Raw genomic sequence first — 144,179 nt, 5'->3', positions numbered from 1 at the left:
TTGAATCTGCCACACTGAACTTTACCATGCATTTCTCTGTTTCCAGCTACGTCGTAGGACTGGTCTCTGCAGCACAGGAACGGATCACCATTTGTGGGATAGAACCCCAAGATTGTGACTATCCCACATAAATTGGGACAGTTGTGGTGGTTGTATGTCAAAGAACTGGTATTCTTATTTTTAAGTAGTTGTGTGCTTGTATTCTTCCACGGAAATGTTCTCTTTACCAATAAGTCTGGATATTCCTAAGATGTTTCTACATCAGGAAGGACACCGTTATTTTCTATTTCGATGCACCATTGCTCTACTTCAAGGTCACTGATTTCACCTCTGTAATATATGACTGTGTAGTTCTCCCCACTGTGGAGGACTTTATCAGATGAACGAGTTAACATTTCCTGTGCCAATAATAGACACATAAAGATAAAAAGTAAAAATAAATCACCCCACAGATTTATGTGTTAATATATGCAGCTGAGTTCTTGATACTTAGCTAAATTTATTCCTACCCAGGACTTAGTGTTCTGGGAAGTTTGCATAAAATGCATGTCTAAAATTACATTCTGGAATCTCCATTATTTTTCTCCCTTCTGTCACTTCACAAGTTCCGCCGCCATTCCGTGCATTTAGTAAAGGTAAAGTGTCAATAATTTCTAGACTATACATACTCTAAAAAACGTCTCTGTTACATTTAAATCTCTTTAGCCATCATAGTCCAGTAAAATTTCATTGACAGGATACCACAATTTTCTTTACCTATTACTGTATTAATTAAAGAAAATTGTGGTATCCTGTCAATGACATTTTACTGGACACATTCAACTTTACCTATTACTGTATTGATTAAAGTTAAATGTGTCACATTAAACATTATCCCCAAGGATATATTTTGGCCTAGGGTGGCAGGTGCGGGAGGTGGAGGCGGCAGCCTCAGAGCAGTCCTCTTCAATATCTTTTCATCATGAACTAAGGCAGAGCTCGGGGATATGATGTCATATCCTAGAACTCTGTCAAAGAAGAACGACGACAGAGCAAACTCTCCATTGTGGCAGTTCTGGAGAGGCTGCAGGCACTGCTCTGGGTAAGGTTTGGGGTAGTGAACCCCTTAAATGCATCAATGATTATTCCTAATGCTAACACTAGGCTCCAGAAAGTATATTACAACTGTTTGAAAGATTCCATTGCATACTTCACTAAGGGCTCATGGGAAATAAAAGTAACACTAGACCCATCATATGCATTTTAATGTATATGATAGTTGAGTGTCCTCTTCAAATAAGCATTTTTGTCCCTCTTTCTTCCGTTGTGAATGTGTGTTATATTTTCTGCCATCCAGAAGGTAGCTTAAGACCCCTATGTATACCAAGTGCTCCAATTGATTTCAATGGGAGACCTCTCCTTCAGGCAAGAATGGCGACCAGTGAAGGGGTTGGTGTGCAGAGCTGCAGCTTCTCCTAAAGGTAAAAGGCCTTTTTCCAGGAAATTATAGAATGCTGCATGGTACAGAGTACTTAAGGAAATTGTAACAAAATGCACTTGGTGTTCGTCTGAGCTGGAAAATATAAATCTCAATAACTTAAACTGGAACATTAAATGAAAATAACAACACACATGTTTTTTTAGTGATGGATTCGGTTATGGTTAAGTTCATCCTTTAATGTAAATACTAAAAGAAGAATCACAAAACTTTTTATCATCACTAAACAACCTACCCTTGTTAAATCCAATATGTATGTTGCTGTTTAAAAGCAATACATATAATAGTATAAATTGATGCATTGCTGCACATAAGTCCATGTATGAAACCATATGTAAAAAGCAGAATGTATTTAGTAATATTTGATGATATACATGCATCTAATGTATTAAGACTCAACTGACAGTTTGTAGCAATGAGTCTCTAACAATCTTACTGTTACCAGACGTAAAATATATCAGCTGCTGAATGTCAGTCACAGGAACTGAAGTGAATGCTACTAAATGTCACTGGGTTTTGCATCAGAATTTACTTTGAAAACTTTGGAAGTGAATCTTTAATTGCCTAAATGACACTTCCATTTTACTTCATTGAGATTAAATAAAAATGTGAATTAGGCAGGGATTATTTGTTTTTTTTTTGTAAATCAGGGTGTATATACACATATTAGCTTTCAACTGCAAGGATGACCAGTACTGCATGATGCATACTTTAATCAGCATACCTGGGAACTGTCTGGGTTTTACCCATTGTTTCCAGGTGAAGCCCTGCTTCCTGTGGTCTCCGGGTCAATTTTGTTTTCCTTGGGCAAGGGAGTAGTCTTTAGTCATGGCCAATACTCTTCCCTATTTTGCCCACTTGCCTCTTACACTATTTGCACACTAGGAGGATGTTTGGGCCTAATAGCGCCCCTACCCTTTGTTTGGTTAGCGCTGCCCCTCTCAAGAGCGGAGAAGACAAATTAAATGACACCTGGTTGGAATGTCAGGTTTGACCTGGAGTTGCCAAGTGAAGACCTGCTTCCCTGGGTCCCCAAGCCATTTTTTTTTTCTCCAAGCAGAGGTGAAACATTCCATGCCCATATTCTGGTAAATTCCCAGGTATGCTGGTTGACCAGGGGAGGCATCAAAGCCCAAAAATATTTTTAAATGTTCCTATATATTACAGCTATATTCTATATTCGATGTCTTGTCATAATAAAGTATTCCTTATCCATTAGAAGCAAATAAATTAGAGCATTGTAAAGGTGAACTTATTGTATTTATTTTAAGGGACATTTCCTTTTAAAGCCTAGGCCTAGTTTGAGGAATAGATAAGCATTCACATGAAATTCACATTGGCCATATTTAGCCAAACATTTAAGGTGTATGCTTTGTCCTGTTCAGCATTTCTTTTTAGCCCAACTATTCTTGTATTGATTTAATGTGAACTGGCAATTGTGGAATTTTGTAAACAGTGGAAAAATGTCACTTGATGCTTCAGGTAAAATAAAGGTTTAGCAACTGAACTGTGGGTGGTTATTAGTAACCCATGACTGGTCATTTGTTAGCTCATCGTGCTGTGTTTTTGACCTAAGATCCTACAGTACATTAAATTACCATAAAATCTCTGGTGTAATGCGCACAATTTACCCCTTTTGTAAGAGTCCTGAAAAGGAGGATGCGTATTACACTCGAAGTGTAAGTGAGCATCAATGTCTATGTATAAGTGTATGTTAACATGAATCTGTATGTGAGATGGAGTGTGTGTTAGAATGAGTGTGTACCTGTGTGTTAGTGAATATGAGTAAGTTGATGTGTGTTAGCATGTATAAGTGTGTTTACATATGTGTGCCAGAATGTATGTTACAAGGGGCAATGATGGCACAGACGAGCTATTTAGGGGCAATGATGGCACAGACGAGCTATTTAGGGGCAATTATGGCACAAACAAACTGTTTGGGGGCAATGATGGTACAGACAAGCTGTTTGTGGGCAATGATGGCACAGGTCAACTGTTTGTGGACAAATATGGCACAGGCAGAGTGTTTGGGGGTTGTGATGGCACTAATAAGCTGCTTGGGCCAATGGTGGAGCAAAGGTGGCACTTTGGGATATGTTGCTTCGTGAAGTTGGAGGCCCTGGGGCAATTTTCACACCTATAGTTTCTAGCTATGCCCCTGTTGGTAGCCCCTTTCAACGATGCAATCACAATGGCTCACTCTATGGTTCTTTATAGTGCTGTTGACTTGGTCAGTACTGAGCTGTCTATGTATCAGCCCTGATACCCAAACAAATGCACTAAGAAAGATACATATGGTGGTGTTGCTAACTTTTGTTTTATTGGTGCCTCAATCCACCTGTATGCAGGAATAAAGCTGTATATATATGAGAAAAAAAAGAACAATTGCAGCTTTATTCTTGGATTTTGTTCTCAGTACACATAAGGCTAGTGTCAGAGGTGGCAGAAATTTCTAGTATAAAAACTTTCTACAAAATGGTTCACACTTCTGACTTTTTAGAACATATATATATATATATATAAATAATATAGGAATCTTAACTAAAATTAGGCCCCTTTTTCTATTATGGGACATAACAATTTTTCCCAAGTTAATAATTCTATACATTGGTGCAGACACCAATTGTGTTGTAATTGAGTTCTTTTTATGAGAGAGTCATGTTTACACTAAACTCTTACAGTATGAACAGATGTCCCTATTTTCAGAGGACAACCTATGGATTGAGGGGTCAATCCTGGTTAATACTTGTCCCTGGACATATTCCTTGAAACCATATGAAACCTAAAGGAAAATTACATTTCAGAAATACACTTGTCTTCTAGTTTATATTCCATAAAATATATCTACCATAGTCAACATCATTATATAAAAATATTAGACTATTTTATTGAATATCACCATTAAATAATGTATAAATAATCTATGTAAAATTCAATTATAATACATTACTTTAATATTTTCTGAGAATGAGTAAAAAAACAGGGGTTGGTTCGCTTTTATTGTCTAGACATGCATGCTATTAGACAGGGATGGGGTAGCAGCTGCCATGGAGACTAACAAATAAGGGCTTCGCTGCTGCATATCACACATAACGCCAGACGCTGCAGCATTCCTACTTCTCAAAGCTGGAAAAAAAGCTCAGGTACAAGTGCCATCATATCTAAGTCTAGATGTTTAGCGCTCAGACAGGGTACATGCACCCTTAATGATCTTTTATGCTGTATCTGTACACACATCTGTCAGCTGATGGGAGCTGAGGTGCATACATAATAGGAGAGCTGCCTACATTTCTTTATAGGCAATCTTTAATACTCTGATTAGTGGCTCCCACCACCTTCAGGGATATTTGAAATTGCTTCTGCTGATTGCTCCTGTTTTGCAGACTTTGTGATTATACGAAACCGCAGTATGTCTTCACCAGGGGAGAAAGATTGATAAGCCCTAAATATACATTAAATCTCTTAGAGAAAATGTCACATCTTGCCCCAGTCAACAGTTAGAATTGGAAGACACAGTGTTCTTGAGCCAGACAGTAAGAACATTCTAAGAGTGGTTTGAGAAGGTTGTCATAATGATGTCCCTTTCTGTGGGATGCTGCCAGGAGGAATACGACTGGAAGGGGTAATACATGCTAGTTAGTAACAAATAAAAAGGCTAATGCTGGAAAAAAGTTTGTAATTAAGTATTTTAAACTAAATGTTAAAATATACTAGAAATCATTAGATGCATACATGATTAGTTTTACAGTGCAATTTACTAAAAGATAGATGAATACATAGATAATACATACAGAGCTGGAATGGGGATGGCAAAAAAAAAACAAAAAACAATGCTTTAATCTAAGTCCCTGGCAGGGCCGCTGAGCGGTTGCTCGTGAAGTTCTCAGCAGCCGCTCGGCGCCCCTTACTCTCCGTGGCTCCGTCGCGGTGCCGGCATCTCATGTTGAGCGCCGGACTATTCCAGCGCTCAACATGAAATGCCGGCACCGCGGCAGAGCGAGAAGATGGATGCCTCCTGCTCTCACCACAGGACTCCGGCAACAAGGTAAGTGGGGGGGGTGTAGTTTGAAGGGGCAGAGGGGGGGGTGTAGTTTGAAGGGGCAGAGGGGGGGTGTAGTTTGAAGGGGCAGAGGGGGGGTGTAGTTTGAAGGGGCATAGGGGGGTTAGTTTGAAAGGGGGTAGTTTGAAGGGGCAGAGAGGGGGGTAGTTTGAAGGGGCAGAGAAGGGGGGGTGCCAGAGAAGTAGTCCGCACAGGGCGCCACAACGCCTAAGGCCGGCTCTGACTGGGTTGATAGATGGAACTGGACATTTATTTTGGAAAAAGCTATTTTAAAATCATAAAAATCATTTGGAATTTAATCAGTGAAGATGCATGGAGACAATTGTCACTATGTGCTTTTCTATAAATGATTATGTGACATCTTGTAGAAAGTTAGCTCTTCTGGCATGACAATAATTTGATTTATAATAATACCTTTGGTAAAGCTTAATCATATGGCCTATGAGTAAGTGGCAAGTGGGCTCCTCAGTTCAATGATTCCCTGTGTAGTGTCAGTATATGGAGGAATAAAGCTTTGAACATACTTTTTGAACCTATTGCTTGGTATCCTCACCCCACCATCTAATCTCTTATCTATTAGTCATGGTGTTTTGCAGATTTGCTCATGTCACACCACCCACCTTCGGCTGATTTTCTTGAAGGCACTTCTAAGGAACCCACTCACGTGGGTTTAAATACTTGTATTGAGTATTGCCATTTATCGTAGGACTTATGTTTTTTTCCCATAAACATTTTTAAACATTTGGCAAACAAAATGGACTATGTATTCTCCAAATACCATCTGATATGTGATCACCCAACAAAATGTTTATGTTTAAATAGGACACCGGGTCAGGCCCAGACTGGCAATTGGGCGCATCAAATTGCTTGAGCCACAGTTTGCTTTTGGTTATTCATTTTAGAAATGTAGAGTTGTGAACAGGGATGATTTTACCTTTCTAGTCCAGTAATGCAAGGGTCTGTCTGTTGTGATAATTATTTGTGCTATCTGTTATTATTTATATAAGATTCAAAGTATGATTAGAAATACTTACTTCCTTATATATGAATGGTCAATTGAAGTTGAAACTTGATGCATTTCACAAGCTGTTTCCGTAGTAACAGTTTTTAGTACACATTTTCTTGCATGCAATTTGGTTTTCTAAAGGTATAATAAGTAGAAAAACTAGAAACAGTCAAAAATAAAAACCTATATTTTGCAAATTATTATGACTTTTTGGATTTAGTTTTTTTTCATATTTAAAAAGTTTTAGTTTTAAGATGTCAAAAATCAGATCACTAGATTCACTTGATTCATATCTGTAGTGGAATCCCAGTTCACTAGTTACTGAATCTGCTTTTGAACTTCTGCTGATCTATTGAATGAAGCAGTATATGACTAGAAAAGTCCACAAGGAAGCTATGATTTACCTTCAGCACTGCCCTAAGCCTAACCCAGGGCAGCGCTGACTGCCATCCCCTTCGCATTGCTGTGTTTACTTCTGGCCATCGGGATATGATGCCTTATACCGGTTCCCCACTTTAAGAGGAAGTGCAGCACAGAAGGAAGATTGTGCCACCTCAGGCTGGCGGAGAAGATCAGAGAGATCTTTTAACTGGCCTATTGAGTTGTTACTTTACAGGAAGCCTGAAGCTTCCTGTTTTGTGGCAGTGGCGTTGCAGACCACCTAGACCTAGTCGGTCTAGGTCAGAATATGTCACTGTCAATCCTACAAAAAAGCCTATTTTGACAATTAGCAGTTAATGGTTTTGATCTGGCAAGGTGCAACTTGTGTTGCAGGTGCTGACTAATGTATTACACCAAGTAAGAAGTCACTGTCTGACTGCCCTAAAGGATTATATATATATTGTTGGAGAGGGTTGATGTTCAAAATGCCACAGACAGCTCAGTACTTCCAGGTGGACAGGAATGACTCTTAAAAACAAACCATAGATCTGAAGAAAGTTGTGTATTGCTAATTAAATACTACAAATAGCATAGGAATATTCATATGACATAATAGATTTAGACTATTAGTTAACAAATCTTGTGGCCTTTCTAGCCAACTAATGAGCTTTGCCAAATCTTCCTTATTCTATTAATATTAACATTTGATTGTAGAATGAATGCAAGTGAATTCAGTGCTGGTGTTCCATCAAATCAGCTGTTGATAATGAAAATAGCATCCTAAGTAATCTTAGTTAGGGCAGGGATGATTTTCAGCAGGGTCATGCCGGGGTAGCAACACAGTTCATTGTAAAGACAACACTACAAATGCTAAATTTAAACCACATCAACATATGTCCCTGTTAACCCCTTATAAGACTCATTTGTGCTTCTCGGGTCTATTTATTAAGCAGTGAATGCTTACGACAGCAGATAATGTTAGAGAGTTAGCAGCAGACTAGGTTTAGATTTTATTGTAGGGATGTTTTTTTAAACTTTTGTGAGATGCTAATGAGGACATTACAAATTATAATTTCGGATGGACGCCCTTGCCTGGAACTCACAAGCAGCTTGTATATGATAAAAAATATGGAGAGCAGGAAGAATGCATGAGCTGCTCTTATATCGCTATAGTTCTGAGTAGCAGAGGCTTCTTCTCAAAGACTATGTTAAGTCAACTCAATAATCTAATCAATCAATTTCAGTGGTGTCTCCAGCTTTCATATTTAGGGGGGGCACATGGGGGGAAAGGGACCAAAGTAGCGATTATAAGCAATTATAAAATGATACATATACACTATATATATATATATGTGAGTGTGTGTGTGTGCGTATCTATATATATATATAGAGAGAGAGAGAGAGAGAGAGAGAGAGTAGAGGTTGTAGCTGTATTAGTCCAGTGGTGTTAATATCAGATAACAGATGAAATAAGTATCTTGTGATAATATCTTTTTTATTGGACTAACAGAATTTTGGAATGACAAGCTTTCGGGAGCTTTTCGCCCTTTCTCAAGTCTAAAACATTTCTGAGCAAAAACGACACATAGAATTCCATGTAGTGTGGCAGGGGAGGAGGGGGGGCTTACTGCCCAGATCTGATAAGGGAGGGTAAGAAAAATACGTGTCCTTCCAGACGGTCATAAATGTTCTGAGTTGGGAATTTTGAGGGGGGGGGGGTAAGCCCTGCTAAAGACAAATTGACACAGAAGAAAAAAAAATGCTAGTGCTCACATACAGGGAAAAGGAATGCAGTGATGAATATAGGGATGGGGATGTATATTCTACAAATGTTGCTATATATACTGGTAAATATAAATAAACATGGTGCACTTAACAATACAGTACATATAGCAGGGAGTATGTAAAACCCGTGTAGTGGGACAGGAAACCCAAATCGGCATTGAGTCCTCTATTCTTGCTGTTAAAGAGTTGAATCATTCTGACTTCAGAAGTTTTTCTTTCTTGGGTATTACTGAAGTCCCCTTTCAGCAACATGACCATTCAATCAAGGACCTAAAATCAAGGTGCTAAAGGGGACTTCAGTAATACCCAATTACTCCCATCTCTTCCCTACATTATCTTAACCCACTCTCATCCCCTATTGGAGAGGAATGGGGATGAAGATGTGGTGCGCTTCAAAACTCCTCCCTGTTGCAGAAGTACTCCAAGGTTCAATTAAATGGCTTGACTAAACCTTCATTTTTAGCAATGATGGTAAAATGGCTTGACTAAATCTCACAGAACAATTGTACATTCTACAGAAAAAAAAAACACTGAAAATACTATGTTGAAACCATAAAAAACCTCTCCCTGAAAGCTGTTCAGTAAAGTGTGCAGTTCGCATAAGCACCTAAAATTGATACATTTTTGCATATACATTTCAGACCATAGAATCGTTTGCTTAACCTCCACTGGATCCGATTAAACAAGATGTACAGGAAAGAAGCAAAAATACACCTTAGCAAGGACATTTAATCCTCTCAATACCAACACAGTAACTGTTTCAAATAATAGATTTCAATCAACATAAATCAGAAGAGACACATGTTTCTAATTGTGAGTTGGCTGAGATTCTGAGGTGGGCTCTTCACAGTGTTCTGGGATCTCAGCCAACTTTATGTTGATTGAAATGTACTATTCACAGAACTTGGTGGAAAGGCTGGTGCCATGTTAGCCCTGGAAAAAAAACAGGAAAAAAAATGGACTTTAAATGGTACCTTTATTGGCTGAGAGGTTAATTGCACGCTTTCAAGACCAAATTGTTAGGCCCCTTCCTCAGGCATTAACGAGGCTAAAATTGAATTTCCTAATTACAAAAGCACAGTTCACAGCTTAAGAAAACGGCAAAATAAACACAGAGGCATTAGAAAATTTTCTCAGCAGTAAATTAGCTGAAGTTACAGAAATCTCATAAATAGACAAAGTTCAGTCAGAGCATCTTTGATTCAGTCTATTCCCTGGTTAGAGGGGCCATAAAACCATTTTAAATAAATTGGTTGCTGTAATTCAGTGTTTGTGAAAGGATTATTCATTTGCAAGGTTATATAAGGAAATATACTTGCTATCTCTATTGAATTAAAATGGCATATCAGTTTGACCTCCCATATTTTTCTCTCTTTCTAGGTGCGGAAAAATCCCATCTGTACCAAAAGCTTCATATCCTGGATTTGCACATAAAGCAGCCATTGATTATGTGATGCAAGCGTGAGCCTCCTCCAGTTTGGCCATGAACAGATTGGCATATTGAAGTGCTTATCGTTTTCCTTTGCAGTCCCCATTCTTTGGACACAGAAGTCCTGTCCAAATATGAAGTAGTTGTGATTGAGTAACTGTGTTACCTGTGGTATGGGTTCCACAACACAGAACTTGAAGCAGTTACTCTTTCTATATTGATTTAATACGTGGTTGAGGGATTTATTCAGTCAAATGTTAAATAGTAGACTGGTGCACAGGTACCAAAAACGAATGCGACAAATGTTTTAAATTTTGGTCTATTTGTTTTTGGACAACAAATTTTGTTGGCCCCTATTTAGAAATTCAATTTGTTGTCACTCTCACAACCTGTTTCACTTTGACTCCCTATCATGATCTCTGTCAGTGTCTCCCTACTTCTCCATGCCTCTGCTACTTCTTCGCTCCGCATTTTGTCCTCTGTTTCTTCTGTCTTCTTTCTTTTGTCTACTCCAATGGTGCACTTGTCTTGGCTCTTGGCAGCGACCCGGTATAGTAGTTCCACCACAGGTCAAGCCTCTGCCCTGATGCTAAAGTACTACACCAAGCCAGAAAGTGAGGGAGTAAGAGTCCCCCATCCCCCCCTGACTCCCAATTAGCAACAATTCATATTTGCTGTGCCAGGGGAGTGCTCCAATGTGGTTTTGTGTCTTTCATTTGATCTAATTGTTTGTTTAGTGATATGAACATTCTCACACCTTGTGTTATTGTGTCATTTATTGCTTCTGAATATGATGGCAGAGAATGTTTTTTTGTTAGCTTTTACTCAGAAGCATTCAATTTCTCTGTACATCCTATATACTGAACAACTGTTATATATTTTTTTCACTACTGCTAAATCTAGTCAGGTTCATTGAATAAAGCCTCAGGTCTTCACTTGGCTATGGCTTTCAAAAATAGGCACTAGTTACTTACGTGAAGTTATCGTCCCAGAGTTACCAAAAATAGTTACCATAGCGATTACATGGAAGATGAAGCGTTATTGGCCTTGTGTGGGGAGATGAAATGTTAACTCTTCTATCAAAGGATATTTTTGGCAGTAACACATTTTGGCCTGTACCAGACAGCAATATCTCTAACTGTTAATTTGTTCATCTGTCAACATTTCAAAAAAGACAAACCTTTTTATTGGCAATGGAAAATAGCATTAAAATATATTTAACACATTATTAATTAATAACAAGCTATAATAATACAAAAATAAATATGTCAAATGTACACTAGCAAAAACTCTTTTAAAAGGATGAGAATTCCATACACTTACACAAGCTAACACCACGCTGTTATATACACACATTATCCAATAACACACAAACGAATTTAACAATTTTGTACCTGGTAACAGCTAATTTGTAGTGGAATATATTCATAGGTGCACAGCGGCTCCTTATCAGCAACTATCACATCATGTGTTCCAATGTCACGTAGTGTTAGTTTAGTTTACGTTTAAAAAGCTGATTAATCATTACAAAATTCTTTTGCAATTATGTTAGCCCAGCTACAAATTTCCTTGTCTTCCATGAAAACAGCTAGCCCCAAACATTTGAAGGGTAGTATATATAGTGTAAGTCAGTGTGTACAGTGTATGTATGTGTGTATATATTGTTATGGAATTATTATGCAAATACTGTGACTGTTTGTTTATGTTAAGTGTTTTCCTGACCTTTGACCTGGATGTACTTATACAGTTCAACATGATTCCTCAAACTAACAGCTTACAGTGTCATTTCTTTACATGAAATATGGTGTCAGAAGTGACTAGAAGCAGAACTGAGCCTCTTGTTTGGAGCACAGCAGCTTTGGGATACTGCACAGGTTTGTGAGTTACAGCCTAGGACTGTTCTTTGTGGATTTTCTGACATTTGAGAGCTCAGAGGCTTAAACATGGCAGCCATGAATTACATACCTTCCCCTGAGGGCATGAGAAGCAGTGGGGCTTGGAGCAGCAATTGGGAAACTTTCGGAGCAGCAATTGGGAAACTTTCGGAGCTGAATTTGAAGCTTATTCCCAAAGATGAGAAATCTGCAGCAGTGCAGGCAGCAACTCTGAGGAGAATCTAGGCAGTGAATGTAGGCATGTGTATAAGCACAATCTGAACCTCACAGTAGGGAAGCAAGAGAATGTTACAGCAATTTTAGATGCACTGAAAGTTTATTTCAAACCTGTTAAAAATGTCATATACGAAGACGTAGAATCTCTTGATAACTTTGTTACACACTTGAGAGAAAAGGCAGCAACATGTTAATATGGTACACTAAGGGATGAATTAATAAGAGACAAAATTGTTCTCGGTGTAGCTATTTAGAGAGGGCACAGGCACCTCCTAAGATAACGTGACTTAAAATTAAACACAGCCATTCAAACTGCCGTACAGCGGAGCTCACTAACAGACGTCTAACAGAAGTTATGGACCAGGACAGACGGCAGACTGACACCACATAAGCAAACCGCAGCAACAGTGCTGCCTGTTAAGCACAATTACTGCTAACCCTATAGTGTGCAAATGTTGTAGGACTCTGCATAAAATAATTAAAGAGCAGTGTCCAGCTTATGGGAAGTCTTGTAGGTCTTGCGGAAGAACAAATCATTTTGCTTAAGTATGTTTGTCAAGTAAAGACAGCCCTCAATAGGAAAGTTACACACCATGGAGAATTCATCTGCATATGAGGAAGAGCCACACACCGCTGAAATGATATACAGCAGTGAATTGATCGGCGCTGTGCAAACCAGAGGAAAGAAATGGTTTGCCACTTTAAATTTAAATAATAAGCCACAATCCTGCCAGCTTGATTCAGGAGCAACATGTGATGATGTAATGTGATGTGCTTGAGAGACAAAATGAAGTTAGCACCAGAAGCATGTCTACTGCCAATTGACACCAGACTAAAGTTATACTCAGGTGACCTTATGAAATTTTTAGGACTCTTCAAGACAGAATGTATCATACGTGGACTGATGCACAAGCTGGAGTTTGAAATTGTGGAAGCCTGCCAAAAGCCACTGTTATCCGGCTCAACCTGTGAGTGTCTAGAGCTGATGCATTTCTCCATCCCTGCAGGGCTCAACGTGATGGACAATCAATTCAAAGGGCCCTTGACAAAACAACTGCTATTACAGGAATTTAGTGATTTTTTTACTGGACCTGTAGAATCTACCAGGGGAAGTTCATTTTGACCTTGACGTGAGTGTCCCTCCAGTCCAATGTGCACCACACAATGTGCCAGTAGCCATTAAGCAGGCAGTTCAGGCGCAGCTCGACAAGTATGAAACTGATGGACATATTGCACCAGTGACTGAACCAACTGATTGGATAAGTAACATGGTGATTGTAAATAAGCCTGATAAGCTAAAAATATGTATAGATCCCAAATTCTTGAATCTGGCACTGAGACGATCCCACTACATCATGTCACCTCTCGAGGATGTTTTGTACAAGCTGCCTAAGGCACGTCTGTTCACACTTGTTGATGCCCGGGATGCATTTTTACAATGTATGTTCGATAATGCAAGTAGCTACATGACAACCTTCTGGACTCCATGTGGCAGGAAAAGATAGCTCTAATTGCCTTTTGGAGTATCTGTTGCACCAGTGGTGTATCAGCGTAAACAACATGAACTATTGGCTGGACTCAGTGGTATTGAACCAATAGCTGATGACATCCTTGTGGTTGGTTGTGGGGATACAGATGAGGAAGCAGAGTAAGATCATTATGGCAAACTGCTTGAACTGATGGATCGTTGTAGAAAAAACTGCAGTTCAAGGCCAAAGAGGTCCGCTTCCATGGACACATACTATCCTTGGAGGGTTTGACGGCGAACCCACAAAAAATCAGAGCCATACTGGATATGTGAAATCCCTGCAGCGCTTCATAGGATTTGTTACCTACCTAGCAAAATTCCTGCCGCTCCTCTCAGAGGTTTGCGAGCCGTTGAGAAGGCTTCTGGACAAGGATGCAGTTTGGCACTGGCTTTCTAAGCATGATAATGCGGTGCAGGACATCAAATGTTTGGTCACGGATACACCTGTCCTGAAGTACTATGACGTTCCAAAACCTGTAACTATTCAAAGCGACACAAGCAAGGGCACTGAGCAAAACTACGCACAAATCGAAAAGGAATGTCTGAGTATTGTGTTTGCCTGCCAGCGCTTCCATCACTACCTCTATGGTCGTGACGAGATCACGGCAGAAACTGACCATAAGCCTCTGATATCTATCTTCAAGAAACTACTTTTGTGTGCACCCTAACGCCTACAGAGCATGTTGGTCACGTTACAAAACTATTGCCTCAATGTTGTCTGGACTTGAAATGTAAATTAGTGACACTCTTAGCAGAGCTACAGCAGCCGGTGGTACACCCGAGTGTGCACAGCACACAGTTTACAATGTTCAACTGCACCTGGATGACCTGTCACAGATTAATCATTCAGACTATTAAAATGTCACAGACCAATGATTGCTTCAGATAAGACAGCACACAGAAATCGACAAGAGCTTGCAAGCACTTAAGTCTGTTGTTCTTTATGGTTGGCCAGATTCAAAGGCAGAGGTGCCATTAATTGTGAGAGAATACTGGACTTTCCGAGATGAAATCGGCATTCAGGAGGTCATACTGTACAAAGGCCCAAGGGTCATCATTCCAAAATCATTAAGATCGGAGATGCTGACACGTATACATGCCAGTCACATTGGTGGAGAAGCATGCTATAGGCAGGCACCTTATGCTGGCCCAACATGCAGAATGAGATTAGAGACTTTGTTAATCGTTGTTCAGCATGCAATGAATATGCACAGGCACAACAGAAAGAACCCATGATGTCGCATGTGCTGCCCATGGCCTTGGCAATTTGTAAGCATGGATTTATTGAATTATGCAGGGCAAGATCTTCTAGTAATTGTTCATCACTATTCTGACGTTTGGGAGTTTGAGCTCCTTCCTGATCTGTCTGCTGAAACTACGATCAAGTGTTGTAAAGCACAGTTTGCATGTCATGGACAGCCGGACAGGGTAATCTCAGATAATGGACCTCAATTTGCATGTGACCAATTTAGACAGTTCTCTACAGATGTACCAGTATGTTCTTCTGTGCCAAACACACCAGCCAGGAACGATGGCAGCCCCTTATCAACACCTTTCAGAGCTGAACAGTTTCCCCCAGGCAAAATCCCTGTGGCCCTGCGTAGTGGTCAAGTTTCAAGACCACCAGAAAGACTAAATCTGTAGCATATCTACCAGTTACACAGTATGTTATGTTTAAGACAGTTCAGGATCTATTTTAGGTGATTTTTAGAGATGTTATGGAGTTATTTTGCAAATACTGTGACTGTTTGTTTATGGTAATATTGCATTCCCTTATACTTAGTGTTTTCCTGTTCCAACCTCTGACCTGGATTTAGTTATACATTTAGTTATACTGGATTTAGTTCAACATGATTCCTCAAACTAACAGCTTACAGTGTCTTCATTTCTTTACATGAAACTGTGTATTATATATACTCCCCTCTCCCTTACCTCGTTAACTGTCTCTCTATTCAGTGGCTTAACTAAAAATACCTAATGCCCTAATACACATACAGACACACACTAGCATACAAATGCACATAGTAACACACATAGTAAGATACTAACATACAGTATACTTGCACAGTAACATATGTACATATACTTACACACATACACTAACATATACACATATTTGCTCATGCTAACATACTTATTACACTTACACACACACATCCTACCTTTGTTGGCTCAGTAAGTAGGCGAGTGCCAGCTATTCCGCTCCCAAGGTCCTCACGTGCTATATCCCGAAGTTCAGACTCAGCATGTTGGGCCTGAGGAAGTGCAGTCCCCAGCTCTGGCCTAGTGGTATGCCCAGTGGTGCCTGCACAACCCTGCAGCTAGATGTGGGAACCTGGCCAGGCTGCCCTGGTTTTACCTTTTAAAGGTACAATAATTCAGTAAAGACCTGTCTACACATTTATAACCTTCACTTTTTTATTGCCCAGAAAATGTTTCACTTTATAATGTGCTGTTTTAACTCTGGCCCTCGCTGAATCCTTTAACTGTTGATTTGCTTTAATTGTAGCATATTTTAGCTGTTGTCTAATTTTTATGCTTTGAAGATTTACAAATCATGTGTAAATCACCTCCATGTTGGTTAAGACACGTTATTAAATCAAGCCCATCATTTTAAAGGTGATTACTGTTGAATTATTTTATAAAATGTTTTTAATTTCACTCGAATTCTGTGTAGAAACCTGAGCATGTTTGGCGTTTATTTTGCCCTGTATTTTATTTACTTTTCTCACTAGCACCAGATGTCTCATCTGCTTTCTACCAGGCCAGACAGAAACGCTGCCATGATTTCCTTTTTATGTCTTGGAAGACGAGAATAAATAATCTGCCCATTATTTTTTCAAACACTTTTATAGTCAGTAGACTAGAAGACAAGATTTTTTACAGTCAGAGAGATTCCCAGTGTGAAAGAGAAAATTAAGCAAGTGCAGAGATAGTTATTTAGGACCATCTTTATAATAAATGGGACTAGGGGCAAACTTCCCTTCAAGTGTTTCTTAACCCAACCATAGACACAGACCTCTATGCTAATGATTAATCATTTGTAGTCCTTGCATGTGATGCCATATCCTCTGCAACAGAAGGTTATGCACAGACCACAAGGAAGCATTTGTAGAGAGTCCTCTACTTGAGTGTTTGGCGCTGTCGGCCAGATAGACAGTCCGGGCTTGTCTTATACATATATTATACATATATATAATCAACGTAGCAGACTCTGGGCTGCAAAATATGAATTCCATCTGCACATCATGCATTTAAAAAAACATTTATTAATTGGGAGGGTGCATTGGGAAAAGGGCTTAGCCTCAAAATGTTTGCAATGTATATAATGATATTTTACACTTTTTAGTTTTGTGTTCCCCTATTTTGTATATATTTTTGTGCTGTGCATATTGCAGGTTCTGACCAAGCGTTAGGGTTGAGCAGGTGCCTCATAAATGATGTCCAGAGAAGGCTTTAAAGTGCTTGAGAATCTCTTGTCGGTTAAAATACAAATCAGTCCCACTGATTTAGCACCTTGATTATTATTATAATCTTTTTTATTTATATAGCGCCAACAATTTATGCACCATTTAGCACAGAAAAGCTAAGGAGAGAGAGGAATGCCAACCAGAAGAGTGTTGCAATAGTCAAGACAGGAAATTATACAGAATTAACTCGAGTTTTTGGGATTCTTGGGTGAGGAATGGGTGGATGCGAGAGATGTTTTAAGGATCTGCAGAGGGACTGAATGTGAGGGACGAAGGAGAGGTTTGAGTCAAGGAAGACCCAAAAGCATCGGACCGGGATAGTAGGAGAGATAGTCGTGTTGTTACTGGTGATAGAGAATTCAGGTAGTGGAGTGGAGATGGAAGGAGGGAAGATAATGAGTTCAGTTTAGAAAGATTAAGTTTCAGGTAGCGTTGTGACATACATGAAGAAATAGCAGACAAGCAGTTGGTAATACGGGACAGGAGAGACAGAGAGTAATCATGAGAAGACAGGTAGATTTGGATATGCTCTGCATATAGATGATACTGGAGGCCAAATGAGTTGATTTGGCAGAGAGCAAGTCATTGGAGACTTTTGTTGACAGAAAAGGGAGTTGAAGGTAGAAAAAAGGTGTCAAGTTGGAAGAAAGGGAGGATATGAGAGTAGAGAAGTAGAGTTGTTTAACGAGAGTGAGGGCAGAGTTTATTAGCAATATAGTCATGAAAAATTAAGTAGGACTCGCCATATTTGGGGTACTTTGACATAGTGGTGGGCTAAGCATTATGTGGCCATATAGTGTGACAGAATCCCCGATATTCATGACTTAGATAGGTGTTTTGAATGGTATTCATTGGGTATGCCCTGAATTCTTACCTTGTTCTGTGTACTTATTGGTCATTATTATTTTAGCAGCAGCCTGTGAATGCCTTTTATGGTTGTGCGCTCCCCTATTTTATATATATTTTGTGTATATGATGATATGCATGAAAACCTGATGTCACTAGTGCTCCAAATTGCATCTTGGGTGCATCTTAGCTCAGCTGTTGCAGTCTTTTTATATTTATGGTACCTGTCTTTGAAAAAGTGGGGTTACACAAGTTTTTATTTTGTTTATCTTTATTGATTAGAACCAAATAGAGCACAAAGCACCTGTCCTGTTTGTCTTCAGTATGTAATGTATGTGTATTAAGAGATTTAGAAGAGATACAGTATTTTCAGGTGATAGAATATGCTCACCTTGCATAGCACTGCCCTATTTAAAAATATACATGTTTGGACCTGATGCACCTTGATTTATATTAAATGTATTCATTAATGTATAAATCATGCAATCTGATTTACATGGTTGTTGTTTTCACTTTACTTCACTGGATACATTACAGGGACATTAGACTAATGTCTGTTTTCAGTACGTAAAATTTCATGATTAAATTAATAAATAGCTGAAACTGGTAAAAGCCAGACAGTAAAGTAATAACAAGTGCTCTCATTATTTCTCCCCTGTTGATACATTGTTCGTTTTTTAATTAGTTTAGTCATCACTTGCCATTATTAGGGGGACTAATGAGGCTGAAGAGTCAGGTTTATTAGGGAAAGAGTCCTGGTGCTTAATACTTGTATAAATATATAAAAGCCCCCTGCTTACATGGTACTATTGCATGTGCATAAGATGCTGGAAGTGTTTATATGGTTATTGTTCATTCTAGCTAATGAGATAGTAATGCTTTTGCATAGATTTAGGTTACAAATGGTAGCCATAGAATACATTAAAATGTATGTATGTAATATGTGTGTATGTAATTATGATTTTATTGTTCCTTGTTTTAGTAAACAGGGGGGTTGTTGTAGGCTTATGCATGGGGTTTTTCTGGTCACTAACCATGAGTTGGGTTTTAACTGCGTGCGTGTGGGTTCCACCACTGAATGAAACTACCTTTTTTAAGATATCATGCATTTTGTCTATTCAAAACGCATAAGAAAACACATTATCAGTATAATTAAATTATGTTCCAAAAATCCTAATGGGGAGGGTTTGATGAAAAACATAACATAAAGTCTAGATGGAGTCATGCATTGTGACAGCACAGAGATCTAGGAGTGTGTGTTCTGGAGGGACCCTGCCAGAGAAATGCAGAGATGACCGGTTTAGCTGAAGAAAAATATGCTTTCCACTATTTCTGTGACTATATGTTAGCCAACAAACGATAACAAACTTGTTATTTAAGGCAAAAATAAACTAGAAGTTGCAGTTCCATAGAAAGAGCTCTGGATGACAATTACCATGAAGGAAGAGCACATAAATTAACCATAATTTACGTAATAAAAGGGGCCAGTCTACCTTCTCATTCATCCAGTTTCCAAAATTCTTATAATACCCATAACAGCCTGTATCTTTTGGTTGATAAAATAGGCCGATTGCTCCTGATGATCCTTGGGTGTTCTCCAGTCATCCCTGCGTAGATACTTTTTAGTGTACTTTTTATTACCGTATTTGCTCGATTATAAGACGACCCTGATTATAAGACGACCCCCCAAAATCTGAATATTAACTTAGGAAAAAAAGAAAAAGCCTGAATATAAGACGACCCCAAAGGAAAAAAGTTTTACCAGTAAATGTTACCGTATTTGCTCGATTATAAGACGACCCCGATTATAAGACGACCCCCCAAAATCAAAATATTAATTTAGGAAAAAAACAAAAAGCCTGAATATAAGACTACCCTATAGGGAAAAAGTTTTACCAGTAAATATTAATTAATGTAAATTATTTTCATGTTTAATAAAAGCTATGATTGAGAAAAATATATTTTTTAAATTTCCTTTTATTTGCCAACCTGCCCCCCCCAGTTATGCCACTCTGCCCCCAGAAATGCTTTATACCCCCCTATTTGCCACTCTGCCCCATGATATGCCTTATACCCCTGTATGCCACTCTGGCATATAGGGGGTTAAAAGGCATATCATGGGGCTGAGTGGCATATAGGGGGGTATAAAGCATTTCTGGAGGTATATAGGCATATCATGGGGCTGAGTGGCATATAGGGGGTTAAAATGCATTTCTGGAGGTCCAGAAATGCATTTTAACCCCCTATATGCCACTCAGCCCCATGATATGCCTTTTAACCCAGCATGTACTGGCTGCCTTGGCTTGATAGGAGTGTGATTGCTGTTAGCAGTTTGATATATATATATATATATATCAAACTGCTAACAGCAATCACACTCCTATCAAGCCAAGGCAGCCAGTACATGCTGGAACCTGGGGATGATAGCAGTGGGATTACAGCCTCCATATGCCATGCTACAACCCCCACCCCCCTTACACATCCATGCTATCACACACACACTCACACTCATTCACAAACATTTAAATACTCATTCATTCCCTTAATCACACACACTTCACACATACTCAAAAACCCTCCCCCACCCCCTCACCTGAACTGCAGATCTCCCACTCGCAGACTTCTGCAGGGGACCGGCTGTAGCAACTTCTCTGGCCCCGCCCTCAGAGGAGGGAGGGGGGAGATAGAGTTCTGTGAGGACGCTGCAAGCTTCCTGCCCTGCTTCTAACAGAAGAGACGCTGCTCGCGACCGGTAAGCAGCATGGCGCCAGCATTTTTTTGGGGTCTGATTAGAAGACGACCCCGATTATAAGACGAGGGGTATTTTTCAGAGCATTTGCTCTGGAAAAAACCTCGTCTTATAATCGAGCAAATACGGTAATTCATGTAAACTATTTTTTTTAATAAAAGCTATGATTGAGAAAAAGATTTCTTTTGTTTTTATTTCTTGTATTTTCCAAACTGTCCCCCAGTTACGCACATCTGCCCCCAGGCTTGCCACTCCAATATGGCACTGTGGCCCATGATATGCCTCTTAACCCTCTATATGCCACTGTGCCCCATGGTATGCCTTTTGACCCCCTATGTGCCACTCTGCCTCCAGAAATGCCTTATACCCCTATATCCCATTCTGGCATTTAGGGGGTTAAAATGCATATTATGGGGCAGAGTGGCACATAGGGAGGTATAAGGCATTTCAGGAGGCAGAGTGGCATTAAGGGAGTTAAAAGGCATTGTATAGAGCACTCTGCCTCCAGAAATGCCTTATACCCCTATATGTCACTCTGCCATTTAGGGGGTTAAAAGGCATATTATGGGGCAGAGTGGCATATAGGGAGGTATAAGGCATTTCAGGAGGCAGAGTGCTCTATTAAATGCCCCCTTAACGCCACTCCAGAAATGCCCTATGCCCCCATTTAACACACACACACCCTATAACCCCATTTAACTAACACACTCTCTCTCTCTCTCTCTCTCTCCTCTCTCTCTCTCTCTCTCTCTCACCCCCTCTCTCTCTCCCCCCCCTCTCTCTCTCACCCCCCTTCCCCCGCTCTCCCCCCTCTCTTACCGGTGCTTCCAGCCGGGGCAGCGGGTTGACGTCGCCTTCTGCTGCAGCCGGAAGGAGGTGTGGCTAGCAGCGGGGGTTTGTATGCGTCCGTCGCGTATACTTTCCCCGACTCTGTCGGGGAAGGTCTATGCGACGGACGCAGACAACCCCCGCTGCTAGCCACACCTCCTTCCGGCTGCAGCGGACGTTGTCTACGCGCATCGCGTAGACGTCAACCCGCTGCCCCGGCAACAAAGCAGGAAGCACCGGTAAGTGTGTGTATGGGGGGGGGGTCGGGTGAGACAGGAGGATCCAGGTCCCCTGCAGCGGTGCGGGGGATCTGGATCTTAGTCTCCTAATCAGACCTCTATTTGAGGTCTGATTAGAAGACGACCCCGATTAGAAGACGAGGGGTATTTTTCAGAGCATTTGCTCTGAAAAAAACCTCGTCTTATAATCGAGCAAATACGGTATTACTCAAACTATCAGTGCAACATCCATTTATTGAGATTGTGTGTTCCCCAACTCATATGGAATTTTTGGGGGTTTATTCGACCTAATTATTTAGGACACAGTGGGCAAAAACCTAATGGAAGAGTGACATATACTGAACACTGGAGTACAACAGTTACATGCTGGGACAATTAGGTTAACACCAGTTTCCTGAAGATCTCTGTGGAATAGAGATTCAAAAATGTGGTTTTTCATCAAGACAAATATAATACACTTACCCATTCCATCCCACCCAGGTTTCGGTCCGCTGGCGGTGTTACCAGGGGGTCGTAGCAGTTGCAACTGAGATAGGCCCTGCCTCTCTACGATACAGGTCAGAAGCACCCTTTCTAAACAATGTTGAATCAGCATGGAGAGAGATAGGCATAATGAAACAGGAAGTGTTTGGAGGGGTCCCCCAGACCCCCTAGAAAGGCGCGCCCCATTCCAGTTCTGACCGCTGCATCCTCTGTAGTTACATCACTGGCTTACTGACACACTTCTGCCACTTCTCTAAACCATATCTACCTTCTCCTGTCCTGATGTTGCTGTTGCCACAGTTCAGTATAAACATACACTAGCCTCAGTCCTAGGCATGGCCACTCCTTTAACTGTGTGACACAACCCATGCCATCCACACAGCCCTGTCTACTCCAAAAGTGTTCACGTACCGCTGAGCCCCTGTGGAGGAAGTGTCACTCACCTAAAGACTATACACATTACAAACTCATGCTCCTATACATCAACATTAAGTGTATCTGTATCCAGTCCGCCTGGAACTGTTAAAGCATTGTACTGTGCTCAGTAGCGTACCTAGCGGCGGCCGCGGTCCGCACCGGGTGCCGCTCATCAGAGGCACCCGGCTGGAGGAGCAGGCTCGCAAGGGAGCGGTATCGGAAGTCTTTAACAGACCTCCGGCTCCCTTGAGTGATTTTAAGCCGGTTCCTTTGAAGCCGAGCCGGAGTTCTGTTAAAGACCTCCGATACCGCTCCCTTGCGATCCGCGCGGCAACTGCTGCTGTGCGCCAGGGTTTGTTGTCAGATCCCGGCGCACAACACTGAAGCCGCGCCCACCGCTGTCCGTGCCCTCTGAACCCGGAAGTAGACAGAAGAAATGGAGCGAAGAGGAAGAAAAGTAGCTGACTGCTGTAAGAAGAAAAGAGGAAAGGTAGAAAATCATTCAGTGAGAGTGATAGTGAGAGTGGATTGGTATGTGTGGAATCTGTGGATTGGTATGTGTGGATTGGTATGTGTGGATTAGTAAATGTGGATTGGTAAATTTGGATTGGTATGTGTGGATTGGTATATGTGGAATCTGTGGATTGGTAAGTGTGGATTGGTAAGTGTGGAATCTGTGGATTGGTAAGTGTGGAATCTGTGGATTGGTAAGTGTGGATTGGTAAATGTGTGAGAGTGATGGGTGTTATGCTGTACCATTTCCAATGTCTTTTTCATTATATAATTATGCTCTAAAGTACATCATAACTCCCATCACTCTATACTGTTCCATACAGTGGCAGAGCTGGGAGACTTGCACCCCCACCGCAGGACTCCTGAAAAGTAAGTGAACTTCAAAGGGGGGAAAGGGTAGATGGTTGGGGGGGGTAGATAGGGAGAAGGGAGTGAGACGGGGGGGATAGGGGGTAGATAGGGAGAAGGGAGTGAGAAGGGGTAGATAGGGCAGAAGGGGGTGAGAATGGGTAGATAGGGAGAAAGGAGGGTAGCAAGAATATTGAAATAAAGAGTCAGAATGAGAGAGAGAAAATGAATGGATTAATGTGTGGATGAATTGTGTGAATGAGTGAGAGAATTAATGAATTTGTGAGAATGCATCAATGAATATGTGTAAATAATTTGTGTGAAAGATTAAATGATTGTGTGAATGAATTGTGTGAATGAAAGTGAATTAGTGAGTGACTGTAAAAATGTTTGTGTTAATCATAGGTGTATAGTTGATTTGTCAAAAAGGCAAAGATGGTATAAGCAGGGTGTTTATGGGACAAAAATGGCACAGGCAGGGTGTTTATGGGACAAAGATGGCACAGGTAGCGTGTTTATGGGAAGATGGCGTACACTCGGCTGTTTGGGAACAATGCTGACTCATGCTGGGCTGTTTGGGGGCAAAGATGGCACGTCCTATGTGTGTGTGTATTTTGGGTGCTGGTCAGGTTCTACGTGGGCAATGTGGACGCCCGCTTTGGGGTGTGCAATCTGTGATATATGCCTGTAATTTAGGGGGTTTTATCTATACCTTTTATTGCTGAGTTTTTATGTGATTTCTAGTTGATCTATACCTGCAATTCCGTACATTATTGTATATCTGCAAATACGGGATTTGTACGTCTGATTCTATGCCTCCAGTGCTGAGTTCACATGTGAACAATAATAATAACAATAATAATATATATATATGATTGCTAACAGCAGTCACACTCCTGTCATGCCCAGGCAACCAGTACATGCTAGAACCTGGGTATGCATGGGCATGATAGCTGTTAATTATATATATATATATATATATATATATATATATATATTGCTATTTTATTTTTTTGTCCAATTTTGATGTGTTACTTCCTTTTAATAAAAGTGTGAGATTTTTTTTATAGTGTGGGGGGGTCATTTTCGGTTTTGGCCAAGTAAATGCTGAATTTTTGGTTTCGGTCCAGAATTTTCATTTTGGTGCATCCCTACTAAGCCAGACACTGAAGTGGTAGGCCTATACCACATCAATGTTTGGCTTAGTATATAGTGATAGGGGTTATGCGGCACTATTGTCAATGTCTGGCTCAGTGTATAGTGATGGGGATTACACTGTACCACTGTCAATGTCTGCCTCAGTATATAGGGATAGGTGATGTGCTGTACCACTGTCATTGTCTGCCTCAGTATATAGTGATAGGTGTTATGCTGTACCACCTTCAATATCTGTGCCAATATATAACGATAGCAGCTATGCAGTTTTAAAGTGTGTGTGTGGGGGGTGCCACATTCAGGATCCGCCCCAGGTGCCAAATACTCTAGGTACGCCCCTGACTGTGCTCATCATACGCCAATAATATTGCATTTGAGACATAATTGCATGACCTTAACCCCTTAACGACAATTGCCGGTCCTGGCACGACACGGAAAAGCATGTGCTTTACGACAATTGACGTGCCAGGACCGGCACGTCTTTAAACGGGTGCAGAAAGCGATCTACTTTCGCTTTCTGCACCCAAAAAGCGTTGCTGAATGCCTCGACCTCGAGGCATTCAGCAACGCCGCGATCGGCACGAAGGGGCCATCTCTGGCCCCTCCACGGGGCGTCAACATCCGCCATACTTTGTATGGCGGCGGACGCCCGTTTTAAAAGCGTTTAGGAGGCGATCAACGATCGCCTCCTAAACTTAAATGGTGTCGCTGGAATGCCTCAATCAGGAGGCATCCAGCAACACCAAACACTTACCTTTCTGTGGGCTGTGACCGCTCCGGAGAGCGGTCACAGCCGCAGCTGCCGGTGATCTTCGCCATCAAGGAAGATGGCCGCCGCCCTGCAACAGAAACAAACAAGTTTCAAAGCTCGCTAGATGGTCTCCAGACCATCTAGAGAACTCTGGCTCTACTTGCAGGTTGAATACAGGTACTGCATTCACCATGCAAGTCAATGGAGCCCAGCTTTCTAATCACATTGTGATTAGTAAAAATAAATAAAAAAATAAAATAAAATTAATAATTAGAAAAAAATAGTAAAAAAACAGTAAAATGTAAAAATCATTTCCCACTGATGTCACTATCAGGGGAACCTCCAAGTTGAAAAAAAATGTTTAAATTTTTTTTTAAAAAAGGCAAAAAAATATAAAATATATATATAAAAAATATATTTTTGTGAGCAAGTCCTAAAATAAGCATATTAGCTTAAAACAATTCTCGCATGGAAAGAGTTAAAATACTGGCATATTAAATGCCCGTGGGGTGTCTACTTTTAAAATAGGTATGATTTGATGGGGTAAATTGAATTGGCCGGGTTCAACAAGGTCCCAATTAACACCGGGGGAAGGATGGCCACACATCTAATTTCCAATTAGAAAAATGCACACGTACCAAATGTGGCCTTTTAGTTCCCCCCAAAAATGACAAACCCATGCATGTGGGGTATCACTGTACTCAGGAGATGTTGCTGAACACATATTGGGGTGTCGTGTGACAGCGGCATATACCAGGAGCTGTAAATTCATGCATAAAGTAGGTGTGTGTGGGAAAAATACACACACAAAAATACTACTGCAAACTTTGAAAAAATGCTGGTGGTAAAATGTGTGCATGCAAAGAGTTAAAATACCAGCATTTAAAATACCCTGGGGTGTCTAGTTTTCAAAAATATATGGTTTTGTTGGGCACACTGAAATGGCCCGGCTCAAAGATGTACCAAATAGGGCATGGGCAGTGGATCCCCAAATGCCAAAGTTCAACATTGAAAAATGCGCATGCCCCAAAATGTGGCCCTTTTGCCCCCAAACAGCCAGGTAAAATCATTCATGTGGGGTATCACTGCGCTCAGGAGATGTTGCTGAACACATATTGGGGTGTTTGTGATAGTGACATAAACGAGAACATTTTAATTCATACCTGAAGTAAAATGTGTGTGGCAAAACAAATGCAAAAAAATGACTACCACAAAGTTTGACAAAGACTGGTGGTAGATATGGTGCATGGAAAGAGTTAAAATACTAGCATTTGGAATTCCCTGGGCTGTCTAGTTTTCAAAAATATATGACTTGATGGGGTAAATTGCATTGGCCGGGTTCAAAGATACCCGAAATGGCACATGGGGGGAAGAATTACCAGATTTGGAAAAAATGGCTTTGAAATAGCAAAACGCTACCTGTACTTATTGCCCCATAATGGGTAGAAAAAAGCAAAAAAACATAAAAACATTGGGTATTTCTAAACTCTGGACAAATAGTAGAATCTATTTAGCAGGTTTTTTCATTACCTTTTATAGATGAGTAAAAGATTTTTCAACTAAAAGTTAGAAACAGTCATTTTTTTCTAAGTTTTTCACCATATTATACTTTTTTTAATAGTAAATAATAAGATACAATCAAAACAATGTCATCTAAAGAAAGCCCTTCTTGTCCTGAAAAAAACAATATCTAATGTGTGTGGGTTCAGTAAACGGGAAAGAAGAAAATTACAGCTAAACACAAGCAGCGCAGAAATGTTAAAAAGGCCATTGTCACGAAGGGTACAAAAAGTAAAATCAGCCTTTGTCACGAAGGGGTTAAATAAGTAATTATTTATTAGTAAACAAATTAGTTGCATTATTATTATTGGTTCCATCTCCCAGCAACATCAATACCAATTTACCTGGAAAGTGATTCTTGCCTAGAAAGAGCTCATTTATATTTTAGAGTTGTGCCGCAGGATAGCAGAAAGCAAGATCTATTCCATCCGTAAATCCAACTTCAGCATGAAAAACTTGAGGTAAGTGAAAGCCACTGGCCATAAATTAAAAGCATATTCTATAAGGTTAAATAGAAAAATGTCAATTGATAGAAACATAGATACTTGTATAAACCACTTGCCCTCATATGGATTGTCTATGTTACAGTCATTCCAATGTACTTGTATTTCTACATTTCCATTGTTGTTTAGATTTTTGAGGAGTTTGCAAACTCACAAATAATCCTAATTTACACCAAAAGAATGTATAATACATATTGCCACATGCAATAAAGTCAGGGCTCCATCTGGGGCAAGATGTGGAGGCGGTGGGAAGAACAGGTAGGGAGAGCTGTGCAGATGATGGGAGAGGAGTGAAGAGAGAGAGAAAGTTTCTGTAAATGTGTAAGTGTATAATGTTGGGGGGGTATAAATATATGATACGGGAGTGTGTGTATATGTTAGTGCATGGTGTAACAGTGAATGTTAGAGTGAGTGATATGGACAATATAAATGTAGCGCTCAACATGTGTCACCCTCACAGCGAATAAAACAGTCAGAGCTCTGGAAAAATTGAAGACCCTACTTAAGAAACATAGAATGAATGCACTGATAGAAAAACATTTGTCACAGTTCTATGCATTAACGGATGCATGTCGAGATGTACCAGGGAAACTCTCAAGGATCGACATATTGTCAATAAATAACTACAAACAAAATGGGACTGCCACATGCCACATCTTTAATACACGTATACACAAGGTATTAATCATCTACTTGTTGTTTAATGTAGGTATAAATGTAAAACATTCTGTTAAACTACATTTGGAATCCTCTTCCTAATAGCTTTATAGTGGAACTGTACAGTAACAGTTGCAAACAATACAGCGCTAGAGGCTCTTAAAATAAAACAAGTAAAGTATTATATTTCCAACTTGGGCTGATATCAGGATTCCAATGTGCTCCTCATCCACAGGATCATGAGCAAAACAGTTCTGTGGGGGATATCTATTTATGGAATATATATCTGGAAAGAGTTTTATCCCAAATGTGAGAGTTTCCCTTTGTTAAGTACCAAAATAAATTGTAAAAGGTGGAATATAGCTACCATCATTTAGCTTTACTCTCTCCTAATTCCTTGGGAGACAATAATATCAAAAAGGGACTTAACCAGGGACATATTAGGGAAATAATGACTTATTTGTGAATAACTGGAGATTTGTTGATAGCACTGCTGAAAAAAGTTCTTGAGTTAATAATACATATTTTTTGCGCACACAAGTCAATTAGATATTAATCTTGGTAAATAGAAGGGGGGACAGCAGTACATTATTAGGCTAATGAAAAATGTGCAAAAACATATGTTCATGCTTTATTGCGCTATTTAGAGGAAATACCACTCAGATTTAAAAAGAAAACTACAACTCATGATATAAGCCATGTCCCTGAAGATAAGTGCCTATTTATCAAAATATACTATGTGATAAACATTGCAGTTGGTTTAACTTTAAGGGCCAACATATTGTTTCTGTGTACAATAATGTGAAGGATAGAGTACAGTAAGTAATAGTTAAGACACTTTTGTTGGTTTTTAATATTGTTCTGCCTCACTTGCTTTCCACCTAATTAAGTAACTTCTCTCTGACTCTCTTCTTCTGGTCTCAGCTTCTGGCAGAACTTATTTACAGAGGTCAACGGTCTGACACGAACTCTGTATCACTATAAGAATTCTGCAAAACAGGCTCAGGCATTCTAACCAATTCTTAGAAGAATGGTAAGAGCTTTTATAGATAACTTTTTAGAGATAATAGTTACATACTCAAGACAATGGCAATTAATATAAGTTAAAAACACGGAATGTTATCTATACTAGCATTTGGATGAATATTATAAATATTTTAGAATGAAGGCTGTGCTTGAAAGGTTTTATAATGTCTTAAATTAATTTAATAAAATTCACTACAGCCTACAGTTTGTGTTATTTTTTTCATGTAGGGTGACAATCTCTGTTACAGTTCATCCCAAAGGTGTTTAATGGGGTTGAGGTCAGGGCTGTGTGCAGACAGTCAAGTTCTTCCACACCAAACTCATCCAACCATGTCTTTATGGACATAAATGCTCTGGGAGTAGGGATAAAAAAGTAAGTCCCAACATCTGGACTTACCTTTTTATCTCCCTAACTTCCAGGAGGAAGCAGGGCCACGCAACACCAAGTTGGGGCAGGGCCCCGGCAACTCAAAGCATGAGCTACATTAAGCACGGGCTGAGGCCCCTGGGGTAAGTGAGCTGCCTGTATGTTAGTGTGTACCTGTCTGAGTATGCGTGGTAATGTGTGTCTGTCTGGGTATGCATGTTAGTGTGTGTCTGTCTGGCTATATATATATATACAAAAAACAAAAACTGTCTGCGCTTCTTACCCTAAAAAAGTTGGCAACAAATATGTAAACATAATATAAATGAGAGGTTTTGGTTATATGAATTGGCCAAAGCATAATTAAGCTCACCCGCCACGTCAAGGCACACTCTCAATAGGGTGAGAACCTACTCTCACCTCCTACATAGTGGGCACACAAAGCAGTTTATACTGCTACCAAAACCTTATTAATGTGTTGGGGGAGGTGCAATTAAACCTCCTCCCCATTAACCCCTGGACAGCAAGCTGCAACCAGACTGATGAGGAGCCAACAACCTCAAATATGTGCAAACAGGGAAAAGAAAAAATGTCGGTGCGCTAAGCTAGTCTCAGGCTCAAATAATACAAATGTGTAATATGAGGCCTACCAAACAGGTGTAAGCATGCTGCAAGAAACAGTGTATATATATATATATATATATGTTTGTCTGTCTGCGTATTTTAGCGTATGGGTATTTGTCTTTGGGTATGGTAGTGAAAGTGTGTCTTGGTATTTTAGCGAAAGTTTGTATGTATGTTAGTGTTGTCTGGGTTTTCTATTGTGTGAGCATGTGCTTGGTTATGTTAGCATGTTAATGTGTGAACATGTGTATTTGTTAGGGTATGTTAGTGTGCATGTGGGTATTTTAGTGTGTAAATGTCTTTGGTGATGTTAGCATGTGTGTGACTGGCTGTATTAGGTTAAGTAACTGTGTATGTTAGTGCTGAGTCTCTAGTTGTGTTGGCGTGAGTGTCTGGATGCGTGCGTTGGTGTTAGTGTGAGTGCCCCTCCCAAAGTCAGTCTCTAGATCCATCCATGTATGGACCTTGTTTGGTGCACTGTGGCACGGTGATCATGGAATAGAAAAGGACCAAAGTTGGAAGCATAGCATTGTCCAAAATACCTTGGTGTGCTGAAGGGGACCTTTGGGATGAACTGGACTGGCCTTTTCATCCAATATCGGTGCCTGACCAAATAAATGCTCTACTGGATGAATGCACAAAAATATCCCAAGAATGGAAGACACACTCCATAAATCCATAATCCATAAATTTACTTGTCCCGGTGCTGATCCTCAACCAGAATTAGACATCCATGAAGAAAATAGGAACATACGGTATGTCCTGATGATGGCTCCGTGTAGGAGACCGAAAAGTCGATATAACCTAAACTAATAAACTTTTTCGTACTATAATGTGAAGTCCTGCAATTTATATATATATATACAAACACACGCGAAGTTGGCAGCCAAGACAAAAGGGGGCACAATTATAGAGTATGTATTCAATAACCTGGAGATTTCTTCCTCCTTCTTACCCCAACCTCACAAAACCTGCTTGAACCAGTCCTGAATATTCAGCAACTTGTCAATACATAAGAGATATCTTAATGAAGAGAAGTAATAATGCAGATTCTAAATATAGATTCCCTCAGGTATTCGTGGAAGGTGGCTTTGTAATACAAATTTATATCTTATTTTAATCAATAAGCACCATTATATATATATTTATTTATTATAAAACCACTCAATGTCATAGAATTTGGCAAAAGTGACAAGTCAGTAATAATAGAATAGCTTTAAGCACAGATCACAGAGAAGTTATGTCAATTCTTGTCTAGATTTATTAAGTGATTCTTGTATTTCACACCCTCTGTAGTCCTGACAAAGCATTTAGCAGTTTGTTTAAGACAACCTTGGGGTTTAGATGTCGGTATTAAATCACTTGTTGCAAAGCAGTTTAAAGCCCATTAATTATGATGATTTAATTTACTTCACTAAGAACTTACTAACTAATTTACTTTACTAAGTCTTCAAGCTACTTCAAGTCACTATCAACTAAAGTCTGTATGGGTCTTAGGAGCCAAAAGATTACATCGCATTCAAATGCTGGGCCCACCATGCACCATCAGAGTTTACATTACTGGACACCAGAGCTGATTATTATTTGATAAAAAAGCCCAATGATTAAGTAAAAAAAAATCATCTGAAAAAGGCATAGTTAATGCTTACTGCTTTAAATGTTTTTACATGTTTGTCTTGGCGTGGAAATAAGCACGTGTTGTGCCATTGGGGATATCTTTGCCTGCATCTGCACAGCTGGAAAGAAAAGATATGGTCAACTCGTCTGAAAGACTCTGCAAACGTTAAATAGCACAACGGACAAAAGTTGCCGTTGCAACACCTATCAAATTAGTCCTAGAAACATTATGGTGAATATACCCTAAAGAAAAATTTTCTCTGTTCTCATTGGAAAAGCTCTTTATTTCTGTTGCCTAATTATGGTCACATTTTATCATCTTACATGTTACTCTGTTACATAGAAGTGAGGCTTTATATACACTAACAAACGTTTCTTTATTTCTAATACAGTGCTCTCCAGACACAATTCCAGTACAATTAAGCTACAACGGCTAGCTAGAACTTAAGCAGAGTTAAGAAATCTCCTCCAAGCTCTACAGGGTGTCTGCACAAAGCAGTTCTTTATATCAGAGTCATTTTACATACGTTATACTAACTCACCTGCTTTCTATAGAAATAAACAAGAACAGCTTTAAACACTGCAGCGGTTGGTGGTCTACCTCACTCTTCATCATGCGCCAGCATTATAACTAATATTACTATAGGCACATATTGCCTGGTAGTATGTCTTTATTACTTTTTTAGTTTGAATAAGCTGTTTCATGTATAGTGAAGCTCCAGATGCACCATCGTTATTCTTAAGGGACAGTTCACACTCCCATGCAGCGTCACCAACAAAGAATATTTATTAAGGTACTGTATAAGTACTCTAATGCGCGTTCTTTAATTAAAGAAAGGGCATAGCACTGCCCCTTCCAAAAGCCCCTAGCAGAGGGAGAGATTTGTGTAGCCTATCCTGAGAAGTTCAAAGTATGAGAGTCAGTGATCATTCAAGTATAGTGCGATTCATGGTTTATAAACTATTTATCCAGCAAATGAGTTCTACAGGACAGCACTCTGCATTCATTCTGGAACAATGCATTACACATTTAATCACTAAACTGTGCATACATATATGAACTATGTATGGTGTGCACTAGACGTGCTATAATGTATATAATGTGTTTTATTATACAGTCAGTCACTGAACAAACGCCATACATAGTTCACATACTGTATGTACAGGGTGTTCAGTGTATAGTGTGTTGGTGTGTTTGTTCAGTGACTGTACAGTATAGTGTGTTTGGTGTGTTCAGTGACTGTATAGTGTGTTTGGTGTATAGTGTGTTGGTGTGTTTGTTCAGTGACTAATTGTACAGTATAGTGTGTTTGGTGTGTTCAGTGACTGATTGTATAGTGTGTTTGGTGTATAGTGTGTTGGTGTGTTTGTTCAGTGACTGATTGTACAGTGTGTTCAGTGTATAGTGTGTTGGTGTGTTTGTTCAGTGACTGTACAGTATAGTGTGTTTGGTGTGTTCAGTGACTGATTGTATAGTGTGTTTGGTATATAGTGTGTTGGTGTGTTTGTTCAGTGACTGATTGTATAGTGTGTTTGGTGTATAGTGTGTTGGTGTGTTTGTTTGGTGACTGATTGTATACTGTGTTTAGTGTATAGTGTGTTGGTGTGTTTGTTCAGTGACTGATTGTATAGTGTGTTTGGTATATAGTGTGTTGGTGTGTTTGTTCAGTGACTGATTGTATAGTGTGTTTGGTGTATAGTGTGTTGGTGTGTTTGTTCGGTGACTGATTGTATACTTTGTTTAGTGTATAGTGTGTTGGTGTGTTTGTTCAGTGACTGATTGTATAGTGTGTTGTTGTGCATTTGTTCAGTGACTGATAATAGCGTGTATAATAAAACACGCTATTCCAATTAAGGAGGAAAAGTGAAACTTTTGACCTGGAACAAATGTGTCTACTTGTATTTTTAACCAAATTACAGTACGATGGTTGATGAATGCCTAAATTGTTTTAATCCAACTTGAAGGAGATTGCTTTGCAAACATGTTGGGAATGCCACCTTATCTGCTCTCACCCTTTGCTATATAGATGGAGGTGATTTGTGGTGCATGGACACATTTAATTCTATCAACTATTATGATTTACCTGCACCAGCAACTTATTCATGCAAAAATCTTTTATCATATGTCAATTCACAATTTAGCAGGTAAACTCTCTATTTCTACGGCCAACCACAAGGATGTCAGCGTGAATTATTTCACTTCTGCAGAGCTCGGCAAGGAACTCATGGCTTTTTTGCATAAATAATGCTGTAGCAGTTGACACTGATTGTTTTAGAAGATATATCTGATTTTATTATTAAGTTTGCTTTCAAACAAAGTGTAATGTCCAGTAACAAATAGGAGCATATGTGCTGCAGATAACTTGTACAAACCACATTTGTGCACCAACCTCTGGTTTGTCGTTTTTATTAGTTATTTGTTTGGTTATTGTTGTTATTTGGTCATCCATGATTTCACCTTGCAGTCCAACCTCTTAGAGAATCATAAAGGTTGTTGTAGCGGATTGGAGGAAAATAGCATAACAAATGCTTTGTAAGAGCTTTTTCTTGTATTCTTGTAAAGAGGGTACTTGGTGAGACTGAAGATATTTTTGATGTGTTTTAAGAGTATTAAGTATTCATTTTCAGATGTGACCTTCAAGAGCTACAGCTTTATTGAGGAAATTATTCTGAAAGCTGAAAAACTATTTTTTGACTCATTGGTATCACATGCACACTGTATGATCAGCTTCAACTTCTTATCAACATACACTATTCTTATTTGCATATCTAATTCAAAAGGATATCTGTTTGCGAAAACACTAATAGTTTGATATGTTAACATTATGTGCAATTACAATAGTGTAGGTCATTAATGGAGAAAGATATCCGTAATCCAATTATGACACATTGATTATAGAATAATAATTAAACATTTGGGTTTCTTCACTAAAGAGGAAGTTGACAGGAGAGTTACCGTTTCATCCCACTGAGTTCGCTTTACATTGTGAAGGATCAATCCAAGTAATCGCCTGCTCCAAGAATAGTTTGTGTAAAAAATAAATGAATAAATTAGTGAAATTTCTTAGAAGTTGCTGACTGATCTGTGTGTTTACACAGAGCCAGCTCAGCCGTTTTTGCAGAGATATATTCCCCGCATGGCCCTTTACAATGCATAGTAAATTAAGAAAGTTGAAACCACAACTCCTGTGAAAAATTCTGTAAGTTGCAGGAAAATGTAATTAAACTTTGTATGTGTTTCTAGTATATACTTTCTTATAGTTATAGTTATATTAAATGTGAAAATGGATGTATAGGGCCCTAAATGTTTAGTACAACCAACATATAAGACAGCAATGTGATGCGATGTTATATATTGAATAAAAATAAAAAAATAAAAAAGGATCTCTCCCCAAACAAACCTTGTTTGCATGTGCAATATGTGCAAAAAATATAATAATGATAAATAATTGCCTTGCAGAAGTGTATAATGTACACACCCTTCAAATGTTCTAAAATAGAGGAAAAGTATAAGTAGCATACTCAAGATTTTAAAATATCTAATTTCTTTCCTAGCCTTCTTGGATGTGCAATTTGAACAAACAAAATAATATGAGTCAACTGGAAACTCATACATCTTTGAGAAAATGGGCCTTGGTGATACAATCTGCTGCCAACGATTTAGCTAAAGCAAACGATTCACACGATGTTCTTGTAAGTAATAGGAAAGAAAACCTTCAACAGTGTAGACTTGGAGTATCCAACAGAGAGCTCATCAGCTATTGTTAAGCTATGGTTCCTACGATCGCTGGTCATTTAATACATATATGCCTGATATGTATTAAAGGGCATTAGACACTGCTGCAGAACTGCTTGCCACCCCTAGCATAGAGATATGGAACATGACGATGAAGCAGTTGCTAGACATCTGCATTACAACCTTCTTATTTGGGGTTAGAAGAGTTCCTTTTTACCAGCTGTAGCTTAGCCTACTTGACTTCATACTCTGGGCAGCAGGACCATAGTGTTGGGAGTTTAGGAAATACACTTCTCACACAGGATCCCAAATGCTGCATTGCGTTTAGAATAACTGTTTATTACTTAAAACTACCTACAATTTGTGGTATTTGAATGCAAAGTTCCTCTGTACCCACATTTAAAGTGATGATTTTGTGTCTTGCCAGTGAAAAATACATATTAAAGTAGGGAAAAAATAAGACTTTTTAGAAAACACTGCAGGTCCCATCGGCAGTTCTCTATTCTGACCAGTTTTGACTGCTTAAAGCAGCCCATCACTAGCAGAAACCCATTCCTACTTATAGTAGTAGTATCTTGTGCATGCGTACATGAGTATTGACAGAGATGTGTTCTGTGGAACCGAGGGATTGGGAAACAAAGCAAATGCATGAGGGGAGTTCTGATGAATGGAAGTGATATATTAATTTAAAGGTGACACTCAGCTATCATATACAGTACATTAAAGTGTAAATGGTGGCTGAAGTACCTTTCCCATATAAAGTGTTTTTATGGCATATATATATTTTTGATTTAAATCATAACATCATAACATGTATTTATTTAGAGCATTCAACTGTACATTGTAGCATTTGCAAAAAAAAAGTGAAACAACCACTTTTAAGCCCAAATGTCCACAAAGCCCCTTGTTGGCTCCAGTACTCATCAGGGTGTACTTATGGGTGTAGAAAGAAATGCTTATATCACAAAGGTTTTGTTAATATAATGGTCTTGTAGATAACTCATTACCTCAATAATAATTTTTTCTATAGTATTTTTCAGTAAATCAAATAAAGCAAAAAATATAACGTGGCTCTTTTCTCTTAAGCCCTCTTCGGCGTTGCATTCTTTTTATTAATTGATGTAAATAATGTGGATTATGGCAGAAATCTCTTCCTGTATTTCCATCATCTTCATCTGCATTCAATTATCTCTAAATGTAGGAGTGTAAGACTTGGTTGGGCTATGAACGTATGAAGCATTTTTGGCCGGCAAAAGGTTATATTGTTTCCATCATTTAGCTAAACCCGTACAATCTCACTTTTTGTTCAAATATAGCAGGTGCATAGAAACTAGGGAATGGCTGGGTGGTTCTGCAATTTGATAATAATTTGACCAAAGATCTGCTGAGAGTGTAGACAAGCCTTCCTCAATATTGTGCTGAGCATAGCTATTCTACTACACAAACAGGCAAACATAAAATAATAGACAAGGCCCTGGGAGTTGGCGCAGCTGAATGGACCGGGTGTATTTATGAGTGTGAGTGCTGTATGCTGGGGGTATGTAAATGTGGGGGCGGGGGTTCTGAGGGTATATAGGGTGCCCTTTGTGTGACCTTGGTCAGTGCCACTTTTGGGAGCCACGGCTAACGATCTTACCTGCTTTCCTCCCTCCCTGTTATTTTGCTTGTTTCTCTTTCCTTGTCAGAGCAAGCGGGTAGTGTGTCCTTGCTGGTCTGGCTTGGTAAGATACAGAGTTGGATACTGGTGTTAAGGAAGGGAGTTGGACTCAACCCAGATGTTGTTTGTCAATGATCTTGGACGTGCCGTTGTCGGCTGTAATAGAATCTCAACTAAATTTTTAAGAAAACTTAGCACAGAGGTCATTTTTGTGTCTCCAAGCGTACTAAAAAAAGGGAGTATTGTAAGTGACAGAACTTAAATGTATTATGTATTAGTATGAATAATAAAAAGTGACATTATTGTATATTTATCCATATACCCCAAAATGCATTAATTTAAGTGTGCAAATGCCTCATATATAAGAATTACTATATCTTTGATATAGGAGGCTAACCTAGATAAGGACCTGAGGGTCAAAAGGTTTTTCAGACCTGGTCGAAGATTATTGACTCTCTCCAAGATGCGGTGAAACTTAGGATAAAGGACACATTTTAGTATTGGTATTGTACACAAATTATCCATGATCAAACTACCAAATGCGTCACATAGCCTGAGCCTTGGTACAGAGCTTCTGGGTTTGACTCATCTTATGGTTGGGACATGGCTAGGAAGCACTCATTTGCACTGGAGGAGCCAGGCCGAGGTTAAAACCTCATGTGGTCAAATGACATGCTAGTTTAATATTTATTTGTTTAAATTATTATTGTTATGTTCATTTTTGGAAAATAGATGTCTTCTCTAACAATCCATGCTTCAGACCTTCCAGGCATCCAATTCCTATAAGACGTGAAGTAGATACATTCTGCTTTACAATACATGTATGCCCTGTCAATAGTTGTATTGAATATAAAAGTTTTTTGTTTTTTTTTAAAGAATATCTTTCTTACAGGTTCCGATAAAATATATAACTTGAAGCACAATCTATTCATTTTTTATCATCAGAATAGCTGCAGTTTATGTGTGTTTTGTTTAACATGACAAGGAAAATGAATTGCTGATGATTGCTTGCTGTAAGCTGTACACTGCCCACACATTTCTATTACTCAGTATCAACAAAGGAGGGAAAAGTCATAAGACAGACAATTGTTTTCTTCACTATTAGTAATGCCTAAATTTAACCTTTCATACAGACCCACGGGATCTCAAATAACTTCCAAAGAGACATATCTGGAACTGTGAGAAACAGAAAGATTTTCTCAGATCATTAACTCCCGATGTCTCATGTCATATATCTTAAGATTGCAGTTGGCATGGGTTGTGTCTTCCCTCTTTTCCTTCTTTCTTCACTAGTGTCCCACCTATTTTTTACAGGTTTAGCAGAAGCGTTATTAAACACTCATCCTCATCCACCAGCCAACCAGAAGACCTGCTTTTACCACGGAAATCTTGACGTGCTGCCACCACTGCAAGGGATTCTGGGTGGGTATATGTAAAAAAAAGCCAACAATGATCGCCTTTTTGCCTTGATATCCACTTTATACCTGGATTCCTTGGAGCAAATGCTCGATATACTAGATAGTCTTTAAACAAAGCCCAGGGCAGAGCTGCAGATGCAATCATAAACAGGACCCAGAAAACATAAAGCGCCAACGGGGAGTCAAGATGGTCCAAGACTGGGTAACGACTGAGGCAGGGTTTATCTAGGTTTGAAATGCTATTAGGAATACATTGTGTATGCGCTGACTACCAATTTGGTGGGTGGCAGCAATGACATGAAACATACCAAACTCCATTTACCCTCATCATCAGCCTGGCCGAGTCTGGTGGTAGATGTGGTTCACAAAAAAAGTAATCTGCCCGTTTAATTGTAAATAAAATGAATACGTTTATAAAAATGTACGTCATTAGTTTTTTTCTAATTTTTATTCTTAGTTGTCTTATTGTGGCTGTTTTTTATTGGGGGTAAAACTAGTTGTGGCATCGTTTTACCAGTGTGCCAGCTTGGTGAACTGTAGATCAGCTGGCAACCTGTTGCCACACTTTTTTATGTATATTTTTTTAAACGTTTGATGGCATTGAAGCAAGAAGCCATTGTAGGCTGCCTGCTCCATGTAGGTTTTTCTTTTTCTTAGGCTACAGCACTCACTCCCTGTGATTGAGGCCTTGCCTCAGGTAAGAGTCAGTGCCTCACACAATCAATTAGTGGTGTACATGGACACGTACGGCACATCACTACTATCGTCCAAGGGGTTGAGTTGGCTAAATGTATAAAAGAGAAAAGTACTTTCAGCAAACTTCATATCTGAGACCTAAAAAAGATTGTTTCTTTTTCTGTATATCTCTGTTGGCAGATAATGTGGGCTTTATCTTGGCAGACCTTGGCACCAACTGTTCATTTTAGTGAATTGTGACAGATGGAGCACTTTATAGTGAGTTCTTAAATCTCCAGGTGCTATACACTCAGGAAATGACACACAAGAGTTGTTTAGTCTGAGTATGAAACCTTAATAGAATTATTTAGATACATAATAGGTAATTCTGCAGGAATTATACATGAACTGTCTGCCTCATGTCACAGAGGTGTAACAGCCTTCAAACGTATTCTATGGAGTTTTTCTAATAATTAGATTTACACATACAGATTACGAATCTAAAATATAAATTAACATATCTAAGTGATTTCCTCATATACAGTATATACTTTCGGCTCTTTGTTGGGCAAATGGAACAGAATCTTCTTATTCTGTATTTACAGGGAGCTCAGAACGCTGGGTGAGAGGGATAGCAAACAGTAAAACACTACGGTAACTAAGGTCGGCAAAATTAAGAGAGGAGGAAATGGTTTTGCTTGGTTAAAATCAGATTTCATTTGGTACACCATTCATTCCATACTTTTTTTTTAATAAAACCAGACTTCTCTGCTATGGGTTTAAATTAAAAAAAAAAAAAAAAAAAAAGCTGAAGTAAACATATGATACAAAATAATAGTTTGGAATTCCAGAGTTATCTCACCAGTCATGATTCATGAAACCACACTTACAAATGTTTACTTAATTTAAGTTTTATCTCCTATTAGGCAATAACATGGCTATCTTAACAAACATTGAGAGTGTCCATACAGAGTAGTAATTAAGCGTTGCATAAAATACCTTAGACATTATTAAACATTCTTTTCTCCAAGCCATTAACATAGATGTTTTTCCATTCACATAGTTGACACAACATTGTAAGAATGTGTGAAGAAGTCATAAGTAAAAGTTTTATTATTCTTTTAGTATTGTGGTTAATGCCTCTTTGCCCAGATTATTCTGTATTTTAAGGTTGTCAGTATTGCAGGAGATGCACATATTATAGCAATTGCAACATGTATTTGATATTTATTATGTATAGTTAGTGTGCTGTAGTTCTTATTTCCAATTCATAAATGGATTTCAACCACTCACATTCCTACTCGCAACAAATGCTTTAGCGCATTAAAATACCTCTCTTCTGTAAAGAAGAGGCACGTTAAATAAAGTGATGTGTTTTGTTGTTCATCTAAGGATTTAACCCTAAGTGTGAAGTGACTACAATAGACGTATATTTCATATGTAAAATGTTCATATAAGGAGTCATTTCCCAGAACAAAGTTGCTATGTCACATTAACACAGGCTGCGAAGATCCAAGTTCAATTTGAGTTAGAGCAGGGCTGCACAATTATATTCCTTAAGTTCTCAAATAAGCCAAGAATTAGCCTTGGAAACAAGTAGTTTAATGAAGTTGGTGCCTGTGATCGAGCTGGGATATCTAAAACGTGTGGCCTGTTTTGGAGCCCTTAAGGACTTTAGCTTTGCAGTCCCGATGCAGAGGATTTGCATGTTCTCTTGTCTTTGAGGTCTTTCCTGTTTTGTATGTGGTAGCACTTTAATTATTGGTCTACCAAATATCAACTTAAATTTTACTTTAAGTACGGCAAGTTCCATTGATTCTGCGTCCTACTTGTACACCAAATGTCTATAAACCTTTGTGAGTGCAAAGAAGTGACCTCACTTAGTGCACGTACTGATCCTATATCCATTACAGTAGACACATAGACATCAGCACCAGCATCATCTGTGTCATCTAGACACAGACACAGCCTGGAGAATGCTATTTTAGGCCTGGCCTAGAGTGGAACCCTCCATAAATATGTCAACGCCATGTTGGAATGTAGGCAGCACTATCCTTGTTGGATCTAAAAAAAGTGGTATACGATTGATGCCCAAAGACCAATGATTTTTGGTCCACAGCCCAGTAAATGTTTTTGAGAGCTCTTGAGATAGGAACATTCTTATTCCTTTCTTCCAACATTCAACTTGGCACACGTTATATCTTCTTTTGATAAAACAGTTTGTGATTTGCTAGCTGTGGAAACAAATACAGTTGTGCTCAAAAGTTTGCATACCCTTGAAGAATTAGTAAAATATGTATCATTTTAAAAAAAAACAGGAGTGAGCAGGCAAAACTTTTCTTTTATTTCCTTTGTGATTCATAGCCAACCGTAGCTTATAACAGAATGGCACAATCATACAATAAAAGATGGCAACAATGAAAAAATTAAATGGTCCCTGTTCAAAAGTCTGCATACCCTTTTTCTTAATACTGGGTATTGTCCCCTTTAGCATTAATGACAGCATGCAGTCTTTTGTAATAGTTGTCTATGAGGCCCCAAATTCTTGCAGGTGGTATAGCTGCCCATTCATGGTGGCAAAATGCCTCTAGGTCATGCAAAGTCTTTGGTCGTCTTGCATGAACCGCACGTTTGAGATCTCCCCAGAGTGGCTTGATGATACTAAGTCACTCCAGAACTCTCATCTTTTTCTGCTTTAACCATGGAGGGTCAACCTGGCCTTGTGCATAGATCCGTTGCCATGCTGGAAAGTCCTAGAGCGTCCCATGTGCAGCTTTCATGTGGAACAATGTAAGTTGTCTGGCAGTATTTTCTGATAACGTGCTGCATTCATCTTGCCATCAATTTTCACAAGATTCCCTGTGCCTTTAGAGCTCACTCACCCTCAGTGAGCCACCATGCTTCACAGTGGGGAATGGTACTGTTTTTGGTTGTGACCATAAAGCTCTACTTTGGTGTTGTCACTTCAAATTACAGTGTGCCAGAAGCCGTGTCAAGGTGTTGTCAGGCATATTGTAACCAGGCTTTTTTGTGGCATTGGCGCCGTAAAGGCTTCTTTCTGGCAACTCGACCATGCAGCTCATTTTTGTTCAAGTATCGTCATATTGTGCTCCTTGTAACAACCACACTGTCTTTTTCCAGAGCGGCCTGTATTTCTCCTGAGGTTACCTGTGGGTTTTTCTTTGTATTCTTCTGGCAGTTGTGGCTGAAATCTTTTTTGGAATATCTGACCATGGCTTGGTATCAAGAGATCCCCAAATTTTCCACTTCTTAATAGGTGACTGCCATTTTTTAGGCTTTGGATATCTTTTTATATGCTTTTCCATCTTTCTAAAGTTCCATTACATTTTGACAGTTCTTTTCTGCTCCCCATGGCTCAGTATCTAGCCTGCTCAGTGCATCCACATGAGAGCCAACAAACTCACTGACTATTTATACCTTTAATTTAATTACCCTTTAATTGCCAATTGTGTCTCCTTGTGTGTCTGTAACAAGGCCAAACATTTAAGGTTATGTAAACTTTTGATCAGGGCCAGTTGGGTGATATCTGTTACAATTATGATTTAAAAATGAGCCAAACAACTATGTGATAATAAATGGCTTCTTAAATAAAAGGCAGTTTTTTTGCATGACCAGTCATATTTTCAAGATCAGTGCCAACATTTTACAATTTCTGCCAGGGTATGCAAACTTTTGGTAGGTATGCTTTGTATATAATGGGATTTTTTTTTTCCATTCAGTAAATGCCCTGGCTCAGGCAAAAGTTTGCGATGCCCCTTTATTATTATTTATAATGCATTACTGTAGAGAAGGGATGAACACAACATGTCAAGCTAAATTCTTTAACTGAAAAAATGTATAATTCATAAAATGTTCTGTTATGTTCTCTGGGGGCGCTTGGTGATATTGCTTTTGAGAAATGTGCCATTGGTAAAATAATCCATTTTATGGAATATTAATATTCTTCTTTAAAAGGACAGGGAGCCATTGTAAGATAAGTGCTGTTATGCTATTGCAGCGCAGGGAACAGATGCGGATGGCTGATAGTGAATCGCCGGTGTCACAGATAAATGTCTGCCTCTGCTGTTAGTCTTCACTTCCTGGATGATGACACTGCCTAGAAAAAAGCTAAATATACTTTGCTAGATGTCTGCTGCTTTAGCTCTCTGAAAGCCTTTGTGCTGCATAGACATCATGCATAAACCTAGCAAGGCGCTGCCCTCTGCATTTGGAATGATCGATAAAACGCGGATGCCAGACAGGAGAATTTACTGAATGTGCTGCCAGGAACAATACGACATGTGAAGAAGGGTGTCCTCATTTGACCTGCTATGCATTTAAATTGTCTTCCCCCAAGGAATCGCTCTGTCTAATCTACTACATTGATAGAACAATTGCTCTAGAAAAATACTTTGTCCTTACATGACCCAGTATAGGCTTTAGCTAACTTCAGTCTGCTGGTCTCTCTTTCATTCTCTTTGTCTCTTTCTGCCAGTCTCCTCCTCTGATTCTTTTATATCTTTTGCCTTGCCCTTTTTCCTCTCTTTCATTTTATCGTCCTCTCTCTTTTACCTTTCTGCCTCTCTAATGCTCCCATTCTCTCTTTTTATATCATTCAGTCTTTCTCCCTCTTTGCCACCTCCCCATCCACCCCTCCCTTTGCCTTTACCTCAAATAACCCCTTTCTGCCAGTCATAGACTAGAAGAGACGTGCGCTCTAGAATCCTAATTTTGGAAGCTATGCGGCAAGGCTGCCACTTTCCTACCATTTCTATGCACAGAATATTTTGGATTACATCTGGCACATTGCAAAAGCAGTGACATGTCATTTTATGGATGACAGGCTATTGCATGTAAAACTATATGTACGCTATTTATAGATGTGAGTTTTGTTATTTTACCCTTTTGATGCATCGTTGAGAAGGATATCACCTGTGCACGTTTTTAAATTTTTATTTTTAATATAATTGCACCTGTTAGTCCCAATAGGGGTTGTTTTCAGCATTGCAATGGATTAACAGATTAAAGCCATATGGCCTGGGACTAATCATGGTAAATCTGAATACATTTCCAATTACAACAAAGATAGCTAATAGCTGATGTAAGTGATGCAATCAGTATGTGATCTGCTGAATGGAACGCGCATCAAGCCAAAAGAAAACATGAGGATGTCTTTTTTTTTTTTTTTAACTCTTGCATTGCACGATTGCTGGCAGTATGTCATGAAGTGTGAATTAATGGCGAATCTGGCAATACAACGTCACACACAAATATAGAAATTTACTTATGAGACAATCACCAGACCCCTTCGGGGAAAAGGGGGCGCAGTGAATACCTCTCCTTTGGAATTTTGCCCACAGCGGCAGCAGTGTTTCTTCAGAGGTTACAAAGAAAGAGAAAGAGGTTATCAAGGAGGAGTGAGTGTGTCATAATAAATAAAGGAAGAAAAAAAGGGAAAATAGAGGGTTAAATAATGAATAAAATGATATTTAGCACTATGAAAATGTCCTACAACTTTTGGGTTGTATAGAAAATGAAAATATTTGAAATGTCTTTTTTTTAACCCCTTAATGACAAAGCCCGTACATGTACGGGCTCGTAATGCATTGTTTTCAATGGGTTTAGGGACCGCCCATTGCCCTTAAGGGGTTAAATTATACAATTTAATGTTTTTCAAATGTCTAATTTGAAACAAAATGATTCAATATAAACCTACAAAATTGCAGTGAATAACCACATTCAGCTTTATTCATTATTTGCTGTCAGTATTGACCTGGCTAGTTTTCTAGAACATGGTTCTAGCCAGACTGTTACATTGCAAATTCCTTCTATGAAAGGTCCATTGATCAGTGCAGGACTATGCCTCGGCCAGTACAACATGAAAAGGTTAATCATTTTTCATTTTATTTATTTTTTGGGTTTGTTTGTAAATCTTGCTTTGAATTTGATTTAAATGGAGATGTTTCAAACAAACCCAGTGCCAGGGGTGGATATTTTCAGAGAATGCTTCTGTTACCCAAATAACTTGCAAGACTGATGGTATTTGCAGTGAATTTCCTGTTATTACATTTCATGGCTATTTCTTACATTTTACCCTATTCTGGGGCATTTGAAAAGCAAATGCCTTTACAGATGTACAAAAAAAGGGAATTTTGTATAAAGTACACCCAACAAGCACCAATATAAATAAGCCTAAGACAACGACCTCCTTCGTTGATTATAGATGACTGTCCTCAACAAACAGAGCTCAAGACAGGGGTTAAGGTCACTCATTCGATGAGCATTGGTTCCAGAAAAGTGTTCTCGGAGTAGAAATAATAGATGAACAGGACTAGTCGAAATATAGCAGCCAGCCTAAAGAATGGAGTTGGTGCCAGCATTCTCTTCTGTGTTAGTAAGAAAGCAAGTATATATAAAGTGTTTGCCAGCTTAGCCTGCCTCTTGCAATAAAAGACCCAGTCCTTTTTGGTGGAGAAGGCTGAAATTTAATAGATCTAAATAAAATAATTGTTTTTACTGAAAAATAGACTTGATATAGACCAGAAAAGACATAAACTACTCCATAGAACACATTGTGGTGAGACAGATACCAGTGTCTTTGGATGTGATGGGATTCTGCACTTACTACCAATTTCATAAGGCAGATCGATACAATGAAAAAAAAAATCAGAAAACATTATAGCATCAGATGAAGTAGAAGTTTTTATTCAACGGTAACTGTTTTAGACACAAATCTTTCCATAGAAGTGGAAAATTTGAGGAAATTGGCATCATACAATACGTGTCTGTCAAAATGTCCGGAACAGTGCTCGGAAATAATCATTCCAAAAAGACATGGCCAGTTGGCATGAATTTGCTGTCTCTGACTGCTCCTTGTAAATTAAATATATTTCAGGTCACACAAAATCTTAGAATTTATTGCCCAAATATTCTACTTTGTATTTTGCTGGTAAATTTCATTAATAATATCACAATTTTGAAATGCCAACATTTAAAATGCAAAATCAATATTATTATAGGGTATACCATAATATATTACTCTAATATACTTTGCTACACAAGTCCAATATTAACTTGGCTAGGAAACCCAGCCTTCGTAAAATTGTTCCTGGTGTGTTGTAGGTAAATCTAATGGAAATATAATTTTGCATCTATTGATTACCCATATGTAAGCGAAATTTGTCCATCGCATGCTAGCATTCAGGAAAAAAACAAGCAGCATACAGGGACCACAGCATATGGCCAAAGATCAGATAGAAGGTAGCACATGGCACAGTAAATCTGACAGCACCTTGGGCATTAAAGCCCATTTTTAGTATATATCTTTTCTACAACCTTTAAGGATACAGGAAAGGAAAACAGCGACCATTCCCTATACCTGCTTTAGTCTTCATACTAAGAGAGGGAGAATTTACATGAAAATAATCTCAATGTTCATAGACTGTAGGACAGATGAGAGGTGAGGGTATAATATGAATACTTAATTCATTAAAGGGAAGTCTAGAACGCGAGGAGAAATGGACAAGATGCCTTAGTCTAAACTAGCAGGTCGGACGCTTCGGTGTAATTTAAGTATCACTTGACTCACAGAGCAATGCATCCATATTATGACCTTTCAGCGGTAGTAGTAAAGGTTAATATAGTGTAGGATTTTAAGCATTTCTAGGTAGCAAGAAGATTATGATAAATAGAAAAATAAACTTGCCTAGTCAAACATTTCTTATCTGCTTTGAGAATATTGAAGATAATGTCATGTGTCTTCACGTCTTAATAAATAATAATAATAATAATAATAATAATAATATCAATAATCAATCCTAGAAAGGAACCATTTGTTACAATGGTTTCTTTAGTCAGTCTAAATATATAAAAACAAACGCATCCACTACCTTAGGTTCATAACACTGGCCGTTGATGCTGCTTTATAATATAGCGATAAGAAAATTGATGTCTTTGGAAGCAGAAGAAGAAGGTTGTACCAGTTGGGACTTTGCTAGGACACTACTATACATACAAGGCATCAAAGCCCCGGGACTGGCGGAGTACATGGAAATCACAGGAAAGCCAATGGTCAGTACACAGAAAGTCAATACTAGTGCTGATTTACTGAAAAGGAACCAGACCATTGTCAAAGTCACTTTCATAAGCCTGCTTTTTCCAATTGTTCGGAACACAGCTTCCCACATGTTTAAATCCTATAATCTCTTGTATTTTAAATCAGAGTGCCTTACCCCTCTGAAGTCACTTCACATCAGCTTAGAGGTACAGGGCTTAGGTATTAGAACTTGGAAGCTCTTTGAAGTGGGAAAGAAACAATTGAGGTAACTTTCAGATAAACCAACACAAAGGATGGAATGTTTATTGGGAGCTTAGAAGATCTGGTTCAGACAGCAAAGTGTCCGGGGTACCAGAATAGCTTGAGGTCATTAGTTGGACACATTTTGTAGGCTCTCATCTCTTTAAGCAACTTCTAGTATAGGAATCCAGTGGTAATGCTTTCTTCAGACAATTGAGAGGATCATTTGGTGTCGGCCACAACTGTATCCCTGCCAATTACTGCATGTACTGTCTGTAAGATAATTAAATGAGAGATTTAATTAAGAAGTTATGGAGTCTACACCAACAAATTAAATTCACATAAATAATTCCTAACAGCAGGTCAAGTGATACACCAACAGGCATGTGACAGAATGAGATGGTGATCTTGACGATTCAGGCGATGATTTTTTCAGACAGAAGCATTCATTTCCGTGGTTGTCACCTGGGTGGTGTTTTAGCATAAGGAGAATAAAAATTAGCAATGTAATGATCAGTATTTATTTCCAGAAAAGGGGGAACCCTACCCAGGGCCGGCCGAAGACTTAACGCCGCCTGGGGTGAAGTTTAAAACGCCGCCCCCCGCCCGCCGACGCCGGGGGGGGGCATTTTAAACTTCGCCGACGCCCCCCCCCCGGTACTTACCTTTAAACAGTCCTGCGGCGAGTCTCCCTGCTCTGCCACGGTGCCGGCTTGTAATGCTGAGCGCCGGAAATTGACGTCACTTCCGGCGCTCTGCATTACAAGCCGGCACCGGGACCGAACAGGGAGACTCGCCGCAGAGGAGAGAGAGAGAGAGGGGCGCCGAGCGGGTAAGCGAAAACCACTCAGTGCCTCTCTCTCTCTCCTCCGCTACAAAAAAAAAACAAAAATTGCCCCAGTCTGCCCCATTATAGGGCCGGCCCTGACCCTACCATTAATCATGTGCATTACCACAGGAGACCTAAATGAATTCAATTAAAGATGAAAAGTCATAAGAGGTGCCAGTTGGATGGCAGCTCAGTTCTGTGTTGATGATCAATCCATGATGTCCTCTAAGCCCATACTAAACAGGCTTGGTCCTACATGTTATATAAAAAGCTGCGTAAAATACAGATACAATGGATTTGTTGGAGTTGCTGCTTTTCACCCGCTTCTGTGGTGGCGCAGGCAGTTTCCCAGGAATTAACATCATGGCATACGCAAATGTTATCTGAAATGAGGCCGAGCTGTCACTTGAGGTGTACACTATGTCACAAAGCGGAAATTCATACGCAGGAACATTCATTTTTAGGGGTTGGAAATTTCTGTCATCCACCTCAACCTGTGCATTTAGTAATAATGATGGGGAAAGATAGCTGGATAAGACGTTAATGAGATTGGCTTGGATTCATTTACATATAAGGCTCTTGATTACAAAGGCTAACTGCTTACATTAAAGCACAGAGTGGGGAAAATCCAAGTTACTCGGCAGACTTTTTTTAGCACCATAATATACAACTATCATTTCTCTTATAAATTATAGTGACTTTCTATTTGTATTAATCATTAATATAAAAGCTTATTTCAAATTGGCTGTACTCTCAATTGATAGGCAGCCTATTAGACATCTGTCTTATGACTAATGACTAAGAGTCAAATCTTCATCCGAGTACACATGGTGAATTCCCATGAGGAAAATAAATTCTCGAGCATTACATATAGTGCTGCGTACAGAAATGTTATTCCTATTGACAAAATGTGCATTTAGTTCATTTTGCTACAATAAACTTGTTTATTGCTCTCGGCCATGGGATCATTTGAATTACTTTTTTTTTGCTCAAACATCATACTAAGCTGATGCTTTATGGCAATGCAAATGAAGTCCTGCTGGTACAAGGTATGCTTTCCTCTATAGGCTTTTATTAGTCAATGTGTCAGACTGGGTGTTTAAGACTGAGTCATTCTATTGTTCACCAAAAGGCATTATGATGATTAGGAATCAGTTTGCGCCTCTGGTAGTTTGGGCTAAAGTTTTACATGAAATGCCGAATATACAGGTGTTTGAAAATATTACATTGGGCAAAAGACAGAGCCATTTAACAAAAAGTGTTAAGAAGGAATTTAGAATAGAGTCCCATTGCCTACTTTTATCAATGTGTGCCAATTACATTTTGTTATTACTGAAAAGGTAATTTTGTAGAGAGACTCTGGGCCTTTACTTTTAATGCTTTCATTTCTAATGTTAATTCATCATTTATTTTAGTGTAGAAAAGGTACTGGTGTGGGGTGGATTGGAGAAGCTGTAGTGACTACTGTAGTGTATTACAGAGACTGCAGCAGGGACTTTTTCCCCTGTTCCTCAGTAGAGTTTAGTTGATTAACGCTAGTAGCCAAACCTCTAATTTTTGGACAAGTCAATTTTTTATTATCTTGCTATCATATCATCTATTATTTTTCATTGATTAATAAATATTGGTGACAAAACAAGGCGTTATAATATATATATTGGGGAACTCCAGTCCTGCTCCACAGGGCTGCATGTGCCTACCATCTGCCAGTGTCCTCCTTGCCCAGGCCCAGTGCTCTACTACTGCTGCTGCTGTACCTCTTTGACCGTCCATACCCTGGGGAAACCTTTTTTTAAAAATGTCTATAATGAAGGAGAGTCCAGAAGGTGTCAGGGATCTCCTCCTTTTGGGAGCGCCCCCTGAATGTTGTCCCGAATCAAAAAAGATCTCTGAATTTCATCCGAAACTAACACCCAAGAAACTAAATTTGTTGCCCGAAAACCAAGGCAAAAATGATATGAAAATTTTGCTCACCTTGCACATGTCTATTTTTTATTATTTTAATATCCTATGAACATTTGCGTGTCCACTGAATTGTATGTCCAGATGAAAAGTAACATTGTAGGCCGGAAACATTGATATAATTTGTGAAGATATTTAAATACCTGTTGCTGCCATGTGAAATCATTTATTGTCACTAATGTTGTTAGCCTTACCTTACACTGTGCAGTTTTTAGGGGTCCTAAGTCTGATCTAGGACAGTGTCCAGGACTGCCTCAGACCTACTGAGCTGCCAAGAACTTTACCCTCCGCTGATTCTTGTTCCTCTAAAGCAAGATATGATGTCATACCATGGTGCTTCACATTAATTCCCAAGGAAATGATACTACAGAGGTGTACATAGACCTCAGGAGATCCAAAGGAGGTTGTTTATCTTCCCAAGCGGATCACTGAGAGCTATGGTGCACTAAGGAGACAAACTTCCCACCAGGGCGATCACTCATGGTAGGTTCTGCCCTGTTGGTTAAAATATCATGAAAAGAACTTTTAAACTGTTGATCTTGTTCATGCACTCATTGTTAATATTTTAGACATTTTATTGGTAAATGCAAATTAGCTTTAATAATTGAAAACAATATTTCCAAATAGTTTATGTCTATTCATTTAACATTTAAAACTTAACAAATTGAAACTGTATCAGGGACAAAATGTTTCTATTTTAGATGCATAACTTTTTTACTTTCTATGACAAACAGGTATGAAGATTATTGGGTTATTTGGAGCTAACTTAATCTGGTCACAAAACTGTTCTTCTACATCTTTACAACTATTGTAAGTAACAACTTGTGTTGTTTTGACATGAGTTAAGGACCATACGTAAGTGTCTCATATTCATCTATTACAAAATAAATGTCGGTATGCAAATTCATTTGGTACATGATAAGAGATTAAAGGAAAATAACTTTAAACTATAGATCATCGCCAATTCACTGTATATGGTTTTTTGTTTATTTTAAAGAAAAATAGCACTGTACTGAGACACACACACTCCTAACTTATTTACACTGTAACTGTTTATATACATCATGTGCAACCTGGCTTATGTGCCATTTTTGTACCTTATAACAACTACTGCTACAGCAATACGATTAAAAAAGTATGGAAAAATGCAAATATAGAAAGCGTTTTATCGTTTAATCATTAATATCAAATTCTTATTGGCTCCTCTTTCATATAAAGGAAAAAGAAAGTCAGCAGTGTCCAGTGTTCTACAGAGAGGGTGTACAGACTGCTTCTGATTTCAGCAGCAGAGGGAAAGGGTGGCCTTTTCAGCCTGTTATTATGCAGTTGGTTATATTGTTGCCTTTATTACATATACTGTAGGGAATATTTCATGGGAACAAGGAAGAAAGGCAGAAGCATGTGATACAAAAAGCATAAGCCAAGCATAAAAATGCTGTAGGTTTTTGTGCGATTTTTGATTATGTTCGTATTTCCTGGCCTCTGCTGCCACCTAGTGTAGAAATGTAAGTATGCTACGTGAAACTATTACGGTAATTTTAATTTTAGGTTCGACAAAATACATAATTAACAGAGATCACTTGTTTGTTATTATGTGTTACTCCCACAGTTTGGAAAAGCCACCTTAAGTTGCTCAGCTCTTTATCACATTCCCAGTTTCCAGGTTTATATTTCAAGCTTGCCCAGACACAAATACTTGTGCCCACTTGATGCAAAATTAAGTTTCCATGACAATGCCTACAAAACCGAGTCTCTGTATTTTCTGTTAAGGAGACCTACAGCATTTTAACATAATATATATATATATATATATATATATATATATATATATATATATATATATATATATATATATATAGGAAAAAGCAGCACCAAAAGAGGTTTTATCCACTAAACTACAGTAAAGGACCATATTGATAATTTTATAAATGTTTTAGGCTTATCTTTTTTTACATTTAAGAATCCTTAACTGTAATTCAATAGGAAATCGCAAAATGCCATTTCCACTTGGCGTTTTTCTGTTTGGCGTTTTTTCAGTCCTCTTTGGCGTTTTTCTGCTTTTTTGGGCTCTGTGGCAGTTTTTCAAAATCGCAGCATGTTGACACTCTGGCGTTTTTTGCAAGAAATCTTGGCTTTTTTTCTCCAATAGAAGTCTATGGGAGAGAAAAAACGCCATGAGGCTAGGTTTCCACTTGGGTTTTTGTCCGGCGTTTTTTTCTTGATGAAAAACGCCAGGAAAACTGCCAAGAAAACTGCCACTGCATTTAGGCTAGATTTCCACTTGGTTTTTTTTGCTAAAAACGCCTATAAAAACGCCAATAGCGCCACCTGGCGTTTTTTTGTGAAAAACGCATGCAGCCAGATGTTAGCTGTAATTCAATAGGAAATCGCAAAATGCCATTTCCACTTGGCGTTTTTCTGTTTGGCGTTTTTTCAGTCCTCTTTGGCGTTTTTCTGCTTTTTTGGGCTCTGTGGCAGTTTTTCAAAATCGCAGCATGTTGACACTCTGGCGTTTTTTGCAAGAAATCTTGGCTTTTTTTCTCCAATAGAAGTCTATGGGAGAGAAAAAACGCCATGAAAAAGCCATGTGGGTTTATTGCCTTGGCGTTTTTTATGGCGTTTTTTCCACAGTTACAATGCAGAGGATGGACCCAGTATCTGTGTGTCCTACGAGAAATAGGCTGAAAACAAACAGTTTCACACAAAACAAAGTCCTGGACTGGTTCATATTGAATTTTACACCATTTGGAACAAACATGCCATTACAAACAAACATACGCGACCGGATCCTGCGTGCCAAAAGCAACAGCAAACAATTTGCACCATCATTTGGGGCCAATCTTCCCAGAGGAGCAGACATTCGAAATAAAGCATGCCTTACAAACCACAGAAAAGAGACAAAAGGGTCTACCAAGTAAATGACAGCAGGAGAGGGCAGATACTTGCCATTTATCCTAATCCCTTTTAGCTGGGTGAAACTTCTAACTTGTAAAGGCTGGAAAAACTGCCTAAGGTCAAAAAAAGCAATTTCCACAGAAAGGCTAAAACGCCAGAAAAAACTGCAGAAAAAACGCCAAAACGCAGGTAAATGCAGCGGCAGTTTTCTTGGCAGTTTTCCTGGCGTTTTTCATCAAGAAAAAAACGCCGGACAAAAACCCAAGTGGAAACCTAGCCTTAAAGCCCTTTAAAGACAATAAGCCTTTATAACAAACAAGTGTTGTAGTAGAGGTTGCGTTAGTGGCTGCATGTTTCCACATTCAGCAGGGTGGGAAAGGCCTAAATGTAATATTTAATATTATTTCTCTTTTATGTTAAAGTTTTCAAATGCAGAAACCACCAAAGACAGCTTTGTCTCTAATGTTAGCGATGTATGTTAAGCACAGGTATGTGCATATTACTTTTTCACATATTGTTAAATTATTGCACACAACATTAAGTGTATTGCAAAGGAATTGACACAAATGGCCACAGAAAGAGGGAAGATCACCCAGGTACAATATATGCTGTGAGAATTTCAGCAGGGCAGAATATAGTCTGCTATATTTCATGATATTCCATCTGTGGGTAATAATCCTTAAACTACCTGGGGCTGTTACAAAGATTTTCCCTGCTGTACAGTGATAAAATCTGTAGAGATTTTGAGCTTGTTTGAGCAGGGCCCTTCTTACCTTTTTGTATCTGTAAGTGAAAATTGTTATGTTTGTACTTATTGTTATGTCTTGTTTACCCATTGTACAGCACTGCGGAATATGACTATACATAATAATAATAATAATAATAATAAGACAAGGATTTTCTCAAACACAATATTACATCAGTGATAAAGAAAACAGACGATGGTCTGAGACTAGCCTGTAAATCCACAATCTTAACCCAGTATGAACAAGAAAATGAAGGGGGAGACTCAACTGAAAACAGACTCCAGATGTATGATTTGCATCTATGGGCCTGTCTATGCCGCACAGTATTTTATACAGAGAATTGTTGTGATGCGCACACCTGGCATCCATACCTGTAGTTGTATGGTAAAATGTTTTTTAAAAGTTCTTTCTTTCTTATAAAGTGGCATCTTGTCATTTTTTGTGACAGGTGCGTTTAAAGTTCTCAGTCTTCTCACAACCCAGTGTCTATGTTATAACTATTATAGTATAATCAACTCAGTTTCATCCAATGTTAACCAATGAGTGGAATGGCCAGTAAGATACCGAGTAGAAAAGTGAATACAGACTGATGGGTCTGATATTTTTTTAAATACTTTGAATTTAATACTGCAAAATAAAAGAAGAAAAAAACATTTAATGAAGAAAAAATCCAGTTTTACAAATTTCACATGGTACATGAAGCATTTTTGGAGCAACTAAAACCTAGCAGTAGAGTGCTAAACAACCGGTGTACAGTCCATCTTCTAATGCTTGAAACAATGGTGCTTACTGTGATTAGCTTTCTTTTCAGAATTCAGACTTCGTATTTAAACATTAAACAGAGGAATTCCATTGGCTAACACAACGCCCCATGGTGCAATTGGAAAGGGAAGCAGCATACATGGCGATAGTGTATCTTCCACTGCAACACCGGCGGTGATGTACATGACACAAAGATTCTTGTTTTAATCTTTTCCTCCGCAGTTGGAATACATAAATACTTGCATTTCCACAAATATTACTGGATGTTTGCAAAGGACTGAGTGGCTTGAAGCACATTGTATAAAAAGTCCATAACTACTATGCATTGCCCAATCGGCATCAATAATTTAAAGTCCAAGGCGATGTCCTACAATTCAACATAGAATTTGTATAAGAACAATGTTGTTAGAGCGGGTCCCTAGTCAATGTCTTCATAGTCCAAGGAACCTCCCTATCTCTAAATGAAATCAAGTTTCTGCCGTTAGGCGTGAGGCCTGTATGGTTTTCACTGTCTTTACATTATGTTTCCCATCCCTGCCGTGAGGAGAAACGTTAGCTTCAATCAGGCTGTCCTTGGATCCTGTCCTTCTCTGAAAAACAGAATAAATAAATAATAACTTAATAATAGCTTAATAAAGTTAAGTTAAAACACACAGAGAATGTAACATAATTAAACCCCCCCCCAAAAATATAGCTACACACAAATACATATTAATAGTACTGAATGACACTACTCTCCACATAGGTTTTTTTGATTTTTTATACAAACTGGACAATTGTGGTAAAAACTATTACTATTAAACTTACATCTAATATTTTTTATAGGGACAGTGACGTTCTATATTCTATTTTATTTTACAAACCTGGTGAGAAGAAGTCCCACTGAGACAATGGGTGTCTGAGGCACGTGTCACAGGCAGAGGAGGCACTAGGTCGTTTTTCACACTGGAAAGGAAAAAAAGATAAAAAAATGTTGAATAAATACCATTCTGTGTGTTTCTATAATGTGCTGCTTCTAGAGGTGGTAACCATAGATTATAAGTGGGCTTTCACAACTAAGCTAGGTTCAGTATGCGAGAGATCAGAATCTAGGTTTGTTTGTGCATTTTTAAAAGATATTGCTGTTAAATATCTCCTGCAGCTTACTTGACTTCCGAAAGGACTGATCTCTCCCCATCAGAACACTGGGACCTCCGATACTGGCGGAAGCTGCGTGGAGAGTGCGAGTGCCGGATTCGGATAGGGTCCCCTTGGGTCCTGAAAAATAGATGAAAATAGATGATAGTAAAGGTTGTTGGATAATAACGTTAAATATGAGTTCAGGTGGAGTCCTGGGCTAATGTCACAGATCTCAAGATGGCATATTCACTCTCACACTGCAGCAAGAGTTAAAAGAACGGCCAGGTGGATTTTCCATCAATCTCATTGTTTAGGTTTTTATAATAGATTTATATACATTGGATATATATCCGTATGAAGAATTTCATTACAACACATATAGATTAATGTTGCTTTTGGTGATATACAATGTGTTATAAGTCTATAAGAAGTAGGAAACAAAAGGGGATGTAAAATAATATACATTTAATTTATTTATCATTTAAACGGTTGCCGGTAACATCCATACACGTTAATTCTCATTCCAATGCTTTCATGATGGCTTCTAATTTGTTTAAAAAGTCGTTTTAACATTTGATACCTAAGCCCCTTACAAAAAAATTAAACACAATTATTATGTTTTCACTGCAGAAACACAGTGGGTGCACTTTCATACAAATTGAATTTATAACAGTATTTTATAAACTGTAACCAGCGTTATAAAATATTGAACTCAAAATGTCTAATAAAAATATAAAAAGCTAGGCCCACTGGCATTCACCTATATAATAGGCTGGGCGGACCCTGCATAATGCATTGTTTAAACTGTAAGGTTGTATGCATTAAACAGGGGTAGCCAAGCTGCTGAAAGTTAAGCTCAGTGGCTCGTTATGCTCATCATAATGCACAGTAAAGTCACAGAGCTGTCTGGTACACTGCAATAGCACCCAGTAATCCCCCGGTTATAATTATTAATGCACAGGGAAGAGATTCAGAAATAATTACAATGCCACCTGGTTTGATGCTTCATTAAAAAAGACAAACCATCTAGAAAACGCAATCAGATCACCTTTCGCTTTCTTTAATTACCTAAACTGCACTAAAATGTATCTGTCACTAAGCTAAGGGATGCTAATTCACCTTATTGCCCCGTGCTACATGATTCTGTCAAACTCGCCCCGTTTTGAGGCTCCACCGTGAAACCGGTTTACCGGAGCTTATTAATTCAGCTCTCCCTATAACAAACACACCTATAATAGTCTATAACGGTAATAGTATACCATATTAGAATGTCACCTAATCTCCTAGAAAATCAAGACATTTTAGAAACGCCACAATAATAATCCCTACATAAGCTTGCGGTATAACGTAAACGATTAAACCAGCATCAAACTAGTCGTTACGTTACTACTGCACTTACGTACGTCAGATCCATGTAGGCCCATTCTAAAATGTCTTGATTTTGTAGGCCCGGACTGGCCTTTAGGAAGCATACTACTGTAAACATACCATAAACCGCTCTGTCACCATTTCACGTCTGCTAAAAATCCCACATTGACTAATTCACTGATTTTTTTTTATCCTTTCTGACACTTCAATTCTCTTTAATCCTCAGGTAGACAGCCAGCGGCATTCCAGCTTCTGTGGACAACTCACACTAATAAGGCTTGGTGAAAATTATATCATCCAAAATTTCAGTTTTTAGCAGCCTCTCCCGGCTTTGAACTGCTCAGTACCATAATTACAGAAAGACTATTTACATATAATACGTTGGGTCAGTTTAATGGCAAGTAAACTTACTCTATTTTCATGTATGGAATTTCCTTTAATTGTTCTGCAGATAAGCCTGAGGGATCAACAAGTTCCTTCCTGAAAAGTGACCAACAAAGTCAACAAATTAGCAATTAACACAGCAGTTCATTCTCATGTCCGTATTTGCAACAACAAATAATTGTTCTGGAAAGAATATGGAAGCTGGTAAGAGCTGGAAAAATATGCAAGTTTTAGAGTCGATATTCCAAAGGAGGCTTTTATTTCTACCGCTCCGATCATAGAGACGCTCAACAGTTATTGTATACTCATGAAAAATACTTGTTTTTTCCAAATTTAAGAATAGTTACAGAGATGTTGTATATAATATACAGGTACAAACTTATACATTTTCTGTAATGTTTTCCTGACGTTATACTGCGCATGAATGTACAGTATTTGCTGAAGACTAGATTATACCCAAAATAGTGCATGGGTTCTGTTACTGGTTGGTGCCACCATTTTCTTATATATTTTTAAATGTTGGGATCCACTGTTGAAGAAGTTGTTAAATACAATAGAAATCACCCTTAGCTATTCAACCGCTCAGAGAAGGTGGTATTTGTGATAGACACGACAGATTGCTGATTAATTTGCTAATTAATATAAATCCCTAGCATGTTACTTTTGGTATATCATAGACATAAAGGCTTAATCACATAGAAAGAATTAGTATTAAGGGATTTGTGAATGTAGGTGACAATAGAAGCGCACTGACTGGGGGTCACACCTCACTTACAAGAATGTTACTTCTCAATGCATAAAACAAAAACGTTTGGGCACATCTTTGGCACTACAGAAGCAGGCTACAAATCCCATAATGCTCAGCCAGCATAAAGGAATCCTAGGTAGGTTCAGGTTGGCTGGAGATATAGTAAGCCATTGGACAAGGCAGCTGCTCTGTGGAAATTAAACAAGCAGTATTATCTTTTATAATGTGGCAGTGTCAGCAGCTACGTACCTGTGGAATTATTAAACCTAACTTTTCATGCATTAATATTTCACTCATTAAATAAATTTATTGATGATTGTATTGAACTGATTATACGTGTGTGTATGCAGTGTGTTTGTAGCCATATGTTACTTACTGAATATGTTTCCACAGTTCTTCTTTTGCTTGAACATCCGGGCTTCTCCTGTCAATTGGCAAAAGCAGGCAAAACACAGATTAACTTTAAATTCCCCACACCTTTTCCATAAATTGTTAAATTCATTTAGAGGTAATGATAAACTAGGGCTACCTTAAAGTCGAAAAAGGATTTCCCAAAAATGGATCCCAAATCCCCGTGTCCCCTTTCCTTCCCTGATGGACCTCAGAATGTTGAGCGCATAACAGCAGCTCTTAAGGACAGAATATACCGGTATATAGAAACATATATATATATATATAGAAACATCCGAAACCTCTATTTAAACATTGTGTGAATATAACACATTTTTTAATGTCTTACCCAAATAGCTATTGACAGGACACAAAGTGACATAATTTTTTTTAGAGTAAAGTCTCATCGCAAAGTGTCCCTCTATGGACATGTGAAATGTTGGGCGGTATTAATTAAAGCGCCTGTATTAATGCTTCAGCTGACATGCCCACAGACATACATTAGGATGGGAGGATTGAGACTGCTAGGTAGAAGGCTTTCACCAAATTAAGATACAATATTTCTGTGCAGTGCATTCTTTGCATCAGTATTATACTTCATTAGACATATTTTAACCCTCTTGGAGGTGAAGCAGCCATTTATTGGAAATCCAATTCATATCATGTTTTCTGTATCATGCTGGTAGCGCTGGTTCCTCCAGCTGGGCAGGGTTTCTTGCTCGGTCATTATGACTCCATTGTGTCTCTGTGCAGCACCTCTAATAAATCTACAGGCTCATTAGAGTACAGCGGGGAGCTTGGAGCGCAGCGTTGGACAATTAAATTGTCTACATGTAAGGTTGATACAAACAAATCAAGCCAATAACTGCCCGCAGTTAGCTTTAACCTCTCCTCTAATAGTCACTCTGAGACCTTCCATTTGCAATACCTGGGGCAGTTTAATGTTTGCAGGCATTCATCATGGCCTATCGCGCTTTTTTATAAACCCTTCATGGAAAACATGCGGTTCCTATGTCTTTGGGAAAAGTTCTAACATTTTGGGCATTTATTTTAATTTATTTAGCCTACCTATCAGACTATAGTGGCAGTATTATGTTGGGCTCTGTTGAATTCTAAAATGACTTGATGTAGAATAATACATCGGGAGCTTGTACGATGAATGAGTACGCCTAGTGCTTGCGCATGTACAAATAGCGAGGGCTGCTTCCTGAGAGCAGGAGACAACCACATGAAATGTGAAAGAACAACTTGGTTTAATGAAAACACTAAAGGCATTATTAAAACAAGGAATCCAAAATTGAACCATATAATATTTGTTTTTCTGATTGGCTGCTTTCTGAACATATTTTAACATCTTTACTTCTCTCAAATCCAAATGCTTTCGATCTCTGGGGTTAAAGGAAAAGCTGTTTTTTAGTAACGAGAGTTAAGATGCAAAAAATGACAATGTACCAAACCAGTGTAATAAATTGTGTTAATAGAGTCATTCTGAATACATTCTTTGCATAGCAGAAAAAGTTGATTGTAAAAAGCAGTGTTGAGCCCTGCAGATATCCTATCAAAGTGATTTTTGTTGTTTGGTTTTAGTGTTCATTTATCTAATTATTCTGCGTCACCAAGCAGTGCAGACATTATATCTGCATACTAGTTGGACACCAAGAACTAGATGTCCACATCCCATTTCAATATTAATGTGAAAACTGAAACCTAAAGGCTGCGCACGGGGCTTCCATAATGTCAGAGTAATCATCAATAATTATTATTATGCTGTATTGTAATCACAAAGCCTGCCCATGTACTTAGATATTCAGTATAAAGAAGTACATGTTAACGTGTATTGTTAAAGAAAAAGACATTTAAGCATATATATATATGTGTATGTATAATAAAGGAGTGCTGTGTTTTATGTTAATATACAGATACAAAATAAAAGCCAGCGCATTCACACTTATGGAGAGTAATTAGTTTAATAAGTGCTACTGCTAAGCTTGTGTTTTGTCGGTAAAAGCACAGACTGCTACAGCTTGGGGACAAAGAACAAACTGCCGTCACTTGTGCCAAGTTTCTTTCAGACCGGACATTAAATTACTGAGAATTAAAAGTAATCAGCGCAGCGACCCGTAACTGTAACAGGCCGACTGTAATAGCACACAGCGCCGCACAACATAAAGGTGATATGCATGGCACTTCATATTAGCAATATTACAATGTGTCAATGATATGATGCACTATGGGGACATTTATCAGTACGGCTGCTCTTCTAGTATGCTAGGAGATCATAGAAACATAGTGATTTAGGTTAACAAAAGGCACAAGTCCATCAAGTTCAACCTTGCGGCAAATCCAGAAGAAGACAAAAAGGGAAAAACTCTTTCCAAAATGTCAATTGGATTTCTCAGTGGATCAACGAGATATAACTAGTCATGTCCTTCTAATAATTATACGCCTGTATATTCTTCTTTGCTTAAAAAAAATCATATAGCCTGTATTTAAGGGCATCTATTAAATTTGATAGCACAATGTCTGTGGGTAGTGGATTCCACATCTTTATTGTTCTTACTGTAACGAACTCTTATTTGCTGCTTTAAAATGAAAATTTCTTTGCACAGACCAATTAATGAACAGGTCATCAATATTTATTACAAAGAGTAGGAAAGATAAGCTATATTTATCGACACTGCTTTGCGAACGATAGCTGTATTTTCTTTTATGAGCAGACTGTCTGAAGTCTGGCCCCTTCATTTGTAGCGGTAATTATGGGGAATAACCATGTAGATATTAGCACATGTGTATTCTGTACAGCATGTACGAGCCCTAAGACCTGCAAGTCTTACAGGTACCAATTTACATGAAATATTAATTGATACTTGATATCTAGGATAATGTTTCAGTACAAATGCTTTAGCAAAACATCAGTATAGTTTACGTACGATCGTGACCGGTGCCTGGATCTTCGGTAGTTGGGCTCATTCTGATTCTTCTCCATCTGTCTTCTTAAAACGGCTTCCCACTGAGGGGCAGAATCAACCATGTCATTTTCCTGCCGTAACCTGCAAAAGAAGCTCAGTAAGTTTTTGCACAAGAACCTTTATGTGACTAATACTGCCAAGGTATCCTATCATTACTACCATATCACATAGATTGGACAATATTAGTCAAGAAAAGAAACAGTCAGCACCAAATAAGCTTGTAAACATAGTTATTGGCTGCTAGATGAATTTTTCTGTTTTTGTGGATCCACAAAAAAATGCCACATACAACTTAACCCTTTAATGACAAAGCACGTACATGTACGGGCTCAAAATGCATTGGTTTCAATGGGTTTAGGGACCGCCCATTGTCCTTAAGGGGTTAATATTAAGAACACAAAGTACTGGCTCAGCTAGTAACAGAGGTTTGAGAAAATAATGCAATTCAGTCATGTCAAGCGATCCAATATATATACACAGCGCTTAATTAACCCATTACTCAAAATATTAAGATTTTAAAAAGAGAGGGAAGAGAGTTACTCGTACCAGAGGTATGAGCCAAAATCATAAACATTTTTTGTCATGCCGAAGGTTACTTTACCACATGTCTATCTCTATGTACAAAACATGATAGCAAGAACTGCACAGACATCTCAAACCAACAAACTGCTACACGTGAGAATACATTCATTCTTACAGCATCAGGTTTGATAGCCTATATTTGTTTCAATCGGGTCACCCTCCAAAAAAACAAAAAGTACTAGTAATGTGTGAAATATGAATGTAGTGATGTACAGAAGGACCACTTGGTGCGGTCACATATATCTAATGAAGTGTGTGTTGAGATAAAGCCGATCAGTGCACTGTGGCAGGAAAGTGCTCCAGCTGAAATTATTGGAGTACTTTGCACACAGGGGTCTGAACAGGCAGCCATGATATATTACTGAAAACATCTCGTGCAGGGAAAATACCTGGGGGATGGGTGAAGGGGCAAATGCATATGGGGGGCATTGCTAAATGATGGCTGCAATGTCCCTTTAACTGTCGTAAAGGCGAAGACCTGTGACGCAGAACAGAGCTTTAATTCTCCTACGGCTGAGTTGTATGTCTTTAAGTCTTTATCTACTGATGTAAAACCTACCTACCCTAAAAATGAACTGGATTGGTGACTTTTTAGCTTGAGAACCTTAAACTGTAGTGTCCTTGTTGCCTTACATAGCCAATATGATAGCACTATTGTACAGTGGCTGACAACAAGATGACTAAAACTTAATTTTTTTATTTAGTAAAAAAAAAATTTTTTATTTGTAAAAATAAACTCAATGGAAAATAACCGGCTGACCGATGCCAAGAAAGCAGAAATTTAATTGACAGGTTAAGAGCACTTTAAGAGGGTGATAGGACTAGATGGGAATTACAAACTCATCACACAGACAAGAAAGCAAGGAAACCCATAATGACATTAATGTAAGCAATTTCACATGCAATTTTCCAGAGCTACAGCACGCAAAGACAACCTCCTGCTGTGACCAAGAAAGATTCTAAAGACTTCTGACACGCTCGCGTTCTGCGCCAACTTCTGCTGGAAATAATTTATAATAACAAGTGGCTTTCTTCTCTCTGAACTCTGCTCTTAGGGGCTGACTAACTGTTAACGCTGCTTGAAGTTGGAACAAGAGGGAATTAAACATTTCGTGATCTCCCAAATCGCTCATATTCTTTTTAGATCAATTATTAAAGAGGCTACTGTCACGGTCAGAGCTTTTAGCATAACTAAATTAATAAAAGCTAGCTATAGCTGGTGATTTTTTATTTGGCAGTCGATTTTACAGATATTTAGTTGATTTAAAAAGTGTTAACTTCATAGAAATCTATGTATCTCCTTTCTCCTCATCCCATCCTTACCAAGGCTGCTTAAACCAATAAGAACCAATCAGCAACCTAACAAAAGAAAGGGAAAATCATGCAGGTTGAAAATCATAGGTTGCCATGGTGATTGCACTAAAATTGCTCTGCATATGCTTGTTTCGATTGCAACCCTGGCTCTCTGGCATCCCTATCGAGTATTTTATTTTTGCTGCATATAAACCTCCCATGAGGTAAATGTGATACATAACCACAAATTATAAAGCAGTATTACAAGTGGACAACGATCGCTTAGCTGCTTTATCAATATTGGATTGAAGCGGTCATTATGCTGTGTTGTAAAGAGGCTCATTATTATATAGTTTATGAGCCCTTTCTCTGATTTGTATTACTGCGAGGCAATTCATTTACCACGAAGCTGACTTCTGTATTGATCATGACAAGCCGAGAGCTTAAAGAAAATGAGGTCAGTGTGCGTGTTAGGGTGAGTATGGCAGGGGGGATGTTGCCTGAGCAGTTAGACGATTAGCCTGTGGATGATCAATATGCACTGCTTGAGAGCGACACAAATATTTTTTACCCATATGTTACAAATTAACAGATAAAATCATATTATCAAGAGTTTAAATAATGAACCAGCGAGTTAGTGCGTTTGGCATTACACGGAAAATCATCTACCAATAAACACCTAATTGTCACTGCCCTGCTATAAATCAGCATGAGTGCCTTCCCAAAATTCCACAATTTTTTATTAAAATTAGGCAACTAAATAAAAACAATGCGTCATTTTATGACAAAATAACACAATGGAAAGCTTAGCAATCCCTTACTTCTTTAATGAATGAAGGAGATCGATTTAGCGACCCGTCTAGAATCAAGCATTGAAGTTGCTGATGTTTGTTTCGAAGTGACTATATTTCTTCTGCTTTTAATATGTATCAACTGAAATAGTTAATTACTAAATTATTTATACAAAATATTACATTTATGTGTAAAATATCGAGTTGAATTGTAAAATATATGATTGGCTCAGAAAATATCCCTATGGAAGTGACTGTCAGCGTGATGCAATAAATACTAGCATATCATTTAGTGTAGGAGTAGTGTAGAAGCTTCTTTTTAATGCTACGTTGCAGGTGTTGGCATTGAAAGGCTGAAAGCATTGCTGGTACCCTGTGTTTTTGCCTCTCTGGCCATGGACTTACATTGTAAACCAGGCATCATTCCCATTGGGATTTAGAGAGTTTACGTCAATCAAGTTCAAGATCTCTTTTTTGCAAGATGATCACCTCAACTGCCAAAATGTGAAAGGGATCCTGCGTGTTTGACTCTTCTCAGTGTTTTTAATATCTGAACATCAGCTACATTTTCTGTACCACTAGATGGAGCTCGCTGGGTTTAATAAGCATTTCAAAAGCAACTAGTCAGGGATATACTGCATACAGCAGTCATCGTCACGATACTTTCCTGTTTGAACAGAAGCCTTCAATATGTCATTATACATGAAATCATACTGCGGGGAGCAGCCATAGAACTATATAGGGAAGTCATCAGAGCAGGTTCTCCAACCACAATGTTTTCTGTTTACCTCTTTATACCTGTCTACACTGCCTCTTACTCTATCTAAAGCACTTGATAGACACTAGGTCCCTTGATAATGTGTGATATGAGTGAGTAATGGAATAATTTATGGTTTTCTTAAGTAACAAATATAACATTAATACGTTAAATGAAAACTTCCTGGATGAATGCATGTCAAAGGACTCTGCAAGTCTCCCTCGTGACACCGGCAGGAACAGGCAGCAAACGTATCACACGGCAAGAGATGCGTTTGGCTGCGCACATCTCCGCAAGTAGCAAGGGGATGAAAAAGGAAGAAATGAATATGGTCGATTCTGTAGAACGCCTCCATGTATTTGCAAGGAGGACACCAACAAAACTTTAAGGGACCACTCAGCTATCATACGCATTAAAGGCCATATATCGGCTGGAGTGTCCCTTTAAAGAAACACCTGTTACATTTTGTTTTCTTAACTAGAAGGTCTACAGATTTATGTTACTGCTTGTTCTTTTGTATAGTTGGAGCCTCTTCAGGGTTTTCCCAACATTTATAGAATGTAAATGTAGGAATCAGAATAATCAGAGGAACTTTACACACACAAAGCAAGAAGGACTGAAGAACAATGTATCTGTTCTCCAGCATTAATAACTGTATCTTAAAAAACAAAAATCAGACAGACCTCAGTAACATTTTTTTTATTTTGATAGAACAGGCTGCCAAAGCACAGATGTCCACCAACCCTTAAAAACAATCTATTAGAAAAAAGAGGTCATTCATATAGGAGAAATGGAAGAAAGTTATGTTAAATGTGCATTTATTTACCTGACTGCACACACATATCTTTATATAGACTGGTAAGTATTGCTATATAGTATGCCCATGTTATATCTATTATGTGACTTTAGTAGATATGTTAAGGTCTGCATTTGCATTTACGTATGCAGTAGTTAAGTAGAACTACCGATACCCCTTTGTGGAATGCACCAAAGTTACCTGTTTCTCTTTTTCCGATGCTCTCTGATGCAGTTTTCCGACTCACTACCACTGCTGGTATTACAACGTGATCGGGATCTGGAAATGAAGTCCAATAACATGAATATATGATTTACAACAATACCTACATCTGTCTGTCTGCTAAAGGAAAAAGAAATCACAGGTCACGAAAAATATAGCTACTAAAGAAGCACAAGCACTCAATGAAGCCTTTTCTAAGATATCCTAGTTAACAATATTTTAAGTAGCATATGAAGTCTTGACTGTGGTGCTTAAAGTATAAATAAAGTATATAAAGCTTAAAAAAGAGGTATGTGTTATACATTTACCTCCTTTAATGAAAATCAGGTTGACGTTACTATAGTAACAACCTGGGAATTCTGCCAAACTGAACACAACTTAGAATTGTGCAGCGCAGGGTGGTTTCCATAATCCTGCCGCATCCATAATCATCAATGAGCCAAGTTACCCCATGGCTGTCATATCATAAAGTACGTGCTACTCCAATTACCCCCGCAGAACGCTCAGAGAGTAGCAATGTAGCGCTAACACCCGAAGTCCAGTTATCTAAAGTGTTAGAGCCGTAGACCCAAATTTTTATTTAAACTGTAGTGATTATTTTTAAAAAAGCCATTTTTCATAAAGAAATATCAATATCTTCTTGAAGATCAAGCCGGGTACAGTTCATAAGAAACAAAGCAATCAAAGCGTTAAAATTCACTGAATTTGAAACATAGTTGTGATTCTTGTCTCACTTTAGGGTTTCTGAAAAGGGCAAATCACTAGTTCTATAATGACAATTTATTGGATTGAAACATTAAAGATTTCTTTTTATTTTGCTATGCAGAAAGAAATATTATTTGTATTCTGTGATTTCGTTAAGTACCCAGTACCAAGATAGGGTTAAATGTGCGAGAAGCTACCCATTTGGCTTTCTTTCCAGAAATGTCAGATATCTTTTATTTATCATGTTCCAGCGTACCTCCTCCTGTGCTTTAGATCTGAATCCTCACCACTGTGTTGTCCTTTCCTATAAAAAAAGAAAAGCATGATCATAAAAATCCATGTTTGTACTCGCATGGTTGGAGGACAAATAAACACCGGCTGATTCAAGAATGATGCATTGACAATTTGTGTATTTGTTAATTGTATTTTAAAAAATATATATGAAATGATACAGAAAATATAACATGAAGAGAAAATGGTGATGTTTAGCCAAACAGGCCTGGGCAAATCGGGCAGAGCGGATGACATATTTAATCACATTGAGTATATTTAAAGGAGGACTTTCACTGTCACATTTTTTAAAGCACAAATAAATTCATGCATTAAAAGTTGCACCTTTTTGTGGGTTAATCAGTGTAACTGCCTTGGCGATATTTTTAAATATATCTATTTTAAAGCCGATTTCCTGTACTTAGCTCAGTGGTTCCCCTTGAAAATCCATGAAGATACTCTGTAGAATTCTCCCCTATATTTGCCTCTTCTCTTGGCCCCCAGCTCCAAACTTGTATGTGCTCAAAAACGGGACAACTGAAGGTATTTTTTATCTATTTATTTATTACAGTTTAAAAGTATTTCCGAAGTGCTTTAATTTGCATTTTCCATTGGTGTGGCTGTATGGTAGAGTGTCGTGTCCCTCTAAATTGTCTCCCTTCCCTTCAGCTCACCCTTAAATATGCTGCCTGGACCATTCAACAACAATAATAATCTAAACAACAGATGTTTCTATGGTATATATATATATATATCTTATTTTATTGTGTAAACACAGTTACATAAGCTTAGATGGTGTACAGAACTAGGAGAGATCCACTTTAAGTCTTCTTACCTCCGTATAGGTGGTCCTGACTCATTGTCACTACCCGACTGGTTGCGCCTCCGAGGTGTTGGAAACTTTGGTGATTTATTGCGGTCACTGGGAGAATTGTAAAGCCCACTGTAAACAAATGTTTTTGTTGATTCACTTTTGGTTGCTTTTTCATGTATTAAAATCCACCACGCATATTAAGGCTTTATAACTAAAATCCCCTAACGCTACAATGAAACTAGACCTATACAACAGCTCATTTCCAGAAGCTTGGAAATAAAATCTTAAGGGAGAGATCCCTGAGGACAGAAACTGATTTGATCTGATGGAAGTGGTAGTGAAAGAGACAGCAGCATTGTACTTAAGAAGCCCTTCCAGGCTTCTTAGAAAATAACAGCTTTTATATCACAGTAGAGATTCTAAAGATTAGTTTGCTTAGAATAGAGCTGGAAAGAACATATCAAGCATGGAAAGTATTCATGTTCTGTATGTTATAATGCTTTGTATATCACGTTGTTTATTATAAACATACACCAGGACTAAGAGACTCAACCCTGTTTGACATTTGCTGCATGATGACCCTCATGGATCACCCGGCAATGTGTGTTTTCTGAGCTGCGGACCATTAGCTCTAGACACGTGTTCAGGTTGTCAGCTCCTTTGCCCAGGCAGGATACACTATGGGTGATTTTCTCTCATTACCCCTATAACCTGGCGGAGATCTAGTACAGATCCCCAGTATTGGTGTAGGATAAAACCAGATCACCGTCTGTAAGCACTGTTTAAACAACCAGCTGCTTTATAAAAACACCAAGAACATTGTTAAAACAGAGCCCAACACTTGGGCAGTGCCTATGGGTAGTAGCCTAGGTTGCCTTGTGTGTAACGTGATCTTGACTGAGACTAACACTGGTGTTGGAATTTTGGCCACGGATATTTGAAAAGGTATCAAAATTAACAGCAATACATATGTGTCGATCTGCCCAGATTGTGAATTTCATTTGATTAATTTTTTTGTACAAATATGAAATAAACTAACTTTCCATTCATATTATTATTTATTTTGTACGCAATGTATGAATATGAAATATAGCCATTTTTCACTCCTCTTCTATTTTTTGCTTGCGTCTTTATACAACACATCTGGACCGCTGTGTGGGGAAAGTAGATCTATCTCTTGGATGATCCCTAGCGCCGTGTATAGAAACAGAATACAATGGATAGAATAATGCGCGGAGGAAGGAGAATTGTAGTCTCACTCAGCGGCCTGGATTGCAGATATTTCACAGCAGAAGATCTCTGCAGGTGAGTTTAGCAAAGAGTGAATGTATCTCATTAAACTGAGTTCAGAGTGTCTTTGCATAAACACCAAATAATTTGAACATTATGCCGTTCCGCATGTACAAAAACTCTTCTAGATGTCTGCACAAAGTTCTGTACAGGTTCCACCAGCAGTCGCTATCCGGTTACAATGGACGTTCTTCGGTTACATCCACTGCCCAAATAAAGCATCTTTGCAGGCTTCTGCTTTGTCTGCCTTTCCTTGTGTTTGAAGCTGATGTCATGAATCCTGCGTGTACCTACTTGATATTCATAGAGTGCAGTTTGCTGAGCACTTTAAGTCACTTGACTGATACGTACACATGGTTAATCCTGTCTAATAATGTATATCCCATGTATATAAAATGTAACCGCAGCATTTTCAGGAAATAATTAGATAACTCAGCCCCATAAATGAACAGCTCAGTCATTTAGTTTTTTTTGCTTGTGCGACGGAGTTAAGGTGTGTCGACAAACAGCACTCCTAAACTGATGGAGAAGAACAATATGTTAATCCTTATATTTTAAATAGACGAAATTCGATACTCGTTTTAGCAAATGCTCTGAATAGACTCATATCTAGTAGGTCTTATACGTTATTGCAGAAGATGGTTAGGACTTAGTTATCAAAAAACGAAGGTTATTGAAAATGGGTTAAATGTAATCTGAAGGGTGTGTGCGTTATAGTAAGCAGTCTCATCGTCTGATAGTCAGAGATGTGCTCGATGCACATTTAGTGTAATGAGTGCTGGGTTAGCCTCCTGGATGCGAGCTCCTGGGTTTGCTTTGCACCGGCTACTTTGTCTTCGGACTAAAAATGGACAGACTAGATGGGCCAAAGTGTTCTTATCTGCTGCCAAATATGTTTCAGTGTTTCTATACCAGTCAGAGGCATCATGCAACATTACTTTTACAAAAGCAAGATTATTATTTTTACCAGAAGTTTGCACGAGCAAACTTAGATAGCATTGAGCAAGTGGTCACCACCCTACTTCTCATATGACGAGGAGGAACCCCTGGAAGGTTTAGTTCTAAAAGTTGTTTCAAAAGAATGGTAAACAATTGAGCACATCTCATCATCAGAGGTCATAATTTCATTACAACATCTAAGGATTGCTGGGGGATTAGGAACAGCCTTTTCCTACAATATTTTCCTGTTTATTAAAGCTAGATCACTGGATGCCTGGAGGCGACACACTCAGATCACCTTGATGTACTTTAATGAGGATCAAGCAATATAACCCCTATACAAGGCTTGTCGTAAACTACATACCTTATTCTCATTGAAATGTATTTGAGAATAAGGTCGCACAAAAGTCTGTTTCAGATAATGTCTTGGTGTGCACAGAAATGTCTTTTAAACACCTTTTTATCAATTTTAAATACATAAATTCCTGTTTCCATGTGTAATACCAGCACTATTCATAAAATATTGATATTTTCATTCCCCCCCCCCTTGTTGATACGTTTGTTGCACAGGTTCCTTCAATGCACCTACAGCAACGACAAATGCATTCAGTGCCAATCAAGTACAAATCTATCATAGGTGAGCGTCTATGTATCTGCACAGTAGACGTATGCTAAGTATATTTTTAAAAATATATAATATTTGATCATTTACAATACTTATCATGCACCACTTTAAGGTATACCGTAAAGACATTTACATCAAAAATGTAGTATCGGCCCACTTTTTCGGAGATCTGTAGGTTGCCTATGCAATGGTTGGTGGATGATGTCAAAGGTATATTACTAAAGTATTTACTACACCTGAAGAAACTGTTCTCCGAGGCAAGCAGGCAGAACAACAATTAACAGGGTATAAGGAATCGTTTCCTTAAACCTTAGCAGCAGTAAAGTAAAAATTAATCCTACGGAGAAACAATTGCAATTTAAGAGGTTTAAGCAGAAAACCATTTAACAGCACAAACCTATCAAGCGGTGCATAACCGGATCGTATGAAATACCTATAATCTCCAGGGGTTTTTTATTGTATTTTATGAATTAATTTCATCTTTTTGCAAGGCTAAGCAAAACATTCTAGACAAGATACTTTTTCCTAATTATTTAGTAATAATAATAATAATAATAGCACAGATTTCCATTTAGACGTGGGTAATTTCACCAGAGTAATTTAAAGTAACTAAGTATGAAAAAGAACAAGTTTAGCTTTCCACAAACAATCCATCAGCATCTAATAACTCAGAAAGCAAAAAAAAAAAAATAACGACTAGCACAAGACTAGCACTGGATTGAGGATATTTCTGAAGAGCTGGGGGAAATTGTGAAAACAGAAGCAGGACACAAGTGTGAGCATCAGTCAGATGGGATTATTTTAGGGAAGAGACAGAATGGGAATTTTCTGCATTAAATTTAACATGGATTCTGCAATTTACACAACTAATTGAGGATAAGTGCAAATCTGCTGATCGAGATATTTTGTGGTGGCTGCTCACATACATTTCTAGCACCACAGACAATTGCTTGGGGGGATTTATACTGTAAAGTGTTAAAACAGATCAATTTGCCAATTTAACAATGCTTGGTGAAGAGTCACCCTTGGTAAGCCCTCCTGGCAACCATGCAAGAAACATCGTTTTGTAAATTAAGTTTCAAAAAAATCGCACCTATCTAGTAATGCAATGTAATGTTTAAAATAAATTGTTTTCCTACAAAGCCACCCACCTGCAAACATGCAATTTAGAGAATAAACATTTAGTCCCACTGCTCACCTAGTAGAACCATTTTCTTCCCAGGGTGCACTTGTTTTACTTCTTTGGGTATCTGGGCTGTTATCACGTTTGGCTTTTTTGGAGCTTAAAGGAAAAAAAAAAAATGAAACGCAAAAAATAATAAACAAATGTTTTATAGCATTCTAGATTATGACAAGTTTGGGCATTCTCTGCCGGCAGCGACACCACCTGAAACAATGTTAACAGTAAATAGTTTCCCATTGGGTCTATCAAGATCCCCCAGAGTTCTTATGAACTCCCCTGCAGGCAGATCATGAGTACTGCGATCAGCAATGGGGATCAAGGTGAGAAGAGTGAGAAACTATTAAAAAAAAATGACCAGCCAAAAAGAGTAAAAAGTAAAATAATAATGAAATGGAACCAAAAAGTTTTTTTTAGAAAAATAGCAAACATAAAACTCGGTACCCAAACCCTGCCTGCAAGAAATATGCATAGAATTCACTCATCCCTGCCCACAAAGTAAAAATGTGTACTATTTAAATTAAAACACCTATGCTTGCAGGGATGCAGAACATTAATCAGGGGGTACCGGTATTTTTATCAGTTCTACCTAATTTATTAGGAAAAAAAGAAGACATGGTAAATGGCAAAAAAGCTCTAGTCACTAAGGGATGCAAAACCTTCAGTCATAAAGGGGTTAATGTCCATAGCTGATATAATATAATTCTCCTCAAGGACTTTGTCAGTATTTTACCATCAATGCTGTGGAACATTCTAATTATTTAACAATGCAAGAAATGTAACACACCTTTTAACCGGAGAGGGTACAATAATTTTGGTGGTTCCTTCATTTTCCCCACTTTCCATGTTCGTCATCACTTGTTCTCCATTGATTGAACCTGTTGAAAAATAATGTCAATTTAGATAGTTTGTTGTCGATCGGCATTACAGGTAATTTTGTCAGACTAATTTGTGCAACCCCGTCTTCCTAAATAAGCTATGCAAAAATCAAAATACAGCTTGGGGCTACAGTATATTAAGACGACAGAGATGAACATTATCGTGTGAAGCCAATCGTGAGAAGATGATGTAACCCTATTGTCAAACTGCTCTGATTCGTAAAAGTGTTAGGTTAGTAAGAAGGTTCTGCTAAAGTCAGCATTTCTACAAGACTCCATTCTTCCTAGATTCTGTTAAGGTTTAGAATGCAGAGTGGTTATCCATGCGATCGAGAAAGCAAAGCAGTTAGAATTCTAGATGCGTAAACACAGTAGAGTTAAGGGAAATAAACCTAATATATATATGAAATAGGGAGTAGAAAAATATACTTTCATTCATTTTCTTGCTATAAAGCCTCTTAAGCGAGACAAGACGATTACACTGAATGGAAACATAATGCACCCACTAGAAAAAAAAACAGCTGTGCACGACAATGAAAGAATATAGAGATTGAATGATGGAGTAAGACCTCCTCATTTAATATGAGTTGTGCACAGAAGAATTAAGATCTTACATATATTTTACTAATCAACATGCACTTGCAGGTAAAATAAATCAATTTCATATTTACATGGTGGCCCATAACTATGTTTTTGGACTATACTTCAAGACTAGCTGCTTAAATATCCTCCAGTATTGATAACTGGATGCTGCTTCCCTCCATCAACCTTTTACCCGCTTAATATACTAAGATTTCCCTACTGGTAACTACCATCTTACCCATTAAATTCGTTTTTTTAGGCATATTGTCACTTTTTCTTTATTGGATTAATTGCTTTCATAATCTAACACTGGGTTAACTAGGTTATAGAGAGTCACACTAGCGCTGTATCTTGTAATTATCTATCTCACTCATATTTGACAAGCAGCCACTGATATATTTTCTCTGGCTCTAGAATTATACTGAGTACCAATTATGCAAAGTACTAATTATCCCAATTGGCAAAAACAAGCAAACGATCATTACCTTGTTTTTTTTTATTATAATAATAATATATATATTAATAAGCTTCCCTCAAGATTGTAAGCTTGCGAGCAGGGCTGTCTCCACCTAATGTATCCGTTTGTCTTAGTCTGTCAATTCTCGTCTTGTCATACCCCTTGAATTTATGTATTGTGTTAAGCGATGCGTAAACTGTTGGCGCTATATAAATAAACGATAATAATAATAGATATATTTTTTACAACAGATTAAATGGAATTCATAAAAATAGCCTTGTTATTGGAGCTAAGATTGAGAATGAACTAAAGTATATAAGACCAGTGAAAAGAATTTTGATGTATGGACAGAAAGAAAGAATAGTCACATCTTAGCCAGTAATATATCTTTTTCAAAGAGAAGTTCTTTCCAGTATAAATAAATATTAATAACACATAGTGATGATGGCGGATTTAGTGATCTATCGATTTGCACTGGATTCTGCCATGTTATTTAGTCTTATTCCTGCTGTAGTGTAAATATATACGGGGTATTGATAGACCGCTAGTGTTACCGCAGCTATTATATAAATTCTAAAGTCAAACACTGATTTCCTTGCACTTGGGAGAGCTGAGCGCATGTTCACCTGGCTGCTGCGTGAGCGTACTCCTTTTCGGATACGTTTTACTTCGACTTCTCTCTACTCTTTGGTCAGGCCTGGGCAGCTGAATAGAGAGGTCCCTGCTCATTTGGAAAGCAGTCCTTCCACTGTAAATATCGAGAAAGACGGCATCAGTGAATTTGGCCACATTTTTTACAGTAGACACATTTTGTGAAGATGAATCTGTCAGTTTCTGCCTACCACACAATATTTATTCTTAAAATGGTTTATAATGTATTTTTAGAAAGAATATTGATAAAACTCGGTATTTTGGTGGTATTTTGGTTGTTTATTATGGGTTTTTAAAGCCACTGCTAAAGGACTAAGTTGTTATGTAAATGTGCATCTTTATGAAATATTTCTGTGCTGACTCCGTCCGTAGTATTAATAATACAACAGGGACAAAAGATGATTCTCATCTTGCGGAGTTCTACCAGCATTAAAAACCCCTTCTTATTGAAGCCTTAATGTAAAACAACACCTGATACTCTTTATTCTCACTTATCCCAAGAAGAATTGCATAATCAACATGGTCACGATCTAGAAAACAGTATATGTTTTCTTGTTTTACATATTGCATTTCTTCAAAAGGTTTTTGTTTGTTTTTTTTCTTCAAAATTAGCCATTTTTAGCAAAGAAAATCAAAATATTCACAAATTCAACAAAAGAATGCCTTGGCAATATAGTGTTCACATTAAATACTTCTTTAGCTAGATCACATTTCAAGAGAAAATGATATCTCCAGGGTCAGTATTTGGGGATGACTACAGGATTACATCAGTTTGGTAGACCAAATATTGGGGTAATAATTCTAAGATCTAAGCAAAGTTTATTTCATACGTACCAACATGTATGAAATGTATGCCTACCTGTACCGATGCCGTGATCCTAGGGAGCCAAGTTTACTGAGCTTTCGCGATAGGGTGCTGGAATCATTGTCTGGAATCCTTTAAATTCAGAAAAATAAAAGGCAGATAATTAGCAGGACTAAAATGAATTTGACATCAGCAGTACAAAATAACTTGCCATTTTGTTGTGTTAACATTTTAAGATGACATAATGCAATTTTTAACCCTTTAAGGAGAATGCATTGTGAGCCCGTACATGTACGGGCTTTGTCGTCAAGGAGTTAAGATGCTATTAAATAGTAATTACTGTCTACCTTGTTTATGTTTCTTATTGTATGCATAATTCATCAAAATTAGAAGAAACAATCAATCCTGACCACAAAAGTTGCTTTACAGACTTGTATTTCTCAAGTCACAAAACAGAATTTAATGGCATAAAGGCGATTGGCACCTGTGCATATTTTTTTTAACTTAAGTATACGTTGACATTTCATGACCATATTTACGTATGTAATGAGTAAGATTTTGAAGATTTTCCATCAACTTTTTTGTTTGGACTATATTAAAAAGAAGTTAGGTATGACAGCTAGGGAGTCCCACCAACCTGAAGAACGTGTGGTGTTCCACGCAGCACTTCCACAGATGTTTGCAAGCCACTTTGCTTCTCGTTTCAAAAAAGAAAGAGGTTTCAGTGCACTGAAAGAAACAAAGGAGGCGGATGAGACCATAACTGGTAAGACACTTTTACAACTTCAAATCAATTGCCCCAAAGCCATTGATTTATTTGCCAGTTCATTCAGCGTTTCTATAGAATCACTTATGCCGAGAATGGCATTTCTTCTTCTTAAAAAAAAAACCCTGTAAAAATAGAAACAGCCTCTGCCAAACCAAACGTACAAATATTTCAGTTGGCGGTAACCCAACCAAACCAGCGACAATACACCACATATTTGCAGAAGTAAACAGCAGAATAGGGGTCTTGACCCCTTTAACGCGCAAGGCCTAGCAACACAAATTCCAAACTCCATGTTGAACGAGTCGTTCCATTCACCATTTAACAACCATAAAACTGTGTATTTACTTTATTTCTTAACGTTTTCTTCTTATAGTGCAAACTACTGATGAAACAGCAATACCCATACAGGAGGCAACCTGATATCTGTACATTCTGTTATATTTCCTGTAATACGCAGAGGAACCAGGAACCAGACCTAAGCCTGAAAATGTATTCCACACCCGCAACTATGTAACTAATTATTAGTAATGTTACTATAACAAGAGATAATGTCAAGCCTTCATTTGGCAGAAATAAATTCATTTTAAATATGAGATGATTTGTATTTTCCTTCTGAATTCAGTATTCTGCATTACAAACGCAGTCCATTGAATATTATATATGCATACACATAAACATTTGTTTTTATACTAAGGAAATATTGGGAGACATTTGTGTGAAGGAATCACAGGTAACCTTCTGCTGCTGAAGAAGGGAACTGTCCCCTTAAATTGGGAACATCTGGTCACCCAACCCTATGCATATAGCAGGGTGACCCAGCATGCACATGAGCTCCACTACTGGCTCAACCCAGCTCATCAAATGGGCAGAAGCGAAGGTAGCTGAAATACTTGTTCCCTTTTGGTAGGTTGGTTTTGATGGCTGATCTGGCTAGAAGAAAATCTGCACTGTGTGTGTGGTACAGAAGAAGGGGAAATAACTAAAAGCTAATTTAAAAAAAAATGTAAAAATTTAAGAAAATCTTTTTATATAATTACATTCTGCTATTTTTTTCTATATGTTTACTATGTATTTTCCCCTATTTATGTCATTTTCACCTCATATGCAAGAGGAAAAAAGTATTAATCCTACTAGCATGTAAGCTCGATATTAGTTTGGGAAAGGTCCATGTCAGGGGCGTAACTAGAAACCTCAGGGCCCCGGTGCGAGAAACTGTTAAGGGCCCCCCCAACCCATCTATCCCTTTCTCACTATCTCCCCTCTCCCTCCCCCCTTTCTCACGATCTCCCCTCTCCCACCCTACCCCCCCTTCTCAAGATCTACCATCTCCCTCCCTACCCCCCTTCTCAAGATCTACCCTCTCCCTCCCTACCCCCCCTTCTCAAGATCTACCCTCTCCCTCCCTACCCCCCCTTCTCAAGATCTACCCTCTCCCTCCCTCCCTCCCTCCCCCCTTCTCACGATCTACCCTCTCCCTCCCTACCCCCCCTTCTCAAGATCTACCCTCTCCCTCCCTACCCCTCTTCTCAAGATCTACCCTCTCCCTCCCTACCCCCCCTTCTCAAGATCTACCCTCTCCCTCCCTCCCTCCCTCCCTTCTCAAGATCTACCCTCTCCCTCCCTCCCTCCCTCCCCACCTTCTCACTATCTACCCTCTCCCTCCCAACCCCCCCTTTGTAGGTCACTTACCGTCAACTCCTGTGTTGGGAGCGTGAGGCGTTTATCTCAGGTGCCGGCGCTTCACTGCTGAGCGCCGGCATATGAAGTCATATGCCGGCGTGAAGCATGAAGCGCCGGCACCCGAGACAAACGCCTCACGCTCCCAACACTGCACTCTGGGCAGCGCGGCGGCGACAGCAGCGGCGAGGAGCAGAGGCGAGCAGAGGCATCCTGGATTTCTGTCAGTCAGGGGGCCCAAGAGTTGCCGAGCGGTCGTTTTCAGCAACCGCTTGGGCCCCCCCTGACTGGCAGAACTCCAGGGCCCGGTCGCAGTTGCGACCCCTGCGACCACGGTAGTTCCGCCACTAGTCCATGTGATGTGGCTTTCTCCGTCTTGTTCGTTCACAAAGCCGCACTGTTTTTGCCTTAGAAATAAGTAATGATTTGTGCGCAGGTACATTAAAAGAAGAAAACATCAATTTTGGAGTTGTTTCCTGCCTTTAATTGCTTTGCCGGTTCTGAACACTGGAATCGTTTAGTAATCAGTGTGGCTTCCTAGAAGAGGGCCCGGTGCCTGCCATAAAATGTTCTATGACAAGAAAGGAGGGGACACTGTTAGATTTAAGAGACAAGAGAAGTAAGTGTTCCACGCTGCAAGTTCAAAATGTCAATGTCACCAAAAAGCTGAAAAGAAAAGTCACTCAACTGAATGAGACGTTTACTTAATGGCGGGCTCTGAAGAGCTTTCTGTTTGCAAAGGTGGAAGAATTTCTCCGACATAATTCAAAACAAAATAACTGGAATTTTATCACCAACATGAATTTGGTTTTATATAAACTAGGTTATATCTGATATAATAACTGTTGTTATTAACTAGTTTTCAGGGAAGTCCATATGACAATTTGGGGCAAAGATTTTCAAAATTTTCATTGAGGGTTTGAATAGTCAAATGTAAAAAACGTAATATATAAATAGCACATTATAAATTTCAATAAATATTTGCTCGAACATTCTGGCAAAAGCTATCACACCGAGTATGCAATTTGTACCAAGAAACCAACCCATTATATTAATCTGCTTTAGTTTCCGGGGTTAAAAGAACCAACATCCTCTCAGATAAAAATGACTGCTTTATTTTTAATAAATTTGTATTAGGGTAATTTTCCGTTGGTTTTGCAGGCGAGGGTCTGTCTCACCTCTGAACAGACAGTAACTGTTTAAAGGATCATAGAAGTTAAATATTAAACCATTATTACATTCATGCCCAAGAGCATTTCTAACCATGGTCAGTTTCTGACCTCTCCTCGGCTTACTCTAATTTTCCATTACATGGAGTGTAATGTCCATTCCTATAGCTTCATTTGGGAGTAAGTGTTATACAGGAACTCAAAGCAAACTGATTTAAGACTGCATATTAGGAAATGAATGTAAAAATGAATGGCGCCCTTTTGGACAGCCTTTGCCTCCTCACCCCTGTCCTCTCTGATTTGTGTAAAGCTTGTACCACATGCTACAGACGCTGTGCCACCTAGGCCATAGTTTAAGTGGGTTATAAGGTAGAGATCTGATCCTCCCAACCATGGGTCTGGATCGTTTCAGCTAGCATCTTCAGGTTCATTTAGTTAGTAAGAGCTACTCTTTGAGTCAGTCACTGAAAAGTAGCCCATTACCATGTCTACAAATACTAGTTGCTGCCTCTAATCCAATCCAGTTAAAATCCAGTTAAAAATGTAAAAAAACCGCACAAACTTGGCAATAACGTTAACACACATTACTATACTACCAATATACTATCTATCTATCTATAAATATATATGTATATTTATAATTTAATGTACATATGCAGTATGTATAAGCAAGACTAAGGTCTCAGAAGTGAACGTGTAAACAGTGAAAAGTAAAATCACACTGAGCTGAATTTTCACATTCTTAGATGTTTTACTTCCAGCTATTTTTTATCCATGAGAGTTGAGGGTGAGAACAACATTTTATAACAGCATTACTTTTTAATGTTGTACCTGTTAACAAGTATATTGAGACATGATTTTTTGACGTTTTTATATTTCCTATATAGCAGCTCAGTAAGAAAAAAAAATACAATAGTTAAAGTTACACTGCGCCATTCATTAAGGGAATGGATTTATTGGCCCCTGCACAATAAGAGATTGCAATCACAAAAAGCAGTTCCAGACAGACAACCATTCAACACAAAGAGCGCATTGTATAGTATAAGAAAAACAATCAGTGTGTAACATTCCATGGGGTTGCTATTGTGTATCCATGACCTATATGTTTATAAAAATAATGAACCATTATCATAGTCTAATACCCTATGTCACAGATATAAAATACCCAACTAAGTGGCATAGGACAAAACGAAACACAAACAAGCCACAATGGACAACTTTGCAGTGACCATCCAGATGTATTTAAGCAGCAAATGTCAAGTCACGCCTTAGTTACTTTGATTATGTCAAGGACATCTCGCCCTTCCACCAAAATGCCTGTTCATGCATGGGTTAACAATGAGAATATTGACATAGCTGTGTTTTTTTTTTGCTTGATCTAAGCTAATTGTTCAAATCTCAGTAAAGCAATAGCCCATAGGCATGCCTACCCCCAGAGACACCTACATTTTATCACTGCATGCAAGCAATAGTCAGAAAAGGTTCCAGTCGGAGGTGTAAGGCTTATGCCCTCACTCTTTACTGGAGATTGCTGTACCCAACAATATGTTGAAAACCTTTTTTACATCAACCCACTTCCTTTGAATGGCAAGCTGGCAAGTATTGCACTTAGAAAACATCAATAACTTTCCCACCAACCCATATAGTAATGGATCCATCAGACCGTACTGTGAATGGGACATGATTGAGCAAGTGGGGGGGCTCTGTGTATGCAATGCTGTGGACTGTATCACAGGGAAATGGGGGCTCTAGCTGCAACAACCATTTCAGATAAATTAACAGTTTTTTCTGGATTTTCTGGCCAAAATCAGTGCAGTGTTTTTGAGAGATCTCACCACAGGAGAGAAGATATGGAAAACAACCTTTATGTGAAAATCTATTATGTCATTTAATTGTTGGCTCTGCGGACATAGATTGTTGTAATGTGCCACACATAAAATGTTAATGAATACTCAAACAAGCTAGGTAGCCCTAGCATATCGACACCGTCAAAAAATGAAGAGACACAAATGTGCTACATGTTTATCATAATGTAGCATCTCTGCAATCCAGACACATCATTTGAGTCTTTTATGTATTTTTTTTACTATTATTTATAGTTTTATTAACATTGTAGCATACAGCAGTTACAGGCACCAGTGACATGGATACCAGTAAACATGAGCCATGTTGGTGTTGTCACATGAGATCAGATTTATATATAAAAGAATTATAACAATATACCACATATCGTACCCTGTAGTCACCATAGCACGCCCAACCAGCGTGCCCTCAAACTATGAACTGGGAAATAGGGGGAGAACGATGGAGCAGGGACCTTATATTTCCAAGCTACAACACCCATGAGTCTTTTATGTCTTTATTGGCCAAACGTTACTTTAGTCAGTATCAGAAGCACTTGTATATTTCACTGTTGTTTTAACTGCCGGTAACACTCCTCTGAGTTTACCTTTAACATATTACATGCCTAATATAGTTTGTGCAAAGCAGCAAAAAGCCAGATTAACCACTCCCCGGTTACATATTAATTGACGTAAACAAATTAAAATACATTAACGAGAAGGAAATCTTATTTCTGCCACAATAAATGTATAAGATGGGATGGCACAATAGAATATCATGTATAGACATTCTGGTGAGAGTGCATTCCTGTGTTGCAGAATTCACCCGGGGAAGAATGGAAGGCAGGGGCAATAGTGGTTATTGTTTTCTTCGGCTCTCAAATATACAGTTACTATAGGAACACTAACTTTTCTAGGGCCACGTGTTAACAAAACATTGCTTCTCAAAGAGCCATGTCCCCCATGCTGCGTTGACATAATATAATGAACAAAGTTGCACAAGAAGCCATTTAGTAACATAATCTGATTTGACAATAGGCACTTTTAAGTTAATGCCCAACTGCCTAGAATGGGGCTAGAAATGATTACCCGTTTCCAATGTCACCTGGCACTGATTTACCAAAAGCTTACCCTCTAATGGTGATATCGCTTCATAAGCCTGTTAATATTAAATCTACATTAGCAATATATGTTATGAGCATGGTGATAACATTAATATCACATTCAAAATATTAAAACTGCCTGGAACGATACAACCTTCGGGTGAGAGGAATCGGATGAGACCTTCTGACACTGGTCACCTAAATGCCCTTCAAAATATGACATTGCTTCCACCAGCAAATCTGATATTTCCAGCTTGACCGAGACCTCTAGATTAACGCCCAGGGCGGCTCAGCAGTGATGCTGGCAAGTTTGAGGGCAACAAAGGATTCACTTTTACCTTATTTGGCCAAATTAATGTCAGGGAATTCTGCACGTCAGTAATGGAGAGTAGAAGAGTCTATCTGAGCGAGGCATTGTGCCAAGCAAGCATCCCTCCCTAATTCTTTCTAACATTCCTGACTCTTGCCCTGCTATTTGCTGATCACGGTTTATGCCAGGCAGCCTGTTCAGTGTTCTTTCTACAAAGCTGGGAATTTCACAACTTAATCCCCAGACAAACAGCTTTTTACTCAGGTCACCGACTGCAAGAAATATTTCAGCGATGCACGGCTTGGGCGTGGACTGGACACACAATATAATTAAAGGGAAAATATGAGGGGAAAATAAATAATAATAATAAAAAACATCTAAAGCTGTATCACAGAGGAAATAAAACATAATCGGTTCATTCCCCACATAGCCCAGTTTTTAAATTCTGTTTTTCCATTTTGCTAATCCTTCTGGTCAAATTTTAGTAATTTTAGTATTATTCTGGCCTGGATTCCAAAAGTGAATAGTAAACTTGAATTAAAGTTGAATTTTAAAAAAAATGTTGCGCCTTCGCCAGGGGATGTGAAAATATATTGGCCAATCCCAATGGGTTCCTCCTCCAATAAGAGTTGGCTCAGCCCTGCATAATACATAGCTTCATTAGTGAGATTTCTTCAAAGGTTTAACTATGCCTTATGCAAGATCAACTCTGCCCTTCGCACAAGAAAAACTCACCACCTGGCACTGAATAAACAACAATGTTTTGGCACTTAAATGGTTAAGCTGAGAGGTTCTATAATAAAACGTTAAAAACGATAAAAAGAATAAAAAGCAAACTGTGAAAAGGTGGAATTTACTAACAGATAAAAATATCCCAAATACAGAGAAAAAAATAGAAAAAAAATGATACCCCCAAAAAAAAACATGTTATCGTCACGGCAATACAGAACTAAAAACATCCATTTAATTATTTATTGCTTTTTTCTATATTTATTTTGAGGGTGTTTGAAGGCGACCCTTCTGCTGAGTGCAATTTTATATTTTTATTTTTTTATTTAGCATTATTTTTTTTTTTATTTCAATTAATAGTATGCTTCCCAAATTGTTAATTTAGATAGTAAGCTCATTTCACCAGTAAAGGCTTTTCCAGTAAAGGTTTTTTTGTTGTTGAAGCATTTACAATATTAGTGATAGCGTTAACATTCTTGTTCTATGGGGTTGGGAGTGAATTAAAAGCCGCATTGTTCAGCAAGATCTATTCCTGGACATTTACCAATGCATGCTGCCGCTAGGTAATATTTATCTGAATGTAATAACAGGGAGCTAAGCATCAGGATAATATAACTCTCATGCGGAAAAAGCTTAAATCCCAACTAAGGCTAATATTAACCTAAAGTTGAAGGGGATCTTATAAAACATCCTAAAACATCAAATTACTTTTGGAGTAGGCCAGTTACACCCTGTTCCCAAAATGAACAAAAACTACTACCCTATCTTCCTAAATTGCAATTGAAGTTTTTAATATATATATATATAGATATATATATCTATATATATATATATATCTATATATAGATATATATATATATATATATATATACACATACATATATATTATATATATACATATACATATATATATATATATATATATATATATATATATATATATATATACACACACACACAATATATATAATATACATGTATATACACACATTTAATATATACATCTAAAACCCTGATCTGACTAGGTGCATGGGGAGATAGTAAAAAGGAAATAAAATATATCCAAATACCCGACCAACTAATAAGTGTATAAGGTGTATAAGGCTATACATCACTAAAATAATCAGCTGGGGGAGAGACTACTCTCGAGGCTAGTAAATCCAGTCCATGTAGCTATATGTAACGAGACGCCCGCTCTACTGTCTGATAGATGGGGAAGCCCTTCCTATGCACTTGAGGTACAAAACGCATTGTGAGAGGTTATATTTCAGATTCAGTTTTCCGTTTGGGGAGATGGGGTATTTGTTTTCTTTTGTTTACCACAACAGGTTTCAATACCATACACTCTATCTCCAGTTATTCACACTTAGGACCTATCTGTGTGCAATACTTTACTGTTCAATATTTCGATATACCGTATTTGCTCGATTATAAGACGACCCTGATTATAAGACGACCCCCCAAAATCTGAATATTAACTTAGGAAAAAAAGAAAAAGCCTGAATATAAGACGACCCTAAAGGAAAAAAGTTTTACCAGTAAATGTTAATTCATGTAAACTATTTTTTTTAATAAAAGCTATGATTGAGAAAAATATTTTTTTTTTGTTTTTATTTCTTGTATTTTCCAATCTGTCCCCCAGTTACGCACATCTGCCCCCAGGCTTGCCACACCAATATGGCACTGTGGCCCATGATATGCCTTTTAACCCTCTATATGCCACTGTGCCCCATGGTATGCCTTTTGACCCCCTATGTGCCACTCTGCCTCCAGAAATGCCTTATACCCCTATATCCCATTCTGGCATTTAGGGGGTTAAAATGCATATTATGGGGCAGAGTGGCATATAGGGAGGTATAAGGCATTCCAGGAGGCAGAGTGGCATTAAGGGAGTTAAAAGGCATTATATAGAGCACTCTGCCTCCAAAAATGCCTTATACCCCTATATGCCACTCTGGCATTTAGGGGGTTAAAAGGCATATTATGGGGCAGAGTGGCATATAGGGAGGTATAAGGCATTTCAGGAGGCAGAGTGCACTATTAAATGCCCCCTTAACGCCACTCTGCCTCCTGAAATGCCTTATACCTCCCTATATGCCACTCTGCCCCATAATATGCCTTTTAACCCCCTAAGTGCCAGAGTGGCATATAGGGGTGTAAGGCATTCCAGAAATGCCCTACACACACACACACACACACACACACTTACTTACCGGTGCTTCCAATTTCCTGCTGTATTGCCGGGGCAGCGGGTTGACGTCTCATTCCGCGGCAGCCGGAAGGAGGTGGAGTTGGCAGCGGGGGTTTCTATGCGTCCGTCGCAAATACCTTCCCCGGCTGTCAGAGATCAGGAACTCTGGAACTCTGATCTCTGACAGTCGGGGAAGGTATTTGCGACGGACGCATACAAACCCCCGCTGCCAACTTCACCTCCGGAAGCACCGGTAAGTGTGTGTGTGGGGTGTGTCACGGTCAGGACTACTTGCCAAGCCGTGACTGTGTGGAGGGCGTGGGCATGAAGGGGTTAATAGCACCAGGCCTCTGGATTTACTAACTTCACCCCTTAACAAGGCATAAGCTATACCAAATTAACCCCCAAATCCTGCCTGTATCCCCCCAGGTAGTCTGCCACCACTCACGATTTTGATACCGGATTCGTGAGAAATCCGAATTAGAACCTTTATCTCTATATATATATCAACCCACCCCGGGCAAACAACATATATATATATCCTGTAGAACTCAATAACAATATGGTAACGTGTTCTCCTCTCTTCGGGTTTGTGGATATCGATACTAGAGCCCAAAGACAGGCTTAGATTTTGAATATTTTAATAACAAAAAGACAAAGATTACACAGTGCCAGAATTACAAAAAACAAGACATACAAAATAAAAATAAAACAGCAAACAGTTCTTAAAAACAAAAGGGACTTAAACACAGGACCCTCACTCACGAGTTTCTCCAATAAGTAGGCCTGTGGGAACTCCTTAAGTCCAGATGGTTCTTACGATGTTGTTCCGATCAGAGTATATCATGGAGTTCTGCTTTTCGGTCGCTGCATTGTCCCTAAATCACACTTTGTTTCAAGAAAACCCCCTCTGATCACATGACCGATTATATGACACCTTCCCCAAGAATCGGGTCCCATCTTTGATGTGCCAATAAGTTATGGTGGGGTAAAGGTGATGGAAACCCCCCACTTAAGATAGGAATGGAATTCCTATAACTCAGGATCCTTATCAGTTAGGCCATGAATCACCACAGGGGTCCTTTGGGAAGATGACACCTCTAGCCAGAACAGATACAGAGGGCATTCACAAAGAAACACATTAAATCAACCTCAGATTAACTCATTGAATGCTTAAACAAAGAAACTAACCACCTCTGCTGGGTTACCCTTCCATGCATCCACTACGTTATATGAGTTAATCATGACAGGGTGGGGTGGGGTGGGGGCGACGACAGGAGGATCCAGGTCCCCTGCAGCGGTGCGGGGGATCTGGATCTTAGTCTCCTAATCAGACCTCTATTTGAGGTCTGATTAGAAGACGACCCCGATTATAAGACGAGGGGTATTTTTCAGAGCATTTGCTCTGAAAAAAACCTCGTCTTATAATCGAGCAAATACGGTACTTAAAATGGGAGAAGGTTGGACAGCCAGGAGCACTGAAAATTATATTTCTACTGGTGCACTTATTATTATTATTTATTGTTTTATATAGCGCCATCATATTCCGTCGCACTGTACAATGGGTAGACAGGACATAACAAGTAGTATATAACAAAACAATTTGACTTTGTTCTGCTCTAACAAGCTTACAATCTAGTGGGAGTTAGAGTGTAGTACACAATACGTAAACGTAGTTACAAAGATTAAGCAGAGTAGGTAGAACAGCACCTTTAATTTATCTTTGTTGCTTGGTGGAAGCTAATGGAGGGAGAAGACATAGTAAAGAGACTTCCCTATATTGCTCCCTACCTAGGACCGACTTGTTCATGTCAGCACATCCACTCAACGAGGAGCTACCTACAGAATCCTCTTGTTCATATGATCAAAACAGAGGTACATCTACCAACTGAGCCATTCTAAAGCCATGACAGCACCATGGATCAGTTAGAAAAGGTTAACTAAATGGTGGGTAAAGGTCAGTCTGTTTTATTCTTCACACAGAGCCAGATCAATGGCAACTTAATATAAGTGCATGAAAAACGTAGGCGTGGGGGACGAAGGATTATCCGCCTGCAAAGTCAATCCATTTATCCTATCAATACTCTGTAGATAGAACCAAACCCGAGCCTGAAGTATTATCTAAAGCGAATATATAATGGACAAGAAAATTATAAGAGGGAATTTGTTTATATAGCTGTGTTTGGAACGTAGTAAATGTGCTTAGCATAAAATATGGTGCATTCTGCACGGGGAGTCATGTCATGCTAAAAAATGCAGAAAGACTCGTCCGTGAGTACGTTAATATGCAGAAAAGTGTTATAGCTTCTTTATCTGCTGCTTTTTCTGAGCAAATATTTAAAAACCAAGAGAAGAGATATTGCATAACATGAAACTAAACGCTGCTGTCACTATGTGAAACCTCTAACATGATTACAATAAAACAAGCAGTCTGTAGACAGATAAACGTAATGATGGTGTAAGTGCCGGTACTATTCATGACATATGCTAATTCTATAATAGTAAAGAAAAAGCAAATGGCAATAATTCAAATTGTAAACATTTTTCCTTATGAATTAAACACAGTTGCTGTGTGTCAGGAAAGGACTGTACAGAACACTGCTTTTGACTGCTTCTTAATCTTGAAGTAAGCATTCTTTCTGTGCTTCCCTAGTGGTACTATCCATAGCCCCCATAACTCCACATTGCACAGGAGGGGAATAAAACAATGCCCTCCCAGACCACATTTCATCAACAAAAAGTACATGATCCCCAACAGTACTCGAGCTCTACCAGAGATTAACTTGTTACCTACTGACAGAACACAGGCGAGACAAAGTTTGTTTAGTAGGCAGAGTAAATGGACCAGCTAGTACTCATCTTCTCCAAAACCCCAACAACAGTTTATTACGGGTCACACAAGTGTTGTTAGTGAGATTGTATTTTTTTAAATGTATCCAGACCATTTTTTATCACATGTAAATCCTGATGATTTAACATTTGGCCATCAAACGTCGACACCTGTTATCAACAAAACTTTGGGGGGCTAAATGTTATACAGCTGGGATGCATAGCACCTGCTCTGGATGAATATAACTAAAAGAAATTAAGAAAGTATGATTGTAAGCTCACAAGAGCAGAACCTCTATGCCTTCTGTACCAACATGTCTGAATAGTTATTATTGTTATTGTCAATGTTGTATGTTGTCAAATGCAATGTCATTGGTATTTTTTCCCTCTATTGTATTAGCACTACGGAATCTACTGGTGCTCAATAAATAAGATGTCATTTAATGTAAATAATGTGAACTATGTAAGTATAAAGTGACAACAGCTGCATACATTGTGTGCAGAATGTAAACACGAGGCATCATTTATTTTTTCCCACATATTTGATTCTGACACAACCAAAGTTATATATATATACATACATATATCTATACACACGACAATTCGGAAACATTATGAATCACTTACATCTTTTCCAATGACTCGCAGTTCAAACTGTGTCTCTTTGAAATGTATCTTTGTTATCCTAGGCCTGGAAATAATAATAATAATAAATATTAATAACACGAAAGAAGACAAGAAAAAATAACCACTTGTTGCGTGTTTGTAAGCACATAGCGCTGAGGAGGAAGAAATCCCATGTGCCTGCGTATTCTCCCATAGCAATGACCAGCAGCAAGGTGAATGTGTATATTATTTGCATGCTATCACCTATGACAGTTTTATTGATGTTTTTTTTTAATATAAATAACATATCGCGTCTCTATAAATAAGATTTCCTCTACAAATAACCTATTGGGATATCTGAACAATGAACATTTAATTTGATTTATCTAAAGTCTGGGAATCCGGCCTCACACATGCACACACACGCACACGCACACGCACACACAGTGCAATATACAGTATACTTGTCCTTCGAGGAAAAAAAATTATTTTGACCAGAACATTTTTTTTATATGTCCATATAAGTGAGTGAGATTCCCTTGAGTTGAGTGAGCTTCATATATAAAGTGATAGTACACCAATTCTTTCCACTTCGATTCAACCTTGTGAAAAAAATTAAAGCAGACCCTATATCATTGGGCTAAAAATGCTATCTACTTTAAGGTAAAATCTAGCAAGTAATTTATTAAGACAAAGCATAAAATGAAATTACATTTTACAAATAGCCTTGACTAATTAGCTGTGAAATCGGGCAAAAACTACTACAAATTTTAAGATGCGGGATCTAGTTAAGATCCTATCAATTAAGGTCAAAATGAAGCTGCTCAATGCAGGAACAGGGACAGGTGGTGACCTAAATAGTGGGAAGTTTCATTTTCAAAATCCTAAGGAATTGCAAAATTAATTAAAATGTTTAATTTGAATGGTGTTTTAATAACTTAGACGTTTATCTCGTGCGGTATATTTAAAATAGAATGTTTCTTTTAGATACAATTCTACTACAGTACCCTCGCATTGTAAGTGTAAATAAATGTGTCCATATAATAATGTCACTAAACACCTTTGCCGGTAAGTATGAACCTGAATTGAGTATAATGTAATTATTAACTAGCTGAATGTACCTTTTTCTTCCAATTTCATGAAGGAGTATTGCAGTTTGGTTTGGTGTTCTAAATCCAACATTCTATAACAATCCCTCCTTTGACAATGGCATGATATATATATATATATATATATATATATATAATAAAAAGTAATCCATGCTTTGCTTCAGAAAACTGTTTGCATTCTAAAGCTCTGTATCACTTTCAGAAGTCACATGCAGTAATGCTACTTATTTAATTGCATTTTTGGCTGCCCAGGAGAATTCTTGAAAGATAAAATCACTTTGTGTTTATAAATTGTTGAAACAGCCTACAACGCATTACATACGGATGGTGAAATCCTGGTATCTCCTTGTACAAATACGTTCATTGCTTTCTCCACATCTTATACGCAAGTTAAAAAGGAGAAAAAACTAACCGCTAAATCATAACCAAACAGTGTTGACATTTTGTTGCAAGGGATATCAGTTGTATATTAGCCCGCAGACACTTACACACAAAAGACACGCATTGTGTGCATTCTACAAGGTTAATTATTAAGGCGAAAGTTTACATAGGCATCATTCTAAATGGGAAATAGAATTTAGAATGGCTCAAGCTGAAAGTTATGAGTCACGGCATAATGCTCCAGTGAGTAAGGTTAGAATTACCATTTCATTCATTTTAATATCTCATTCATGCAGAACAGTTTCTCACAACCCTCAAAAATACTTACCAAAAATATTTCCCCACTTGCTTTTTATTCTTGTATACAACCAGACCCACAGGGGTAAGCCCTAAAAAGTATTCAGAATTATTTTCGCCCTGAAAAAAAAGGTTGATACATGTATTAATAAATACCAAGACAAAAGACATATCAAGACATTTAAGACGATGCTATGCTTCCAACTGTGTGGGAACAGTTTGGGGGAGGCCCTTTTCTATTCCAGCATGATTGTGCCCCAGCGCACAAAGTAAGGTCCATAAAGACATGGTTTGAGGAGTTTGGTGTGGAGGAACTTGACTGGCCCACACAGATCCCTGACTTCAACCCCATCAAACAACTTTGGATGAACTGGAATTGAGATTGAGAGCCAGGACTTCTTGTCCAACATCAGTCCCTGACCTCACAAATGCTCACAAGACATTGCAGGACCTTGCCTGCTTATCGACCATTCTCTGATCTCTGTCTGGACCGACCTCAGCTTGTTATTGACTACTCCTGCTTGCCTACTGTTATATAATTGGAGCCTCCACTAGTCCCATGGCTACCAGCACCTAGGGGCTCAACCCTTGGGGAAAGGTAGTTGGAGGGTGAACCTTCTTCTCTCCCTCTGTACCTGGGATCCTCCTCACCTGTTTCATTACATATAGCTGCAAAGGGGTGACCAACTACATATTAGTGTCTATGTGTTTAGAATGTGATGTCATAAATGTCTGTGTTGATGAAATGACCAGGTGTCCAAATACTTTTGTCCATATAGTATATGTTTCTGACAGCTTCCCATGCATGCATTTATTATCTAACTTAGGAACGGACTTTAAGTCGGTGCCCTGTACCAGTCCTGCTCTATAGGCAGCCACTTAGTTTACCTCTATGGTAGTGCCAGCCCCATGTGGGCATTTCTGGGTAATAAAAGCATTAGGAATACTGATATACTATTTATATACATTTTTCTAAATTATCAGTTACATGGAGGAGAAAGCATTCTATTTATTTCTTGGTTGTTTTTCTCTTGACAAAGCTCTGCTTGGTAATTATGGTGTCATTATCATTCAGACAGATAAACATAAGTGGCTGACATGCATGAATTCAACAAACTCGCAGGAAGGGAAAATATTCATTATTCACAAGACAGGGGTTACTCAATTTGCAATTTTAAGGCTTATTAAACCTTTTATGGAAAAAAAACTGTATAAATGGCGCTTCTTATGAAAGAAATCTCTTGTGCATCTGTTGTCGTCTGTCACCTTATATTCCATTTTGCATTTCTGTTCAGTATTTATTATTTGATGGACTTACATAAACTGGATGAAGATCAACTCCATACATTTCAAGGCATTTGGCAACTCCCAAATAATTTAACTCTGATACAGCAGGAACCTGTCCCCTGGAAGAAGGAAAACATATACGTCCTTTAAAATTTAGCAAGGATAATAAAACATCTGCTGTTTAGCGATGAATATTGTGATATATGATATTATAACATTATTGTGATATATTATATATATAATTGTAAGAAATCATATAATATAAGGCAAAATAGTCGTATATTTTTTACCATTGGGAACATCATACAGTTATTCACTGTTCAGTCAACCTTATCAATAAACAAAAGACTTGTCGAACTATTTTACCTAGTTTTCTCCATATTGTAGAAAAGCCTTAGTTTTGAAGAAAAAAATCGTATGAACAAAAATGTTATGTCTTGTGCCCATGTCTTGTGCCCACAAAATAGCAAACCACACAAACATCCTACAATTCATTGCCCAAGATGCCTTAAGTATAACAATAAGTCTACAGCTATCCCTTCACATAGGCAGCTTGCAAAATATGAAACAAATGTCCATAAAAGATACCTATGTTAAAAATTCTAAATAAAATCTTCAGTAATAACTAAATATTTAGAAATGTAAATTTGTCACATCTCTTAATGGGAAGCTGTCACTTCAAAGGCTGTCTGAACCAACCAACAACAATCAGCAACTTATCAACAAGGGGAGATAACCAAACAAGTAGGAATACTTATATATGGTCATTTATTTTTTGAGGTTTACACATAAGTGGGTTTTATGTACAAATATTGCTTATTTCATTATGTTAATACCACCACATCCGTTTATTTAGTGTACAGATCAGTAATATGTAGGATTTGAAGAATGACAGATTTCCTTTAATGCCAAGATACGAAAGGTTCTGATGTGTAGAAAAGAAAAATTCACGTACGATAGGTGGTATATTCCCACAAACTTACATAAACTGCTACAAAATGTGTGTCCTGGTAGTCAAGTGCCTTAAAGAGAGATGTGTGATGTGGAAAAAAAAAAGAGTTTTTAAGTAAAAAGGAAATTCTTTATTTTTCTTTATACTGCAATAAGTATGGCTGCAATACTGGTAACTGGTAGACATGCAAACTGACAATTGTATGCCCTTGACCATGTTTTTTTCTGCTAATTAATAAAAAAAAATCTATTTATAGCAGAATTCAACAGGAATGTGTTGGCAAAAACGTTTAAACATACTGTATTACGTCACTTTTACGGTCCAGTACCCATTGGTATTTAGGTGAGTCCCATAGATTTCTTTATAATTTTACTAAAGTGACGAATTCCATAGCAACGTGATCATATCTGACAGCCCATACAGTATTTACGAGTATCTGCTTTCTAGGAGAATTAATAAGATGGACACAGTCAGCATGAGAAACAAAGTTTTCCTTTTTGAGCTACAACTTGTGAATTTCTGAATTTGTAAAGCAGCCAATTATTCCTACAATAAGATATCCAGACCTTTGGGGGAAAACACAAAAGCCCTGCAGGAAAACTACATAATGTTTAATGTGTGTAAAATTATGTGAAATGTAACCGGCATGAAATACATTTTATTTGAATTACTTATTAGTTTCTACGCATTTTATGGAAAATGAAGCCTTGCCCCGTGTCTAGCTTCACTGTTCCTCAGGCTAGTAATCGGAATTGCTTTTAATAACCTCTTCTATCTGTATTCCGATATTACGGCTGAAATGAAAACGTACCTCGGAGTAGGTGTTCCTGTAAAGGCCTTGGGAGAGATCAAAACCTATTTCCAATTACAATAGTCCAATGCAGCACATTGCTCACTGCGCTTATTAGAGAATTCAATGGAAATGAGTTGCTGGGCCGAGGTGAACGCGAGTATAAAGTCCACTATATTTGGAAATATAACAAAACTCATATAGCAAATGTGGAAGTTAAAAAAAACTCCACTGCTTAGCAATTCATTTGCTAAATATATATTAAAGATTGTAAAGGTATCCCTGTCCTTGGATTGTTATTATGCAGTATGTTGATGTAATAATAAGATTATACCCTTTACTACAGTTCTCTATACTGACTAAAACCATGTTGTGTGTTTATGGATTACAATGGTGATGGTGATATATAAAGAAATGAAATGATAATAATATCAGTAATAATAATAAATATGCAATATATACATAAAAACACATCCATTATGTATACCATTGGGAAAGGTAGCTTAACTTGTTGTTCTCAGGATCTGCATGATTATTACACCCCATATGCTATCTCTCACCTGTTGGGTTGCTGATTTTGTTGCTTGGTTAAAGCAGCTTTTGTAGGGAGGCCGGTGTGGAGAATTAGAAGAATGCTGTTTATATGCTGAAGCAAAGGTCAAAAACTGCACTGTTCTCCGTCTACATGCTAAATGGTACTGTTGCCTCCAGCAAGGGGATTCATTCATTGTCCGAACGCTTAGGCACGCAAAGAGTTAACAAAATATACTACCATGTACTGAGATAGAGAAAGAAGGGTCAAGAACTCACGGCAATGAGCTGCTCCTAGCTAAGGTGAAAGCAGTTCGAGGTGAAACTGAGGTGAGGACATAGCTGAGGGCAGTAATGGATGTTGTGTCCATGAGCCAATACTCCTTGTTTAAACCTCTAACAATGGTAGTGATCAGAATCACATCAATGCTCAACCAGTCCGGCTAGCACACGATCACGTCCGGCTAGCACACGATCACGTCCGGCTAATGTGTTAACATGCTTAAAGGGGCTTAGAGAGGCTGACAAAACATTCAATACATTCAGCAAGTTGTGGAAATACAAAAAGATAGCAAACTCACTCTTTATGAAGAAAGAAGAAAAAAAAATGTTAATGCCGCACCAAATTGGTTAGTTGTGAATGTCCTATTTCCAAACAGCAAAATGGGTTTAATAATAGGTCTTATGGCCAAATAGAAAAGCAAAGGTTTAAACCTCCTTGATGAACGACACCATTCTTCTTTCGCTTCTACTCCGTAGCCAAGAACCTACTATAATTCCTGTTGTTGCTATTTGTAATAATATTATCTTTATTTTCCAGGCGGCATAGCTCAAAGTGGTTGAAAATAGGTAATATTCCACAAAGACATAAAGCCGTAAAATCATTTGTCTAGGAAACATAAATAAATGCATTCCCCTTGCTGTTGAATGAAAGAATAATGAACATATCTATGATGCGTGTTATTTTTGCCCCTTTTGATTTTGCCGCTGAGAAACAATTGCTTTAGCAGCCGCCATAAAGTGAGCTTGGAGACCTCATTAAATACCTGGCGCACAACAAGCTTCATTTGCAATGAAAACAAGCTCCCAAAGCCACGTCAGGCATTTAAAATTTAAAAAAAAAGTGCAGCAAGACATTGGATACTGTATTTGTGGCTTTTCAGAAGACTTGTGTCACTCTGTATAGAGCAGTCCCGGGAAGTAACAAAAACAGCCCCCGAAAACAGTAAAATGTGCACACACCAACTATTAATAACTATACACATCTTCATATTTTGTGAACGGGGGTAAATAATACTTATTGACACTCCAACTATATTTCAGAAAATTCCCCTGCACTCTGGAGAATAATAAAACAACGTTTTCTTCTGAGCTTTCTTGGCTTTCCTCAAGAAGAGTTCCTGAAGGTAATGGACTGATGAATTTACCAAAGCCTAAATAATTATTCTTTCTCATTTAGTTCTGTCTGATGATGGTTCAGACAGCCTTTGTGAGGTTTGATGAGGAGAAAAGGCAAGAACTTCAGAAGATGAAATTTATTAGACTACACCGATCTCAACTCAGTTTGTCCGTGAGGGGACAAACAAAAAAATCTATTAGTATTTTTAATAAATTCATTTTGTTACATAAAAAAAGCTGTGATGGGTTTAGCAGCATTAAGGAATATATTGCACACAAAATAATCTGCAGGGCACAGGAAGGCTGTGGGGTGGGGGGTATTCATAAAGAGACAAAAAAAACTCTTACATTAAGGTTTTGTGTATTCGCTCAATGGCCTCTTCTAGGTCCTCCTTCTGGTCAGGCACAAATCTGTACTCTGATACGTAGCCCGGAAGATTCTTAAATGGATCATAGTCACCCAGTTCAGCTGGTTGAGAGAAGTTTAAGAAAAAAAACAATCTAAATGACTAGTTTTTTTAAAGCTGAATAATACGGCCATGGTTATAGTTTCAGTATACATTATTATGCATCAACATTTACGTTTTTTTCTTCTGCCTGTTAAATTCGCTATTTTATTAATAAAAACTAATTTTATGTTGATACAATAAATATTGCCACAACCGCTCAAGAAAAGGTGGATGCTAGTAGTCAGTGATACGGTACAATGCAGTATCCCAACATATTATCTTGCAAGACTTGTGAGGTGTCTTCTGAGGTGTCTTCTTCAGTTGAAGGATCATTGACAATCTCCATCATTCATATTTCAATGTTAGACTTCTTTATACCCCTCTTATTAGGCACCCAATGTGACAGGAAAGAAAAAAACTTTATGTTATAGTGATGATGTAGTAAAATCAGGACAGGGCTGGCAAGAGGTCAGAGAGGGACAACTGTCCCTTGAGCTGCTATGAATCAACATGAAGCCACATGCTTGTGTTTTTCTTACATATATAGTCTAGGCTTTCATAAACTTTAGGCAGAATTCATGCACAGACTGGGTAATTTATATGCTTTTTTTTTATTGGCTTTCTTTACAGATTTTTTGGTGAATGCACGTAGAACAGGATAATTTAGCCAGGCTTGCTTTCTTGGACATAAGTTTGCCAGCCCTCCCCTGATCAACATACACCTACCGTAGTAAGAGAATATGTTCTTAAGAAAAAATATATCTGTTAGATAAAGAAATTAGGAAATTTCTTATGTCAAGAGAATGCTACAGAGAATAATGTTGCAAAACAGAATATTGATTTTAGAAACACGAGCATGTACCAATCTAACACTACAAGCTAGAAAGGGTTTAAAAATGAGTTTATAACAATATATAATGATGCAAGTCCACTCTATTGATGTCAGTGATTTAATGCTTTCACAAGCATTAGATAGAATAATGAAAAAAATATTTCCACTTATGTATTTTTTCTCTGCTCTAGCTGCAAACACACCTTAATAGGTCTATTTATCCTCACAGAAATCTTTCCATTGTGTAAAGTAAAAGTAATCGTATGCTTTCTGCATAGAGAGAACAAGAGAAACCCTCTTAGTTCCGAATCCTCAATTGAATATTCCTGCTTCAGAAGAATCCATGAAATCTGTTTTAGTAAAGAATTCTACAGTAGTTATTTTAAAGGAAATGTACAACCGTGGCTTTGGTCTAAAAGAACTTATTTATATATTTTATATCTGGTTTTTGTTGTTGCAGTCTGAATTTTTCTCCAGTTCCCTTATTTTTCTTCCACTAAAAAAGTGATTGCATTTGCACTAGTTTTGTGATTACATAAACCTGTCTTTATTTGTTATCTGATGAAAGAGAATTCTTAGCCTCATTGAAATTCCTCACATTCATGTCCTCTCATCCGTCAAGTGAGTCAATACTGCACAGAGAGAAGATTTAAACAGAATATCACGGACTTTTAATAATAAAGAGGGCAAAAAAAAAGTCATATCCTAGATAGGGTGAATATTTTGAGAAATACCTGTTTTAATATATGAGGGAACAGAGTTGTCGCAAGCATTTTAACGCAAACTATATAGAAGATCAAGGATGGAGAAGGTAAAGGCATAGCTTTGGAAGAAATGTTAGAACATGGTTCCTCGAAAAGGATGCTAGTATGTAATGATAAAAGGTAACCCCTGTAATGGTAGTAGAAATATGCAATTATCTATATACAAACTAAATAAAATTATTTTTTTATTATTACAGGATTATTACACCAACAGTTTCTGGTAGCATTTCTTATGCAGATATGCTTACATTGGATAGCGTATCCTGCAAGTTGAGCAGCAATATTAGATGGACAGGGTAAACGACCTTGCAAAACATCTTGCTTCACTTGCAAAAAGAACTGATACCTAAGAAAAAAAAAGAAAAAATATATTTTGGTTTTATTTCCTCACAAAAGCGTATGAATGTTCTCTGGAAGACAGGACAGGTGGATCAATGGAGAAGGCAAGCTGGGAATGTTTCGCCTACTTAAGCTTGTCCATCAAGTTTACAGAATTTAATACTTTTAGAAATATCATTTCTAATACTCAATGCCAAACTATTCCCAGAAATAATGCTTCAATCATATAAACTTTTGTCTCATAGTTTTTCTGGGAACACAGAATGATCATGTGACATAAAGCCAGCATTAATAGGCTATTGCCATACAAAAGGCTTCTGAAGCTCTGTGTGTTGTTTTTATGTGATGTATGTAGTGCAATTATTGTTTAGTCTCCATAAAACAGCCAATTAAAATAGTGTTAGTGTGTGAAGCTTGAATGACATCCCTGCACTTAACAAACCATAGAACAGAAAAGGACTGCCATCAGAAATCTTGGGGGGGGCAGTACAAACCTAAAGATAGGCCCCATCCCATCCCATCCCATGTTCTGTCCACTGTCCCCATCACCCTGCCCACAATGGCCCAGTCCTGCGTTGCGAGCCGTAGGAGCCCAGTCCTGTTTGCCCGGGACCATACATAGGTACTGGCTTTAGCCCCCGATGACTGTCCTGGTACTCAGTGCCTATTCCTATAACTTCTTTAAAGGTGGTTTACTGGCTGGATTGAGCTCCATCACACACGGTACATCTCATAGATTGGGGTTGCTATAAGAATAATAAGCGATTCAGTATATAGCGAAATGCATTGTATACAGTACCTAGTTATTTCTTCTTTTAATTTGCAAGGATCTTCTGCATAAAACTTTACACCAAAATAAAGTGTATAAGGAGGTCCAGCTGCAAAAAAAGAAATAGCAAATATAAACACATGCATGGATTATCAGTAACAGCTTTTGAATGTGAAAAATGTTATTTACAGAACAATATTTACCTAGATTATGCAAATGTAGCAGGGTCCGTTTTGCTCCTTACCTCACTTAAAGCAAATAAAGCTTTTTCTATTTTGTAATTTTATTTTTTCCTCACAAAATTGTGCACATCATTTCAAAAAGCCTTTCAGTTTCCATGGCAACAGTCTATCAGTACCTGCTTTTGTGTCACGTGGCAATTAAGTGTACCTGACAAATTATGATTACATGATTAACACGTTAGATCTGGAAATGGTCTAGATGTTCAACAGCACAAAGAATTTGGTTTTAATGCTGTTGCTCAACAGAGCAAATGGAACAGCACCATTAAGGCCCAGTATGGGGGCCAGGGCGGCCATTCATCATTATTTATTGTTTCATGTAGGGCCATTATATTCCGCGGCACTGTACAATGGGTTTGTCTGGCACACATATTGCTGTCCATGTAAAGAGCTGCCCTACAGTATGTGGGATGTAAAAACTCACATAACGGAATCAGTGGCTCGGTTATACATCCCACATGGTGCAGGTGCAGCACTGTGCATGTGCACGGCAGCGACATGTGAAATCGGGAAAAAATATCAGCTTGCCCTAAGGCTGACTGAGGTAATGAGTCACAATGTATAAAGGCATTTTAACTTAGTCAAAACTAGAGCTCCTAAATTGCATTATCCATTCTTAGTAATGAAAAGTTCTTGTAAAACAAAGACTCTGCCACATTTAAATCATTAATATAGTATGTAATATATGGCTGTATAACCAGACATACAAGGACTCTCACTAATCACATTTAGGATTTTTAATGAATCCGACTCAGTAGGCAAGATTTGTTTTCTTCACGTTAATTAAAGTGAGTCAGGACCAGATGCTCTTGTACAGCTGGTCGGACAAGTCTGTTGTTAGGTTCTGTTGTGAAGCCCTGCTTAGCAGCCCGTTAATAAAAAAGTCCATAACATGGTTAGCTGACAACAATGAGAATTGTCCTGTCCAAAACACATTTACAGAAAGGGACTGCATAGAAATCCTGTAGAACGAGCACATGGAGGAGCCAGTCATCATGGAAATGCTGCCGTGTTACTTTAGACGCCCCAGTGGCTATAAGTAGAATTACAAGAAAAGCCTTCAGGTAGCAGGGCTGCATAAATCGGAGCAGCCCATGGAGTAATACTAGCTCCCCAGCTATCATCTAACAGAAATGTATTCCTAAATTAATTTAAAACTATTTTCTTACTACTTGCGCACAGCTCTACAAAGATATTCTTTAAGTGCATAACTCCTTCTTCAGTGATATACTTACTGTTGATCAAGTCTTTGTGTTCGGCAATAGTCTTTGCGGGATCCAGCCAGTACTACACAAAAATAATACAAGGATAAGTGAGACAAATGGCATTATGTGTATGCAGTTAATATCTTGTAACGCCTTTTAGCATCGTACTTGTTCTCTTATTTGTAATTACGGGTCTGCATGTTTCTGTTCCTAGTACTGACAAGCAAAGAAGGAAAGGCTACTAATTCTGCACCCTGCCCACAAACTGCACAATACAAAGGGTTAAACAAAGTACCGGCATTTAGTAAGAAAACCTTGAGAATTAGACATAAAAGTGTATATTACTATCCCTGACACAAGCCTAGAGGTAACCGTCTGTCTAGGGGTTGCTAGCCACAGAGCATATACACGGTTTGCATATTAAGGATTATGTTACAGACGCTGGCACCGGCCCAGGAGATCTCTTCGTTCAGCAGCACCTTATCAAATGTGTGCGGCAACGTTTAATAAGTACAAGTGATGACTGGGAGATTTAAGCGCAGAGAGAGAGAGGGTTAGTTATTCCATCATATTCAAACACCGGAATACATGGAGATTCCCAGATAAAGTATGAAAACAAAGTACAAAGTATTGTTCTTTGATATGAATCTACTGTGATACACAGAAAACTCGGCAGTTGCTGAGCTTATCTACTAGTCATGAAAATGGAAAGAAAGTGCCTGGGAGTTCTACATTAGGAAATTATATAGTAGGTTTCCATCTGAAAAAGAGACCTCTGAGGTCCCAAGTGAAAAATGGATCTTGCTATAATAGCCTGAGAAAACAGAGTCTTTAGTCAAAGCTGACTTCTTCTATTTGGCCAAGATGGATAGAATACACCATGAAGATCTTTGACGTCCTGTAAACTTGTGTAAAATTATATCTGCTTCTAGGTCGGTCTAATAAAAGGTACCAACTTCGACTAAAGACTCCACTAATTTTATAGCGTTATACTAGTAAAGAACTAAACAAAATGTAGCCTTGTTGATGTTTCTCCCGCCACTCTGATGGATAAAAGTGATACCATGACAATAGCAAGAAAAGATCATAAAATGTCCATCCGAACATAAATGCAGAATGCAAACAATTAGATTCGCAGGTGCACTAGTATAAAAGGTATAATGTACTTCAGAGAACATGGAGATAAAACCAACATTACATTTATCACAGGCATTAGTAGTCTGCTCTTTGTCTTTCAAGCAGTAGATTATCTCTTGAGAGGATAAAACCATAAGGTATGTAATATTATTTCCAAATGCAAATAAGACAGACTGATCTGTGGGGTAATCACTGTATAAAACAAATATAATAGCTAATAATGTTAGTTTAGAGACTTCCAATTCCACAGTCTATACAAATTAAATCAAATAAATCTACAGACACCAGCTTAGTTATAGTAGTACATTATTTACTATGGAGATACACAGTAGATAAATGGTTCTTAGATGCAAGACCCTTACAATTGCTTGTGTTTCTAATAATACTGTACTGCAGGGGTAGTGATAATGGTTTGTTCCTTAGTAAGAGGTCATATTTATTGATGGATGAAGTAATCTTTGTGAATTTGCCTTCCCATTCATAATTAGTTGTCAATCTGATATGGAACTGCTACTTCAAGCAGAACATTCCTACGGTCCATAGGTTCAAAGGTAGGCTTGAAGGACCACTTTATGGTGGTTTCGTTGTGGAAAACTGTATGCCTGGCACACAGGATCACCAGAACGCTAAAATTCCACTGGGCCTGGGGGATTGCTTGGTATGAATTCACAAATGATGACTCTGTCCAGCACCAATATATTTATCTGCCACGTAGGGGCTGATTATAGGAAAACTCCTATCCAGGGCATTGTTTAGATCCTTGGGTTGACATATAAAGGGCATCAGCAACAGTAATTGTAACAAAATATCCAACTGGGGCTGAAGCAATCTAGTTACATGGTAAATTGATTTTATTATATGTACCCTATAGCATATATATTTTTTGTACGTCAAGTACCTTTCCTTGACCTTTGCTCTAAATATCCTGCCCACCTTCCATAATGTTATGTTAAATACTTGCAAGAACATGTTAGTGGCTCAGAATCCAGCTCTTCATGAAATTTGCCCCTGAGCTGTTAATTAATATCCAAACATCTATCATAACAAAGGCTTTGAATTCTCTAACACTTCAGTAAGAATTTGCCCATTTAGTCTGCTAACCCTTTCAATGCTTAACCATACCTAGGAACTCTCTGGATTTGACCCGGCATCCCCGGATTTCTAGGTCAGTTTCTTTTTCCTCCGGGAAGGGGATTGGCATGTGGTCACCCACACTTTACTGCCCACCTTTCACCTATTAAGGAGTCCTTAGTGTTTGGCCTCACCCCTTCCCCAAGCAATTCTCCTTTACAGGGGATAATCCCACATTGAGCTAACAAATTAGAAGGGTTTGATTCCTCAAAACACTGACCTACAGATACACACTGAGCTAATCTGACATAAAGTTTAACAGATCACTCTCAGCCCCAGTGATGCACACTTGTACTGACCACCCGCAGCTAAACTGAAGAAAACGAACCCATGGACATCCCTAAGCCAGAGTGATACACACTGAAGAAAACCCAAACCCAAAGACCACCCTTAACCTAAGTGACCACTCCTAACAGTACTGATCACTGACAGCTACATGATGTACTCAAACACTCAATCAAGCTAACACACACTCAAACCAATACAGTACTGTTCAAAAGGAATTGGCAGGTAGGCTGTTCCAAACAACTTGGAGAAATAGCCACAGTTATTCTATGGATTTAGGCACCTCAGTTGCTTCTCTCTATTCATGTAATCCCAGAAATACTTGATGAGGTTCAGATCACGGCTCTGTGGAGGCCATAGCATCACTTGTTCTTCTACACTGAAGATAGTTCTTACTGACTTGTATGTATGGAGCAAATCAGATACCTCCCTGATGGTATTGCATGGTGGATAAGTATCTGCCTGTAAATCTCAGCACTGAGCAATTCATTCTCACCAAATCCCCAACTCCATATTTAAAATTTTGACTCTTCAGTCCTGAGCACCTGCTGCCATTTTTCTGCACCTCTATAACCTTAGATATAAGTTGACAGCCTTCACATGCATTCAAGTGCATATGATGACTGGGGTGTAACTTGGGGTGAAAATGCAGGTGGCTTTGCCGTTGTGCACTTGGTGAGCTTGCATGTCTTTGGTGGGCAATTTTGGAGTCATAACTGCAAGGTTCTCACAATCACGACACCAGAGTAGTGCTCTTGTTATAGTAAGAAATGCTGATGTAAGACCATTTTTAAACCTTCACACTAAGGTTACTTGTTATTAACAGCCTCATCATATAATAATATAATATTTTATATAGCTCCTGCCCCAGTCAGAGCTGTGTACATAGCGTTTAGTGTATGATCACCAAGCTCGACAGAACCGCCAACCAAGAATACATCGGTATGACTAGGGTTACAAAAATATCAATCCCATCTAGCTGGACAACCTAAAGCACTATTACTCTAGTTTACTCCAATGATAACTCTATGTCTGCAACAATATGGATTGTTTGTCGACAATTGTGATCATGAGTCAATAATAAGGGGGCTCCAGCGCGCTTTTACTCCTCCGATATGGTCTGTTGTATACGTTCCACAAACAGTGCTTGAATATAAGATGATCCCTGACACCTTTGCGTTGATATTACCATTGCTAGTTACTGTATATGTTGACTCTGTTGCTTGAGGTGGGAGAAATACACAGTATTTCTATCATATATCAGATTCCCCGTGCAATAAATCGAGAACTATATACATACCCTAAGGATAAAAAGGTGATGAATTACCACTGTTTGATGTGTTCAGTCATGTTTAAAGTTAAAGAAAATATTTCACAACCCAAACTTTAATCAACACAGGTGCAGAAACCAAAGTGCAAAACCTATACATTAGAGCATTCATTAAAATGAAGTTAATCACTGTATGCTTACTATAAATCCACATTAACATTATCTTGAAAAGAAAGTTTCTATTTACACTTTGGGGGGGGGGGAATGCTAACATGACCATGTTAGAACATAAATACCTTTCTGGACAATGTTAAGTGTGGTCCGACATTATCAACAAAAATGTTAAGATAAATTTGTGTGAGCGGAAAAAGTCTCATTGAACTTTTTACATAGTATTCACACACATGTAGAGGAATATAGATCAATTTTACCTGCATTGTATAAATGTTAAACAGCAAATATTTGAGGAGCGAGCAACACAATACTCTGGACTGGATTTTCTTCCATGCAGTGCTCTAGTTTGAGGACATAGGAAAGGTCTTCCCCTACAGTTATTTGAATGTATTTCTTGCTCATTATGAGCACTTTAATCATCCCTTTCCAATGAATAAAAAATAATACAATACAATTTTGGATAAAACACTGTGTTTACATGTTACAAACCAGCTTGGTTTCATAGAGATCGGTTCAACTCCAATAGAAAATGTTATCATTTATTCTAGACCAGTGAATGGTAAAGTGATTTTTTTTAACCTTATCTTCTATCAGGGTCAAGCTGCTCTGGAAACAGTGTGTTTTGTCTGCTATGTCAAGAATGTTAAATGAACCTGGATAATAAGGCTGCCAAATCAATAGAAGTAAGAGAAGGACAGGAAAATAAAAGAGGAAAAAGAGGAGGCCAGGGTAGGAGAATGAGACAAGGAGAAAAAGGAACAGGGAGTGGGAGAGCAGGTTAGGGGTAAAAGAGGACAAGAGAGAAAGCTGAAAAAAGGAGTGACGAGAACAGAAAGATACATTCTGGGGAAGAGAAAACCAAAGAATAGCAAGAACAGGATGGAAATGAGAAAGTGTAGGACGGCGGAGAAATGGTTCTCAATAAAGGAGAACCCACAAAAGCCTTGCTATGTTAAGCACATTTATAATAATTTTAAATCAATAATGTTTGGTCATAAACAAATGAAAAATCATTATGACTCGCTTACAGAGACACAGCTGGCACCTTCTATGACATAACAAAGACTGAATCAGTTTAAATAGTTTCATCAAGATAAATCATGGCGAATGCTGCACATGGCTAATTACAATGCAAATTGGCATGTCCTGTGCCACGCAGCAACAATGTGTATTGCCAGCAATCTGTGTAACAATTAGCCATATGCTCTCAAAACAAAGGACTGATTACCTTGAAAGTTACATTTCCTGCCTGTCTGAATAAGAAAAATAATTGAAGCGTAATTTCCGCAATGCCCAGCATGCATGCTTTTTGTTCAGTAAGCCTGCCAGTAGCTGCTCATGTACATTGGCATGGGCTTATGGCTGGCAATGTTTGTTTTCTACTGACACATCTTGTAGAAGGTATAACAGGATATGACAACCTAGAATTACAATAATCACAGGCTTTTTAAAGGAAAAGCGAATGAACGACACAAAACATTTACTTATGAAGCAGAAGGCGTGTTCCTATAGGTTCGATATTCAGAGACACTGCAGGAAACAAAGAGGCGAGTTAACATGCTTTATGAGACGATCCACCCACATGGCTCTGCTTCACCCATAACAATTACAGACTTAATATCAAGTAATCCTATTATCTGTAATTTCCATGAATAATGATAACAAAGGAGGTGTGGGGTACAGCGTCTGATGCCTGTGACTAAGCGCTGTTTGTATGAGACATGAGTGTTTTTTTGGTCCTTTTCTCCACCTGTATTTCATGCATTTAAAAACAAATGTTGTGGATTCAATGAAGACCGCACACGGAAATGTGGTAGTTTAATTGAAGGTAGAGAACAGGTTCGCCGCCAAGTATTTCTATACCCATTCCCATGTTTCCCTCGTTAAGAGTGAAAGCCTCTCTTTTAGTCCATCTGTCCTCCCCCCTTCCCACTGCTCTCTTCTCTAGGATCTCGGAATGTTTTTAGTGTTGGTAGTGTGCTACAGCCCTAAAAGTCACAATCAGAGCCGGCCTTAGGCGTTGTGGCGCCCTGTGCGGACTACTCCCCCCTCTGCCCCTTCAAACTACACCCCCCCTTCTGCCCCTTCAAACTACACCCCCCTTCTGCCCCTTCAAACTACACCCCCCCTTCTGCCCCTTCAAACTACACCCCCCCTCTGCCCCTTCAAACTACACCCCCCCCTCTGCCCATTCAAACTACACCCCCCCACACACTTACCTTGTTGCGGTGAGAGCGGGAGGCATCCATCTTCTCGTTCTGCCGCGGTGCCGGCATTTCATGTTGAGTAAGGGGCGCCGAGCGGCTGCTGAAAACTTCACGAGCAACCGCTCGGCGCCCCTGCCCGGGACTTAGATTAAAGCATCGGGTTTTTTTAAAAACTTTATTTAACATGAATGATGTTAAATAAAGTTTAAAAAAACAAAAACAAAAAAAAAACGATGTTTCAAGTTAAGTCCCGGGCAGGCACCCCTGCTACCATGGCGCCCTGTGCGGTCGCACAGGTCGCACACCCCTAAGGCCGGCCCTGGTCAGAATCATGTGTTTAAAAATGATGATATTGAAGCGGTTAAGAAAAGGAGCCCACGGGAGACACAGATTTTCCAGTCTTCTATAGATCACAGCAGATAGGGTTGTCATTATTTCAGAAAAAAATATAAAATGTACATTTTTACCAGTTTGCAAGTAAGATATCATCTAAGTGGCAACTCTATAAATTGATAAACAAAATGCAGAAGCTCAGGGAAACACGGCAGCACAGGCTAAAAGCTAGGAATTGTTAAGTAAATGATGCAAGCTTGGGACACCACATAAACCCAAGATAGACTTTACTACTCCGAATGGTACAGTATTGCTCGTATTTATCAAAGAAACGCTATTGGAGGCCAATTGTAAACTGGTAAATTTAAAGATATCATTGGTTTATATGGATATATCCAAAGGTGTTCCCAAAATGTCTCCTTTGTTAAAAATGTGAAAACACATTTTGATTTCATAGACATAGCTATGTATACTAACATTTTTACAGCTAACACTCAATATATCATACACTATATGGACAAAAGTATCTGGACACCTGAGCATTACACACATGACATTGCATTCTAAATACATATACATTAATATGACGTTAGTCTCCCAGTTCCCCCTGTAACAGCTTCCACGCTTGCCTATTCATCCAGTAGAGCATTTGTGAGGCCAGGCACTGATGTTGGATGAGAAGGCCTGGCTCACAATGTCCGTTCCAGGTCATCCCAAAGGTGTTCGATGGGGTTGAGGTCAGGGCTCTGTGCGGGGCAGTCGAGTTCTCCCACACCATAGTCATCCAACCATGTCTTTATTTGCATTAATTACCTATAATACTATCCACCAGTATACCCCAAAGCTATTTTAATGTGTTTTTAATTCAGAATATTTTTCTGTAAAATATGTTTTACGTGTCTCACAATTTCTTTTTTCTAAGATCCCTTCGGTTTTCTCTTTAAAACATAAACTACATTTACTGAGGCAGTCACCTGAACCTAAAGGTATAGTGTTGTACGGTTTTAGTTGTAGAAAAGAAATGAGCAAATTTAGTAAATGTATCAGCTTTATGAAACTCTTATCCCCTTTTACAGCTCTGTCTTCATTCTAACTATGTCTTGCTTATTTTTTCCTTTTACTTTTATACCTAAAAATAAAAAGTTCTTTGCCCTTTTTTATTAAGCTCCATCCTTGACTGAACCGTTAAAAAGGAAAGAAACTCAATCGAAACAACAAAAGGTCATCGCAGAGGGAAACGTTATGGTTGGGAAGCCTGGATCTCCCTTGTCTCTCACTCACCGTCTGATGATTTCTGTCACAGTAACGCAGTCCGAAGTAATCTATCTCCACAAGGTTTAGGTGACGGAATACGTAGTCCAGGACAACAGAGCCTTTCGTGGACTTCTGTGGGAAAGAATGTACAGATACTATTGAAAAGCACACTCCAGCTTTATCAGCGCCATTCATGCGTTTACTGCAGTCTAAAGCAAGGCCTTGTTTATTGACCAGGAGTTTCATTTGGCCTCCTCACAGCAAGAGCCTCTCTGTGCTTTCCTTAGTATAATTCACTCAATTCACAAAAATGTATGAAGCGCATAGGTAGCGGCTGCTTTTGTATTTTTGCTGCTGGTTGTCACGAGTGACATTTCATTGTTCTGAAACATTTCCCCTTTCAACTCTGTCAACCTCTTTGTTCTATAACCAAAACACATGCAAAAATTCAGCGCCCCTTGGGAGTACCTCCAAATCATTGAAACTAACCCAAGACAAGAGGCACATTAGCTTAGATGAAATACCCAAAAAGACAAGAAAATGTGCACATAATATTTATAACACATGTATTTACAATTGTGACTACATCACACTGTGCTATTTTGACCAAGGAATAGTTATATATTATTATATATATATATTTAAAGTTATATGTGAACAAATATTTTGGCTTCGTATTTTCTCCTCTTTTTGTGGTCATTAGGAACCCAATTTCTCTCTCCCGTTTTCATACCATGGTATCCCTGTTTTAGGAGTTCAGATACTGCAGTGTGTGTGCATGTATGTATATATGTCTATACAAGTCCTCCACAGCAATACCTCACAATATATATATATATATATATATATATAAATTAGGTTATGTAAATAAATTACTCTGGTCTTATCCAAAGTTTTTTAATTACATAGAGAGATATTAGTATGTTTTGAATGAACCCAAAACATGTTATGTCTCACAAGGCACCCTTCTCCATCTGAAACAAAAGCTTTCAGTCGAACTTCATTCACAACGCCTAGAAAGGTCAATAAAAGTCAAATGCCTCCAGCTTTACTGATAGGGGAATTGTCCGTCTACAAGGATATATTCTGGCCTAGGCTAATTACTCCTAGGACAGAAGATCTTACTCTTGGGCTATCAGGCCGCCAATGTGCCGCTGCTTAATGGGCCAGTTACAAGGGAGATCTCTTATTTCGCCAACAGGCACACTGACACTATGGAAGACTGTGTCGAACCAGCAAAGACACTATAGAATGCATTAAATGGCGCTGCCCATCTTTAAGACACGGAACACTGGGATATGATGTCATATATCAGCGTTTCGCAGTGAGGACAGCAGCCACAGAGCTGGAGGTGTGAGGCCCAACGCCTTAGGTAAATATCCCACCATGTGTATATACATGGATGAGCTAAGTGTGCTACACATCAATGTCATTATCTATATATTATGTACTAGAAATCCTTGGGTGTATTTTGCACTGACATGTTAGTCACAAAGGAAACTTTTGGTCTTTATTATACATGTGTATAAATACCCACACACTCTTCAGGTTTCCGCAACTAAGGAAAGTAGTATTACTTTCTAGCTTAGACAATTGGCAATGACATACGAGTGTAACAGAATAGAGATTTTGAATCACAAATATCGAAAAGTGTGGGTATTTGGGACTGCTAGAATTTAGAAAGCTTATTTTTCATTTGCGGCATGTGCAAAAATAATTAGACCCGTGAATGAAAGTGTGTAGCATCATGTGGCGCGTGTTATGTACAGATATCTGACTTTTTAGAAACTTTTTATGAGGATGTGGTTGAACGTGTCAAAATAGGCAAAGCTGGCAGCATCATTTAAGAGATGGCCATTCTCTCATACCTTACATGAATACACTCATAGCTGTTAGTTAACCCTGTGGTTAGCATGGGTCTGATAGCATAAAAGTAGCAAGTAGAAGAGCATAAAAAATAATATAGATGAGAATAAATAATGTCCATAAAAAAGACATTTCACCAAAACACAAAATGTGTTCCCTCCTGGTAAAAAGCTAATTACGTAAATATGTATAGACATATCATTTACCGAGAACACCAAAATGGTGAAAACTATTCAAAACAAGCAAAAGACAACAAGTCAAAGCGCTCAAAACACACACATAAATGTAAAAAGATAATCAATACTTTCTCGACAACTCAAAGCCTTAAGCACGATGAAACTTTGTAGAACACATTTATATTATATGCCATTCAGAACAAACCCCGTTTCAGTGAGCTATAAATAATGTTTTATTATCATTCTCAAGTGAAATCTAGAAAGCTTGCTTCCAGCTGACAAGCTGTGCTAACAAAAAGTATCTCTATATCAAGGCCAATACACTATACAATCCGCTGCTTTATACAATAGGACTGTGGTCTAGAGAAGACATGGCTGATGTAGATGTGCAAGTGACTATAAAGTCTGACAGCGATGAGGGCAGTCCAAGCCATAACCCGAGCTTCAACTCTGTAGTAACACATTGTTTGTCTTCTTTACGTTTTTAATGTTGCCCCAATAAAAGGTATCACCTTCAACTAAAGACTTAATTTTCTTTTTGGCAATATTAATTTTAAACATTAATTTGGTCAAACTTACTTTAAATAATAACATAATACCAATGAATAAAATAATCTGTTGACTACTAACTATCCAATATTGATGCTAAAGCCTTATTCGGTTGATCCTGTTATAAACCTAGACACACACATGGACCTGGAGTATAGTGTTTCCATGAGGCTGACTCATACACATAAAAGCTAACTACATTATGGACAAGTATTCTGGATCATTAGCAGGTCCTTAGAACATATAAAGGTGATGTACTGATTTGGGGGATTAAAGCTGCGTTCACTAGTGCTTTTCAAAATGAGTTTTAGGAGTGCTGAGTTTCTGGTGGCTTTTAGTAAGTCTTGGCTCTACAGACAACGAGTTTGAGAGAATACCTATCCCCGTGCAAGGTACCAAGGAACCCGGACAAGTTCACCTATTATGAACACACAATTTCCTAAGGGATATGCAGGTTCATTTTATCTTTTTATTATAAAATCATCAGTGCACAGGCACTATTAGGTCTAATAAATTTCTATCGGGTCTAACAGTTGTAGAATTATATCTCTCCTGAATCTTCTGTCTTCCAATACAGTTCACTGCATAGACAGACAAGGTTGCTAACATATGGCTGGCAATGTCATCACGATCACTATGAAAGCTGCTAGAAAGGGAGACATTAAGGTTTAATGCGGCCTTTCAAGTTATTTCAGTGACCGAGAGACAAAGGACACCGCTGTAAAGATGGCCCATGGTGATAGAAAGGTATTGATGTAAAAATGAGCTTTTATTTTGCAGATGTGCCCACTACCTCAGGAAAAGATATACCGATATCAGTTCCCCGAGTCAATACACACTCCTGCTGTAGCATGTTAATTGCTACATAATGAAACCGCCATTACATTTTAAATGCAATTTGCCCTCAGCTGACAAATGGATACAGCGAATATAATTGTGGCACATCTAATGGTTCTTTTATTTAATGTGCATGCTGCGCCGATGTACGCTATTACAATACTGTAATTTGTAAAATTAAAAAGAATGTTATTTTGATGGGAATATTGCCACCGGCAAGTTAAATATATTGAACATTTGACACTTGATGGTCATGTACTTTACTTTAACCATTTACCATTGTTAATGTGTTTTTAGACAGACAATAGCTACATTATGACACTTGAGTGCACCTATCAAATCATCCACACTGAAAGGATACAATTCTACTCACAATGTCTATCTTCATTTGCGGGTAGGCATTTTCAGTATATTTTCCCACCCACAATGGGGTCTATTCACTAAACTACATCTGAGTTGGCGACTTGCAGCTACAAGTGTGAACAAGTGATTAAAAAGTCCCTCCCATGGTTTATTTAATTACAAATTAACCTCCATTCTTCTGAGCAGCGGATGGGTTGAGGGGGGTATATATAGGGACTATGGCCTTCCGGATTGATATTATCACCCCCTTGCTCCACATCATAGGGGAGGTGTAGGAGTCCCTAAGAATCCTGTGTTTTGTTTTTAATTATATTGCGGGAGGTGATGTTGTAACTTAATTTGGCGTGTTTCAGGTGAGAACATGAAAGTTTTCATTCACCTTGCATGCCCTGAAACTCACAAACGTTAACATTGCAGGCATTCACTACCAACCTGCTTATGGGTGAATATATGAGTTTTGTGTTAAAAATTGTGGTCATGCAGCCTAAACACCTAAATGCCTGTGAGATTCTATACTGGCATGAAAGTTTGTGTCTCCTCACATTCTACGTTTGATGCCCACAATGCTGCACGTTTGCCCAAACACCACATTCAACAGCTGTTAAATATACATAGGGGTCTCCATATTACCAGATGAGAATTGGAGGTGCATCAAAAAATGTCAGCATTTTCAGAAAAGTACTGCAATTACCATTACAGAAATCTGACAGCTTTGGCGGTTTCGTCAATGTGTCACTAACTTGCTAATTTTGGCAGTCTTTTTTGACATAATTGCCCATCACTTTTCATAGAAATCGGGGCTTGGGACACCATTATAAATCTATTTGTGTCAAGGATTAATAAAGTCAGTTTGCATTGCATCCCATGGGTTATACCTGAACACCTCTTGAAACCTGCAGTTTAATTTCAATAACTTTTCCAGACTGGAGATGCCAGGGCTCAAGAAAAAGCTTTTATTCTTAGCACTTCTCTGCACAATGAGTTAATTTTTTACAGCAATGGCCAATGCTAAGTAGTCCCTTCCTTCATGGATTTTCATTAGTCAGAATTTCCGGATGGGCGATTACCGATTGTCTATTGTTTACCACAGACAGCATGATAAGGAATCAGGGTGTTTGTCTAGTAGATTCGAGTACGACTACAGAGCTAGAACACATACACATGGCTAATATACAGCTACTTGCAAACCGTATATAACACAAAAACTAGGATTATTAACAAAAAAGAAAACATAATATTTAGAGAACATAGTTTTAAAATGACCCTAGTAATAAAACTATTGGTGGGAGTTACCAGTTATTGGTTCATTCATTATGTTAATTTACACGACAATAGCTCACCATGTCTAGAATCTCCCATACTATCCCCATGTCTAGAATACTTAATCTCCCAAACTATCCTCATGTCTCAAATATTTAATCTGCCATACTATCCCCATGTCTCAAATATTTAATCTCCCATACTATCCCCATGTCTCAAATATTTAATCTCTAATACTATCCCCATGTCTCAAATATTTAATCTGCCATACTATCCCCATGTCTCAAATATTTAATCTCCCATACTATCCCCATGTCTCAAATATTTAATCTCTAATACTATCCCCATGTCTCAAATATTTAATCTCCCATACTATCCCCATGTCTCAAATATTTAATCTCCCATACTATCCCCATGTCTCAAATATTTAATCTCTCATACTATCCCCATGTCTAGAATCTTTCATCTCTCATACTATCCCCATGTCTAGAATCTTCCATTCCCCCACACTACAGATAATTATAAATGAGAATTTGAACACTTTTACTTTTCTGACAGTTACGAATTTTTATATTTTACACATTTCTTAGCACATTCCTTATTCCTTGCTTGATGTAGATGCAAACTGATGTAAAAAATCAATACTTTCAATGGGTTTTTTTTTTACTCTTTCTGAACATGATGTCTGGAAGCAAAAGTGTCATCGGGCTATTAAACACTTTCCATTGTTCCCACCACTAAACCATAGCCACTTGGGATCTGATATTTTCAAATCTATTTCTATGCCCCACATATATGGATTCATTAAAATAGCTCCCGCACTCGCATTTTTGAAAAATAATGGAAACAAGTAAAGTCCTCTATAGTAAAGGTGAAGAAAGACTCCTACTATGCTACATAGCTTGGCTCTATGTCTCTTTTCTATGAAATGCCCTGGATATGCCTTTTTGTAGATGTTGGAGCTGTGAAAATTAAATCTGAATAACAAAAAATGTGAAATACAGTTTTCAATACCAATTCAATTATGGTTTTGTCACTGATGTGACACTTTTTCTTTAAAGTCCAATTCGATATAATGGTCAGGCCCTTAATTAATTTCTCAGCATAATACTCCTAAAAAGAAAAAAAAGGGATATTACTTCTCTTTGTACGTTGCTGCTTTTGGATATACGCAGGACCACAAGCCTGGCCGCATTGCAATCCATTACGAATAGATATTTTCCTGGAAGATCCCTAACACACATCCCGCTTACGAAACAAAAGAGAGTGTACTCTCGATACAACACAAAATGCCTTTTCTAAAATAGGGCATAAAATATCTTCAAAACAAACGGTTCTATTTCCATTGTGTTCTTCTATACATACTTATCACAACCATTAGATGTAAGCAAAAATAGCAACATAAAAATATCATTGAATATCAAAAGGTAGACAATTACATCCACCTATTTGGTTTTTATAATGAGAGGTTTCCTTGAACTGATATTCACAATCTATAGAATAAAATGTATTCATGAGAACTGCTGGGGGACAGTTTTGCAGGAGGATCGGTCATTAGACAAAATTCAGTGAGCATCCATACAGATGTCTAACCAGCACGTTCCCCCTTAAGGATTTATTGATGACGTTTGCCATTTTTGCTTTGGATCCACGTGGGAGTTTTTCAGCCTGTCCGTCCTCTTTATTGATTTCTATTCCCAAACGCGTCTTCTATATGTTACCAGGGTGTGCTGTAGCACAGGGGCTGGTAGTTTGGGTGTATTTAATCCATGGTCCAGAAGATAAGCCAGTCAAAAACGGAGCCTCGGCTCACCAAGAAGGTGTTCGCAGTTAACAGAAGGTTTTATGTTGGAGGTTAATGCTTTATGCTTCACATTCTGCCAGCATATGGTGGATGCTTTCATGTATGTAACAGTGTTTTAATAAACACCTTTGTGATTTAACTTCTAGTGATGCCTCCGGAGGTTTCATTTACCTGCCAGGGAATGACAGGCTTGATGCTTCCACTGTCAGGTTCTTGGTCCTTTACTGATGACTTTCAAACTAACTTGAAAAAAGGAAATCTTTTTCTTATAACTTTATAATGTTCGATAAAGGACATGGACATTTTCATGTAAACAATCAGTATACAGCTTTTCAATTCTGTTGGTTGGTCTGCCAGCCCACGCGGCGTTTTGCGCACGCGGGCCGCACATTGAAGTCCGGCGGGCCGCATTTGGCCTGCGGGCCGCACCTTGGACACCCCGGACCTAGGCACCAGGACAAAATTCTCAGTAGCCATGGCGACCTGGCACCTGGGATTTGTCGAGCCCTGCCTTAGGAGTTGGAGAGCGCCCAAAAGCAGGCAGACCGTAGAGGAACTGAAGACATCAGCTCACCCAACTATGGTCCCAACTGGACTAGCTATACAATGAAAGCCTCACACAGCAAATGTCCCCAAAACTTGGGTTAACAGCAAGACCAATGAGCATAATTTCATTATTTAACATTTCGGTAGAATACAAGCTAGACAAAATATAATTAGACTGTTTCCTAAAGTCTTAAGACTTTGTTTTTGTAATTCGCCCACCATTCCATATTAAACTTTCACTTCAAAGAGAGCAATTAAAATACATAGACATGCAAGTGAGCAATTTTATGCATGGCTGAAAACCTAAATGAAAAAGCTTATTTTTAAGGTCTGAACAAATGCCCCAATTAAGAAAATATCTACTTCAAAAGTAATCCCTAAAGCGCTATACAATCTCTTTCTTCATTCAGAATAATAGCAGTCGTTAAACTGCTTATTCATTTTATATGCCACCGGGGGCCTGACAATTCACTGTACGGATAATTTATATTACTTAATGTTCCTTGGGATACAAAAACCTTAAATGTTACAAAATGGATCTCTTAATTTAAACAGCGTTGGTTAAAGTGGCAAATAATATGGTTTTAGGAAGAACCCATCATTATATTAAAACCATAAATTACTTTTAGATATGAAAAATATTTAAGGACGTTGGAAAGACTTTCAAAGCAGACTCAAAGCCACTCATACAATACAGTTTAAGGGTCTGTGCAATGTTGGGTCACTTGAAAATAGAATAAAGGGCAGAGATATAGGATGACCCAATCCTGTTCTGCGTTGAATGTATACGTTTCAATACTACTTGTCACTATCAAGATTATGTTTATGTGTCATTTTATTATTAAGTGAGTGGGTTAGCAATGTGAAGGTACACAGAAGTGATGGGGATGGATTTGTTGAAATGGCTTTGTCCAAAAGAAATAAAAATATGTGTATTACTAAACCAAACATGCAAGCAACTCAGGGCTAGACTGGGGTGTTAAATCGTTCTGGCGCTTTAAGGCCAGTGGTCGATAAACGGTGCATGTTTGGCCATCTTCTAGATACACAAGACTGTACATTTGGCTCTTACACTCACACAATGTGCAGCTGTGTTTATTCAGCAGGTGGCCACACTAAAGGACCAGGTGTACTACGCAAGTGGCCTTAAAGGGGTAAGCGACCCACATTATCTGGCACCGACCGACCGGGCATGTGCCCAGTTTGCCAGCCGTCCGGTCCGAGCCTGAAACAAGTGCATAGTTTAGACAAGTACAAGGTATTCACACTATCCCCAGAAACTACACACTTTTATTTTCCTGTGGCTTTAAAATGTGCAGAAATATCTGGGCCAGTTATCATTATGACGCCTCATACTGTTATATTGTGACCTATGTGTGTGTGATATTGACCTCATGTTGTCATGTGGTAAGACTACTGGATTGTGGGAAGGAAATAAACAACGCTACAGGAGAAATGCAATAATTAAGTAAATGATCAATAAAATGACAGGCACACACACATTTGTCATGGCCATAGTAATTTAGCCAGTAATGCGAGTATCACATTAACATCAGAGATGCAAGCTTGCCTAAGCTTGCTCCCCTCTCCTAAGAGCCTCTTATGACACAATAACAGCATTAACAATTACCCAAGCTTTGTATGATGCTGTCAGCTAAAAGGCTTGTACACCGTAAAAGCAGGAACCCATCGGCCTGATTTACTGGGCGTTAATCTCACAGGAGCACCCAAAAGCTGTAAATCCCAGAAGAATGTACTATGCCTTCGTTTTTTTCTTGAGATGCCGCAATTATCTATTTTAACTGTATTCAGTTTAAAAAGCCTAATACTCACTGTCTAGGAGGAAAAAAATATGTTCAAAAAATATATAGTAAATGTGATCCGCAGGAAAACGCTCAGGGTGCGGAAGAGGTCCTAAAGCACTAGGTGCAGAGCGATAGCTTTTCAATATAGATGTTTAGTTGTCTATAAATAAAGAGTGTATAGAACCAGATAGTCTCTTTGGGTTAAAATGCAATGCAGCCCCACTGATTCAGCTCCTTGAAAAGCAATATGGCAATGAAAAATTAGATAGGACTCGCCAATCTCGGGGTACGTAGTGGTGGGCTAAGCAATATATGGTCATATAGTGTGACGGAATCTCCAATATTTATGCCTTCGGTATTTATTAGTCATTATTATGTCAGCAGCAACCCGGGAAGCTGGATATGTTTGCCTTTTTATGCATCTTAGGTTTTATATATATATATATATATATATATATATATATATATATTCTTTTAGTGTGGTTGTTTCCACTAAAGGACGGTCTGGCAAGAAAGTTTAGCTCACCAGCATCACTATAAATTATGAAGGTCCATCCTCACTGAGCATCTGCTACAAGAATAGTTTAGCTGATCATTTATAATGTTTAAAAGGGGAAATCCAGCCATTGTACGAGCTTTTAATTGTTTGTTCATCCCTGCAAATGTATGGAGGGATTCTGCAGAACCCCCGAATGCATATGCCTCTTTCCCCATTCTTCACCACCTAGGCTCAGAGGAGAGAGACCCCCATGGGCAGAAAGCGCTCCCACTTGCCCTCCCTGGCAGAACTGCTTCCTAGAAAATTATTATTATTATTATTATTACTTATTTATACAGCGCCAACAATGTACCCAATGCTTCCTACAATACACTTATTCAAGGGGAACGACAAGAATAGAATAAACAGACCAAGACAATCTTGAATAATCTTAAAAATAAAAAATAGCATAGTTGATGCTTTTTACATGTACCATCACTTTGAAAATCTAAAATTCGTTTGGGGAAACATAAATACTCAATCTGCAGGTAAACCATCAAAATGTTATTAGAACATTACAAAGGTTCTCTTGGGTAACAAATGACCAGGAATTTGCATAGCATTACCTGAAAGAAAGCATTATCTGCAGGCTCATATACTGCTTTCGCTGCATTGTATAAAGACATCATTAGCGAGATTCCCACAGCAGAACACAGTCACTGACGATAATAACAGGCCGCGTCTCATTATAACAAAAATCCGCAATTTAGATGGCTAAGGTGGCGGAGTTAATAAGGAAACTCGTCTATCTTTTGTCTGGATCAATAGTGAGATGCATATGTGCTGTAGAACACGGGTCCTTTTCTATCAGAATTTAAATATAATAATGATGGTAATTTTAAGCGGTTAAACACTTAAAAATATATTTATATATATATTATATTTGACTCTCTGGTCGATGTCTCCTCTACAATAAAAGGCTCTGCGCGGTTTTAGAGCCAACACAGACTCCAAAGCCTAAACAGCCTGGTTGGGGAGATCTCCCTTGTGACTGGCATATTGTGCTGCAGGACACTGGGAGGCTTAATCACCCAAGAGGGCGATCTGCCTCCTGGTTTCGTACCAAGGGGACTGTAGCTCCCTGGACCTGCCACCCTAGGCCTCGGCATCTTTGGCAATCAAGCCCCCTGAAGTCCAGCTGCACAATGAGGCACAATGGTTACAGGGGAGATCTTCCATTGATTGCATTACAAGGCCCTGCGTACCGTTAAGACGCCATATTCCAGTGTCTTAAAGGCACATGGCTCCTTTTGATGCATTCACCATGCCAACTGCAGAGGAGGTGCTGCCCTGGCTCGGAGCTCAGCGATTGGCTCCCTGTTATGCGACAGAGGGGCTGATGCCTGCTTTATCTCCCACCCAAAGCCTACTCGGCCTAGGCTAGAAAATGCTACTGAAGCTATGTAAGTCATTATCACAAAACTTTGTTAGAAACAGAATTCCTTAGTCATCAAGCCATCAGCACAACAGAGGAGTATATCCTGACATGCACACTCACTTAAGTATATTTTTTGTGTTATTACTTGCTCTCTGCAAGTTTTTTCTGTAAGTGTATTATTTTACTAACCCTACTGGGTGGTGTTGTGTCATCTTGCGCAGGATATCTGTTTCTCAAGTAACAGAAAATATTAGCATGAACAAGGATTAAAGCCTTTTAAGGGGTCTGCAATACATGAATGCAGAACTATCACTGATACCGTCAGCTTTGCTTATTCAAAATGTCCCATAACATTTTTAAAAAGCATCTTATACTTTAGAAGGTACAGGCTGATTTATCAGGGCTACCGGCAAATCATGCTTTCTGCCATGACCTCACTTTCACAGCCCAACATGACAAAAATCTCCAACTTTAGCCAACTGGCCTGTCCAGAGGGACACTTGTTGTAGAGGTCATGGTGAGAGTCATGGCTAAGGAGCACAACGTTTTATTTGCCTTCCTGATTTAACGACATCTACTTATGGAATCGAATAAAGAAGAATATTTTTATTTGTACACTTTCATTCATAAGTACACATATTGTTGTTTCTACATACATTATCATTGCTTTCAAGGCTGAAGAACACCGTGATACACTTACACCCTCAAAATATTCTTAGCTTCTAGACGTGACATCGGGAGAGGAGTGAAGGTCTATCCTCAAGAAAGCAATTCTGGTAAAGATGATACCTTTATTGGCTGACTGACGTATAACGAAGGTTGTTAGCACTACCGGAGGATGCTCTAACCAGGTGTTAATCCACTTAGTGAACAAAGTAATACCATGTTTACTGGTCAAACAACCTAAGGTGTTTTACTTTCTAGGATATGTTGCTTGAGTCTCTAACAACACAAATTGATTGTTAGTTAACTTATCTTAAAATGGTTATACAAGATCAAGGTGTGGATAAATAAATCAGTTAACGAGATACTTCAGTTTTCCAGGCAGCTTTTTAAACAAAGAATATGCATTAAAGTACTTTGTAAATACTAAATTATACATTCATTAAACCTAAAAGTAAAATCTAAATTAATTAATTACATATGTTGATATGTCCGGTCTACCCAGTGTACGGAATATGATGGTGCAATATATATATATATATATATATATATATATATATATATATATATATATATATATATATAAAATATAATAACAATGCTGATAAATAATCCAAGGAAACCAAATGTGGCACAGCATTAATCTACTGCATAATATCTAAAATTAAAGCTCTGATGTGTTTTAAAGTTCAATTTGTATCAAATATCCTAGCAATAAATAAGCAAAAATCGAATAAAGTACAGAGTCCAAAATTCCATAAATAATAAAATTGGCTGGATAGAGTACAGCCAATATATAATAATATAACATCCAGTTATAAAATAGATTGCCACATTCAATATGGGCTCTTGTCTGATTTGTTATGGGGGGGTACTACATTTTCTTCACTTGGAGACCTTATATCACTGAAAAAAATGGATGTTTCACTTTGTAGTGGCATTTACATTAACAGCATAATTGTCATTGTAACCAGCCAGAGACGACAACTGGCTATCAAACCATGCAGGTCTAGACCTAAGTGTGCTGTCGAATGTATCACATAGACACAGTTTACGGGGCATGGGAAAGATAGAAAAGCCTCAGTGTTACTATATTGGAAACTGAGATGCAATTCCCATCATCCTTGGCCAGAAATTCTATGCCTTCGTTATTTGGCCAATGAGGATAAATGGAATAAATTCACGGAAGGAAAGGTGGCAAACTTTAGTTTCTATGGATCATCAGTAAAGTATTTTCATCGGGTCCTTCCTGGGATCAACTCAGGGCAGTTCTCCAGCTGCCTCCCGATGCACTGCTTAAGGAGAGTTGCACGGGTAAAACATGTAACGGAGGTTGCACCGACAAGGCACAGCAACCCTGAGTGTAAACTAAACAGGGAAGATCGGAGTAACAGCTGATTAAGCAGCAGAGAGTCTAATCACCCAATAAGTGATTTGCCCACCAAACCTGCTTCCTTAGGCCTAGCATGCCTAATTAATCTTATTAAACCTAACGATCTGATACTGTGCAGCTCACATCAAGGGGGGGCTGGCAACATTTAACCTGGCAAATCCATCCAATAATACAGCAGTCCAAGGGACATCTGGAAGACAACAAGTGTACGATCTGGCCTTACACATTAACAAAAACAAATGTATAAAAAAAGATTCATTCAATGAGTAAATTATTCCTAATTGTTTATTACTATAGACTCCCTGGTGGCTCTATGTGGAATTGCAAGTAAAAATAAAATAAAACACCAAATAGTCGAAAATCTTTAAAGCAGAGCATCCCATGGGATATCACACCCATCCCCCCTTGCCAATGCCCCCTTGGCTAAAGACGGTCTTTCATTAAGAATACTTGAAATCTGTTTATATACCAAATTCTGGATCCTGAGCACGTATAACGGGATACACCAACTCCTCATCTTGTTCTGCAGACTTTAAGATCAATTGATATGCTAAGTATTTGGAATCATTAGGGCTTCAAAGTCAGAGATCATTTTGTAAATGGCAGATAATGATTACAAGGAGCTCTTATTTGCAAATATAAATCTTTCAAGTAGTCCTAGCCATGTCCCAAGTGAAATCGCATTTACTTTTAAATACGATTTTTTCTGTATCTCAGATACTGCCTATTTTTTGACACAGAATGTGCTGTGTGTTTTTAGAGACCTTACCTTTGAAGTCATACTCTACAACAGCTTTTATAAACACCGTTGGGAAGTAAATGTCAAGCCAAATTAGGACAACATGATTTACAGAGCTACTCGATTTATCCACCAAAAGAACGGACTTGATACATTTACAGTAAGTAAAAAGACATCAATAATGTGCAATCTTACAACACATATCTAGGACAAAAGAAAGCAATGACACTAGACCACTCAATATGCAGTGCTTTTAATACAAAGCATAACCCTTCTAGTGCCAGACTATGGTGACTGGGATGTAGAAGTATTGCAATTTACTAAATATATGTCAGGATTCAGCCCTGCAAACTGCCAGGCATGGCTGTCCCTTTAAGAGGTCTGCCTGAAGTTGAACTCCTCTGCACAGCTGACTGTTTTGTTGTGTATCTGTATTTTATGTAACTTTGCCCTCTTTCCCTTATTCATCTGAGGATCTCGGTTCCTCTCTCCTCTCCCCATGTCCCGTTTGAGATATCCTATCCTTGTTTAAAGGAGAAGTGTCTGAGGATCTCGGCTCCTCACTCCATCCCCTGTGTTCCTTGCCTTGTTCCCTGTCCTTTGTGGCGTCCTGTACCATGTATGTCTTGTCTGGTTATGTTTAGAATCCGTGTTCTGTGTATTTATGTTCAGCTGTGTTGGTTTTTCTATATCCATGCCTCTCTCACCTGAAGCCTATATCATTACCGCTCCTGACCTAACCAACAGGTTTTATATCCCTGCCTCTCAGTAACAGAGGTGTGAGTTAATTTAGTTACTTTGGAGCTATAGTTCATGCCTGACTCTGCATCTGTCTCTTGGATTTACCATTTTGCCTGCCTGTTACCTTATTTTTTTTTTATTTTTTTTTACTTGGACTGCCTATTGGATTTACATCTTTTGCTTGCTACCTGTCCCAGACCCTTTTGGATTCTTACCTGGACTATTCTAACTTTGTACTCCCCAGCAGTCTGTATACTTGATATGCCTCCTACTCTGCTGCTTATGGTGAGATGCATCTGCTTTGTTTAATATACCTATATTCAAACATTAAGCTTTTGTCTCATTTGTGGAGCGTGTGTCTATCACTGTGTGCACGTTCTTACACTCCTGCGCTCTGGACTCCAACATCCAGTAAGGGCTGAGATATGATGAGCCTGACAATATATTTGAATTTGAAAGCACTGAGTAAACCACACAGAAAACCATGCATTCTTTCAAGTCTGATGTTCTTGTAGCAAATGAAAGTAAGCAGTGTGTGCATTTCTTCAATACCCAGTTAAACAAGTGTCTTTCCCAAAGAAAATAAAGTAAGCAAAGTAAACATTTCCAATGCATTTATTTTTTTACTAGAGCGTTAAACAAAATCTCTCATTGAACATGTTCGATTGAAAGCTATATGGAGTAGGGTATTGAATATTACCTACATAATTATATATGTTTATCAGAATATCTGTATGCAAAAAAACGTGCGTGCAATTGTCAACCGCAATGTATGAGGTCAACTGGTTGGCTCTACATAAAGCTTTCTTAATGTGAATGTACAGTCGTGTGAAAAATAAAGTACAACCTCTTTGCATTCTAAGGTTTTACATATCAGGACATAACAATCATCTGTTCCTTAGCAGGTTGGATAAATACAACCTCAGATGAACAACACATAACATATTAAGCCAAGTCATGATTTATTCTACAAAAATAAAGCCAAAATGGAGAAGCCATGTGTGAAAAAACTAAGTACACCTTATGATTCAATAGCATGTAGAACGACCTTTAGAACAATAAAGAAGTAACAGTTTGCTGTATGACTTTATGTTTTTTTCACATTATATTCAGGTTGTATGTTGCATAGTTAACTTTTTTTTAAGTCATCTCGCTGAGTGAACTACGCATTATGCAGGGCCAGAGCAGATGTTCTTGAAGCCTAAGATTGCCAGGCGTTACTCTTCATCATGCATAACAATTTCACTAATTTAAAAAAAAACACAACTGTCCTTCAAACTCAACTGCCAACACCCTCTCTAGCGAATAAAACGCCTAGTGTAGGATTCCACAAACTCCCTGCAGATGCAGATACAAAGATCTGTCATGCTAATACTGTGGGATCATGTGATGTTGCTTCACGTGACCCTGATAAGCTCCTGGCAATGCGTAGAAAGGACCACGCGGCTCCTGGACACAAGAACGTGTTGCCGGACTCGTAAATCTGCTCTCTATAGATCTGGTTCATGTGTCTAGCAGGTGAAACCCTAGCCACTGGGATGTAATTCCTAGTCGCCATGACAACTTGGTTCCTTGGTATTGTTGAGCCCTAAGTGTTGTGTACCGACCTAGAGAATCCACCTCCAGAAGGATACAGATGCTGTGGAGGGAGTACCAATATCAGGAAACTTATATCAATATGTGCTGCCTAGGTGTGCAACCTAGGTGACTACTGAGAGCCCTGAGCTTCCAAAGGGAATTTAATTATGCATTAGACTATCCTTAACATCCAAACTAGGACCTCTGCAAGGGAAGGAGTCAGGCAGTTGCATTTGCAGTATTTCTTATGGAAAGTGACATGTTGTATGATGTCATGTTGACTTTTCTTCTGAACGGACCATATACCACCTTACCTATGCTATGCACATATTTATTTATTTTTAGAATGGAGATCTTTTAGTAGCTGTGCCCTGGGTTATGTATGATGTAGATAAATACACTTATTCTTTTCTGTGTCTCTGATTCTGAATTCAGCTATCCTCTAGAAACGTGTCAGCACAAACCAATCCAAAGATCTGCATAAGGTTTTTAAATAGGCATTAAAACATGCGTGATAATCGGACCACACAGTGCTATTAACTACCATATGACCAAATCTTCTGTTTCTATGTAAAATTATAAATCACACATTTTTTTTTCTACTCTCCATTACTACTTTGCCTACAATTTTAGATCCTAAAATTGTAAATATCCCCGTTTTACAGAAATTTCATATTCAAACCCCAGGTCATCTGATCTTGTCTGCAACTTCATTAAAAAAAAGGTAATGGATTTCTGCCTTGATGTCACATTGTTCCATTAATTTAATTAAATGTTCATAAAGTCCAGATAAAAGGTAAAATGAGTGCCTCTTATTCGGTGGACTGGACTGTCCCATGAGGGGCCGAAATTGCTGGCATCATCTGTAAAAAACCTGGGGAAATTACTAATCTATTCGAGTGATGTGACATTAATTCCAAAGAATACTTAATGTATGGCTGAATTGGCTAAACCCTTTGTCCCTTCCTGAGCCCAGGTCTGTAATTGTATTGTAATATGATGAATACATTATTTCTGAAGCTATGTTACTGCATTTAAATAAAAAAAGACTTTTTTCCCCTATATTTCCAATAAGAGATACACTGAGAAATTTTTTTCATCAGAAACAGCGATATCGGTGTAAAAACCAGAGCTGCCTACAAATTAAAGCTAGGCTTATTATTTCAATGCCTACAATAGGGAAACTTAGTTTACAACTAGACAGACGGAGAAATACTATTTCTATTGTTGCTATAGGTTTAAACCCCATTAGCTGAACGTAATTCTTAATTGACAATGGAACAATGAGGTTGCTCCTAACTGGTTCTAGATGAATACACAAGGACTACAGGACAATGCCCCACCGAGATCCAGAATGAGGAGCACACATGGTTTAATTCCACTGTGATGAGTTGATCTTTTTCTAAAGCAATACACATTTGAACATTCAGTCCAGAAACCATCCATCCAGAACAGTCTATATTCATCTCTCATTTTCCAAGTCACAATATTGCAACTGCTTTGCTTGCTAGTATGAAGCCAAAGTTAGGACTTGAGATTTCCAGGGGTCTAACAAGATGCCACCCTCTCGAGATGTTTTTTCTTCCATATTAAAATGTGAATTGATAGAGAAATAGGATATTGACATGGATTACGTTTGTGAGACTGTTTGGGGTAACAGACTGTCCATTTAATGGAGAGAAACAATGTTCCAAATCCTTTCCGAAGCACACAGCGAAGGTGGATTTCTAATACAGATAAATTGGTTGTGACCCGTGAATGCTAGTTCACGCTAAATATAATGAGCTATGAAATGTAGGATTTGGGGCAATGACAGGCGCACTTTAAGATGAGTTGCACAGCACACAGATTGTTATCAAATGAACTGAATTATGCGTCTGAGTCTGTCTATGGCTTTCCAGGATCATCAATCTTCCCCAGGTCTCTGATGGCATAAAGCACTCATGACTGATGATCTGCATTAAATGTAAGCTTTTACATGGTTAGTGCAGACATAAGCAAAACAAAAATGGAGTGCGGTCAAGGCATAGTCACCGTAAAGGTTTCTATTGGGGTAATTTAATGTGGAATTACTTTAGTCAGACCTGTCTGATTGACAAGGCTGCAAAATATTTGTGAATGTGGAGGCTGCGTTCAGCTTTGCAGCAGTCCTCGTGCGATGCTGTGTTTTTCTTTTTTTGGTTATACTGTGTATTCCTTGCTTGCCCAAGGAGTGTCGGAAAAGAAACGCCAACAAGCACTGGACGCTTTCCGCTTGCAATCCCCCAAGTGTGATAAATTGGACCCAGAGAGAAATAGGTCCCAATATTACTAATTCACAGTCTAGTTGTCTGCATCAGGGCCTGTTGGTCCTACTATATGGGTTATAACTCACAATTGAGTTACCTGGGGTTTAGATGTGTTTTTCGTGCATGAAAAGACCCCCGTCCCCAGCGTCACAGACATTTAAAGGGACCTCTCAGCTATCATATGTGTTAAACTGCATATGATGGCTGGTGTGTCCCATTAAGATGCCTGAAAATGTCTTTCCCTAGACTGCAAGCTCATTTGAGCAGGGTACTCCTCACCTGTTGTTCTGTAAGTCAAATTGTTATGTCATTTACTACTTGTAATGTCCTGTCTACCCATTGTACAGCACTACTGAATATGATGGTATTATATAAAACTAATAATAATAATAATTTAGCATCAAAATGCCACTGCATTAATTGTTAATGTTCAATCTTACGTCATCCCTTTGCATGATATTGTTGCTTGTACCTGTATTGCATTCATTGTAAATGCTCCACAAGACACTTAAAAAGCGAGAGATCTCAATGTATTCTTCCTGTGAATTTTTTTTCCAAATAAATAAATTGCCGGAACAATAACCAAAAATAACGATTAACATAACAGAAGGGGAGCACTGTTGGAATAACTAATATTATTATTATTAATTACTATTAACAGTTAAATATATTAATATATTTATTAATATATTTTTTAAACTTGGATCCAACACCCTGAATGTCCATGTTCTGCAAGAACACGACCAACATGCTCCTGCCGACCCTGACAAGTTCAATGAGCTGCACGTGTCCTGCCTGCAGCAACAGAATTCAGGAGAAACCAGTGCTTCCAGAACACAGGGTGTGTGAGGCCAGAAGCCCTGCACGAAAGCGAAGTAACAACTCACAATAGCACATACACCCATTATTAGAGAGCAAGAACAGGCGACGTACAACGTACATTGTGTATGTAGTGTGAAGAACTGGGTAAACCAAGTGGAGACGTGGTAGATACCCACAACATCCTTTCAGGCGAAATGTTGAGGTATCACAATAAAGTGTCATCTGCACAATGTCACCCTGAAGAACACAGAAATATGAGAACGTTTTACAAAACACTTTCACAAATGCAGCCACAATAATTCATGAGCCATATCATAACCATAACTTGTTTCCACATAACTTAATGATAACTTAGTCTTCTTCTTACAAGATAAAATACGTTCTAGAATAGATAAACTTAAGTCAACAGATGGTAACGGTTACATGGCTCATGGCTGGCTTATGAATCTTCTCAAAAACCAACAGACTATTTGGAAACTGCACTTTAGACAATGTCTTACAATATATATGTTTTTATATAAAGACACACTTGTAAAGTACATATTTAAGGAGACATAAAGGATATTCACACAGTGTGCACTCTAAAATAAAAATCATAAAATCAATTTTATGACAAGGCTTTAAAAGGGTTCGTTACCCCCTAAACCCAAGATCTGATTTAAATTTATTTTAGTCTCAATGCTTTTTTTTTTTTGCTTTTTAAACAAAGTAAAAAAAAAGATCCTTACAGTGTTCCTAGACAGTCATGCCGTGTTCCTAGACAGACAGTCATGCCGTGTTCCTAGACAGACATGCCATGTTCCTAGACAGTCAAGACATGTTCCTAGAGAGTCAAGTCGTCTTCCTAGAGAGTCAAGTCGTCTTCTCAGACAGTCATGCCGTGTTCCTAGACAGTCAAGTCATGTTCTTAGACAGTCAAGTCGTCTTCCTAGAGAGTCAAGTCGTCTTCTTATACAGACATGCCATGTTCCTAGACAGTCAAGACATGTTCCTAGAGAGTCAAGTCGTGTTCCCAGACAGTCATGCTGTGTTCCCAGACAGTCAAGACATGTTATTCCAACAGAGAAATTGTCTTATTTGAGTGACATTACCTTATTTTTGTGAGTGATTTATTAAAATGATGCCCCATCCCAATGGATTCATAAAACGGGTACTTTTTGCATACCAGTTATATGTAAGATGTGGGGAAAGTGACTGAAAATCCAGGAAATGCAGGAAAATCCATGTTTGTGCAGATACCGGCAAGCTCCATGGTGCAGTCTAACATAGCATTTCTAATTTAATAAAGACATGGGATATAAAGTGTTTGGGACTTAATCCAAACATTGTCTCGTCTGAGATGACATGGATAATAAATAGATAAAGGTAAAGTCGCGTGTCTTGGTATCTCTCCAATAGCGCATATTTTAAACATCAATAGCCCTTTGATTGGTTTTCCTGAACACTATTCAGCAATCAGCATAATGCTCTGTGTGATAACACATGGTGACATTTACATCAACTAACCTGAATGTTACGAGATCAGCATTTAATGCTGTACCTTCACTATCATCTCTTTACATCTAACGGAAAAGATACATCTGGAATATATTACTTAATGGAGAGAAACAATGTTCCCAATCCAGTATTATATTCCACAGAAATCTACTCAATAACAGTGCAAATTATCTACCCACTTGATTAACAGTATCACCGAACCCCAGGTGCTTATGATATATATATATATATATATATATATATATATAATATATACATACACTTATACAGATAGATATATATACACTGTATATATGTGTGTATATATATTCATATACAGGTATATATACACACACAGTATATATTGATAGAGAGCGCTGCTTAAATCCTTGGCGCTATATAAGTAAAAGATAATAATGCTAATAATAATAGCTCTATGTTCTCCCTCACTCAAAGCAAGTTAAATATTTGGTTGGTATAAATGGTACACTGTGGACACACACGTTAAGATGTTATGTTTAACATATGTGACACTTTTTCTCCAGGCAAGTAATATCTGTCTAATCACCGTATTCATCCATATTTACATTATATGTTACTTATAGAGTGCCAGCAGATTGCAAGCTATTTGCAATAAGAGAGTAAACATTACCAATAACATTAAACTGCCAATATATACGAAACTCCTAATAATATTTACACGTTACTACATCCTGTTACAAGAAAAAGTGGTCCCTGATCCTGTGAGCTTGCAATCTATTAGCTCCATATTGATTTATTATTCGGCCGGCGGACTAGGAGCATGGCTTTCTATTGCAGACAAGGTAGGTGTATGATGGGATCCTGCTGTTTGGTAGGCAAAGTGTTAATCCAGCATTCACTACAAAGTGGTAAGGTACATACTGATGGTGAATTTGTTGGCGCTGGTCATTATCCTATTTTTTTTTTCTGTTTCTTCCATAATCGCCATGGTTAACCATCCTCCATTCATATTTCCCCACTCCCAACACCATGTAATACAAAACTAGAGAGACAGGTAGTTTCACCCTCCGGGTGATTTCCACCGCCTGACACATTCCTGTCAAACAACTCGTATAGACAGGGACTGACATACAAAGAGGGCAGGACGCAGCGCCTATTGTCTGGAGCTCTTGTGGAAACCACATCTCGTGTTATTAGCATAACAGCGGTGAAGCCTCCACAGCTCTGTGGAGCAGAAACGGAAAGGTTCAAGGTTCACAAAGTTCACAGAAGCCATGGGATTCCTGTAAACATTCACGGGGTGTACATAACAATACAAAGAACAAACCACAAACAGCAGTGGGCGGCCCCCACGGAATAAAATCCCCAAGGAGCTCATCCAGTGGAGACACCGGCCAAACATCACTCATGGCATATACAGTGCAGCAGCGGGTGAAGTGTCAGGCGGTGCCAATAACAGCCGCTGTTATCCATAACACTCAGCTACGGGGCTGTAAACGTGTAGGGAACGGTTCTTTGTCACGCAGAATAAAGTGAAAAGCATTATATAGTGTTGTTTAGGTACAACGTTACAAAGTTACAATGAAATACACAACAGACATCTTTCCACACAGATAACCCAGTCAGTCGGACCAACACCAAGGCAATCATAATCCCATGCTACTCCCATCATCTCTACACTACAATTTCAGCCTTCAGACTGCAACTCCCATCACAGCCACCCAACCACATTTAAAACACCATGCCTTTCTCCTGCAGGACAATAATGCTCATCAATACCAGCCAGCACAACCTCAATCATCCAGGTTTGTAAAACATAGAGAAGCAGGTTGGTCTAATTTGTTGGAATAAAACTTCAGTCATTCTTGGAGGAAGGATGCTGAGACTTGTTATCTAACAGCATTTACTCTGCTTCCCCAAGTCATATTTAGAATGCTATATATACCGTATATTAGAATGATAGATATATATGATGTATATAATGTGGCTGTTGTGGGTCAGGGAGCTGCTGAAGCGCAGAGCAGGGGATCAGAAATAAACTTGAAGATACACCCAACTCCTGTTTTATAGGATGATTGGCAGCCCCCCAATCCAGGATTTCCTGCACCAGTTGGGGTATTTTAGATCTATGAGTCCCCAGTAAGGTGTTTTCCCGACCAGCCAGGATCTGATCCATTATGAGGTCCGGATAGTGCAATAATCTGCCCCTTCCTACCCCCGAGTCATAAAGCTGCCCCTCATGCCGCGTACTGAAGCCCCCGACAGATACACAAAGCATCGAGGATCTGCCCCCGATACATACACAAAGCATCGAGGATCTGCCCTGCCACCGCGGACAGTCTGCTTCCACCACCGCCGGTACCCTCTCTATATACAAAGGACACACAAAGAAGCTGTAACGGCGAGCGGCCGAGTCTGCCACAGACCCCAAACCGGAAAAGTCACTCACACCGTAAAGATCATACATGAAGAAGAAGTTCCGAAGCCGTTCCGTGTTTATTCTGCAAAAACTCGCGTGTAATTAATGATATGATGAGCAGATCCGTGACAGCCAGCAGCAGCCCTGCCTGACACACCATGTGCCTGGCTCCGCGGGCGGACAAAGCCCCAGCCGTACCCCGTACCCCACCCCGCCAGGCACCTACCTTCACCCCTTGCTGCTGGGTGGTAAGTGGCAGCTTGGATTCATCCAGCAGTAAAACTTCACAATAAAATTCCTCCGGGACCGCGCAGAAGCACCCCATCACTGATCCGGGGCAGGCAGGGCTCTGACGGGAAGGCAGCAGGTGCTCAGAGCCACATTCAGGAAGCCAGAGCCCTCCGTGGGTAGTCGCGCTGCCCCCAGCCCGGACGGGCGCTGTGCATTTTCCGCAGGTATACTCAGCCTGTTCAGCGGACGCTCGGGTTGCCAAGGCTATAGAGCGAACCTATGGAATAAAGAACAGGGGGCGCGGTCTTGGAGGTGACGTCACTGTTCCAGGAGGCCGGCGTCCGCATTCTTCTTCATTCCAGGGCTGCCGATCCGTTCTGTGCGATTGGGCGAGTGCCAGCAGCAAGTGGCGTTGGCATACTCTGCCCTCTACTGGATAGAAATAGGTACTACCACACAACCTGATTCGTATTCGCTAGCCAGAAATAAATGCCCGAGTCTGTGGGACATTTAACCAGAAAAGTTCCCGAACAAAGCTCTGTATAAGTTATGCATGTGCTTTAGAAGCACAAAAAAAACATGGTAGTTATATATACTTTCTTCCATATTATATACAGTATATATTACCGGTATATAGATCTAACTATATACTGGTATATATGTCTGTGTCAAGAGCTGGCCATATAGGCAGATTAGGCCCTGAGCTGTTATAGAGCCACCTTGCAGCTTCTTACAGGAGTGGGTGTAGTGTAGGAGACATCATTTACATAGGGGGTAAAAAGTCCTAAGGAGAGGCTTGATCTTCTCCCCTCCGTTTACCTGTTTACCCTTTTTATCTCCTCTAATGAAAGCAACAATACTTTGGATAACTCATTAAACATGGAAGCCGTGATTAATGGGCACCTGACATGTGAATAAGACTTGTTAATCTAGTAGACATGAGACCGCAGCTCACAATACACAAACTTGTCTGGGTCGCTGTTGAGCGAACAAACGATACTTGTCCTTTTATACTATTGTTGCCAGTTTCTTCAACAATTGACTGTTTCCTCCAGTAAATTTAGCGCCGTAAGTATTATATTTTAAGAATGAAATAGTATCAATGACAAAATAAGTACAAGCTTCTAATAGGCACCAGGCAATCGTGGTGGATGCATTGTAGTAAGATGAGTTTAGCCTCAGTAAGGAGCAGAGTCTGGGAAAACATTCATTAGACAAATATTACTGAGAATATTCAATATTTGAGAGTGCTCCAGATTACAGGGCATCCAATTTGGGACCCCTTGCTTTTAAAAAGGCACATGATGATATGGTATTGGTAGCCCATGTCATATGAGCTCTATGTGTAACTGTAAACATTCTGCGCATACATATCCAGTTTGGATGGCCATAAATCCTCTGCGCCTATAATTTACATTAACCTAGAAGTCTTGACCAAGAGCTCCATTGAAGCACTAGCAATCCGTGGAAAGCAGGACAAAAGAGATCTACACCAGCAATGGCTAGATTTCTCTCCTCTCCACCAAGTCACTAGGAATTAATGGTTACCCTGGGACTCAAGGTCCAATCGGAACTGGGTCAGAACCCCTTGGATGACCTGTAGCTACAGTGTCCATGTGTCCAAAGGTTTTTTTTCAACATATACAGTATAAAATGTGGTACTAAGTCATGTTGGCAAATATCGCACTCTTGCTTTAGCCTATCTGTTAGACCAACCAGCTGAAAACATGGACCCTATTGGTTTTATACCAGAAACCTATCTGCATTTGGGGGGGGGTGGCGTTTGGCTCTGCAGGGGCCTGAATCCACCCTTCTGCCCCACATTCCCTCAAGGTTGCCTTTAGGATGGACAGAGTACATGTCTTCTGATTAAGGATCTCTGTGTCATTAAAACAGCAGCTGATGGACACATAAGTGGGCAACTAAGGAATTCATGGGCTCCCTTCTTCTAGAATGATAGCTTCTCACCATTTGTCTCTCAGAATAGAAAGCTTAATGAAAGCTCATTGTAATTCCTGTCTCTAATTGTCTTTGTAAAGTTTACCAGATGGCTGCTTCCAGCAAACAGCCATTTACATTCCCAGGAACTCTCCATAGCTGGTGGCTCAAAGCTCTCTTCTATCTCCTTTTCCCTACAAGAAGAAGGAAGGGGGTGTTGCGATGTGAAAGGACATGGCTAGCCATGTGTATATGAAGTGCTAGCCCCAGCTAGACTTTAAAGTCGACAGAACATGAGCAGACAGTAGAAGTGATGAAACATAATTCTCCCTGCCAGGAATTGAAGACAATCACCTGGTCCCCGAGAAGCATGTTCTACCTTGGGTAAAAACCAGGTAAGTTCTGGCAGTTACGGTAATTCAACTTCCCCTTCAAAGATACATCCTAGCGTCCAATGCAGCCTCCAAAATAAAAAACAATGCATGTTAGAGTACTTTGTCAGCACTTTAATACGCATTGACTGAATCTTATTAAAATTAGGAGAAACTGCAGCCACAAAACTGCAGCCCTCTGAGGTCCAACATTTCACATCACCGGTTGGGTGGTTTAAGCAGCCACTCAGTGGAAGGAAAGCACTTGCATTTAAACCAATAGAAGGGCTGCATGCAAATGTGCACACAGGGGGTCTTGATCGATGCTCCCAGAACCCTCGCCCAGCCAACACTAGAGTTGACTGGTGGTGAGTATATCACATGCCAGGAGATACGTTTAGCTGAACACTTCTCATGGAAGACAAATTGCTGAGGGAGGGGGAAAGGGGTTAACGCAGATGGGGAGGAAAACTGCAGCATCCCCCCCAAGCATTTGCAATCGGCGTCACACATCCTATACATTACAGTGAATATTATGGCTGGAGTGTCCTTCTAATAGGTTTGTGTAAAGAACGGAAGCAAACATTGTTATTCTGTATACAGGTCCAGATAGAACCTGTGCTAATGTGTAGCATATAGGCCATAGGTCCTCAAGGCAACTGCCCCGACATATAATGATAAACATAAGCTTCAGGGTGAGTCTCCAGCATTCTTCACTTGTTTCATGTGACCCCTGCATGACCTTCTGTACATATTGATCAAAAACTTTAGCTGAATGACCATCAGTGGGTACTATTTACCTGTCATTCACTAAAATGAATTGTTAATAGATATGTTCAAAAATTGCCATAGGGAAAGGTACATCAGTCATAAAGTGTCATAAAATGAAATAATTTAAATGCTTTATAAAACAAGGGAGGTGATCTATTGTAATCAAATGGCTTCCAAACATTTTTCAGATGTTTTTCATATGATACATGTAATATGTTTCATACGGATTCATGTACGCGCCTGATCCTCCCTTTATTTTATGGGCATAAGGCTGAAAGCAGCTGACATCTGGCTTCATTACGTGTTATCAATTTGTCTGAAGATGTATCAACATCTGGGATGAATCAAGGTTATAATGTCAGAGAAAATTCCAGATAACATTTAGTCTGTTCATGTAGAGAACTCATAATACAACCATCAGAGCCGTTTGCAGCCAGCCTGGCACTGAGTGCAGCAAGTCCAGGTGAACACAGACAGTTCTATTACAGTGATGAGCAGCAGGTGTCCGGCAAACCCAGGTAATTTTTATCTGAAGCCGTTCACAGATAAATGTAGTTATACAGCTCAGTAGATGAATGTTAGAAATTACAGAACCGTGTAGGGTTCATCCAGCAGAGGCAACAGATAGGAGGAACCCTATCAGAGATATACCTGCTAGGATAAACAGAAGAAAGGGGCCGGTTCTGACAAAAACAGTAGCAGTCTGGCAAGGAGCTCCATGCTACAAATTAAAGTACAAGACAAGGCTCAACACCCTCAGGCACCACAGAAAGTAGAGACAGCATGGATATAGGGGTCAGGTGCCAGAGATGCACAGGGACAAAGTGTCCACAGTGACCAGGTCCTTCTTTATGGGCCCCCCATGAATGACTGGGCACGTGCCCCTTGAGCATGCAACAACTATAGTCGCAAGGGTTGCAACTGCCTCCGGGCCGGCTCACCGCTGTGACCACTTCCACATGAGCCCACAGCTTACCTCTGTGTTGCTCACACATTGTGTGGGATCATGTTACCTTACATTAAATATGGCACAAATAGGCTGTTTTAGAGGCAAAGGTGGCACAGGCAGACTGCTTGGGGCAAAGATGGCACAGACAGGCTGTTTGGGGACAATGACAGCACAAGTCCTATGTGTCCAATCTGGGTGCTGGGCAGGTCCTGTGATCTATGCCTGTAATTTAATGTTTCCATGCATTATTACTATTGTTATTATTTACTTGATTTATGCATTCAATCCTGGGTTTACGTGTGATTTTCAGTTGATCTATACTTGCAAGGCAGTATTTGTGTAGCTCTATGCCCCCAATTCTGTGTCTGTTTGTTGTTTATTTGATCTATACCTGAACCACTGGAGGGAGGAAGAGAGAGGAGTGGTACAGTGAAGGAGGGGACAAAGGGACTTTGGGGGTCATGGTGAGGGAGGGGGCACCTCAGGGTCACCTGCACAGGGCATCAAAACACCTAAACGTCCTGGATCACGACTGAAATGTACGTTTCAAGTCACTTGCCAGACCCCCATCATTTATTTGCTATGCAAGTGATATAGTATTGTGCTCCTCCCCTGCCCTGCACGTGTGGCGGGAGGACATCTCACATGGAGTCACACTAGGGTCGGAAGGAGAAATGACTGCATTGACTCTGACAGTCTCCCCCTAATCTTCAAAGTCAGTGTGGAGGATACTTTGGGGTTTTTGGGGTTTTTTTTAAATGTTAGGATGGAGGATGTAATTGCATGCTAGGGAATGCTTTGGGGGATGCCCAGGGTCCAATCAATATTGTAGACGGCCCTGACAGTGACAGAGAATCCATAGGACCCCATGCTCAAGGTGCACTGGCAAGGAAACACCATAGAAGAGAACAGGTGAGTTAGTGAAAGCTCATTAAGTAGGCTTAGAGTGTCTGACACTTAATAGGCTGGGGATAATGAGCAATTAGGCACAACGGGCTGCACGCCAAATATTGATTTCACAGCTGTACTCCCACCCACATTTGCTACGGACAGGAGCGAGGACAGGAGTCGGTGCTGAAGATCAACAAGGTCCTTCTAAACGGGACCAAACGGAACAACCAAAAAGCAAAAGAAGATCTTGCACATCAGGGTCTGAAGCGGGTAGGTATTTTCATTGATATGCCAGTGCTAAGTAATGAGTGCTGTCACCGGAGGGATTCATATATTAGCTGCATATTTGTATGTCTTGTAGATCTGTTACCTTAACCCAAGCCACTAAAGGTGCTTAACTTGAGTTTTGGGTGCTCTGGGTATAGGCCAAGAGCTTTTTTATATTTGCTATTGAGTTATTGAATGGTTACATTTCTGGTTACTGTTTGTTTGTAAACTAAATAAAAGACCACTGCCTGTTTAATCCAAATTTGTTGTCATGTGTTTTATTTACTGAGTTTGTTTTTTGTCCCTTACAACCTCATGTAAACAGTACTGTATTTGTACTGAAGGCGATAAGTATTTTTCTGTGGGACTTTGCCTTTATTCATGTGCAGGAGAAAGTTAAGAACATTGAACTGATTAAAATGATGTTCATAAGTAAAATGGACATGAAATCTACACACATACCTCATCAAGCTCTTTATGAACATAAAATAAACAAATTACAGATTCACCTGTGAAATAGCAGGTTTGCAGGTGTGGTGTCGACAATAAAATTTCAAGTATGTATTCCATGGAATAGCAATATTCATGGGTATGAAAATTCTGTGATCTGTATCCCCAAAATCTATTGTTTTCTGAGGACTCCGGGTGGTAAAGATGATAAAGTGAGTATTTTGAGAGTTCACAAGACATGTAAGTAAATGTGCAGTTAGCGGCATTAAAGAGACATAAACCAGAGATTAGAGGGAAAGTTTATTGACACCATGACACCCCCCTGAAAACCATTGATCGCTTTCTAAGGTCATTTAATCGCATGGCTTGGCAGGCACCCCAATTGCCACAAACTGTTTGCATTTCCATGCCGTGTTGTGAATTTGGTGAATTTGAACGCCATGCAGAGCGATTGCACGGCGCCCCTGCGTATCTTTTGGGTTTTGTGGAATTCCTTGATATCGAGGCATGGCAGCAACGTCAATTGTGCAGAGAAAGCAATTGTTGATCGCTTTCTAAGTTCATTTAACCACATGATACGCCGGGCACATCAATTCTTGCTAATTGTATGCATTTCCGTGAGGTGCCAGGCACGTCAATTGCCGTCAAGGGGTTAAAGGACCACTACTGGCTACAGTCATATTTCTAGCCACATGCCTCAACGACATCGCTCGAAAGCATTACCTGGGGATGAATGTATAACTGGTGGATTTGCAGCTCAAATTGCTAATAACAATGCAAAAATATGTAGTTATACAATATAATACAATCACGTTTACGCTCTGGTAAAGGAAGAGAAAGGCCCTGGTCCTGTGAGCTCACAATCATGCTGTGCCTATGGTAACGGTGGCATTATTTCAACAATCTCACTACAAATAGCAGCTTGGTGCATGTAGTCCTTTCCAGACATGGCAGTACTGCAATTAAACCACTAGGTGGCCACGTAGCCTATACTGTAAATTATTGGCTGTAAATTCATATTACTCATCACTTTATGGAAGATAATACTGCGAATAAAGCGAATTGCACGTTTTGCATTGCACAATCAGATAAGTTTGCAACATACAGGAAAAGCGTAATAGGAAATATTAATATAAGTATAGAAACAGTTTGGATGCAATATCAAAACACTTATAAACCCAAATCAACACAGCTAGTCATATTCCTTCGGCATCTTTAAATTAGTTGGCTTTAGTTGCAAAGGGCTTATTAGAGGGTAACTGTTGATGTCATAACTTTTAGCCTAATGGAATAAATTATCAACAATCAGCAACTTAACAGTAAGGCAAGTAAATGCCGGGAAATTATCACGCTGATATTGAGAAAATTGTGTTTCCATAATATAAGTGCAGATAAATGAGAATTAACTCCATATGTTCAATACTAAGAAGCAGCCATTTAGATCCAAAACAGCCTAAATACATAGGCAGTGGCCCCTCAACACAGCTTGTAGGGGGCCTCCAGAATTTTGTGTTATTCCACCATGCAAAGGCACTCCATATGGCATGAAAAAGAAAAACACTAATTACTAAGAGAGTGCGCCACATGGCTGGTAACCATTACACATATCTACATTGAACAGTGGGCAGGCGTGATGTACCTAACGCGACTAACTGCTTTATGAAGGAGCTAAAAACCAAAATTGCATGGGCTTTTGTGTTCCAAATCCAAAGAAGCAAAGAAAGTTTCCAGTCATTTAAATATTTATTTTCTAATGAATGTGTGAATCAAACTCATTGAATTCTAATTCTAATGAATGTGTGAATCGACTGATTGACTTCCGGAGCAGGCTAAAAATGGCTCTGTAGAGCAGGGCCATACTTTTCATAGGGTATAACGGGGGCAATCGCCCCGGGCTACACATACAGGAAGGAATAGTCTTGCTAATAACCCCAGTGTCCAAAAGTGGAAGTGCAACACAAAAAATAAAATTGAGAAGGCAGAGAATTTCTTTCAATCAAACATTATTACTGTATTTGCTCGATTATAAGACGACCCTGATTATAAGACAATCCCCCAAAATAAAAATATTGATTTAGGAAAAAAACAAAAAGCCTGAATATAAGACTACCCTGTAGGAAAAAAAGTTTTACTAGTAAATATTAATTCATGTAAACTACCCCCCCACCCCCTTTACACATCCATGCTATCACACACACACACTCATTCACAAACATTTAAATACTCATTCATTCCATTAATCACACATACACACACACGCTCAAACCCCCCACCCCCTTACCTGAACTGCAGATCTCCCACTCGCAGACTTCAGCAGGGGCCCGGCTGTGCGAGCAACTTCTCTGGCCCCGCCCCCAGAGGAAGGAGGGGGGAGGCAGAGTTATGTGAGGACTGTGCTAGCTTCCTGTTCTGCTGCTAATAGCAGAGACGCTGCTCGCGATCAAAGCCCGGTAAGCAGCACGGCCGAAGCAGAATGAGGTCTGATTAGAAGACGACCTCGATTATAAGACGAGGGGTATTTTTCAGAGCATTTGCTCAAGCAAATACGGTATTATTATTTATTTATTGTTTTATATAGTGCCAAATTCTGTAGCGCTGTACGATGGGTAGACAGGACATAACAAGTAGTATATAACATAACAATCTGACTAACAGAGACACCAGGTGAGGAGGGTCCTGCTCAAACGAGCTTACAGTCTGCATGAAGGAGCTGGTTGGCCTTGAGTGAAATCTAGGAATTTGTGAGTTTTCAGATACATTCACAGTTTAATAAATGATCAGTAACTAATCACTCCTATGGCTACTTGTTCTCTGTGGTATGTTGATCTTTTTACTGGCATTTGAAATTTTAAATATTTCATTTACTTTTTAAAAAAAATGTTTTTTTATTGTGTGCTGGTTACTGCTGTGTAATATAATAACAGGATACAGTACAGCATACAAAGTGTTCTTTGGATCATTCCTAGGGATCTTCTATAGTGTAGGAATTAGGACATAAGTTATCTATAAAAGTACATTTAATTATATCACAACATGGTGATAAACGCCTTTAATTCAAATGTTTATCATTTATCATATGTCATAATCATCACTTCTGTAGAAAATCATAAAAAAAACATTTTCTCTAATGGAAAGTGGGGTCACAAGAAGGTCAGATTATATTTGGTGATGTGAATGTGAAAACAGCCATGTTGCTGTTCAGAAGTATACTAGCAGCTGTTAGTTTAATGGAACCACTGAACAATTAACATTATCCTGAAGGTAAGTATTTTTGTTCTCTCGGGAGCTTGCACACATTTCAGAACTGCTCTTGGTTTTTATTTCCTTAACTTTCTACAGAAACCCAGACTTAAAATAATCAACTAAGAAAAACATTAAAAAAAAATGGAAAATCAGAGTGGGTTTGGCACACACAGGTAGGCATATGAAGAAGCACCTCATGTTCACTGTTAACCCCTTAAGGACAATGGGCGGTCCCTAAAACCATTGAAAACAATGCATTTTGAGCCCGTACATGTACGGGCTTTGTCATTAAGGGGTTAAATATGACATTTTGTTGGGATACATGTCACCATGGACTCTATCAAATATCAGCAGACACTGCACGGAAGAAGAGAGATATACCACTTCTACAAGTACATTAAGTGGTATAGGTAGGGGCACAGGCAGGCTGGGGACACTGACCAGTTGTTTGGGACAAATTTGTCACTGATAAGCTGTTTGGGGGAAAAGCTGCTACTGTGGGACATGCTGCTTGGTAAAGTGGGAGGGGGGAGGCAGTGCAATTTTTGCTCCAGGGCCCCGTGGTTTCTAGTTACGCCCCTACCCCTGGACTTGACTAATCTATCCATTACTGTTGATTGATTATTCAGTTTGAGCAGAAATCATGTTCCTTATTATATTGCAAAATATAACTTTAAGATGGCAGAGTGATGTGCAATAAGCAGAACTGAAACTTAGAAGTAGTTTCTTGGAAGAAGAAAAATTTAAAAATACTAATATAATTTCAAAAAATATATTGGATATATATGTAATGACGATACATCATTACAGCAGAAAATATAATAAAAAAAACAATAAATGAAAACAAAAAATCAAATAAATACAATATATTTGGAGCTCTGTTACACAATACTGTTGTGAAATATTGGCATGAATTATTAAGTTCCCATAACACATCAAGTAATGTATACAGTGGGTAGGGTGGGCAGGTGCGCTCTCTTTCCTCTATCTGGAAGACTGTGTGACCCCGAGAATCTGCCCCCTCACCTGGGATTGGGGCAAAAGCCCTTAGACTCCGGGGCAAGTCCTGAGAGTCCCCGCCATGCGCATGAGCATTAGTGTTTGGCTCGCTAGCCAAGGAACTAGTGGGGGGGGTAGCGAAACAGGGCAGATTCATAGAGGGGAATCTGCTGGATCTCTGCATACATTGCAAGGCAGAGACAATGATCATTTAAAGGGGACAGGATCCTCAATCTTCAGCCTAGATCCCTAGCCTAGTCTACCACTTCTGCTGGGGAACGCTTCCACGTATCATCATCCACCTTGTCGGTAAAATAAACCTGAAACCACAACATATAACAAATTATAGCTGGGGTAAATGGATGTCCTTTTTATAGAAAGAGGCCTGATAAGAAATTATTTTTTAAGGTTAAGTTGCCCGATTATTACCTTATTTTCCCAGCCGTTTTTTGGACCCAGCGGCAGATTCAGGCTCGGACATTGCTGCCCCCTAGTGACAAAAATACAGTTAAAAGCTTTAATGAACTGTTAAGCAAACTGACACATTTCAAAAATAATATATACCGGTAATTTATTATTTTCCCTATAAATATATCCAGAGCCATTCCCATGAATGCATACAGTAAAAGCAAATGATCTCTGACGTATTATACTATACATATTGTATATAAATGTATATTTATATATTATAAGTATTATTATATTATTTTATATAAGGATCTAGTGTATGTTGAACGTTTTGTTCTAATTGCAGAACTTATTTCATAAATTACTCGCCTTCCCCGGTAACATTTTATAATAATCTGCAAAAAACTGTAACAATCAGTGTCTCTCATACTATGTAAGGAATATAAATGGTGCCTGATGTCTGCGGTCTCCGTCAGGATATATAGAAATGTTCATTAGGGAAATAAAAAATAAAACTAAAATAATAAATAACATTTTTGGGTTCCTGGCAGTGCCCACATTCAGGGGCAGGCTGGACCGGGGTGGGGACTGGTAGTCAAGGAATAGGAGTATATAATATATACAATAAATAAATGACAACAAATTATTTACAATAAATAATTATCATAAATGTGTGTTTATTATGATAGCGATTATCACTATGGAAGCTGCTGTCGCAGAGATTTAAGTAAATGTGGAGACAAGTAACAATAATAGTATAACTTTTAGGTGGTTTAGCGGTTCCCACCATATTTAATAAATATAAATGTGAGTTTTATGCATATTCCAGCAGTATACAGCTCAATGCACGCATGTAGCTGTTGCCATTGTGATGTTATACAGCAATTGGAACAATGATGTCACATAGGCTGTAAAAGGCGGTGACGGTCTAGTGTGAGCTTGTGCGTTGTTTGATAGCACAGAGATAGCTTCAGCGATGCATCCTATGCGACTTGCTATAGTTTTTCTCCTCATCGCGCTGCCTGCTGCCGACTCAAACAGTAAGTACATCCATCTCTTCCAAAGAGGGGACAGCCCCGCAGCATGGTTACTGCCAAATCATCCTTTTCTTGTCGTCTCCATTGAAGCTCTGAGTCCTGTTTATGACGGCGGGGTATTATGTCCAACATACCATTGATTGGTGGCCACAGGCACGAGTATGAGTGATGAGTGGCAGGGACGGTGTAACTATGAGTATCAGGCTCTCAGACAGCAGTATCCCGTCTATCTGACGCAGTCACAATATCTGACTTTGTCGCTTTCTGTAACGTTGTGTCCCTTCTCTTGCAGCCTGCGGTCAGCGTCCGCTCGTCTCGGAATTTGGCAGCTCGAGGATTGTCGGAGGTGTCGATGCCCAGCCCGGCGCCTGGCCATGGCTGGTGAGCATTCAGGTGCCTTCTGGCAAAGGTCATCGCCACTCTTGTGGAGGCACATTACTCAATAAGCAATGGGTCCTGACAGCGGCCCATTGCTTTAAAACCATGAAAAGGTAAGGATGGGTGGCGATGGGGTAAGAATGACGGCTGGGGGTCTACGTTATCTGATTGTGGGGGGCAGAAAAGTTACGGTTTATCATACGTTGTAAATGTTTGCCTGGGTACTATTGCGAGGTTACTGTTTATGTATCTATTATTATGTGTAAGATTATGTTTATGAAATAGCAATTTTGGGACAAATTGCTGACAACCTAAAACGTATTTCTGTACATCGAGATTTTTTCCCCAGAATTACTGTTTGTGAATAGGGCCCAAAATACGAGCTGCATGTTCGCTAATGTCTGTCTCTTTATAATAACTCAGGCTTGTACCAAAATGGCAAATTGTCCTTGGTGGACACCAACTCTCAGATCCCTCGGCAAGCGACATCCAAATTAGATCCATCGGGTCTTACCTTCAACATGAGCATTACAACCCGCGTACTGAAAGGAACGACCTGGCTCTGATCCAGCTCAACGAGTCGGTCATATTCAGCGACTTCGTACAGCCGGCCTGCCTGCCGAGCGCCAGCATGGAGATCAGCGCCTTGGATCCGTGTTACATCAGTGGCTGGGGGGTCACTCAGGACAAATGTGAGTAACAGACTTTCTGGGAACAAACTACACTAAAACCTACACACCTCACTCAGCCGCAGACACTCCACACTCAGCCGCAGACACTCATTAACGGACTCCATGATCAGTTTATTTGCGCAAACCTTCTACCCATAGCTGGCGTCCGCGCGTCTCGCAGCCAGCGATATTCATTTGTTGAATCTTTGATGTCTCGACAGCCATCCAAACGGCAGATATTCTGCAAGAGGCCAGGGTGAACCAGATAGACCTGCAGAAGTGTAACGGCTCCATGTGGTATAACGGCAATGTCCACGATTATAACCTGTGTGCCGGTTACGAAGAAGGCGGAATTGATAGCTGCCAGGTAAGGAAACAAATCGAAATGTCCGAAACTGTATCCGCGCGTTAAGGTTGATATTGAGCCGACATCTTCTTCTCGGGAATATGCGTCGCCGGGGCCGAAGGAGAACC

The 144,179-nt window shown here is 38.8% G+C and overlaps 1 protein-coding gene across 1 annotated transcript; it reads right to left on the bottom strand.

Moving 5' to 3' along the window:
* Positions 1–54,776: 54,776 nt before the first annotated feature.
* On the bottom strand, positions 54,777–131,596 carry EPB41L4A (erythrocyte membrane protein band 4.1 like 4A). The gene is made up of 23 exons (XM_053474294.1): positions 131,328–131,596; positions 107,906–108,010; positions 100,118–100,169; positions 98,671–98,749; positions 97,781–97,878; positions 95,836–95,956; positions 91,848–91,935; positions 90,561–90,649; positions 88,764–88,827; positions 76,156–76,247; positions 75,573–75,650; positions 74,689–74,810; positions 72,933–73,023; positions 72,164–72,247; positions 68,133–68,240; positions 67,284–67,331; positions 66,302–66,379; positions 61,843–61,962; positions 58,899–58,946; positions 57,802–57,870; positions 56,050–56,160; positions 55,767–55,848; positions 54,777–55,493 (listed from the first exon to the last, which is right to left on the bottom strand). The coding sequence occupies exons 1-23, from the start codon at positions 131,424–131,426 to the stop codon at positions 55,371–55,373; spliced, it is 2,049 nt and encodes a 682-aa protein (XP_053330269.1). The 5' UTR covers positions 131,427–131,596; the 3' UTR covers positions 54,777–55,370.
* Positions 131,597–144,179: the final 12,583 nt, after the last annotated feature.

Source organism: Spea bombifrons, chromosome 1 (genome assembly GCF_027358695.1).
Source record: "Spea bombifrons isolate aSpeBom1 chromosome 1, aSpeBom1.2.pri, whole genome shotgun sequence".
Lineage (NCBI taxonomy): Eukaryota > Metazoa > Chordata > Amphibia > Anura > Pelobatidae > Spea > Spea bombifrons.
The sequence above is the reverse complement of the archived record's forward strand: the minus strand, read 5'-3'. Positions and strand labels throughout refer to the sequence as shown.

What these genes read in the sequence shown, in the direction of transcription:
- EPB41L4A (XM_053474294.1), bottom strand. Translation starts at nt 131,426, where the DNA reads ATGGGGTGCTTCTGCGCGGTCCCGGAGGAATTTTATTGTGAAGTTTTA. An exon ending in GATCTAAAGCACAGGAGGAG is followed by an intron (nt 66,380 to 67,283) that starts GTACGCTGGAAC and finishes CTTCATTTCCAG; the next exon opens with ATCCCGATCACGTTGTAATA. An exon ending in ATTCCATACATGAAAATAGA is followed by an intron (nt 56,161 to 57,801) that starts GTAAGTTTACTT and finishes TCTATTTTTCAG; the next exon opens with GACCCAAGGGGACCCTATCC.